Raw genomic sequence first — 126,731 nt, forward strand, 5'->3', positions numbered from 1 at the left:
AATCATTGTACTCAGAAAGCTATTCTTTTATGAATGATTTGAAGCCTTTTATATTTCCTTTTGTGTGCTACAGGAAATAAGAATAAAAAATAGAATTTCACAATTTCCAAATTCTAGCATAGTCATTTAAAAATTATTATCAGAGGGGCGCCTGGGTGGCGCAGTCGGCTAAGCGTCCGACTTCAGCCAGGTCACGATCTCGCGGTCCGCAGGTTCGAGCCCCGCGTCGGGCTCTGGGCTGATGGCTCAGAGCCTGGAGCCTGTTTCCGGTTCTGTGTCTCCCTCTCTCTCTGCCCCTCCCCCGTTCATGCTCTGTCTCTCTCTGTCCCAAAAATAAATAAACGTTAAAAAAAAAAAAATTTTTTTTTAAATAAAAAAATAAAAAAATAAAAATTATTATCAGAGGGGCACCTGAGTGGCTCAGCCAGTTAAGCGTCCAACTCTTGATTTCCATTCAGGTCATGATCTCTCAGTTCATGAGTATCAGCCCCTCGACAGGTTCTGTGCTGACAGTGCACAGCCTGCTTGGGATTCTCTCTCTCTCCCTTTCTCTCTGCCCCTCCTGTGCTGGTGTGCTCTCTCCCTCTCTCTCTCAAAACAAATAAACTTAAAAAATTATTACCAGAGAATATTTATTCTACTGAAAATATTACTAAATACAAATGTTACATATTAAAGTGCTACCCTCATTAAATAGATTAAAACTAACTACTCCTGGGGTGCCTGGCTGACTCAGTCAGAAGAGCACGTGACTTTTGATTTTGGGGTCATGAGTTTGAGCCCCACATTAGGCGTAGAGATTATAAATGAATGAACTTTAAAAAAAAACTTTAAAATTAACTGCTCCTTTCCTATTCTCCCAGTGTAGCTTGTATATATACTGTCTTAGTTTGTTTATAGATTTAAATATTTTATATTTGCTTAAATATATTTATTTATCTTATATTTATACAGTATCTATTTTTATTAGCTAGTGAGCTCCTGAAAGATAAGGCTAGTATTATGTTCACTGTTATTATCTTCTACAGTATGTTACAGAAATGAATATTCAAATGTTTATTATAATGACTGGAAATCACTCAAATCATTTAACTTACTCAATGCCTGTTACGTGCCAGAGAATAAGCACTGAACAATACAAAAATCTCTGCCTTGAGAGCTTTTATTCTGGTAAATAAAATAAATGCATTAAACATAAGGTCTGTCAGCTGGTGATAAAGTGCTATGGAGAAAAATAAAGACAGTATTAGTGCAGGATGATGGCATTTCAATTTATATGTGGAGGTCAGGAAAGGCCTGAAGTTAAAGGAATTTAAGTAAAGAATTTGAGTAAAGACTATAAGATGTGGGCAGACAAGCCTCGTCTATACCTGGGGGCAGAGCACTGCAGAGAGGGAATGGCGAGCACAAGCGCTCTGAGGCTGGCATGTGCCTGGAGTGTACAAAGAAAGGAAGGCGGCCCCTGCAGGGGGACAGAGTGAGCAAGTGGCAGGGTACAAGGAGAAAAGGCCACGGTTAAGGACCTTGATGTTGACTCGGAGTGAGAGGAGAAGAAAGCTTTGAGCAAAAGGGTAACTTTGCTTATATTGAAAGGGTTTAGTCTGGCTTGTGAGTTTATACTCAGCTGCATGGGGGGCAAGAGCACAAACAAGGAAAATGAGGAGTTAAGAGATGAGGGTAAGAATCCACGTAACAGTAACCTGGTTTGGACCGGGACACTAGCAATGGAATCGGTAAGCAGTGGTCAGATTCTGGATATATCGTCAGCAGGATTTATGGGGAGTGAGAGAAAGAGAGGCATCAAGAGTGGACTCCAAGCGGAGGCATGAAGTTAGCATAACTGAGATGGGGAAGACTGAGTGCGTAGGTTTGGAAGGGAAGGCCAGAAGGCTCTGTTGCGGACATACTATTTGAGATGCTTGTTAGCTATGTAAGTGAAAATGAAAACAGGATATTAGATATGAACTCAGACTTCAGGAGAGAGATCCAGGCTGGAGATATAAATGAGGCAATTTTCAACCCAATGGTGGTATTTAAAACATTGAGACTAATCGAGTTCACAGGAGATGAGTGTAGACAGAGCCCTGGGGTGCTCCAAAGTTAAGGTGTCAGGAAGATGAAGCAGTAGCAAAGGCTAGTGCTAGACATTACAGGAAAGAAAATATTTCGGTGAGAAGGGAATGTTAATAACAAATATTGCTAGGAAGTCAAGCAGGAAGACAGATAAGGACTGAGAACTGGCCCTTGGATCTAGCAACATGGAGTTTAACTGGGACTTGACAAGAGTTGCTGGGGAAGTCCTATGGGAATGGGTTCAAGAGGTACTTGGAGAAGAGGAATTAGAGACATTGGTAGGGAGGAAATGAGTAATAGGAAGGTAGCTGAAGGAGGGTGGAAGCAAAAGGGTTAAAAATATCTCCCCCTCCCTCCCCCAAAATGGAGAAGTAGCCTGTTTGAGGGTGATGGACATAATCAAGTACAGGGATATGATGTTTTAAGAGAGGCAAGGGAGAACTGCTGGAGTGACATCCCGGGGTGGGGCATGAGGGGCGGGGCTGCACATGAGGAGAGGTGGGGGGGCTGGCCCTATGTCAGAAAGAGCTGGGCAGTCATTCTGTCCAGGGAAACAGGAGGACCAGGGAGGACAGAATAAGAGGTCACAAATGCTGGTAGAAGAGGAAATGTGGAGAGGAAATTGAATGATCTAGCAGTATAATAGATCAGTTATTTCCATATTCTAATCTTTCCAAGATGTGTATGATCACATACTTTCACAAGATATTATATTAAAAGAAACAATTCATGCCGACATATGGGGTTCTGTGACTAATGCAGTGAGAGCAGTTTTGAAGCCTACTGGAGAAGCTTCCTCTAGGGTCAGGAGCGACCTCTAGTGGTTCATTTAGGTCATTATTTTTTTTTCTTGTTTTCTTGCTCTTGAAAGTACAAAACAGTACTATCAACATTTTATATTATTTTTAAAGAAACAATTATAATTCACAACTTAATTTAGAAAGAGATCAGGCATTTGAGTAAAATAAACACAAACCATCTGTATTCCAAGCTGGAGTTGCTATTAATTATCATTATTTTCTCCTTTAAGTACATCATCCTTTGCCATACTGCCAGTATTTACGTTCATTCTGCTTCTTGAATCAGTGGTTTTATCAAACCTAAAGGAAGGATAACTGGTGGGCCACTGCTGATCCAAGGCTGAAGAGTCCTCTCAGGGCTATGGAGAGTACAAAGTCCCCATATTTTTTATTCTATGTTTCACTTGATTTTTTTGGTTGTCACTGAATTTTCTCTGCCTGGGATGTCCCCTCACCCTGCCTTCATTAATTCAGTTCCTCATGTGAGCCTTTCCTGAACTTCCAGGCTACCGTAGTAAGTTTCCCCTGTTACACAATCTCACAATGGCCTATGCTTCTTTTCCCCCTCATGCCATTTCCCCCAACTGCAATGAAATGGTCAATTTTGTAACAATTGTTTAATGTCTGTTTCTTCTGGTAAATCATGAGCCCTGTAAGGGTTGAGACCGTGTCTGGCTTTTTCACCACTGTCTCCTCAGCACTTAACTCAGTGCCCAGCACATAACGGGTACTCAGTAAATACCTATTGAATGAATAGACAGCATCCTGCAGGAGACTCTTGCCATGTCCCTTTCGGATCCTATTGTAGAGGAGACTGCATTTCAGAAACGGATTTCTATTCTCAAATACAATTTGCAATTGCTTTAGGTGCAGCTGTAACAGGTAAAACAATTTGTTACAAAACAATTCCAGCTACTCTTTCAGTAGCTCAATTTAAATTTCTAGCCTGCAAAGCAACTCTTTACAAAGGCTGAATCCTTAGATGTGACTCAGACCTTATCAGACCTTTTTTTTTTTTTTTTTCCAAAACAGAACTAAGGAAAAGACAATAAGATACCAATAGAGAGGGAAGTATAGTGCAGCCATATCCTTGACCCTAACCCACAGAGCCTCTTATTCTCAGATTTAGAAACATCCTGCCACCAACAGGATTTAACTCAGCAACACTACCACTGAAATGGGCATGGTGATAGTTTACCTGCCTGAGGCCTTTAGGCCATCCCCACCTCAGCTTTAGAATCTTTCTGAGCACTTCTATTTAACACCAGAAACAGATAAGAGGGGAATATTTGGTTGTGAAATACCACACCGCAGCTCCTTGGGACCAAGACATGGGACTTGGAAATGAGTGGGAACAGAGTAAAGTACTCTGGGCAGGAGGTTGTCTGAGTCTATCTGGAAAGTCTGTTAATATAGCACCTCTGCCCTGCTGCGACTCTTGGTATTATAATTTTGATGTAGTCCTTTTGATGTGGGCCCTTAAAGAGATTCTCTTCTCCTCCTTGTCCAAAATAGGATTTTCCTAAAATCACAACTTTTAACATTTTTATGGAGGTGTATATGATGATTAATCCCACTCAGTAAGAATTTTATTCTGAACACCTTCAGATTAAATTATCAGAATTAATAAACATACATATGTATATTTGTGGCAATGTTCTCTCAAACTTGTTCCTTCCTCTAGTGGAGCTCATACGGTTCATGTGGATGGCTCCTTGTCATCTTTTGGGTCTCAGACAGACATCAAAGAGGCTGGGCCTGGCCACTCACTCTAATTAGTCCCCTCCTCCTTTCCTCTCTTTTGTAGACCCTGTTATTTTCTTTCATACCATTTATCACAAGTCTTCATATATTGTGTTCATTCATTAATTCTGTCTATTCCACTAGACTCTAAGGTTCCCAAGGGCAGGAGCCTTGTTTGTTTTGTTCACTTTTGTATTCCTGGGGCCTAGCGCAGTGTTTGACATAGAGTAGGTGCTCCCCAAAAAACTACTGAATATTTCCTTTGTCGTTTGACTTACACTTGTTCCTGCTACTGCACTTTACTTCCTACTACTGCATCGTAACTCCCTGGGGGATAGGAAACAACTACAACGCCCCTTCCCTCCATCATCGCGCCAGTAACGAGAAAGCAATTCCCTTGTTGAGAAGCCGCCGGCTTCTCCCCGGGCGGCTGTCATGCACCCAAAGGTGTCCAGAATTCTGTTAGTGATAGAGTGTCTGAGTCAGGAGAGCTGTCAAATGTTTTTACGGTTACACTCACAGTTCTTGGGCACTCGAAACTACGAACTACTGTCATTACAATTAAGTGGCAATTAGCGCAATATTGAAGTGTGCCTGCGTGCGTGTGTTACTTTGCGTAACGAACCGAGGCGTCCTACACCATCTCTCTGAAATGAAATCCAGATGGATAGACACGTCCTCCCTTCCTTGCGCGCCAAGAAGCTGAGTCTCCTGCAGCAGCAACTCTGCCCAATGGGGGGCGGAAGCATCCCAATAACTCTCTCCTTTAAGATGTGTAGGTGGGTGGAGAGAAATTCGCGTTCAAAGACTTTTTGACTCTATTCGCTCTCCGTAGCGCCTTAGCCCGTTTGAGTTTCAATGCGCGTTGTTGTTTGACGAAGGGAGTACTATACACCGCCCGCTGCTCTCCTGGTCATGGCTTCTCCGAGTTCCTTCACCTACTATTGCCCTCCATCTTCCTCACCTGTGTGGTCAGAGCCGCTGTACAGTCTGAGGCCGGAGCACGCGCGGGAGCGGTTGCAGGACGACTCGGTGGAAACAGTCACGTCCATAGAACAGGTGAGGCGGCCGGGTTGAGCGAGGCGCCCGCGCGGGGGCTTCTGGGAGCGAGAGTCCGGTCCGCAGGGCCGTCGGGGTGCGAAACTCACCGGGGAACTACGACTCCCACAGTGCACCGCGGCGCCTCCCCTCTGGGAAGCTCTGGGCAGTTCTGGGCGCCCAGGCTGCGGCTTGGGAATGGAGCATTTGTGGGGCCGGGTTGGGGAGGGGTCGTTTTCAGGGCTGGGTTTGGAGGAGAGGACAGTACCTGGGTCCTCTCTGCTTAAGAAAGCGGAGAGAATAGTGTTCTGTGCCTTGGAGGACTGAAGCACCCCGGGCGGGTCAGGCAGCTTGTTTCATTCCGCCGGGACATTGGGAGGTTCTCGGATGGATAGTGCACTTTCCTCACCTTGCTCGTAGTTTGGGGACACAGAGGGGAAGAGGAGCGGCCAGACTGCGGTCATGCCATTCCATGATCTGTTTAATTACTGACCCACGGGGCCAGATCCTGTAGGGCCTACCTCGTGGGTGGGCATGTTATTTGAGCACCAGCAAAGTATTGGACACACGATGTTCAACGCTGAAAGTACAAAGAAAACCTTTCCTGACCATGGGCATGGCACAGCCTGGTTGAGGAAAACAGACTATTTGAAAAGCGCTAATTAAAATGAAATTTTAGACGACTTATCCTTCATTCATTGAGGCCTCAAACCTATCACTTTGAAAAGCGCTTGAGGAATGAGTAGTGAACTCTAGTTTTGTTTTCCTTTTCCTTCTGCAATTGGAATTGTTCCCAAGTTCTTGTGGAAATGTTTGCCTGTCCTTAGAAGTGGTTGAGATGGTTCTTTTTAGCACTAACAAATAAGCATCAGGCTGCTTTCCAAATAAGATCTCGTATTAAGATCAGTCTCCAGGCTTAACCTTGGAGGGACCTGCTTTGACTTTCATACCTGAATTTGGAATCCTGTATTTAGGCAAAATTCATAGTGATAGTTATCATATTGTATATTTATGACTATAAATATAATTATAAATTAAAAACAAAAAAAAACAAGGACTTGAATAGACAATTATACACATGGTAGCAGAAAGAATATTGTAACTGGAATTTATGCTACATAGGTTTTAGGATTGAAAGGAAACCCTTACCTTTTGAATCTAGCCCCCCAGCTTAGCCCACCAGTGTGTCTTTCTACAGAAACCTTGTAAAAGATTGCAAAGAAATCTTCCACCAATGAAACCTACAGGATCTTTGCAGTGTTCCTAAGTAACAGACTGTAGAGTTTATTCAGGTCAAGCTTGTTCCTTGGTATGTGATGTAACACTATTAAGTTACTTTTTATGTAGTTAACCGAACTGACTCAGCACTTAAGAATATGGATAGAATACTAGCGGAGAAAAGGGAATCAGAAGTTGGTCTGTTCATTTAGAGACCAGAACAGACTTCCATGTTTAAGGGGCAAATCAAAAACAGGAACATTAACAGGAGTTTCACTGATCTGCTCTCTTTTTCCTGTACTACTTTTTTTTTTCCAGTGAAGTGCCCCTGCTTAGTTCCTGCCAAGAAACACTAGCACTTATATTTTAAATGTCTAGGCATAATAAGTGATGCAAAAATGGATGCAGCAAGGGGTGCCTGGGCGGCTCAGTCGGTTGAGCATCTGACTTCAGCTCAGGTCATGATCTCACAGTTCGTGAGTTTGAGCCCCGCGTCAGGCTCTGTGCTGAGAGCTCAGTGCCTGGAGGCTGTTTCGAGTTCTGTGTCCCTCTCTCTCTTTATGCTCCTCCCCCACTCACGCTCTGTATCTCTCTCTCAAAAATGAATAAACATTAAAAAAAATTTTTTTTAACGTTTTTATTTATTTTTGAGACAGAGAGAGACAGAGCATGAATGGGGGAGGGGCAGAGAGAGAAGGAGACACAGAATCGGAAGCAGGCTCCGGGCTCTGAGCCATCAGCCCAGAGCCCGACGCGGGGCTCGAACTCACAGACCGTGAGATCGTGACCTGAGCCGAAGTCGGATGCTTAACCAACTGAGCCACCCAGGCGCCCCCCAAAAATTTTTTTTTTAAATGGATGAGCAAGATTCTGGGCTGCCAAAGGGTCAGCCAAGGCCTGGGCCGGGTGTGGAAGCTAGGTTTCTGATATGGAACATGGTTATAATATGGTGTCTTTCAAATCTAGGCTCTACTGTGTGTTCGATAATAGAGCATCTTATATGTCTTTTCCTTGTCATTCTTCCAGCTCACATTTTCAAAGTCTGGGATAAACGGTTCCAGAGAGTAGGAAGATGATATAGTATCTCATACTAATGGTTACCTCAGTGCCAGCACTAATAATCAGTAGTATCCATTTACTGGGTCCCAGTTCTGTGCTAAATGCCCACCATATAGATTGTATCATTCAATCCTTTTCCATTTCACAGACAAGAAAACCGAGGCTTAGAGAAGTACTAGTTTGGTAGGTTAATGATGATATATATTCATAAGAAACTTCGTCAGGAGGAGTTGTCTACAGAAGATACTACTGTTATTCTTTCGGTTCTGTCCATTTATTCATAGAGATTTACCAACAGGGTTCAATTTTGTGCCATTGCCAATAGGAACAAATGTTTGTCTCCTGATTCCTATCTGATTATCAGGAGACTTAATTATTTGTTCAACAACACTTTGATTATAGGAATTTAAACCTTTAAACAATAAAGAGCCCTTAGCTATGGATTCTTCTGTACTATTCATTCACATTTTTATTCAACAACTACTTGGGTGCCTTCTATGTGCCACACACTGTTCAAGGCATTGGACATAAGGCAGTGAACAAAAGAGGCCAAGCTGGTGCCTTTATGAAACTTTGTTCTGGGCCAGGGAGGCAGTCAACAAAATGGGGGGAAATCTATCCATCCATCCATCTATCTATCTATCTATCTATCTATCTATGTATCTATCTAATTTACTTAGAAGTGCTGTAGAGAAAAAGAAAGTAGGATAAGAGACATGGAGTATGCCAGGAAAGGGCCGGGTAGGAGCAGAGGAGTTTTATATAAGGAGGTAAGGGAAGGCCTCTGATGATGTGCCTGCCACTTGCACTGAGACCTGAAATAAGTAAGGAAGCAAGCCGTGTGTGTCTGGGGAAAGAGCATTCTGGGCGGAGAAAGCAGTAAGTGTAAAGGACCTGAGGCCTTCTAGTTCCCCGGTGAGTGGAGAGCCACTGTGAGGAGAGAGATTAGTAAACAGGAGAATAGGAGATAAGGTCAGATCTTGTAGGGCCTTACAGACCATTGTAAGTATACTTTCGAATACCCTGATTGTGATGGGAAGCCATTTGGCTGGATGGTTTTCTGTTTACCTCCCCAGATCCACTCTACCCTTTTCCACCCTGTCTACAAATGTGCCCCAAGAGGTCACCTGCATGGACAGGTTCCCTTGCCTTATGTCTTCTGGGTGTATTTGGCTGTGTTTGTATTGATAGGGGATGAGAGGGAGGGAGAATGAGATCAGCACATTTACTCCTTTCCCGCAGGATTGCACGGTCTGCAGGGTGTTTAGAGTGGAGGCACTCACAACTCTTATCAGACACCTTCCATTGGAGCTCCCTGGTGCCCTCTTCACTCCTCTCCACACTTCCATGCCTAGGAGGGGACCGAGTAGCCCTGTGTTGCCTGCCCCAGAGTACTGCACTCTCCTGTGGTTTCCCTTAGGAAAGGAGTATTTGCCCACACCTTTGTAACTAATTCCTTTATAAACTCTCCTCAAATCACCCACTTTGAATGTGCCTTCTATTTTCCTGCCAGGAGTCAGACTGCTCTATGATCTGAGACTTTTGACTCAATCTGACCAGTATTTTAACAGGCCCATGTAGGTCCCTGTTGAGAGGAGATTGTGCGGAGGTGAGGACAGGTGCAGGGAAACCAGGTAGGAGGCTGTTGCAGTGCTCCAGGTGATGGGTGTCAGGGCTGTGGTAGTGGAGGCAGTGAGGAGTGGTCAAGTTCTGGGTATTTTTAAAGATTTCTACTTTGACAAGCTCTTTCACTGATGGGTTGGGTGGATGGAGAACCTTTTGCAACTCTAGAAAGCAGGATGTGGTCATCTTCCTTTTTTTGTGTTATCCGCAATCACCCCATGGCAAATGCTCTGTGACTCAGGCCATAGGTTAATACTGGCACAGTCTCAGAGGTTTGCCAAAAAGAGTTGTTTACAGAAGGCACTACTCCTGTTTTTCTTTTAGTTTGTCCTGAACAGGGACCAAAGCATCCTCCACTTGAAATGGCATGAGGTCATTAGACAACATTCAGTCAAGTAACAATCAACTGTGGAGGGTATCTGGAAGGATCATTGGTCTTAGTTCCTGCTCTCACAATTATTTTCTCTTAGAAAAAAGAACATACCTGAAGCAACCACAGAATAATTTACAAGAGCACATAAGTGCTGAGTTATGCCTGCGTTGCACAAGGGCTTGGGGAGTGGAAGCCAGGGTGTTGTGGGCTAAGGAGGTGGTCAGGACAGTTTCATGGAGAATGTTGGGTTGTACAGGATGGAGTTGGGGGACAGCTATTCCAGTCAGAGGAGCTGTTAGGAGGGAAAACTCCACTTTACTGGGAATGGAGGGAGCAGGTTGGCTGTGGTAGGAAATTAGATCAGCTGGGTGGGTGAGGCCAATGGAATTGGGGGTGGGTGGTGGGGAGGGATGCAGAGATAGGCAGAGGAGTTGGCTTCAAATGTTGAGATCCACTGCAGATCCTGACGGAGGGGACGTCAAGGGTCCAGGAATGAATCCTGGACACCTACTGTTGACTTGTTTCAAGTTATAATCTCTGAACGATTATGAAATGGGGGTGAAACAAGTCACTAAATGTGATCAAACCTATTAGTTTTTTGTGCTTCTGATAGAAGGAACCAGAGCTCTGCTTGGTTATGTGGTTAGTAGGCTAGCTGTGGTGAATCAGTTTTGCTTTATTGAAATTCAGCATGTACCATGTTGCTCAACTATAAGACAATTCCAAATATCAAATTCCTCCATTTTTCCTATTAAAAAGGACAAAAAAAAAAAAAAAAAAAGGTTTGGTCCACTTGAAAACGTGTATTTTTTTTAATGTTAATTTTTTTTGTTTTTTTGAGAGAGAGAGACAGAGTGCAAGTGGGCGGGGTGCGGGATGGCAGAGAAAGAGAGGGGGACACAATCTGAAGCAGGCTCCAGGCTCTGAGCTGTCAGCACAGAACCTGACATGGGTCTTGAACTCATGAACCACAAGATCATGACCTGAGCTGAAGCTGGACACTTAACCGACTGAGCCACCCACGCGCCCTGAAAATACGTGTACTTTTAAGTATGTAGGTGAACATATCGAATGCCTACTTGCAAAATTTACATTTTAAATTTAGATACATGTACCTATTTAGAATCACATACTTTGTAAAATCACAGTAGTTTAGAAATAGTGTTTTTCCTCTTTATTTATAACAAATTTTTCTCCAAAATCTTCACATACGTTTTTGCCCTTAGTATTTTTATCTTGCTGGAGCCACATTTTGGATCAACCGGTGTATTTTTCCAGAGCACATTTTCAGGTTTTTGAGATAAATCCCTTTTGATTATGGGTAAGAATAATTTTATCCCAAGTTACAACTACCCAATTTTGTAACAGTAGAATTCTTTTACAGTGTGTCCCGTAGGTGTATATCTGTGATCACTGCAACTCAGCTACTATTTACTTTTTAAAATGATCTTTAAAAGGGTTTACAGTGGGCGCTTAGTGTGAGTTCGTAGCCTCAGGAATAATTGCTAAATCTGTGCTTAATTTGTCATCTTTCCTTCGTACCATCAGCTTATTTTTTATAAGCAGCCCAAACCAGACCTTGACTGAGGTTGTTTTAGGCTGATACATCAACCCCAACTGGTATTTTGTATTTAAAATAAAGGGATTGGGAGGACTTCCTATAGGAAGAGGTACATTGTAAGGATTGCTTATAAAATGACTTCTTTTTCCTGAGGGTTTTTTTTTTTTTTTTCTGGGAAATCCTGGCCTTATATTTAATCTAATAATTCTTTCACTCACATGCAGCATCAGCATGAGTCTCAGGCAGCAAATCTGCTTTTTGGAAGGGTCCTCCTCTGGGAGAGAGGGAGAGATGTGGAAGAAGGGGCTTGATAGTCCATGATATGAAAGTTAGTGCATCATTAGACCGGCTTTGGATGGAAGGTGTGGAAGAGAAAGTACCAAATGCATTAGTTGGTTTTTACCACTTATCCGTGAATGGAGAGTATTCTGTGCTTCTGACTGGCTTTTTTCTGTCTGGCATTATTTTGGGGCTCCTAACAGTTACCAAGCCAAGTTCTTTAGGACTCAAAACATAAATATCTATTTATGGCTTCTGGGACCATAGCTCTTAGATATGAAATAAGCAGATGCACCAGAAGGTGAGCACTCAATTCTTTAGATTTTAAGGATCCCATTCGTTTGTTTGTTTATTTATTTATTATTTTTCTTTGACTTAAGCTTTTACTTCATGTGCACATAACAGAAAGCAACAGTACTGAGGAAATGGAACTGTGGACACCAGCAGTAACCAGAGAACTAGGGACTGGGGAAAAGGTTGAACCAGCAGACCTCAAAGAATGGGGGCTGTGGGCTGATTCCAAACAAAGGGAGACTTGCAGCTGCCACCGGTAGTTCCCCACATGGAATCTGAAGACGGAACCAAGGGCTGGGGTTTAGAAGTTACTGCAGATTGGCTCATAGCAGGCCCTGTGCATACCGCCGGTAACGTCCAGTCTGGATTAAGCCAGCAGACTCCATTAATGGAGACTGTGGACTGGAGAAAGAAAGGTTTATTTTGGGCAGTCACCCTTTCCATGGCCACGTCCATGGAGAGGGCCCATGTGACAAGTTACCTTATTGGCACTGACCAGAAAATGCTTGACTGGTTAAGATTACGTTTCTAGGGGAGGTTGAAAGTGCAGTTAGGTTAGATGATTAAGCCCCAGGTTGGTGACATGGCCTAGCATAAGTGACTTTATTTGGGCCTGTGGTTTTCTTTTTAACACAGTTGTTGATTTTTAAGATCTATTCCCCTCTTCTTGGACAACTGAGCTACTTCTAGATTTTGGATATTAGCTGCTATCAATGCTACATCCTTGTAGAAGTCTTTTTGTGAGCATATATTTTCATTTCTCTTGAGGAGAGACCTAAAAGTGGAATTGTTGCATCATGCGGTGGGTGTATGCTGAGTTTTATAAGAAACTGCTGGCCTTTTCCAGAGTGGTTGTACATTTTATACCCTCACCCACATTGTATAATAAGAGTGCTGGTTGCTCCACAACTTGCCAACATTTGGTGTTGTTGGTTTTTTCAACTTTAGTGACTCTGCTGGTGGGTGTGGGTGGTGTTGTGTTCTTTTTGTTTGTTTGTTTTTAAAAAATGTTCATTTATTTTGAGAGAGTGCTTGCGCACGTGAGCGGGGAAGGGACAGACAAAGCCAGGGGGGTGGGGGTGGGAGAGAGAGAGAGAGAGAGAGAGAGAGAGAGAGAATCCCAACCAGGCGACAGAGCCTGATGCGGAGCTTGATCTCTCAAACTGTAAGATCATGACCTGAGCCAAAACCAGCTGAGCCATACAGGCATCCCAATAGGTAGTATTATGAGGAGAAAAATTACTTGTGACACTTGTAAAAGGAAGTCTGTATTCAAGACTTTATTACCATGGTGATGTTTGTGGTAGGGGAGAGAGATTGGGCTCAACTCTGAATACAAGGGAAAGTGGGAATTTATAGTCAGGGAGCAAGCTGGAGGGATTGGTGGATGGAAACCTACTAAGAGGACTCAATTCTAGCTAACCCAATTTAACAGGATTCCTCCTCAAGGCAGGCCAGGGTAAGCAGACATCACTGGGGGACAGTGGAGGATGAGGAACCCAGTCAGATACTGAGGATGACCAGATATTAAGGATCGGGGATTCATAAGAGATGAATCACCGGATTCTACTCCTTAAGTCAAGACTACACTCTATGTCTTGGCAATCAAAAAGAATGAAATCTTGCCATTTGCAACTACATGGTTGGAACTGGAGGGTATTATGCTAAGCGAAATTAGTCAGAGAAAGACAAATATCATATGACTTCACTCATATGAGGACTTTAAGAGACAAAACAGATGAACATAACGGAAGGGAAACAAAAATAATATAAAAACAGGGAGGGGGACAAAACAGAAGAGACTCATAAATATGGAGAACAAACTGAGGGTTGCTGGAGCGGTTGTGGGAGGGGGGATGAGCTAAATGGGTAAGGAGCATTAAGGAATCTACTGAAATCATTGCTTTACTATGTACTAACTAATTTGGATGTAAATTATAAAAAATAAATTATTAGATAAAAAAAGACTACACTGTGTGTTAACTTCAGAATTAAAAAAAAAAAAAGGATGGGGGATGCTGGCTAAACCAATTTGTAGGATTCTTGCTAAAATGGGGTGAGGCAAAGATGGCCACAGAAGAACAAAAGTCAAGGCCAGGTTAGGATATGGATGCATTGTATATGTGTCTGCAAATGTATTTATCTTTTCAAAAATCTTTCTTATGCTTAGATAAAGTAGCCATGGTGAAATTTGGGTATTAAGTGTTTTGTTTTGTTTTGATCCTTAATCACGTCATCCAACATTTTATTATAAAAAATATTAAATATACAGAACAGTTGATAGCATCTGTTTACCCTCTACCTAATTTCTGTCATATAGATGATTAAAGGATTTATTTTATTTTATTTTATTTTAAGTTTATTTATTTATTTTTGAGAGAGAGCAAGCAGGGGAGGGGCAGAGAGAGAGAGAGAAAGAGAGAGAGAATCCCAAGCAAGCTCCACGCTGTCAGTGCAGAGCCCAACACAGGGCTGGATCTGAGCCAAAATCAAGAGTCAGACACTCAACCAACTGAGCCACCCAGGCACCCCCCCTCAAGATTCTTTCTATGTCTTTGTGTGTGTGTGCGTGTGTGTGTGTGTATGTGTGTGTGTGATTTGAATTAGTCAAAGTTATTTTTTTTTTCCAGGCTATTTAAAAATTTTGAAGAGCTAATCCCTTAAAACTAAATCTTCTGGTGACTAATCCTGGTGACGTTTCTTGTAACGTTTCATATAGCAATGTTTCTGAAACAGATCAGATGCTTTAGGCCGTCATCCTCCTCCCAAAAGAGTCCTATCACTTTCATTAACATGGTCATGAACTGTGTGCCCTGTGCCCAAGGGAGATGAACCTATGGGCCCTTTGCTATTTATGCAAAAGAAAATTATCTGTTGTTACGTGGCTGTTAATCAGCCTTTGTATTGTCCCATTTGGTAACTGCCTTGCCTTTTGGGGTTCTCATGCTGAAAGGAGAGATTGACTAGAATAGAATAGTCTGTTCCTTTGGGGTGGAAAGGAAGTGTGGAAATCCAAGATAAAGTGAGAGTTCAGGGAAAGTGGGCACGCTTTAGCATCCCTATGCAGTACTGAAGCTGATTTTTTTTTTTAATTCTGATTTGAGAACTATATATTCAGAGTTTTCATGACTGAGGTAACTTTGGTTTTTTTTTTTAATAGTTAATGTCATTTTTCCTGTATTTAAAGTGAGGATTTTGATAAATTTTTTAAAAGGAACTTGGTTATAGATCTTGCCTGTATATATTAAACAGTTGTTAGGACTGCTTCCCTTAATTCTATCCTAAAGGCTAAATTTCTAAATCTCCTAATGTGTTGGAGGTCCCCAAGACTACCCCTAGTTGATTCACTACAGGGATTCAGAGAATTCAGTATATAGGTTGTACTCGTGGTTATGATTTATTACAGCAAAAGCCTACAAAGCGAAATCAGCAAGTGAAAGGCTCACAGGGTGAAGTCTGGAGGAAACCAGACATAAGCTTCCAAGAGTCTTCTGCCAGTGGAGTCACACAGGACGTGCTTCATTTAAATCTCAGGCATCAAATTGTAACAACACATGCGAAGTGCTGTCTACCAGAGAAGCTTGTTAGATACTTGGGGCTCATGGTTTTTAGTGGGGGTTCGTCACATACATACCTTCTGCCCAGCACGTCTCCACATTCCAGACTCCCAGAAAGAAAGTAGCTGTTCAGCATAAACAAGATTGTGTATGCAGTTTCAGGACAGTGAGCCACTCATCAGTTCTGGGAATGGTGGGGAGTGTCTCCAAATTCAGGTTTCCAGACAGCATCCGAGGGTCAACCTTTCAAGCTGGCCTTTCTAAGGATAGCAGCCTCTAGCCTGCTATGGTAATGCCTTTGTATACAAATAGCTTATCTTCTTTCCTTCTGCTACACAAATCAGAGCAAAGAATGCTTACGTCTTCTCAGTAACAAATTTACTCAGATTTTATATAACACTTGGCAGGCTATGTGGGGAGAAGGGAAGGCAAAAAAGGATGTTGCATGTTGTGGAGATTACTTTGATTTTTCTCTACACCAGATGAGTTCTTTATTAAGCAGGCTCCATGCCCAGCATGGAGCTGATGCGGGTCTTGATCCCATAATCGTGATATCATGACCTAAGCCGAAATCAAGAGTCGGATGGATGCACGACCGACTGAGCCACCCAGGCGCCCCCTCAGATGAGTTCTTTTTAATTTCTATATTAATCCATTACTGTTTGTCAAAACATTTGCAGGCTAATTGCTAAGCATTATTTTTAAAGTTGTACTCTAGGGGTGCCTGGGTGGCTCAGTTGGCTAAGTGTCCGACTTCGGCTCAGGTCATGATCTCGCGGTTCGTGGGTTTGAGCCCTGCATTGGGCTCTGTGCTGACAGCTCACAGCCTGGAGCCTGCTTCAGATTCCGTGTCTCCCTCTCTCTCTGCCCTTCCCCTGCTCGTGCTGTCTCTCTCTGTCTCTCAAAAATAAATAAACGTTAAAGTTGTACTCTAGAAACCATACTGTGAGCTCTAGCGACCCTTTTCTAAGATATACCAGTTCCTAAAGACAACACATAGAATGGGAGTAAATTTTTGTAAATCATGTGTTTGATAAGGGATTGTGTTTAGAATATATAAGGAATTATTACAGCTCAGTAATAAAAGGACAACAATAAAAAAAAAAAAAGAATGAAGTATCTGAATAGACATTTCTCTAAAGAAGATATACAAATGGCCAAAAAGCCCATAAAAAGATACTCAACATCATTAGCCATCAGAGAATTGCAGTCAATGAAACATTGCGTCACAGCCACTAGGATGGGTATAATCAAACCCACAGAGAATAACATGTGTTGGTAAGGATGTGAAGAAAGTAGAACACTCATACATTGCCTGTGGAAATGTAAAATGGTATTCCTGCTTTGGAAAACAGTCTAGGGGCACCTTGGTGGCTCAGTCGGTTAAGCATCCAACTCTTGGGCTCAGGTCATGATCTCACAGTTTGGTTCAAGCTCCTCATCGGGCTCTGCGCTGACAAGTAAGGAGCCTGCTTGGGATTCTCTCTCCCTCTCTCTGCCCCTCCCCTCTGGCACTCTCTCTCTCTCTCTCTCTCTCAAAATAAATAAATAAACTTTAAAAAAAACAGACAGCCTAACAGTTCCTCAAAGAGTTAAACCTAGAGTTACCATATGATCCAGTCATTCCGTGCCTTAGGTCTCTACCTGTATCTAAGTAGAAATGAAAACATATGTCCATCCAAAAACCCGTATAAGAATATTCATAGTGACTTTACTTGTAATAGTCCCAAAGTGGGAACACAACTCAAATGCCCATCAACTGATGAATGATAAACTAAATGTGATATATCCATAAAATGGAATTTTACTTGGCAATAAAAAGAAATGAAGTAATGGTCCATGCCACAACATGGATGAAGCTTGGAAACATGCTAAGTGAAAGAAGACAGTCACAAAGGACTGTATATCATGTGATTACATTTATATGAAATATCCAGAATAGACAAATCCATAAAGATAGAAAGTAGATGAGTGGTTGACAGGGGCTAGGGAGGGTGGAGGGTTGGGGGTGACTGTTGATGGGTGCAGCATTTCTTTCTTGGGTAGTGAAAGTGTTCTAGAATTGATTGTGGTGATGGATGCACAACTCTGTGAGTGGACCAAAAGCCATTGAATCATGCACTTTAAGTAGATGAATCGAATGATGTATGAATTATATCTCAATGAAGCCATTAGAAAAATATGCCAGTTCTTGGGTGCTGGGTGGCTTAGTCGGTTAAACATCTGCCTTCGGCTCAGGTCATGATCTCACAGTTTGTGGGTTTGAGCCCCGCGTCAGGCTCTGTGCAGACAGCTCAGAGCCTGGATCCTGCTTCAGATTCTGTGTCTCCCTCTCTCTGCCTCTCCCCCACTCACACTCTGTGTCTTTCTCTCAAAAAAAAAAAAAAAACAAACAAACATTAAAACAAATTTTTTTTCAAAAAGAAAAATATGCCAGTTTTTTTTAAGTTTTTTTTTTTTTTTTTTAGCATTTATTCATTTTTGAAAGGCAGAGAGACAGAGCATGAATGCGGGAGGGGCAGAGAGAGAGAGAGACACAGAATCTGAAGAAGGCTCCAGGCTCTAAGCTGTCAGCACAGAGCCCAACGCGGGACTCGAACTCAGACTGTGAGATCATGACCTGAGCTGAAGTTGGCCACTTAACCAACTGAGCCACCCAGGCGCCCCAAAAATATGCCATTTCTTTTTTTTTTTTTAACGTTTATTTATTTTTGAGACAGAGAGAGACGGATCATGAATGGGGGAGGGTCAGAGAGAGTGGGAGACACAGAAACTGAAACAGGCTCCAGGCTCTGAGCTGTCAGCACAGAGCCCAACACGGGGCTCGAACTCATGGACCACGAGATCATGACCTGAGCTGAAGTCAGACGCTAAACTGACTGAGCCACCCAGGCACCCCAAAAATATGCCATTTCTTAAGAGAAGATAAAGGGAATTGTTATTTGTCCATTTTTATGAACAGCTGACCTATAACACTCAGGTATTGATTAGAATTCATAACTTAGACTTTCAGGCATGAGTTCGTTACTAACTGCTTGGAATATCACTTGTTCATTCTGCAGAAGAGTGATTAGGAAATCCGAAGAGAAATGACACTGTGTTGGGAATATTTTAAGCACTTTCTGCTTTATGTTGGTCAGGTGTCAAAGTTTAGCGATAAACCTCCATTTTCCTCATCTAGTACTTGGCTGCTGTGTTGTACTAGGGGGAGCTGAGGTGGGTCTCTTGGCTGAATGCTTTTCTTCCTAGGGGTCTCAATGTCAGAATGCTAAGGAAGTGATGGGCTCATCCATTTGCCCTGGAATATTACTAAGTCGTGTGGATTTGTACTGGGGTAAAGGAAGTGAGTTTTCCTCCCACTTGGTTTTGTTTCATTCAGAACTCATCAATTCACTTAGCTCTAACAGTATATTGTAGGCAAATTTTATGATCTTACTGACGTATGTTTTTTGTATATTTTTCTGTCCCTTTCAGCTTATAGCTAAGGAAGGTGTAATTAAGAAATGCAGTCTGTGTTCCGTTTAGGCTGGTGCTTTATGTTGGTCCTGTGTGAGTGTCTCGGAAAGGAATAGTGAAGAATTGGGACAACTTCCTTATACCTCCTGAGTCAGATTCTCACAGTGACTTCTGTTTTTTGAAGTATTGTGAACTCTTAGCCAGATTATCCCTCAAACTCATGTTCGGAGGCAAATACGAAAGTATATCCGAAAACCAAGTATAAATAATTTGAGACTGGCTGCCATTTTAGATGATTCACATCAGCGCTCCCCTCCTCATCACAAATAATTCTTGCACACACGTCAAGGGACTAGATGCTCTAACTCGGTGGATGATTCGGAAATAAAGAATACATTTTGAAATTCCCAGAGAGGACATTATTATGTATCTTGAAATCTCAATGAGGACATGCCTCACTACAAAGAACAGGGATGCCAGTGAAGGAGAAACCCTGTATCCTGTTAACCAATCCACTCCTGCATTGCTGGACCCTTTCCTTACAGAAGCTGAACTGTGTGACTGTGTTGTGATAGGTCTTCAGAGGAAACGGGGGATCCGCTTTTTTTTGTGACCTGATTTTCCGAGATCCTTCATGTTATGGGACTGTGGAGTCCTTTCCGTGACTTAGGACCAATGACCAGATGTGCTGTTTCTTTGGTGTTTCAGTGATCGATGATGTTCTTGTAAATCCCTTAGGGAATTTTAATACTGTTCAATCTGTATTTAAACGGTTCGATCTGCCAATAAGGAGTATGATCCTTGGCAGGAATTAATTTTGTATTTGTGAATGGCCAGTTAAGTGAACACCTAGACAACTTCATAGAGCAGGTGAGCGTAAATCTCTCAAGCAAAATGCCTTGTCTGCTCCCTAAGTAACTGATGCCAGTGTGCCAAACTCCAGAACTGCCATTAGTTTGGATATATGGATGGTTTACTTCAGAAGTCGATTGTAATGCCAGCCTGGTACAGAGCATTCTCTGTTTCTTCTGTTCTGAGCCTGTCATCCTGCAGAGTCCCTGTTTCTAGTCTTACAGTATCGTGAAGTACAAAACCACACCAGGCAACTGCAACCAATGGGCATTTGTGGCAACAGGAAGAAAAGGTCGATAGAGGCTCATTGGTATTTGTTTTCTCTCTCTCCCATCTCCTGTGTTCTTATCAGGCAAAAGTAGAAGAGAAGATCCAAGACGTCTTCAGTTCTTACAAGTTCAACCACCTTGTACCAAGGTAAGCATTTAGGAGTTTGAGGGGATCTGGGAGAGCACCCCCTCCTCTGTAAGCCTTTCTTCTTTCCTCCATGAGCCTGTTCAACCTTGGGGATAAGTCTGCCATGAGACGGGTTTCTTGATCTTGTGGCCCCCTGGGTAAGCATGTGACCCCAAGCCCTTCCTCTGTTAGCGGTTTAGAGGAGATGCTCCCCTCGAGCTGAGCCAGCCCGTGTTATGTGGAGGTACCCCTCAGGGCCTAAACTCTGAGCTCTGAAGATGGGGAGAGGAAATTCATGTTTCTGCTGCTCAGTTGTGACCTGCTACTCTGGTGGTTTTCTTTCTCGGATTATACTTTGAAACAGACGTAGAGCCCAAGGGGGCAGCAAAGGATGGATTCTCTCGATGTATGCTGTGATCTGATGGGAGGATGGGCCGAGCTGCGGCTTCTCCCAGCCTGGCCCCTGTTGCTAAGCGTGCAGCTGCTCCCAGGGATTCAGTTTCTGGGGAGAAAATAAACAGCGCCGTTTTGCTTTCCTTGGCACTTAGCAAGTTAAAGTTTTCTAAGCAATTTGATGTCAGAGATTCCAAAAAGGGGATTATAAGCAGAAACTTATTAGTTAAGTTGAAACTTTATTTTCTCTTGTTTCTAGCTTATACCGTATCACACTAGAGCTTCCTGAGCTTCTTTCCTCCCTTTATTAGCATGCCTCTTCCTGTCACGAGTTGTTCCTCTAGAACCGGACTGTATCGCATTTCCAGCCATCAGGATGGATCAGTAGTCTGAAGCTGTGTGTGGCCATCATTTTACCTCAGTGACACAGCATGCTGTCTGGACCACCTCTGGGCCAAGGCGAGCAGGGCTGCTGGCTGATTGGCTGTAGGGAGCGGAGGGCAGGTGCCCCTGCTTAAGCCCCTGCGCCTGGGTGCCTTCACTGACTGAAGCGTGACACATAGTTCTAGCCTGAGTGAACCTTGTGGCTTTTATTCCCCACCATTGTAGTTTGCCACTATTTCCTTGAAAAAGAGATTTTCTTCTGCAAGTTCTGATGAGCCTAGGCAGAAAATCATTGGAAAAGGCAAATTGGAAAAAAGGGAAAGGCAGGTAGGAAGGTTATCTTTGTTTTGCTTCCCTGGGGAAAGAAAGAGGGAAATTACCAACTAATGAAAGGAGCGTTTTCCCGAACTGCTAAACTAAATCTCTGTGTTAACCTAAAGGTCAGGCCTCAATAAATGAATGCCACAGCTGGAGATTAGGAAATGAAGCTCATTTGTTTAGACAGCTCGGGGGCTGAAACTAATATAACATAGTATGTCACCTCTACTTAAATAATAAAATTTTTAAATTTTTTCTTAAATCTTTATTTTTATTTTTGAGAGAGAGAGAGACAGAGTGCAAGCAGGGGAGGGACAGAGAGAGGGAAACAGAATCCGAAGCAGGCTACAGGCCCTGAGCTGTCAGCACGGAGCCTGATACGGGGCTCAAACTCAGGAGCCGTGGCATCCTGACCTGAGCTGACATCAGATGCTTAACCGACTGAGCCACCCAGGTGCTCTCCCCGCCCCCCCCACCCCCACTTTAAAAAAAATTTTTTTAATCCAAAGATTTTTTAAAGTAGGTTTTTATTTTAAAAAAAAATTTTTTTTTTTCAACGTTTATTTATTTTTGGGACAGAGAGAGACAGAGCATGAACGGGGGAGGGGTAGAGAGAGAGGGAGACACAGAATCGGAAACAGGCTCCAGGCTCTGAGCCATCAGCCCAGAGCCCGACGCGGGGCTCGAACTCACGGACCGCGAGATCGTGACCTGGCTGAAGTCGGACACTTAACCGACTGCGCCACCCAGGCGCCCCTAAAGTAGGTTTTTAAAAACATTTATTTTCTTCCAGATTTTTATTTAAATATGGTTTCTATCTTAGAATAATCTCTTAAGATATATTAAATGGAAAAATAAAAATACAGAAAAATATATGAAGTAATCTACCATTTGTGCTAAAGATAAAGCAGAGTATTTTTACAGAAAAGTAAATAAACAGCTGAAGGGGGCAGGTGGGCACCAACTCCGCCCAGTCCAGGGGAGGCTTCCCCAGAGGCGGAGGGACTTGGTGGTGGTGAGGGGCGTGATTGCTTTCGGTGGGTCTTTGTGTTTAGCAGTTGCTTCCCCGGTGATTCACCTGATTGGGCTGAGTCTCTGTCTACTGTCTAAGGCTCTGTGCACACATACACGTCCCCAGGGTCTCCAAAGGGACCTTTGATCATTTGACATCCCTTTCCACCCACCATCGGAATAGAGCCCTGGGACTTTTCTTTTATTCTGAGGGGGAATGGAGGTTACATAGTCTGGAAGGAAGAAGTTGTGTTTTGGAAGTGGTTGTGGAGGACAATAAAAACCATTAAATCCTCTGAATTCAGAGGTCTTAGGTCAGGTGTGGGTGGAAAACAAAAATGTTCCTCTTGGGTTTGGATCCTCTTAGAAAGAGAATATATCAGGGCTCTGGGTTTATTTCAGGAATCTGACATTTCCCATTTTGTCATTGTTGCCTCTAAAAATGAGTGTTTTAAAGGATGCCAGTAAACATTTCATTATGTCACAGCACACTAATTAATGTTAGAGATGTTACATATTTTGCTGAATGGCTGAGTGAATGGTGGATATAAATCAACATATCAATAGAAGGCTAAAGCCAGATATCACATCCTAGAACAAACTTCTAGGATGAAAGAATAAACCTGAAAATTTAGCAAATTTTTAAAATATTCTCACAATTTCAATATTTAACGTTTTAGATGTCAAATGTAAAAAGCGTGACACAATGCAGGAACAAAGCTTCTTTTTTAGCTGAGCTGAATATTCTGTTATTAGCAATAAATCTAAACGGCATGGCTTGTTTGTCTTTGAGGTTATGATACTGATCCGTGTGATAGAATCGCACACACACTCAGGACCACTGACCATGCACAGGTCCAGGGATGCTAGGAATGATGCTGAGGGAGACATTTGCCTATTGAACCTTCCAGTGCCACAGCCAGATATCTACCAGATTTGGCTGAAGTTCAAGGCTGAAGCTGAATGTTGATCCATCCTACAATTATTCCCTATTCTATAAATGATTTCCCTCCTTCTCTAAAACTGTGAAACCTGCATCCTGTCCTGGAGTGAGATGCTTTCAACACTTTTGTTTGCCAGTAGCCTGCTTTCCCGTGAAAGTTAATTTTTCATTCCCCGTGGTTATTCTCACTATTCCACACACTTGTGAATTTACTCTTTTCCACTTACTACATTAGCTTTAGTGAGAAATCTGAGATGCATCAACTAAGCACACACACGCACACACACACACACTCTCTCTCTCACACACACACACACATATTCACATGTAATTTTCCTCTTGGGAAATAGGGTGGTCAAGGCTGACCCAGGTCCTGCCCCTACTGGGCTCTCAGCCTCATGGGGCAGGTAGCCATTAAACAAACAAATGCAAATACAGAATTACCAATGGGATGAGTGTCAAAGAAGGGAACTGGAGGCTCTGAGAGAAGAACAGAGAGGATGTATTTTAGGTTGGGAAGTTAGAGAATGTGTCTGAGTCTATTCCATCTGCTACAACAATTTACCATAGACTGAGTGGTTTAAACAACAAACATTTATTTTTAGGGCTGGGAAGCCCAAGATCAAAGCAGCAGCAGATTTGATGTCTGATGAGGGCCCACTCCCTGGTTATAGATGACCATCTTTTTACTGTGTCCTCACATGGGGAAGGGGTGAGGGAGCTCTCTGGAGCCTCTTTTATAGGGTCACTAATCCCTTCATGAGGCTCCACTCCTATGACCTAATCACCTCCCAGAGATGCCACTTCCTAATACCATCACACTGGGGATTAGGATCTCCACCTGAATTTTGAAGGGTCACGAACATTCAGTCTATAGCAGAAGGCCTCTCAAAGAAAGTGGCTCTCAGGATGAGACCCAGAGGGAGAGTAGGAGTTGGTCAGTTTGGGAGGTGGTTGGAGTGTTCCAGGCAGAGGGAACAGCATTAGCTGGAGTCCTGAGACTGCAAAGAAAAGGGCACAAAGAAGGCAGTGTGACTGGAGCTTGGTGAGGGCATGAGTTGAGGTTGGAGAGAAGTAGGTAGAGGCACATCACGAAGGGTCTTGAAACCCAATGGGATTCAAGCCATAGTAAGAAATTATGTTGTATTTACAATATACAATTACATATATTTCTAAGTTCCTTTTTGGACAGCGGAACTGGACTCCCAATATCTTTAGCATGTTTACTTACTTGATCATTTCTCTTGTGTGTCCCCATCTCCTGTCCCCCTCTGCACAGCCACACAGGTGGCCCTCTCATCCACTTGGATTCCCTGCCCCGCCGCCCCACTCCTGCACAGAGCCTGTGTTGTTCTGCTTCACCTAATTGCACGGGTTTAGGGCTGACTTATTCAGGAAAGAAAGGGAAGGAGCCCTAGCTTTTCGGCTTTAACTCGTTACACAGAAAAGATTTTTGGAAGAGGTGAATTCAGAATAAAGGAATGGCGAGGGTATTAGTTTGTTAGGGCTGCTATAATGAAATGCCGCAGACTGGGTGGCTTAAACAACAGAAATTTATTTTCTCACCGTCTTAGAGGCTGGAGGTCCAAGATCAAGGTGCCAGCAGGGGCGGTTTCTCCTGAGGTCTGTCTCCTTGGCTTGTAGGTGGCCGTCTCCTCATTTCGTCCTCACGTGGCCTTTCCTGTGTATGCTCCTCCCTCGTGTCTCTTCCTCTTCTTATAAGGTCACCAGACCTCATTTAACCTTAAATACTTCTTGTTTTTTTTTTCAAGTTTGTTTATTTATTTTGAGAGAGACAGAGACAGCACAAGTGGGGGAGGGGCAGAGAGAGAGTGGGAGAGAGAGAGAGAGAGAGAGAGAGAGAGGGAGAGAGAATCCCAAGCAGGCTCCACGCTGTCAGTGCAGAGCCTGGTGCGGGGCTTGAACCCACGAAGCAATGAGATCATGACCTGAACTGAAACCAGGAGTCAGATGCTTAACTGACTGAGCCACCCAGGTGCCCCCTTAAATACCTCTTTAAAGACTGTGTCTCCAAATACAATCATACTAGGGGTTAGGGATTCAACATATGAATTTTGGGGGACACAGTTGAGTGCAAAACAGTAAGGCTCTTATACAATTTGTGGCTGGCCAAAAGAAGTTGGATATATGACCCTTTAATTTAAAACAATCATAAGCCTCAGAGAAGTTGAAATTCAGTCAATTAGCATTGTGGCCCTTGAAGTTCTATATAAACCAAGAAACCTTTTTTTTTTTTTTCCTTCAAATGTTTATTTTTGAGAGAGAGAGAGGGCGAGTGAGCGCGCAGGCAGGGGAGGGGCAGAGAGAGAGAGAGAGGGAGAGACGGAATCTGGTGCAGGCTCCAGGCTCTGAGCTGTCAGCACAGAGCCCGATGTGGGGCCTGAACCCACGAACCATGAGATCATGACCTGAGCTGAAGTCGGATGCTTAACTGACTGAGCCACCCAGGCGCCCCAACAAAGAAACCTTTTGCAAGATTTTAGAGTAATCTATACATACCGGCATTAGCATGTATGTGGGTGCATGCCTCTGTGTGTGTATTTATGATTAAGTGGACAAAAATGAAAGAGAATAGTTTCCCTGGTGGAAATGCTTTCCGTATAGAATTCCTCTTTTCCTGCGTGTGGCTGGTCTTCAGATAAAACAAGCCAGAGGAACTTACCAGTTCCCTCCTGGTAGGGCTGCTAGGGCCTGGCTGTGAGTGAGGGTCAGCTAGGAGGGCGCTGTGGGGGAACCTGCCCACAGGGGCCAACCCAGTGCTGCATAAAAGGTGAGTGAGACTCCCTTCAATTAGGTGTTTCTGGGCATGTGAGGTTCCAAGTGTCCAGAGGCAGGATCCTGAAGAGTCAGTCAGACTCAGCAGGGAAGCATTTGCCCTTGAGGCCTTTCGCTTTGTAGTGACTGAAAGGCCCCTTGCTTGTCAAGTGAGGAGTGCTGAGAAGACAAGGAAAAGAGTTTCTTCTCCAGGCTTCCTGTTGCCGTTTTCCCAGGAGGAGGAGGGATTTACTTAGGTGCGCGCTTAGGTGCCTAGTTGGGCTCTCTCAGAATCCTCAGTCCCACCATGAAGGTCAGCTTTGGCCAGCGGGTCTCCTCAGCACGGTGGGTGTGAGCATGAGCGAGAGCTGACCGCTGAGCCAGTCTAGCCGCCCCTCTCCTTGCTGTCTCTGAGTGAACCTGAACTCCCCTGGAGGTTTATCATTCTTTTAAGTTGAAGGGACATATATCCAGGGAGAACAGTCTCATTAGGTCCATCGGAAACTGTCCTTACGGTGCCTTTATTCTTTCTTCTGTTCATTTGACAAACAGATGTTGAGAGCCTGCGCTGTGCTGGGCACAGGTGCTGAAGCCAGGTGTGAGCTCTCCTCGGGTTACACGGATCAGAGTGGGGAGGCCTACTGACCGGGGAATCGCAGTACATGCATCCCTTTCTCACCTGGTCCCTTTCCCCCGCATTGTGCTCAGGATCACAGAACCTTCTTTACAGGAGACCTTTAATGCTCTCTGGCCTCCCATTTCCGAATGAGGTGGCTGGTGATCTCTTCGGCTTTCCCTTCTCCCCTCGCTCTGTGGCTTAGCATCTCAAGGTATTTGGCGTATTCAAGTTCCCGTGACTGTTTCTTCAACAGAAGAGGGCTGACCTGTAGAAAACCCCACTGTGAGTCAGTCCTTTCCGAGTTAGAAATTGGGCGATCTGCCTCCACTTTCTGTATTTGCCCCCACCTGGCTTGGGGTTTCTCAGCCCGCCTTCACGGATGGCCTCGTGGACCCTCGCGGTTCTCCTCGTCTGCACTCCATCCTGCCGCCCCCCCCCCCCCCCCCCAGCCTCTCGGCCTGGGCCAGCATGACTGTGAGCTGGTTCACCAGTTCCCTGGTCTCGTTCCGTTCCTTCTCGTCCCACCCTCCAGGTCCTTCCCATGGCATCCGTCTCCCTGCTTCTGCTGAAGGGTCCCGTTGAGATTTCCAAGGAGCAAAGTGCTGTGACGGCGCCTGCCGTGTGGCTTCACCAGAAGTGGTACCACCCGCTCCAGTGAGGCCTTCACTACCTCCGCGCGCTCCTCTTATCCTCACCTCTTGTACGTTTCCTAACACGTTCCCCCAGTGGCCAAGCCACAACTCTCCCCGGCTCCTGCCCCTGACTCCTGAGAACTCCAGGTTGTCCCGCATGAGTTTCCTCCCCCCTCCCCCACTTCCAAGTCCTGTATTTGTCTACTTTCACACTCTCATTATGTCTGTCTCTGAGAATGGAGCATCCTTCCTTATTGCCAGACTCTCCTAGACTGCGCACCTAAGCAAATCCCTCCTCTTCCTGGGAAAACAGAAACAGGAAGCCTGGGGAAGGAACCCAGAACTCTCCACCCCAACCCTCCTCCCTCTTCATTGGGGGTCTTTGCTGGTGGATTTTCTCTGGGCTCTTGCATCTTCAGCATCTTCGCTCTCAAGCATTTTTTACCTCTTCTGTGGCTGAACCACTTGCCTTCCCCCCAGTGCCCCATCAGGCTGCCACTCTGTTGTCTTTCTCCCCCCCCACCCCCACCCCCACACACACCACAGACACACTTAGATTGTGGGTTTGGTTTCCTGTCACTAGTCTTACCCCACCCCAGCCCATTCAGCCTGCTGCCACTCCTGCCATCTAGAAAATGCAGATCTGACCATGTCTTTCCCATGCCTAAAATACTTCAGCCACTGCCTTAGAACTTTTTTACTTGGGGGGCACCCGGGTGGCTCAGGTCATGATCTCGAGGTTCGTGAGTTTGAGGCCCACGTCGGGTACCATGCTGACAGAAGCCTGCTTGGGCTTCTCTCTCTCTCTACCCCTTCCCCACTTCCACTTTCTCTTTCTCTCTCTCTCAAAATAACTAAACTTTAAAAAAAAAAAGATTTTTTTTTTTTACTTGCCTTTTATTTTTCTGTAACAGCTTTGAGATACAATTCAGATATCGGATATCATATAATTCACCCATTTAAAGTGTACGATTCAGTGGTTTTTAGTCTATTGACAGAGTTGTGCAGCCATCACCACGGCTAATTTAGAACATTTTCATCACCGCGCAGAGAAATTCTGTCCCCCTTAGCTATCCCCCTCCCATCCCTCTGTTCCCAGCCAGCCCCTGGCAACCACTTCAGCTGTGGATTTGCCTCTTCTGGACATTTCGTATAAACAGAATGATACAATATGTGGTCTTTCTGTGACAGCTTCTTTTACTTAGCATGGACTTTTCAAGGGCCATCTGATGCTTGAAGCACAGTGACTCCCATTTGCTCTTCAGTTTAAAGTCAAACTTCCCACGCATTTATAAGTCCTGCGTGGTCTGATGCCTCTGTACCTCTCCCGTCTGATTGCTCATGGCTCACTACCTTGTACCTCTGCTCCTGCTGAACTAACCCTACACAAACGTGCCACATTGTTCCCTTCCTGAAGCGCCTGCTCCATCCCCTTCTTTTTGGCTGGCTAACTCATGTCCTGGGTCTCCTTCGTTTCTTGACGTAGTGCTGTGTCCTTTGGGAAGTTAGTTCTGATCCTCTGTGCCTTCCTGTGTGCTGCCAGAGCCCGTCAGGCTTTCTGTTTGTCGGATGGAGCCCCGGCTGCCAGTGGCTCATCTGTGTCCACCTCTGGACACAGGGCTGTAGCTCTGGGGAGCAGGGTCAGTGTCCACTGATCCGTGCAGGATGCTCGGCCCGCACAGAGTGGGCACTCCCTGAGTCCTGACCCTTGGAGCTCCTTGAAAGAGAAAGTGAGTCTGTCCTTCTCTTCTTCTTTGTGATCTGGAATCCGCTCCTCCTGCTCCCTGAACTCTCCTAAGGTCACCAGCCACTTTATCGTTTGTTCTCTTTTTCCTCAGTCTTGCTGCGTCATCTGCGACTGTTAAATACCTCCATGGAGGTCTCTCCTCCTGTTTCACCTGGGACACAACATTGCCTTTGTCCTCCTCCCACATATGCAGCGTTCTTTAATTCTCTCCTCTGGCTCCTCAGCCTCTGAGCCCTTAAGGATGGGTCCTCCCCCAGTTCAGCATACAGATTTTTCTCTCTGCTTTGTCCTCTACTCCTGCAGCCTCACCTGTCACCTGCATGCAGGTAAATGACTCCTAGTCTGTCTGTGTCACTTGGAGCCTTCTCCTGAGTCTCACATGTGTTTCCAACAGTGCGACTGACGTTCTCACCCACATAGACTTCCTGTGCCATACAGCCCACCTGCCCATGGGTCACCATGGTGTTGAGCCCCGAGTGCTCTAAGGACTTCTACTCTGGTAGATTCCTGGCACCCGCCTTACCCAGTGTTCCCACCTCATCTCTGTCCACGCTTAGTGCTTTCACTCAGTCTACTTTGTTTTTTTTGTTGTTTTTTTTTTTTAATTTTTTTTTTCAACGTTTATTTATTTTTGGGACAGAGAGAGACAGAGCATGAACGGGGGAGGGGCAGAGAGAGAGGGAGACACAGAATCGGAAACAGGCTCCAGGCTCTGAGCCATCAGCCCAGAGCCCGACGCGGGGCTCAAACTCACGGACCGCGAGATCGTGACCTGGCTGAAGTCGGACGCTTAACCGACTGCGCCACCCAGGCACCCCTCAGTCTACTTTGTAAATACATGTTGAACGCCTACTGCTGCCAGATAATTTTTTTAAAAGCTTAGTTTTTTTCATTTTTTTTCTCAGCTCAAAGCCTTCAGGACTTCACCTTATACATGGCTAGAATGAAAAAGACAAGAAATAACAAGCATTGGTGAGGATGTAGTGGGAAAAGAACCCTACTGCACTGTTGGTGGGAATGCAAACTGATGCAGCCACTGTGGAAGACAGTATGGAGGTTGTTCAACATTTAAAATAAGAAATACCATATGATCCAGTAATTCCGCTACTGGGTATTTACCCAAAGAAAGCAAAAAAACTAATTTGAAAAGATATATGCATCCCTGTGCGTATTGCAGCATTATTTATAATAGCCAAGATACGGGGGCACCTGGGTGGCTCAGTTGGTTAAGCGTCCGACTTCGGCTCAGGTCATGATCTCATGGTTCGTGGATTTGAGCCCAATGTCAGGCTCTGTGCTGACAGCTCAGAGTCTGGAGCCTGCTTCAGATTCTGTGTCTCCCTTTCTCTCTGTCCCTCCCCCACTTTTGCGCCCCCCCTCAAATAAATAAACATTAAAAAAAATTTATAATAGCCAAGATATGGAAGCAACCCTGAGTGTCCATCAATAGATGAATAGATAAAGATGTGGTATATATACATAATGGAATATTACTCAGCCATAAAAGAAGAATGGGATCTTGCCATTTGCAACAACATGGATGGACCTAGAAGGTATTATGCTAAGTGAAATAAGTCAGACAGAGATATTGGTGATAGATGGTAGCTTCACTTGTGGTGAGCACAGCATAATGCATAAACTTGTTGAATCATTAGGTAATACACTTGAAACTGATGTTAACATTGTGTGCCAACTATGCTTCAATAAAAAAATAAACACAGTTGAAGTGGAAAAAAAAAAAAAAAGAAGAAGAAGAAAACCTCCATAGTCTACCTTTGCCTACTAAAATTGAGTAGAAATTCCTTAGCTGGCATCCCAGACCCCTATAAAAGGGCTTGCATTGTCTTTTTGGCCATTTGTCCTTTATTCCTAATATTCAGGCCAGATTCCCCCACACCTCTTGCACACTTTATATCTGTGCTCCACCATACAGTGGCCATTTGCCTCCTGCAGCTGTTTAAACTTAAATTAACTAAAATGCAACAAAATTTGAAATTCATCTCCTCAGTCACACTGGCACACTTCATGCGCCCAGTAACCGCTTGTGGCTGGTGGCTGCCTGTTGGACAGCACAGATACCGTTCCCGTCATCGCTGACAAAGTTCTTTTGGACAGCACTCGTCTGAACCTGTTCGTTTCTTTTCCTTCTGGCTACTATCTCCTCACCCTCTCTACCAGTAAACATTTTTTCCCTCTACCGTGGCCACCCGCCTTATACTCCTCTTCTTCCACACGACCTTTCCTGATTGTTCCTTTCTTAATGAGATGCCCCCAGCCCCTGGCTTTAGAGCCTTGGTAGTATTTTATCTGTTTCCTTCATGAAATCTACCCATTTGTTTTTTATATCATAGCCACTTGTGTCTAAATGTCTAAGTCATTTCCAGTACTGAACTGAGAGACTTTCTGAGGTGAAGACTACATTAATGGCTTTACTCTGAGCATGGTACGGTGGGAGTTCAATGAACAATTTTTGTTTTATTTTATTTTATTTTATTTTATTTTATTTTATTTTATTTTATTTTTTTAAGTTTATTTGAGAGGGGCATCTGGATGTCTCGGTTGAGCGTCCAACTTCAGCTCAGGTCATGATCTCGCAGTTCATGAGTTCAAGCCCCGCATCGGGCTCTGTGCTGACAGCTCAGAGCCTGGAGCCTGCTTCAGATTCTGTGTCTCCTTCTCTCTCTGCCTGTCCCCCATTCAGGCTCTGTCTGTCTCTCTCTCAAAAAACAAAACCAAAACAAAAAAAAACTCATTAAAGTTTATTTGAGAGAGAGCGTGCATGTATGTGAATGGGGGAGGAGCAGAGAGTGAGGGAGAGAGAGAGAGAGAGAGAGAGAGAGAGAGAGAGCATCCCAAGTAGACTCCACACTGTCAGTGCAGAGCCCGACTTGGGGTTTGAACCCACGAACCATGAGATCATGACCTGAGCCGAATCAAGAGTCAGAAGCCTAACTGGCTGAGCCACCCGGGTGCCCCAAACAATTTTGGAATGGATCACCTAGAAAACAGAACGGTTCTTTTTTAATTTGTGTTATCAGTAAGCACAGGGGATGTCTTGCCGTTCTGTTCTTTTTTCATTCCTTCTGTAATCACACAGGCCTCTTCTGTGAGACCAAGTGAGAAGTGTGGCCCCCTGCAGCCCCTGTCCTTTGCCCTGCTCATGCAGGTGGCCACAGGAGGCACATTCTACCTTACAGGCCAGTGTTGCTGACGTCAGTGCCAAGGAGAGCGGCTGGCTGCAGAATACGATTATGATCCCCTGGCCAGGGCAGTGGGTCAGCACGCAGGAGGTGGAATTTCAGGGAGGGAATAACAGACGCACAGCTGAGGGGCAGGCAGGGTATGAACGACCCACCTCGAAGTGACCCCAGAAGAAATGACTGAAATGAGAGAGGCTAACCAAGTCAGGAAAGTGGTGAGGCTCAGATTGGAATTGCTTACAGGGTGGGGAGCCACAAGATGTGTGATCACAGTGAAACCCTGCAGGAGCTTTCTGGGCGGTTTGTCATCACCTGGCCTGTGTATTCACTGTGGCTTTTCACTTAGCCCAGAGTCACCTACCATGAAGGAGAGGAACTCACCCAGAACATTTGCCAGCACGTTTTCAGATGTGTTAGGGACATTCAGGTGCTGGCCGCCTCTCTCTAGTTTAGCTACCCTTGGGAGCTGAAGGGGATGCTGGTTACGTACTTGTTGGTGGTAGGGGGGTGGGGGATTGTCCCAAAGCTGGGAGTGTATGTGTGTGCACACATGTTCTGTAGCGGGGTGGAGATTTTCAAGCTCCATGTCTTTCCAGGCTTATTTTGCAGAGGGAGAAGCACTTCCATTACCTGAAAAGAGGCCTTCGACAGCTGACCGACGCCTATGAGGTAAGTATACTGCCCAGGAGCTCCATCAGATGGTCAGCCAGACGGTCCTCCTTTTTTCTGTTGGAATGTAAAACACCCATCGGCCTGGCCTCCTGCAGAGTCACTCTTTGTACCACGTGGCTGTGGCAGGAAGTAGGTTCATGGGGAGTGGGGAGCCTGGGCCACAGGGCTGGGACTCCCACTTCTGAAAGGGCAGAACCAGATCTCTTCCAGTCTTCTCCTTCCCACCCCCCCCCCACCGCCACCCCCAACCCAAGGACAGAGCACCCTAGATGGGGTGGCGCTTTCTTGCACCGTTAGATCACAGTGAGGGGTTCTCATGCTTTCTGCTGGATGCCCCTTGCCAGCTAGCTGAAAGGCAGTTACCTGTCCATTGCTAATCCTTTGCCCTATAAGCCGATCTAATTCCTATGCTGGCCAAAGGATCAGCATATAAATCCCAGCAAGGGCTAACACGGTTTAGCACTATAAAAATGCCCACGCTTAGAGTGCATTTTAAATCCCATTCCTCAGAGCTCTGGGGTTCTACCAAGGGGCCTCAGGGGAGGGCAGTGGTGGTGGAGGAGGTGGGGGGGGGGAGGGTGTTGGGAAGGTGGCAGGCAGAGGACAAATGTCAACAGGAGGGCTCCAGTCTTTCTGCCTTACTTTACACACAGCAGCCTTGCTTTTCATTTGCTTTTTATTTGGGGGTCTACATTTGATTATTTGCAGCAGGGATTGTCCAACTGAAATGCCGGTAGACCCAAGCAGGTAGCATAAATAAGAGAAGTGGGTGGGTGGGAGGGAGACTGAGGCAAACCAAAGGCCCTGTGCTTTTCCTGTGTTGCTGCCAGGTGCTGCTATCCAGGAACGCAGACCCAGGCTTGCCAGATCTTTCTTTCTCTCTCTCTCTCTCTCTCTCTCTCTCTTTCTCCCTCTCTCTCTCTCTCTCTCGCTTTTTTCAAATGAAGCCAGATTTCTGTGTGAATCTCCCAATGCTTAAATGTTGCAACAAATTCTAATTAAAAAAACAACACGCTACAGGGAACAAGCAGAACAGGTCCCCGGGCTAGACCTGGCCTTGGCTCAACATTTTCAATCTTTGCTGTGAGTCCTCTGTAGTTAGGGTGCAGTCAGCCCTGATACAGTTAATACTGTACCAGGGAACAGTTGAACAGAGGGCTGAAAGCTTACCATGCCTTATCTCATTTAATCCTCACAGCTACTAGGTGAGGTAAGTGAGTATTTCTTACAGATAAGGAAACAGGCCTAGGAAGATTAAGTCATTGCTCAAAAGCACATAACTGTAAGCGGAAGAGCTGGGACTGCAACCCAGACAGGCCAGAACCACACCACTTGCTCCCCAGGTGGTGGCCTCACCACACAGCCAGAATGGTCAGCACATTTATGAGGAGGGCAGCTTGGGCCACTGGAAAGAGCACTGGTGTGGGAGTCCCAAAAACCTGACTTCTGTCTCAGCTTTGACATTTGATGTCTTTGTAATCTGGAAAAAGTTCATCTCCCTGGACCTTATTTATATACTTTTAGTCTGGAAAACTGGAATAATAATACTACCTGCCTGCCTAGCCTTGAATGCTCAGTACAGGTTTGTGGGTTGAATCAGGATCCAAAGCTGTTCACATATGACCTTGGGAAGCCTTTCCCAGCCCCCCAGGCAGAATTAGGCTCTTCATGTGCTCCCTCAGGATTGTGCTTCTGCCCATTACAGCATATACTGTTATTCAAGTACATGTATACATGTGATATGTGCCATCTTGTTCCGTAAAGCGATAAGGTAACTTGTGCTTAAATGCATCTGTCCAGAGCCCTCTTCCTCTGCAGATAAACACACACATTCTATATCTGAAGAACCTCAACAGTAGGAACTGAATTTTATTCATTATTTTGCCCGCAGTATCTAATGCAATGCTTGGCCCACACAAGGACATGCTAAATATTTGTTAAATCAATGAGTGAGTTAATCCCAGGAAATCCCTTTCTGAGAGTATATATCGACTTGGGTCTGCACTGAGAAAACAGCATCACTTAACTTCCCAGCATGTGGGCACTCCTCTGCTCAGCCTTCCTTAGGTGCCTATCAGGGAAGGACCCAGTGGGGGCAAGGTAAACTTCTTTGTCCCATTGTCCTTTCTGCACATGTGTTCATTTCAGCTGCTGGCTGGGGCCACAAAGCAAAGTGTCCTTCATTCATTTATTGTTCATAGGGTGCCTTCCTCCCCCTTTCTAAGCTGCTGGGGTGAGACAGATGTTGCCTTGTCAGCAGCATCTCGGAATGATTCTGAACAAGGGGTGTGTTTTCTCCCCTGTGCCTTTCACAGTGTCTGGATGCCAGCCGCCCATGGCTCTGCTACTGGATTCTGCACAGCTTGGAGCTACTAGATGAACCCATCCCCCAGATGGTGGCCACAGAGTGAGTCTGGCTTCAGGGAACCTGGGCTGTTCTCTGAAATTCTGTTTTGAGTTGGGGGGTTCCTTGTGTTTTGTTTCTGTTTTATTGATTTTGAATGAAAAACACATCATGCTACAAAGAAATCCTTGCCCTCCTCTTGACCCCAGTAACTTCCTGAAACTCCTCCACTCTAGAAGCCTATTGTGAGCTCGTGGGTAGAACAAGACTTTGAACTCCCAAGAGAAGGATTCTGGTTTCTTCTGTGGCCTTTTCTTTTGGCTCTTGCTCTGGTCTTGGAGAAAATTCTTCATCATCAATTCTGAGAGACGTGATTTTGCTAGAAAGTACAGTATGCATTTGAATAGCTTCTGTGAGGAAGCATGTGCCAAGCCAATAAGCAAAAATGCCTTTGCCTTTCATAAACACCTCCATAGACATCCCCCTTCACTAGTGCCTGGGGCATAGTGTAGCTCTTGATGTCCTAGATGGGTTACACCCTTGGTGCCCAAATGCCTTGACTCAGAATATTCTCAAACTTCTGATTTATGAGTAGAGATCTAAGCAACTAAGATTCTTCCCAAACTGCTGGTGCAGATGGTGTTCTGGGAATGAGTGTGGCACCTCATCCCTAGAAGCTCATCACAATTTATACTTTAAAGAAGAAACTTTAGGGATACCTGGGGTGGGAAAGGGCAGCCAGGAATGGAATCTAATGCTCCAGGTCTCACTGAGAATAGGCACGTTCCCTTGGAGGCATCTTGAGTTCACCTGCTCCCCTGGTGCTCCTGAAGGAGAGGAGTCTGGGAGGAAAGGCCCGCGAGCCAGGTCCGTTTTTCCACAGCACCAGTGACAGCCGTGCAAGGGTGCGTGCAGGCTAGTCCAGGCCCCCTCCCCCTCTGGTCCCCCTGCCCCTGCCTGGGGTCACACTGTCAGGTCAGAAGAACAGAACCACACATTGTCTCATTCGTTCTGCCTTAACAATAACCTCTCATTCTTGCCTTCCTGGGCAGGGTGTCTTGTGATGACTATGGATAGGGAAGATAATGAAGAATTAGACCATTAACCCCTGTGATATGTACGGAGCTTTCTGAGAGAGAGGAAAAATATGCATTGTCCTCATCATGAGGCTGCTGCAAGCCTGGGTGCTTCTGGCTCTGGAAGTAGAATTGGACACAGTTTCTGCAATAACAGGAATTTAATTGTCAAAATAAAGGCCCATGTGTTTTTGAAATACCAGTTGGGGGTTGTGGATTGTTTAGAAAATTTCTCCCCCACACATACACAATCAGGATGCACACTAGGGGAAATGGGAGAGTCGTACACGAGAGAAGAAAAAAAGCGATGGAAGATTCTGGAAGAGGGAAGTATAGGTGGGCCCCCGAGGAGGACGTAGTTGCTGAAGAGGAAGCACTCAGGTCAAACTGGGGTCAGCATCGATTTTGAGTTTCTTTCTAGGTTGTATACCTAGTGTTCGATAGGTGAGACTTTGCTGAGGAAATAAGTGTCAGAGCAGCTCTCGTGGCAACATCAGGTAGGAAGAGAGGGCCCCCTTGAAAGGGCTTTTCACAGTGAACAACTAGCGACAACCTAAACATCAACAGTAGGGATGTGTTAAAGTGTATATGAAGTTTAAGTAAAATATGGTACAATACATACAGCGAAATACTGTGCAGCCATTTAAAAACTTGACGATGTTGCCCCGCGTCGGGCTCTGGGCTGATGGCTCAGAGCCTGGAGCCTGTTTCCGATTCTGTGTCTCCCTCTCTCTCTGCCCCTCCCCCGTTCATGCTCTGTCTCTCTCTGTCCCAAAAATAAATAAACGTTAAAAAAAAAAAAAAAAATTTAAAAACTTGACGATGTTAATTGTACTTATTATAGTGGTCATTTCACAGTATGTACAAATACTGAATTGCTTTGTTGTACACCTAAACTAACACAATGTTGTTTATCGATTTTACTTTAATAAAAACCAAATGCATATGAAGTATATATTTGTATATAAAAATGCATGTATTTACATAGAAAGATACCCATGAATTAAGTGAAAATAGATAGTTAAAAAGATTCAACTTATGTAGATTAAAAATATAGCTGGTTAGGGGCGCCTGGGTCGCTCAGTCGGTTGAGCATCCAATTGTTGATTTCACCTCAGGTCATGATCTTAGGGTCGTGGGATGGAGCTCTAGTCAGGCTCTGTGCTGAGCGAGGAGCCTGCTTAAGATTCTCTTTCTCTCTCTGTCTCTCTCTCTCTCCCTCTCTTTTCCCTCTCTTCCTCTGTCCCGCTCCCCCATTAATGCACTCTTTTTCTTTAAAAAAAAAAAAATATATATATATATATACATAAATATATAATAATAAAAATATAATATTACATATAATATATAAATATATAAATATATAAATATATATAATATGTAAAATATATAATATATATAATATATATATATAATATATAATATATAACCAGCCATATATGTGTATGCGTATATGTATATATGGCTGGTTATATGCATAGAGAAAACCAGAAAGGTATATACACACTTGGCAACAGTTATTTCTAGATGGTGAAGTTAAAGGTGAATTTTCTTCTGTTTTTTTTCCTAAGCCTATTTCCATGTTCTAAAACTTTATTTATTGTTTTCGTACTTAAAAGAATGTTTTAAAACTAAAAAGCTACTTTGTTCTAATTTCACGAACCAGTTGGTAGTGAATGACTTAAGAATTTCTGCTTTCACAGCTGCCTTAAAATCTTTACGTGTGGTTCTTCTGATTTAACAGACTTTTAAAGAATTACTTAGGCTTTCCAACAACAATGTATTTTGTTTCATGCCTAGCAGACAGTTCAGTCTAGGTCCAGATAATATCTGTTATCAACAGAGCCTAGTAGCTCTGACCTATAAGGAAATGAACTATTTTTAGTAAGATATGAGAAATCTTAATGATTTCTGTAAAAATATTGGGATTTTTAAAAGACTCTCTGATATCAGATGTATTTTGCACAGAGAAAGGAAATGCTTTGAAAATGTGGTCAGCTTTCTGTCCTCTTCTTCTTCATATAACTATTAAGGTACAGAGTTTAGCTCTGGAGTTCTATTATTTTCCTGCCCTTTTCTTTCCCCACTCTGCCACTTAGTGCAGGTGACACGCACATACACACACATTTCTCTCTCCTATTTCGTTCACCTTTGCGCTTCTGTTTAGGGAACAAGATGGCAAGCTGAGTTCCCTCTAGTGGACAAAATCACTTTCTCAGCTACTGTGACTGTTAAGAGAAGCCAGCAAGACCAGGTTTTTACAGCTGGTCTCAGATCTTTCAAAAACAACGTATTCATAGGTAGGAACGTAGCTTGCCTCTCTAAGAGGTTGTATCCACAAATTGATATGCATGTTTACCTGAAATAAATTAATATTTTGGTACCAGACTAAGTACATTCGTTAACGATTTTAACGGAAGGAAGGAAGCGTCCTTTAATGAGAATCCCATGCACTTCGTTATTGAAAAGTACCATAACATAACACACAGAGTAAAGTGAAATCACAGGGAGACCGCTGCATTGTTGAAGTTAGGTTTCTAGCTTCTGTAAGATCTGAAAGTTGTCTTTAACTTCATTGTTTTAAGACTTTTCTGCTTATAAAGTTTTTCCAAATGTTCATTAGTTTAAATTTTCGTGTGTCACTGTTTTGCTATTTCCCCTTCAAAGAGTTATTCGTAGCTGATCCCCTGAATAGCTCTTCAAATATTTTTCCTTTTAATTTTTAAATGTAATTTGTTGCCTTACCTTTCTGTGAAGATACCTTACCTAGTCCTCTGCGTTCTGGGCATTTTTTGGCCAGGTGCTCCTGGTGCCGAGTAGGTAGAGGAGGGCAGGGGTGCTCCCAGATTTCCTCCACAGGACAGTTCCCACAACGAACAACCACAGTCCAAAATATCAGAGTGCCAAGGTGGAGAAACTCTGCTCTACAATAACCAACTTTAGACGTGACCTTACCTCCAGAACGGCAGCTTCCAGAGGATGACTGTGTTTGATGGAGTCAGACAATGTGTCAGACTCCATGGGCGGCTCCCGCCTCCTGGAATCGGTGAGGAGCCTGTCATTTCCACCTGCTCACTGCTGTGCTCTGCTAGGGAAGGAGCTCTTCTCTCCCTCGTACTAAGCTGGAGTTGTTTTATGGTATGAAATTCAAAAGCCTTAGTACTAGAGGAAGCTGGATGTCCATGCATCCATCTTCTATTGGCATCTCCCCGCAAGCTGTCCTGCTCAAGGATGACCTTTCCTTTTCCCAAAGCTGTGATCTATGTAACTTGTTCTTGGCCTTCAGTCTGTCCATGGTAACCTACTGTGGTGCTGAAGGTTTTCTTAAATCTTATCTAAATTCTGCTGCTGCAAACTAGCTTCAGTGTTCGTTTCTCTACCAGAAAGTTTGCGTACCTACCCTTTGTATACCTGAGGTATTTTTTAAACTTAAAAAAATTTTTTTTAGTATTTATTTTTGAAAGAGAGAGTGATACACACAGTGTGAGTGGGGGAGGGGCAGACTCAGAATCCAAAGCGGGCTCCAGGCTCTGAGCTGTCAGCGGAGAGCCCGATGTGGGGCTTGAACCCACAAGACTTGAGATCATGACCTAAGCCGAAGTCAGATGCTCAACCAACTGAGTCACCCAGGCGCTCCTGTATACCTGAGGTATTTTGCTGGGTAGCTTCCTCATGGTGGTGGTTGCCTGTAATATTAAGCCTTTTAATATTTGGCCATTTTTACAGTTATTATTTTTTTAAGTTTATTTATTTATTTTGAGAGAGAGCACATGCAAGCAAGTGGGGGAGGGGCAGAGAGAGGGAGAGAGAGGATGCCAGCAGGCTGAGCGCTGACAGTGCAGAGCCTGATGCAGGCTCGAACTCACGAACCGTGAGATCATGACCTGAGCCAAAATCAAGAGTCGGACGCTTAACCAACTGAACCACCCAGGCACCTGTGTTTTTATAATTCTAACCTGAACCTCCTTTTAGTTGGAAAATGGAGGTTTGAGCCAAATACAGTTGTGACCAGCGCTGCGTTTATGATGCTCTTAAGTGTTGTCGTTTTTGTCCACAACTCATGGGTCCTAATCTCTGGTCCTCTTTCTCCTGTATTCCTAGTCCTTTCCCGTTGTATATTGATATGCTGTACTCCTCCCCACTCCTGCCATCCCTGAGTATGTTATTTATTACTTGTACTTGTTTCATTTGTTGTATTCTTATGTGCTTCTGATTTGTCTTATATTATTCCGGACTTTAATTCTCACCTTGGCGGTGTTTCTCTGCTCCTTTTGTATTATTTTGCTTGTTCTCTGTACACGGTTTTGAGTACTTCATTCAAGTTGGTGACAGCAATGCCCATAATCTTCAGCCATCACCTGAAAGTCCGAGTAACTCCTTAGAAGTAAATCATTGATACTCTTGCTTTGAACTTGATCTTCTTACAGGTTTTACATACTTTTTAATAGTTGAATGATAGAGTGTTGGTGTTCAGGAGAACTTTCCACAACAATGGAAATGTTCTCTATTCTGTGGTAGCCACTAGGGACGTGTAGCTATTGAACAGTTGCAATGTGGCTTGTATGACTGAGAAGCTAAACATTAAATCAATTCTTAAACGTAATTAAATTTAAAATTTAAATAGCCTCACGTGGCTAGTCACTACCTATTGGACAGCACAGATCTTTCACATTGCTACCAAAAATGTGATTCCCCACACCAGTGGCATTGCCATCAACTGGGGCTTGCTGAAAGTACTGACTTTCTAGCCCATCCAGCCCTTCTGAGCCAGAACTGCAGTTCAGCAGGTTCTCAGGTGATTTCCATGCGCACTCAAGTTTGAGAGGCACTGATACTTGGCTGTACATTGGAGTCACATGGGAATTAAAAAACTGTGGCCACTTGGGTCTCACCCTCAGTGATCCTGATTTCATTGGTATTGGGTGTGACCTGGGCATTGGGTTTTAAAAAACATCCCCCAAGTGATTCTGATTGCTCAGCCAAGACTTGTGGTTCTCAAACTTTGTGTGTACACACGTCATCTGGGAATTTGGTGAAAATACAGAGGCCCAGGCTTGTTCCTGCTTCAAGAAGCCTGGGCCTCTCTTTTCTCTATTAGCTCTCCTGTGATTGTGATGCACACATTTTGGGTTTGGAAATCCCTAATATAAAAGATGGTTTCCCGCTTTGCTAAAACAAAATGCCTTGCTGACTTGAAAGAACACAGATCTGCTAGATCTTTTAGTCGTGTGACAAAATACTGCATGCTCTTTACAAAGTCGACTGCTCTTCATGTTTGCACCATGTCTCCTGCTTGTGAATTTTTTTTTTTTTTTTTTTTTTTTTTTTTACTAGTTGGTGAATTTCTGGTCTCTAAGATAAGTTTTTCCTTCCCCTTTTGATAGTAGAAGTCTCATTCACATTTTGGTTTTCAGAGTTGCTGAGAACTCTGCTAATGACGGCTGGCAGCTTCATGGTCAGTTTGCCAGTTCCTTAAGGTGTTAGTTGGAAAGCCTCTGGAGCAGAATGTTCTGTTATATGGAAGTGTCTCAGAGTCCAGGAAAGCCCAGCCCTGCTCCCCAGCATAGCCCCACGGCCAGTCAGATGCCACATATCAGCTGAGGAAGGTTGGCATCGAGGAATGATTTAAAGGTGTCTGGTACATTCAGATCCCAGTTCACCAGACCTTAGGCTACAGGGTCTGGGGTGTTGCATTTGGCAGGATTCTATCTTAGGAACTGGGAAAGAGAATGGGTAACTAGGTGACTCTTATCCTTTTCATTTTTTAAATGTGCTCTTAAGTTTTATATCAACTAAAACCTTTTGTTTTTGTGATACAGAGAACTTTTTGCACGCTAGTGCAGCCAACCTTTGTCAGGACATGAGTTTATTAGCTATTTGTTTCCAGGAAATAGGATATGAATTGATGAAGGTTTGGAAAATATGTTAGGAACAAATTAATTTTCTCCATGAAAATTAATTGCTGTTGCAAATAGGCCACAGAACTGTCTTTCTTCTCTGATGATCAACTTCAGCTTCAGTCCTTGTGTTTCCTGTAGTAAAATTCCAGATGCAGGTACAAGGGAATGAGTATTGTTTTTGAGACCCGGGAAAGCTTCAGGACCCCAGCAGCGAGTCAGCAGCATTTTTTACTGCCGTCGCTGCCAGATAATGGAAGGTCTGAAATCAAGTAATCAGATATGATGTGGAAAAGCAATAGTAAACTTGCGTCCTAGTGGAGATTCGCTAGACTCTGTTTGGCCCCTCTGGCTGCAGTAGATAAGAAAGAATAAGATGAAGGAGTCCAAGAAAAGAAGGCTGCCTGAGCACTAGGGCACAGATTTCCAACGTGTTCTCTTAAATGGAGGTTTGTCCTAACAGGAAGCCAGTGAGCCCAGCTGAGCTGTGGGGAGAGAGCGTGATGACCAGGGCTTTCCTGGGGCACCCCTTCCTGGTGAACTTCAGAGGACCTCGGATAAATAGGGGCTCCCTTGGTTTGACCTAAGGCAAAAATGTAAATTCTGGGCAACCTGATGCCATGCTTGGAGGCAAACCCTCAATAAACAGTTTCCCTCAGTGAGGAAACTGGAGCTTCTGTAGATTAGTGTGAAAAATTCCCCAAAAGCCTACAGGCCAGGATGCATTTTTACGATATGAGTCAGCAGTGCCGCAGTTTGCCACATTTGGCATGAGCGTGACAGAAGCCCACTTCTGTTTCGCTCTCCTAACCGTGGGGGCAGAATCCATGAAAAGCTGGTTTCTTGGTGGTGGTAGAAAGAAAAGCCAGAAGCCCCTGGGGCTTAGGGGCAATGGGAGTGAGAAGACATCTCTTTAAATATTCTGGGTAAGCCTAGGTGGTGTCTCTAGACCAGAATGGTTAGCATAGAGAGAAGTAGTTGGGCACCACCACAGTTTGGGCAAAATTCAAAGCCTGGGGGAGACCCCAAAGGCAAGGAGAAGGGGCTGGTTCCACAGATCTAGGGTGGTAAACTGAGTGAAAAGTATGGGAAGAATTTGGTCAAGAAGTATGAGACTTAATCCCAATCCCATGAAAGTCTGTTTGTTTCTGCTTGACTTACATCCCTTGCTTTATGGTTAGACAGGTGCTTAAACACAAAACTCAGAAAGATGGGCATTCAAAATAGGGCAGAGAGGCCCTTTTCAAAGGTTAATTATATTCAATATGTGTTCAGGAAGTGGGAGGAGAGGTTTTTTTCCCTTTTGAGGGAAGGGGGGACGTTGGAAAAGGCATAGACTCTGGTGGAGTCTGGTGTTTTGAAATGAATGTTCTCTGACTTTATTTTTCCCTTTGGCTGTATACCTAGCGTGTGTCAGTTCCTGGAGCTGTGTCAAAGTCCAGAAGGTGGCTTTGGAGGGGGCCCTGGCCAGTACCCACACCTTGCACCCACGTATGCAGCAGTCAATGCACTATGCATCATTGGCACCGAGGAAGCCTATGACGTCATTAACAGGTACAGCCAAAGCCAGCAGTGCCGGACCCCCAAAGGGTCCCCGCCTGCTGCTGCTGCACTGACCATTGCTGTCTCCTCCCTCTCCCCTATTTGTGTCTCAGAGAGAAGCTTCTTCAGTATTTGTACTCGTTGAAGCAACCTGATGGCTCTTTTCTCATGCACGTTGGAGGTGAGGTGGATGTGAGGTGAGTGGGGTTTTCCTCAGGCCACTGTGTCAGTAGATTCTAGATCTTCTCTGTCATTAGAGATGCCAAACCCAAGGAACAACATGGAAAAGCTGCTGCTTTGTCTCACAAAATGACGTAGAATGGCGTGTCAGTGACACAGCTCATAATCATTGCAAACATGACACAGATGTCCTCAGGTGTCACTGTCACTTGACCTCTTTTATGTAAGTGTCAGAATATAAGCAAGACAGGAACAAAATCAAATGCTTTTATTTTAAAAATCAAAAACATATTTGGTTGGTATAAAATGACATACCATACATAATATATAATAACGGTATAGTGTAATACAATCTTTCACCTCTCTGGGATAGGAAGGAAGAAGGAAGCCCAGTAGGAACTTAGTAAATATTTTCTGAATGAATTTGATGAACTCGGGAGAATGTTTATCACCTGAATGAGAATTGCTTTGGGAGGTGCAAAAATTTTGGGGGGCCAGTAGAGTGCAGCGAAGTAGAGTTTCAGTAACTGATTGGAACCAGTTGGCCCAAAATTATTATTTTACTCTAGAATTGTCCAACATACCCCACAAGAAGCTCACTCATCTGGTGGGAGATTGCTGAAGCATATACGAAATTCACTGAGTCATTTCTCAAAGGCGGTGGATCACTGAGGTTTTATACCAAATCCTTAGAGAAATATGTGTTTTTGAGCTTTCTATAGCAAAGCTATCTTATTGCCTTATTTGTAAATGTGTTTAGCTTCTACACAAGTTGATTAATTTTCTGGGTTAACCATTGGTTCGAAAGTAAAGGGGGAGAAAAAAACATGTAATGTGTCTATTTGAACCTGAAATAAGTTCTTCACTGGAAAAACTGTTTCTTACAACACTTCCAACACCAAACAGGTGCTTTTTCCCTCATGTTAAATAATTCTAACATGAACTAACTAGATTTAACTCAAATTCCACAGGTTAAGGGCTCAGTCCCACAAGATCACCCCCACTTCAAATGCCAGTCACAAGTAGTGTGTCCCCAGGTTACCCACACTTCTGTCTGACTTAGCTGCAAATCAGAGGTTCCCATGACCCCCTCTTCAGGTTCAATAATTTGCTAGGATGGCTCACAGTATGCAAGGAAGCACTTTACTTACTGGTTTATTACAAAGGATATTATAGAGGATACAAACGAACAGCCAGTTGAAGAGGTATATAGGGCAAGGTCGAGAAGGGTCCAAAGCGCAGGAACTTCTGTACCCGTGAGGTTGGGGTATGCCACCCTCCTGGCAGGTACATGGATGCATTCACCAACCTGGAAGCTTCCCCAAATACCTGCATTTACGGTTTTTATGGGAGTTTCATTGTGTAGACATGATTGATGAAATCATTGGCCATTGGTGATTAACTCAATCTGCAGCCCCTCTTGTCAGGGGGGCGATGATGCTGAAAGTTCCAACCCTCTGATGATGTGGTCAGTTACTTTGGCAGGCAGTCCATCCTCCAGGAATCACCTCGTTAGCATAACTCAGGTGTGCTTGACCAGACACAGAGCCCGACGCGGGGCTCGAACTCACGAACCGTGCGGTCATGACCTGAGCCAAAGTCAGATGCTCAGCCAACTGAGCCACCCAGATGCAGTTATTATGAATAACTGAAGACTCTCCTATCACCCCTGTCACTCAGGAAATTCCAAGGGTTTTAGGAGCTTTGTTCCAGGAATCTGGGAGAAAACCAGTATGGTAAAACCTTGGTTTGAGAGCATAATTCATTCCAGAAACATGCTTGTAATCCAAAGCATTTGTATATCAAAGCGAATTTCAAGAACCATTGGCTCAGTTGTGATCCTGTGACGTCTGGCGTCACGTACTACTTGTATTGCAAGACATCCCTCGTTTATCAAGTTAAAATTTATTACACATGTTTGCTCGTCTTGTGGAACACTCGCAGAAGAAGTTGCTCGCAACCCAAGGTTTTATTGTGTATGTTTCTTATTATATCATAATACCCCAGTATCTGTTGTAAAAACAAACTGAAGCGTATTTTTTTAAATGTAAGAGTTTGAGCAAAATCTATTCTAATCAGGCAGCATGTAATCTAGCAGATAGAAATGTACTCTGCGGACCTATACAAAACGAGAGATTTTTATAGGCAGAAAGGAGTGCGAAAAGGAAGTTATACTAGGCAAAAAAAGTGGGCCAGTTATTGCAAGGTTACTTTTCTTTAGGGGACAGCAGGGTTCTGTCAGGCCAGTGACCTAAGTAGTGCTCATCAGCTGATTCCTGATTGGCTGGTTTAAGATTTCATTTCTGGGGAGCTGAAACTGATTAAGATGTGAAGTTCAGCATAAGTGACTCCTGTTGGGACCTGTTGTCTTGTGTTTTTAAACCCTGAAAATGCCAACAAAGCCAATATAACTAATGAGGAAAAACAGTATTCAGTTGACTCTTTTTTAAAAATTTTTTAATGTTTATTTTATTTTTGAGAGAGAGAGAGAGAGAGAGACAGTGTGAGTAGGGAAGGGGCAGAGAGAGAGAGGAGACACAGACTTGGAAGCAGACCCTAGGCTCCCAGCTGTCAGCACAGAGCCTGACACGGGTTTCGAACCCACGAACCGTGAGATCATGACCTGAGCCAAAGTCAGATGCTCAGCCAACTGAGCCACCCAGGCACCCCTTGAATTGACTCTTCTTAAGGAAAAAGCTAAAAGTTGTCTCACCCCCGCAACCAAAAGACACTACATTTTCATTTCTGTTCTACAGATGGTACAACTGAGTGTGCACAGTCTCAAAATTTAGTTTTTTTAAAATTTCTGAAATTATTAGACAAAAGCAAGATTGCTTTGGCATTATATCACATACCTTTTCAGATACAATTATTTTCTAATTTCGTTGTTCTAGCTCCAGTGTTTTCTGTGTTCTTATTTATATCTGCTAGACAAATGCTCGGAAACTTCTCCACTAGAATCGATCTGTGCCACCAAGGAACCCTGTACCTATGCTCTTCCAGTAATATGCTCTGTTCCAGCCATGCTCTCCACTTGCGTAGACTCAGAGATGTGAACGCTTCCGTGCTTTGCTTGGTTTCTAGGACCCCAATTCCCGTCATTTCTTGCTTGTTATTTAATTGTCCTTTGCCTAAAAGTGTCAGCCAGGACTCCAGAGTGCTTGTTGAGTGGGTTTGACTTGGAGAGAAGCAGCAGTGGTGGGCATCTGGAGGCTAGCATGTCTTATCCTGGCTTAGACAGAGGAGTCTCTTGATCTTTCCTGTCTGTCACAGCTCCTAATAGTGTCTGGGATGAGCTTATTCAAGTGTTTATGGCACTGGAGGGCTGCCGATAATCAGATTGCAGTGAACTCCTAGCAAGTACAATTTTTTCCCGGTTCTTAAGAAAGGAGTAATTATTTATTACTGCCCTCCTAATCCAGGTTTTATAACTTGGAGCATTCTTTGAGGATAGTAGGGAGACAGGGACCCAGCATTTGCAGAAGTTGAGGTGACAGGGAGTGTGTTCAAGAGTGTGTTCGAGAAAGCAGTTTAGTGTTGCTGAAGTACAGAGGGCATGGGGGGCAGTACAAGTGAGGCTGGAAGAACAGGCTGGGACCAGACTGAGGGGTCCTGGGATCTCCTTAAGAGCTAGGGAGTTTATTTTAAGAGCAGTGGAAAGCCACGGACTAGGTTTAAGTAGGGAGTGACTTGATCTGGTTTGTATTTTATGACAACTTCTCCAGTTGCAGTGAAGAGATTGTGGTGTTTTAGTAAAAGTCCTCCGGTTTCAGGGCTGGATGGAGAAAGACCAGGCAGGAGATTGACCCAGGTAATGGTGACTTGGATTTGGGGGACAGCAGAGCATATGGAGAGGAGTGGACAAATTTGAGAGATGTGATGAGCAGATGGGTAGAGAGAGGAAGAAACTGCATGAAAAAGGTGTGTTTGTTCCCTCCCCTTTTCAGTGGGGGACTTGTGGCTGCTGGCTTCACATCTCAGTTCTTCCCTTTGTGAGAAGCAAACTACTTTGTTGGCCACCTTCCTATCTCAGAGGTTCCATTAGGGGTCAGGAGCAAATGCTGTGAAACCCCTCTGAGAGGCTGAAACGCTGAAAGAAATTAGCTCAGGCCTCTGAAGTTAGCTTATGGCAGATGAGAACATTTGGCATGAGGGACTCTGGTGTGCTTCTGAGGCCTGCCGGGGTAACTCAGCCTCTGCTGTGCTGTGGCCAGCATGAGCGGGCTGATAAAGATGTTAGTTGCACAATGGTGCTTGCAGCTTCTGCAGAGATTTCTTTTTGGAATACCTCTGTAAGTTCGGCTTAGGAGCGTGTCCATATTGAACAATAACGGACATTAGACCCTTCTCTTTCCTTCCTTTTGTATTCCTTAGGAGCCCTTAGAAAAAGGATCTGTATGCAGAATTAAAACAAACAGTTGTCTTCAGTGTAAAATGGAGCTGAGATGCTGGACATTGGAAAAGGGCATAGAAGGGAAGAAAAGACAGTTTGTAGCTATATTCGATAGTAGAGGGAGAAGCTGAAATAAGATGTGTCCTGGGAAGAATTAGGGCTGGCAGGGCAGAGTGGCAAGAATTATTCCAAATCAAGTAGGATAACATTTAAAAAAAAAAAAAAAAGACATTCTCTTTCTTTTTCTTTTTAATTTTTTAAACATTTATTATTTATTTATTTATTTATTTAAAAAAAAATTTTTTTTTTAACGTTTATTTATTTTTGAGACAGAGAGAGACAGAGCACGAACGGGGGAGGAGCAGAGAGAGAGGGAGACACAGAATGGGAAGCAGGCTCCGGGCTCTGAGCCATCAGCCCAGAACCCGACGTGGGGCTCGAACTCACGGACTGCGAGATCGTGACCTGAGCTGAAGTCGGACGCTTAACCAACTGAGCCACCCAGGCGCCCCCTTTTTTTTTTTTTTAAATTTTTTTTTTTTAACGTTTATTTATTTTTGAGACAGAGAGAGAGACAGAGCATGAACGGGGGAGGAGCAGAGAGAGAGGGAGAACATTTATTTATTATTGAGAGACAGAGAGAGACAGACCGTGAGCAGGGGAGGGGCAGAGAGAGAGAGAGGGAGACACAGAATCTGAAGCAGCTCCAGGCTCTGAGCTGTCAGCACAGAGCCTGATGCGGGGCTCGAACTCATGAACCGTGAGATCATCGCCTGAGCCGAAGTTGGACGCTTAACCGACGGAGCCACCCAGGCGCCCCTCTTTCTTTTTCATTTAAAAATGTGTGTGTGTGTCTGTACTGGTGTCTGTACTGCTTGAAATCAAAGCGCTTCTCTCCCTTTAAAGGCCTAAGGAAAGTATCTGAGTGGACTCATCTGTTTCTGGCCATTAGGGTTTGGTGCCCTGCTTTGGAGTGTCTGTTGCAGAAAAAATATATAGTTAACCTTTAATGTGTCCACGCTATAAACAGAAATCCTGGATCTAAAACATGACAGACATCTCAGTAAATGAGCGTATCAGAAATACTTGAATGACACCGTGGAAGTTTGGGAACCATTGGAGGTCTTTGAAAGAGCTAAATTCACTTTGGCTACTATTTCCTCTGATGTAGATTTGACCATGTGGAGGTCGGGAGACTAGAATGTCATGTTCTTTCACTGAAGCCACGCTGTGAGCAGCCCTATCCAAATAGAATGTCACACCTCTCCGTTGGAGACCCAGGAGGACTGACCGTGTGCCAAGAGTGAGGACAGGAGGTGGTTACAGCTTACCAAGCGGAGGGCAACCCGCCTGAGAAGCTCCGTGAACCTTATTTCATCCCTTTCTTAAAGCCTCACGTTGTCCCCGTGTGTTTCCATCCTAACAGAAGTGCATACTGTGCTGCTTCCGTGGCTTCTCTGACCAACATCATCACCCCAGATCTCTTTGAGGGCACCGCCGAATGGATAGCAAGGTGAGAGATGCTGGGGTCTGTCCTGGCCTCTTAGAAAGCAGGTGGTCAAGATTCTGAAAAAGTAAAGAAAGTGGAAAAAGGAATGGAAGGGAATGTAAAATGACAGGAGATGGACTAGGGTTGTAGGATTGTGCATTTCAAACATACAGTAAAAGTTTCCTTTTTTACGAACTTTCTTCAGTGTTGTGTAATTGTATGGATTGGCAAGGCTCAAAACCTTGGGCGAGCAGTATTTGTGGGCATCTAAGTGGATTTAACCAGTTTGGGGAGGATTTCGGTAATAAGATGCCCTTGCTGATGCCCCAGCAATCCCACTTCTACAGAAACTCACACATATGCATGAAAGACACAAACATATGACGTGGTTGTAATAGCAAAAACCCAGGAACTGGTTAAATGTTCATAAGCACGAGATGGAGAAGTAAAGTGTGGTAGAGTCACATGGCAGTATAAATTGGTTAAAATGAACAAACCAGAGCTACATGCATCAATGTGGATAAATCCCCAAAACAACACTGAGTTAAAATAAAGGATGTTAAAACATGCGGATTAGCACATTTATTTAAAATTTGAAAACATGCACAATAATTCTATATTGTTTATGGAAAGAATCACATGTGGTAATATAAAAACATGCCTGGGAAGAATAAACACCAAATTCAGGATGGCGGTTACTTCTGGAGGGAGAGCAGAGGACATGAAATCAAGAGAAGTTTACACGTCTCCGCAGGAGACTTCAGCTGTATCTGTAATGGTTTATTTCTTTAAAATAAAAGAAAGACTTGAAGCACATATGGCTAAGTTAAAGCTAGGTGTTAGATGCATGGATGTTCTATATATTTGCTAGACTTTCCTAGATGCTTCAAATATTTTATAATTTAAAAGCAAGTAAAGAAAATGTATAGTAGATACCTATGTACTTGATATCCAGGCTGTATTATTTTGTTTTTTACACGTTTATTCTTATCAAAGTAGTACCTATTACTGTGAAAATATAGTTTGCAGGTAAATCAGATGGTAAAATATGATCAGATTTACTGTCTTACATAATTTTTATTTTCCTGGAATTAATCATTACCTCTTTTTTTTAAACGTATAGATCATGGATTTATTCCCAGATTTTCTGCCAGAGCTATAAAGTTACTCTCAATACAAACACTTTCGGTGATGTATCAGTTCTGAGTGTGTGTGTGTGTGTGTGTGTGTGTGTGTGTTCTGAGTTATCCTTCCTGGAGCCCCCTGCTCTCCTGCTTCAGTCTGGACAGATTGCTCTCAGCTTGCTGCACAGCAGGCATCCAGAAGCTTCCTTTCAGCATGAAATTCACTTCACTTCTCTCCTTTGTTGAAGCCCCTGTCCTCTTTTTTCTTGGCTTACTTACTCATTTTAATGAAGCACATACTCTAGTAGATTCCAAAAGAGAGCACTTGGGAGATGAATTTTTAAGATTATGCATTATTTTAAGATTAAGATTATTTATTCTACTCTCACACTTGATTGATAGTTTATTTGGTGAGAGATTTCTAAATTGGAAACTGTATAAATTGACATCCTTCAGAATTTTTTAGTGTTGCTCCATTATCTTCTGGCTTCCAGTGTCATTGTTAAAAAGGCTGATGATACTAATAACCAACATCTGCTGAAGACCTGATATGTAATACTCACTAGTAAGGTAGCTAGAGATTGGTAAGGTAGTTTAGAGATTGAGAGTATAGGCTTTTGAGCTAACCTGCCTGGATTTGTTTCTTTTTTATGCTTTCTGTTTCTCAGTTAAGATTTCCCGTCTTTTTATTCTTTATAAGTATATATATATTTTTCCTACTTCCCTGAGGTAAATATATAGTTATAACATCCGCTTTAAAATTCTTGTGTGGTAATTTCAGCATCTGGGTATCTTGGAGTTGGCATGTCCCATTTCCCTGATCATGCATATGTCAAGTAATTTTAGGGTTGTGTTTTGGACATTATGATGTTACATTATAGAGGCTGGATTCTGTTAGATTGCTCTAAAGAGTGTTGTTTTTGTTTAAGCAGGCAATCAACTTGGTTAGATGCAAACTGTGAATTGTCACACCTGCACTGGGCTGTGGTTCAGCTCTTTGATCAGTTCTTGGGTCAGAAGCTGCCCTCATTTTGCCCAGCACCTGTGTGATTGGGAGTCATGTAGAAACTTCACTGAAGTTTAAACATGGAATTAGTTTTCCTTCTCTGGCTCTTTCTGGTACTCCTCCTTAGTTTCTTTCAGCCTCGTTCTTCTTATCAGAAAAATGGTGGGCTTTCCATTAGTTTCGGCTGCCTTCCACTGACCCCTCTGACCTGCTGCTGCCACCACTGGGGCCCACAGCCATCCTCAGGGCAAACTGGGAAGAAAAAAATAGGGGAGGGGAGGGGGGGGAAGAGACTGCCTGCCTGCTGTTGTCTGCTCCAACTTTTTTTTTTTTTTTTTTAATTTTTTTTTTCAACGTTTTATTTTTATTTTTGGGACAGAGAGAGACAGAGCATGAACGGGGGAGGGGCAGAGAGAGAGGGAGACACAGAATCGGAAACAGGCTCCAGGCTCCGAGCCATCAGCCCAGAGCCCGACGCGGGGCTCAAACTCACGGACCGCGAGATCATGACCTGGCTGAAGTCGGACGCTTAACCGACTGCGCCACCCAGGCGCCCCCTGCTCCAACTTTTAAATCCCCACCAGAATCTGCCTGCCTTTTGTCAGTCTGCTGAGCCCTCAGGAATTGTTTCTGTGTATTGTGTCCAGAGCATGTAGCTGTTATTTCAGGAGGAGAAAACTCTGGGTTTGAATCCCAGTCTCTTGATTTACTAGCTTTGTGCCTTGGACAAATTATTTCACTTCTCCATGTCATGGTTTCCTTAAATGTCAAATGGCGGGATATTGAATTTGATATTAAGCTGAATTACAAGAAATTTAGGTGACCAAAATCTGTTATGGTAACCACTGTGCTTTACTGCCTCCCAGTGCCATTGTGTTCCCAATCCGTTGTATGTTTTGGTTTTGTTTCTCTTTTTCTCTTTCCCACCTTATCCCCCTCCCTAGAAGTTGTTGGAATCTGTATTCTTGAAGTTTGGAAACTTCAGGCTGATGAACCAGGATACGGATTTTTTTTTTCTTCATTTTTTGGGTACTCAGTATGTATCTTCAATCTGGAATTGCAAATACTTTAGTTCCAGAATCTTTATTATACAATATGATTTCTTTGATAATTTCTTTCCCTCTATTTTCAGTGTTTGCTCATTTTATAACCTCCTAGCAGTAGGATTAGTCTTCTATTTTTTCACAATTTTTTGCCTATTTTTTAACCCTTAATCTTTCTTACTGTATTTTCTGGGAGAGTCCCTTACCTTTTATTTTCTAATCCTTCTGTTGAGTTTTTATTTCTGCCATTCTATTTTAAAATTTTCAGAGCTTATTTTATCCTCGCTTATAAAAGGAATACTTCTTTTTTACATACTTTCCTGTTCTTGTTTCAGGCACATTTTATTCTTAAAGTGTTTTTATTTCATATAATATTTTATCTAAAGATACAATTTTAAAAAGTTTCCTTCTGTTCCCTACGTTATTTTTCCAACGTATTTTTGTTCATCTGTTTCGGTCTCTCTCTTCCATATTAGAGACTTTGTTGAAATGTCTCATATTCATATTCGGAAGCCAAGGGCTAAAAAGCTGATGGGCCAGAGTAGGCTAGGTTCAGCCTTTCACCCCATTGGGTCTTTCTCTTGGGCTTATCAGCTTCCCTTGAGAAGGATCTTCCAGATTTCTGGTTGGGGTATGAAGTTGGCAGCCAGCTTTGTAAACTAGTAGGAGGAAAAGGGGTAGGGGGTGTTTGTACTCAGATTATAGATTCTCACTTAATCCCCTGCTCAGTGTGGTGCCTCCTTCCTGCTCTGCTGTGCTGGACATCCTGGAGTTCAGATCCTCTTGATTAAACTCCTGAAACTTCCTGTCCTCTGATGCATACCCAGAGGTCTCATTGATTCCTATATACATTTGCAACCAATTAACTTGTTTCCAACTCATCCCACTTCTTGAGGCATCGTGGTGCCTCTAGTTCCTGGGCCTTGCACTGGAGCATGTCGTCTTGCTTTCTGTTGCCTCCTATCCCCGGGCTGGTTTAGGTTTCTCTAATCTGTTAAGTCCATTAGTTCTTATCTTTCCCCTTTTCTGGCTTTTGAAATTTTGTTATTTCCTGTCTGTATTCATATCTTCTCCTATGCTCTTTACCCTTGTGGATTTATCCCTTTTTAAATTCTTTTCATTTTATTGGGCTTGTGCTCAGTCTGTTAGGGTTAGCTAGAAGACATTCCCAAAGAATTTTACTAAATTTACTAATTTACAATTATTAAAATTGCTCCCACGTATAAAAGGGAGGGAAAGCAGAATGTAAATCGTGTGTGTGTGCGTGTGTGCGTGTGTGTGTGTGTGTGTGTGTGTGTGTGTGGAGAGAGAGAGAGAGAGGAGGAGACAAACTGACAGTGGTCACTGCTGGTGAGAGGGACTAGGAAGCCTGCTTGGGCAGGAGATTTACTTTTCATTATTTACTTGTTAACACTATCTGTTTGTTTTTTTTTGTTCAAAAAAATTTTTTAAAGGTAAGTTCAGAAAAGTTAAGAAAAAGGAAAATGTTAAGAGGTGCCCATCAGACTTTTCAAACTTGACTGTTCCTCTGCTCCACATAGCCAAATGTGTTGGAAGGAAAACTCGCCACTTAGGCAGCAGCAGGGTCACGGGATGGAGGTGCTAAAGAATCTGTACAGGGGGTGGTAGCCAGTTTTTGACTTGGCGCCCTGCTCTGTGATGTCCCTGGGCCTGCGGACTGCTCTGAAAAAGGCCTGTGAGTTCCCAAGATGCAAGGCCTCCAGGGAGAGGTGCCTGAAAGACAGGCGGTATCATTGCTTGTTTTCTCTGCCATCCGGAGGTTCTGCCGGCTCTTGGATCATGTGCCCATCCACCTGTGCACCTATACCGCGGTTGGGATTGTGAGGCAGACACACCTTAGAGTGTGTACATATTCGGAGGTCATCAGAAGTAAAGTCCTACACTGTCATATGAATATATACTAAGAAAAAATGTCTTTATTACACAGAAAAGCATATTTACTAAAGATGAGCAAAAAGAAGAAAATCTAAGCCACTTGTAATCCACCATCAACCACTCTTTTGGTGTATGTCTTTCTAGAATTCCGGGAAAATTATACAGTACCTTAACATTTTGTAACTTTTTTTGATTGGGAACATCTTTAAATATCCTTTGTAGCATTATTTTATTTCATTTTATTTTACTTTAGTGTTTTTTATTTATTTTTGAGACAGAGACAGAGTGCGAGCGTGGGAGGGGCAGAGAGAGAGAGAGAGAGAGAGGGAGACATAGAATCCGAAGCAGGCTCCAGGCTCTGAACTGTCAGCACAGAGCCTGATGCGGGGCTCGAACCCATGAACCATGAGATCATGACCTGAGCCAAAGTAGGACGCTTAACCAACCGAGCCACCCAGGCGCCCCCATAGCATCATTTTAAATGTGTAGTTTTCTATAGTACAGATAGGCCATAATTTATATAACCAGTCCCTTACTGTTGAGTTCCTGAATTGTTTCTAATATTTCACTGTTAATATTATAATCTTATCTTTGAACACATTTTAACTTATTTCCTAGGATGAATTCCTAGAAATGACCCTATATTGCTGGTCGCAAGATGAGGCGTGTTTTTATGACTAGAGAATACACTATTAATATATAGTCTAACCCCCAAAATAATAATTGTTATAATAGTAAATGAGTAATTTGAATATATAGGAGGTTATGATTTAAAAAATAAGTTTACTTCAATAGTAATAAAGTTTTATATGTTTATTATAGCAAGCTTTTGAAAATATGGAAGAATAAAGAGAAAAAATCCCAGCAATAGATCTGCCCTAAATAGCAATTATTTTTCATTTTTATTCTAACCTGTGGTTGTCGTACTGTATGTATGATTTTATTACTTTTTTCCTAAGAGATTTGAGGTACTGTGCATAAGTAGACTGTTTCTCTGAGTCTCCCCCGCCCCCTCGCTTTTTTTTTTTTTGGAGGAAAAGGCATTTCCAAAAGTTAATTAGCTGGCATCTTTCCATTCATAGTTGTGATGGTTCATGTCATTATCTGAACAAACTGATTCTTTGCCAACCTGGGTGGTTCTGCACTTGTGCCCACCCACTCTACCCGGCCACTCATGGGTTGACACCTACCACTCAATCTGCTCTTCTCCATCTCCTCCCAGGTGTCAGAATTGGGAAGGTGGCATTGGTGGGGTTCCAGGGATGGAAGCGCACGGCGGCTACACTTTCTGCGGCCTGGCCGCACTGGTCATCCTCAAAAAGGAACGCTCCTTGAACTTGAAGAGCCTATTGGTAAGTGTCTGTTGACTCCTCTTCTTCTCAGGCCCCAGGCTCCTGGTGATGTGACTGGTCAGACTCACAGTGCTTTGGGGCTGTTTGGCTGTGGGAAGGACCAACAGAGTTCCTGCTCTGAGCCCACGAACTGAATGACCCGTAATGAAGCTTTTCAACGTAATTGCTGGGGCGCTCAGCACTGGTCGGAGACAGTGGGAGGAGTGGGCGTCTGCCTGGGTCTTGGCTCCTTTCTTCCTGCCTTTCCATCTTTCCTGCTCTGAACTTTCTATAGTATATTAGGCCAGCTCCACAGTCTTCCTGAGTCCCTCAAACATCTGCAATGAGGCAGAGTACCTTCCTCCTGCTTCCAAGACTGTAGCTTCAGTCTCTTAAATTTGGAGGTCATCATGTATCTTAGAAGGAATCTGCTAAGAGAAAAAGTCATGAGAAGTGCTCTCAGGCGTTTTGAAGCCAAGCTGTTATTACCGGCTGCAATATGTGAACATTTAGTAACTACATTCAAATGAGCTGGGCAGAGCACAGTGGTTGCATTGAGCAGGTAGCCTTAGGCATTGATGTCTGGACTCTAAGCTCCTGATAGATATCGAGAAGGAAAGCTGACTGCATTCTGATTCACTAGATTATTCTTAAATTATCATCAGAGGCCTAGTGTACAAACATACACGCATGCAGTACCACCGAGACATCTTTTGGGAAGCATTTACTCCCAACCATGACCTCAAAGCAAACCAGCTGCAGTGGACATTCATCTCCTCTCCCCAAGCTCAGATGTCAGCTGCTCATCATAGGAACTGTCACGAGACCCATCATGAGCTTCCAAGAAAGTTTCTGTTAGACTCTGCGGATATACGACCAGTAGTATTTTGTCCTCACCCGCAGGATGCCTCCTATAGCATACTTTCCTTGAAGGTTCATGCTGAAATGGCCAGCTAGACATTTAAGAGTCTGATTACCAATAAGGCATGAAATTGAAAAGCCCCATTTCCTGGGAAGAAATAAGGAATATAACCAGCAGAAGGCTCGGTTACAATGGCAACACTCTAGATTTGAGCCTTGTCTCTCCCACTTCCACGCGACCTTAGGAAATTTGTCCGTTTTAACTTCAATTTCCTTTGTCCTCTGTAAGGTAGAGATAACAGTTCTTTGAAGGTTAAAGGAGGGGTTAGAACTCTGGACTCTGAAGGTTAAAGGAGATAACATATAGTAGGTGCTCAATAAATGCCAGTGTCCTTCTCACCCAAACCACTCCGTCCCCTCCTTTTGCTTTGAGAGAACTAGGACCCATATCTGAAAGATTTTATGAATTCATATGGCCGAAGGAAACAGAGTAAACCCATGGGCTTAGACACTGGAAAAAATTATGTAGTCCAGCCTAAAAACCCTTAGTCTGGGGAAAAAAACAAAAACCAATAACCTTTGGGGGCACCTGGGTGGCTCAGTCGGTTGAGCGTCTGACTTTGGCTCAGGTCATGATCTCACTGCTCATGGATTCGAGCCCCGCATCAGGCTCTGTGTGCTGACAGCTCAGAGCCTGGAGCCTGCTTTGGATTCTGTGTCTTCGTCTGACTCTCCCCTACTTGTGTGCTGTGTCTCTCTCTCTCTCTCAAAAATAAATAAATAAATAAATAAATAAATAAATAAATAAATAAATAAATAAATTTTTAAAAATATTAAAAAAGAACACCTTAGTCTGTGGTGTAAGTGAAAATGAAGAATGGACTCCCCGCTGTAGTACCTGTTTTCTCTTTTCTTGAGTGATGCTTCCCCGCTTTCATTAAATGGCATCATCCCTAAAGCACTGGCTCATTTAAGACTCACTGGTGATTTATTAGTGCCTACACCTGCAGTGTAGTTTTTTTTTTTATGTCTTTCTTCTAAGAATTTGGGATTTGACTCTTATGGGTGAGTATGGCCTTGAACAGGGATATAATCTAAACTCCACACTTGGTAACTTAAAGACATCCCCTCCCCCTTCCAAAAAGGGTCCTCGGTAGCTCCTTTCAGGAACTCAGTCAAGTAAGAACCTAGGGGTGGGGGGAGGGGGAGACATCCTACTCTGCACCTTTCCGTTGTGAAAGCCCGTGGCTGGTGTCTGGAACTGCCTGGGAGGGAAATGGAGATGTCATTATCTGCTCAGCCAGTCGGTTCTGCTCGTTTCTGGAGGACGAAACCCCTGGCTATCTTGATCTTGGTAGCAGAGTGTGTTTCGAAAACTTGGAGATAAGCAGGGATGGGCAGCAGCATCATGTGTGACCGCTGAGTGACATCAAGAACCATCTTACAAGTTCAGAGTAAAAGATTGTCTTCTGTTAGCCAACCAGGTTTCCCTGGAGACGCAGAGAGGCTAGAGCTGACAGAGCCGTCCTTGGCAGTTGGGATAGTGGCTTCTGCTTCTGGTCCTGCAAGTAACTTGCTAAGAAACCTTGGATGAATTTCTTCCGGTGCCAAGTCAAAGTCAGGAACAGTTTGAGATCATCCACTGAGACACAGCACACAATTCCATTTATCTGCTTTTAATAAACTTCCCTGAGAAGGGAAAGTGGTTAGAAATGAGCCACTTGCCTTCAATTTCCTCGTTAAGCCTTGTTTATTGAGAGACATTTGCAGGTCTCCTTATAGGCCAACTTGATGTCTTTATTCTGTCAGCATCAGAACCCATTTGAAACCCGGGAAAAGGTGGCTAGTTGTCCATTGGGCACGAAGCAGAGATCAGTACTGGCCGCCCTGCCAAGAGTCCAGCTTAGATGGTCCAGTCCGCATCCGCGGCAGTGAGGGGAAGGAAGGAACAGCCCCAGGACTAGAATTCCAGTGCCAAGAAGCCCAGAGATGGGAACTTGGCCTACACCCGCCTTTCCCTTCTCTGTCTCATTCTCAGCAATGGGTGACAAGCCGGCAGATGCGGTTCGAAGGTGGATTTCAGGGCCGCTGCAACAAGCTGGTGGACGGCTGCTACTCCTTCTGGCAGGCGGGGCTGCTGCCCCTGCTGCACCGCGCACTGCATGCTCAAGGTGAGCCCGGGGAGCTGCTGGCAGGGGCTGGGTGACTTCCCCTGGCTGCTAACCCAAGTCAGGAAGCCAGAGTGTTTGTCTGTCTGTCCTGGATTTTGAGTTCCCTGTGTGAACCGCCCCCCCCCCCCCCCCCCCCCCGCCATGTCTCCTGCACGCACATGCAGACTAGGCTTTAATTCCAGTGGTTTAGTTGAGTCACAGTTGCTGCTTCAAACTGTCTGTGGCTAGGAGGAGGTAGGTGTGTGTCCGGGCCCCAGGGTGACTGCCACCTCAGCCGGGTGTGAAGCCACAGTTTCCAATGCAGCGTCCCGTATCGGTCATATCGGAACTGAAAACCCACACTGTGTGCGTCGCAGTCACAACAGTGACTGAGAAGGCGATGGCACAAAGGGGCAGAGAAGCAGAACCCCAGGAGAAAAGATCCACCAGGTCTGACTGGCTTTGTAGTTGCTGCTGTCAGCACTGTTGTATTTTAAATTCATTGAAGAATCCTAAATGCAAGTCTGTTCCACCCATACCACTGGAGTGAAGAGACCTGAGTCCGTTTCTCTGGAGTCACAGATCGGAAGGCAAAACCAAAGCAGTTAGACAGCAAGCTCAACTTCGGGAGCCTTCCTTTATTTGATCATTTGAAATCTCCGGTCGCCCGCTGACTCCTGAACCATCTTTCTTATTTATTTTATGTGAGAGCAGCGTGTCTCTGAGGAAACTGGTGGGGGGAGGGGAAGTCATGGCTGTCCCGCTGGGCGCTGATGTGTTCTTGGAGTGAGACCCCTTGGCCCAGAGGGAAGGTTTTCTTTGGACTTAATAATTGGGTAATTAATTGCTCAAATGTGGAAGATGAGATTCTTTCCTATTGTCTGGCCCCCTGACCCATGCTTTTCTTCCTTCTTTGGCTGTTCTTTCTGAGCGCCTTTCTTTAGTCTCTTCGTTTCATCTGAGCTGTGGCCACTTTGGATGCTGAATTGAAGTAAACGCAGTCTCGGCCCTGTCTTCCCATTCTTTCTTTCTTTTTTTAATTTATTTTTATTTTTTTAATCTTTATTTTTGGGAGAAAGAGAGAGACATTGCAATCTTTATTTCTGAGAGAGAGAGACAGTGTGAGCAGGGGAGGAACAGAGAGAGAGGGAGACATAGAACCCAAAGCAGGCTCCAGGCTCTGAGCTGTCAGCACAGAGCCCAATGCAGGGCTCGAACTCATGAGCTGTGAGATCATGACCCAAGCTAAAGCCAGACACTTAATGGAATGAGCCACCCAGGTGCCCCCCATTCTTTCTTTCTTTTTTTTTTTTAATGTTTATTTTATTTTTGAGAGAGCCTGAGTGGGAGAGGGGCAGAGAGAGAGGGAGACAGAGGATACGAAGCAGGCTCTGCACTAATAGCAGAGAGCCCGATGAGGGCTCGAACCCATGAACCGTGAGATCATGTCCTGAGCCTGAGCCAAAGTCGGATCCTTAACCAACTGAGCCACCCAGGTGCCCCCTTGGCTTCCCATTCTGCCGGTCTCAGTCTGTCCTGAGATTCCTTGCCTTGGGCCCCTGGGCTTAGGGTCTCAGGACGTTAGGATAGATCACCCCCCTGACTCTGGAGCCTGCACGGTCTCTGGCTTGACCACTATGATTGGGAGGTCAAGAATTCCCTGAAACTTCAGTGTTTTCAAAGCAAAAATAACTTAGGGTTTTAGTGATTTCTTTATTTGAAACTAGTGAGGTCAAGCCCTTGGTAAAATGGTCAGCCTTTCACAAACCTGTCCCTGGCAGGGATGAGATGCCAGGAAAATCCAGGAGAGCTGTGAGAAGAGTGCTCCCTGCCAGCATCTTCAGAGGGGCCCCAATTGACATTCTGTTTATTGTAGCACAGGTCCTGGAGGAAATGACATTCAGAGCTTTGCCTGTGGAAAGCACTGCCTGTGAATCGTGGACCTTGCAGCTTTTGTCAGGGCCCAGGAGAAGGCCTGTGTTGGGCTTGAAGCTCACCCACTTCTCAGCAGCAGTGGGAAGGGAAGGGCAGTGTCTTGAGTGGTGGGCAGAATACTGATGTTGGGAGTCGCAAGGAGACGATGCGTGCGAAGATTTTCGTAATACACTGTGATCAAAGGTTTCAAAGCAGTCTGTATATAATTCCATTTTCAGCGAAGAGTTGACTCCAAAAAATTACGAGAAGGCACCTGGACTGTGAAGCAACACGCAATATTTGTTTTCTTTCTTTTTTTATGTGTATTTTCTGATTTTCTACAATTAATTTGCATAAAGAAAAAGAAAAAGGAAATTCTTTTATGAAAGAAGAGAAATTCTATAAACAAAACAAGTAGCAAGGTAGGACAAATTATTTGTGACAAATGACAAAGGGCTAAATTTCTTTAAGTTGAGAGGCTCCTAAATCACTAAGAAACAGATGAACAGCCCCACTGAAAACCAGGCAGAGGATCTGAACAGGCAGATTCCGGACGGGCAGGAAAGAGCTACTACTTGTGTTACCCCCTCTACGACCACCGCTCCTCCCGGCCGCTGAGGCTTGCCAAGCGCTCAGCCTCAGCCAGGGACTGAACGGAGTCCTCCACAGGTGTTTTCTCATGTGATCCTCTGAGCAGTGCTGTGATTGGTGCTGTTGTTATCCCCATCTTACAGATGAGGAAACAAAGACCAGCAAGGGTGAGCAACTTGCCTTATAATGCCCGATCGCCACCTACACCTCCGTCAGAGCCTTGCTTCTAACCAGCACAGTTGGCATGCATGAAACGAAAAGATGGCAGTGAAAGAAATGTGAATAGAATCAGTGGGACACTGGTCGTTTTTACTGTCACGTTGGCAGAGAGGAGAAAACGCGGTACCCGATGTTGGGGAGAGTGTGGAGAAACAGGCAGTGTGGGTGTAAATAGCTGTATCAGTGTTTTTGGAGGGTAGTTTGGAGATTTGTCCAAATTACTTAAACCCAGCAAGTACACTTTCGGGAATTTACCTGCAGAGACATTAGCAAAGGATGTGTGTTGAAGTGGAGTTTTAATGGCAAACAACCAAATGCTCGTTAAAAGTTTAATAGTTGAATAAATTATGATTTCCCCATCCCGTGGTTAGATGCAATGAGCTAATATTGGAAAACTCTCCAGGACACAAGATAAAGTGTAAAGGGCCAGGCCTAGAGTGGTCTCTGTGCACACGGACCGACCTCTCCACAGCTTTTCCGGGAAGCGAGCAAAACCCCTTTAGCAATGGGCACTTTTGGGAGGAGGGTGGGAGATGAAGGGAGGGAGACATACGTGTTGAATTGTTTTTCCTTCTGTACTACACTCTGCCTTTTTTGTTGCTGTTGTTAACCACGTGCATTACTGCTTTTATCTTAGTAAATGACCAAATAGATTTTGTAAAGGCGATGATCACGTTGCTAGCTAAAGAGATAACAAAGGACCGACACACGACCTCCCTGAGCAAGTGGCCGTTAGTGGTTCCATGCGGGTGGCTGCCTTATGTGTATAGAAGACAGCAGTTGAGTAGAAGAATGAATTATTTTTTTTTAATTTTTTTTTAATGTTTATTTATTTTTGAGACAGAGACAGAGCATGAATGGGGGAGGGTCAGAGAGAGAAGGAGACACAGAATCCGAAGCAGGCTCCAGGCTCTGAGCTGTCAACACAGAGCCCGACGCGGGGCTCGAACTCACGGACAGCGAGATCATGACCTGAGCTGAAGTTGGACGCTCAACCGACTGAGCCACCCAGGCGCCCCGAAGAACACATTACTAAGATCTTAAAAATACTCAATGCTGACTAAATTAGTGAGTTATTTGGTTTCTGTGGAGCAGTAAGAAAGCAGCAGGCCCGTGAGTTTGGGTTTAGATTGATGGTTCCTCGTTGCTTGTGTGTTCCTTGGGACATACTCCAGGCCTGGATTTGTCCACCTGTGAAATTGAGCTGCATGTGGCTGAACCTGTCAGTTACTGTTTGGGAAAACTTTTGATTTCTTAGATAAAAGGAATCTTTGAAAAGCAAAATGACATAATAATGGGGATTTGTAATTGAAGGGAGAGGTACAAAGGACTAAAAGGCCGATTGTGGTGCACAAGCAGCACCCGTCATCACGCCTGCCTTCGTCTCTGGTTGTGTGAGCTGCTGTGCAGATTCAGGACCCCTGGAAGCTCCTGGTGGAGTTTGTGGACTCGGAGCTTGTAGATTTCCATAAGGTAGCAGGCAGCCGACCCACTCTGTAATCTGTCTGATAATAAACATAGCATTTTCTTCTCAGATTCTGCTTTTAGTGACAGGTTGGCACTTACCTTATAATAATAGTCTTTTATTTCCTACAGGATATAGAATAAAAGGATATTTTGTACAGATGTTTAATGCAGTGATCCTAAAGTTTAGTAAATTTGCTTTTTAAAGAAAAAGTAACAGCTTTCTTGAGATAGAATTCACATACCATACAATTCACTCACTTAAAATATACAACTCAGTGGTGTTTAGTGTAATCAGAGTTGTGCAGCCATGACCATAATCAATTGTAGAATTTTCATCATTACCCCCCTCAAATCCCAGTAGCTATTAAATTTGCTTCTTTAAAGAAGAAATTACAAAGGAAAAATCAACAGTATGATAACAGCATAGAAAAATGTATGCCTATAGTGTTAAATGGAGAATGCAAAATATAAAATTATAATAACTGTATAGAAAAATGCACAGAAACAGACTGGAAGAAGGAAAAATTAGCTTTTAATTGCTATTTACAGATTACTTGCTATCTTCGTAGTAGCCCGAGTATCCAAGTATAAAATTGACCAAGGACTTAATGCATGTGTATATTTAAAAAAAAAAAAAAATTCCCACGTAAATGCTTCTGGAAGCATCCATCTGTTGGCAGTCTCTGTCATCTGCATTTGATAACTATGCGGCCCATGGAATTCTCCGACCATACTGATTCAGCTTCAGAATGAAGAAGGCCAGTTGCTTGTTCATACATGAGCATTATTACCAGAACTGCCAGTTTCTGCTCCTGCTGCCATATTTTTTTTAAGTTTATTTACTTATTTTGAGACAAAGCACAAGCAGGGGAGGGGTAGAAAGGGAGAGGGAGAGAATCCCAAGCAGGCTCCCTGCTGTTAGTGTAGAGCCCGACTCAGGGCTTGAACTCACAAGCTGTGAGATCATGATCTGAGCTGAAATCTAGAGTCAGACACTTAACTGATCCACTCAGGTGCCCTACCCTATTACATGATGCAGAAATCCTGGCGGTTACTAGTAATCCTTCTTAGGAACAGTTTTTGAGGCCAAGAGAGGAGTTGGAGGATGCCCTTTGGAGATACATTAAGTTGAGGTTTAGAAAAGTAGAAGGAACAGACATCACCCCTGTTGAGAGTTCTCTTAGCCAGTTAGAGTCAGGGATGTGCTAGAGGAAATGTCTTAAGAGGCCCAGAGGAGGGAGTTGTTGACTGAGTCAGGAGCAGTGAGAGGGTGGATCTGGAAGGCAGAGATAGCCAGCTGGCCCACGCCTGTCGGTGATGTGGTTTAGGACAGGCATTCACGGTAAGGGCGTATACCCCAAGGTATCGTTCTGCACTGCTGCTCTTTGACTCAAGTCAAAGGTCGGGAGAAAGGACATATCATGGGACGTGGGCGAAGATATCAAGTGTCCCAAGAATGTAATTTTGAAAATTAGTCCAGGAATAATAGAGGGAAACCTTAACTGTCCCCAGTGGGTAATAAAATACAAAGACGTCATTCATACCGTGCTGGATGCCCACCGGGCGTTGGCCTGCCCTGACGCTATGCCTTTCTGCAGGCGACCCTGCCCTCAGCATGAGCCACTGGATGTTTCATCAGCAGGCCCTGCAGGAGTACATTCTTATGTGCTGCCAGTGCCCTGCCGGGGGGCTTCTGGATAAGCCTGGCAAGTGAGTGCCTTCTCTTGGGAGAGGGAGGGGCAGGGAGGGGAGAGATGGTGTGCCACTCAAGCCTCCCCAGAACCAGAGGGTGACAGCTGCTGACCTTTAAAAGCCGGGGGGCAGGGGGGAGGGGGCTCCCTTTCCATCCAGCTGCTTGGTGCTAGTGTGTTGTGGGAAGAAGCCTCCCAGTGGGAGCACCCCTTCCAGTGCCATCCTGGCACCCCCCAGTGCCCATCTTTTCCCCCAGCTTCCATGCAGCCCCCTCTCTGGGTAGGTACGTAGATTGCCAGGTTGGTGGCTTTTCTTGCCTTTTTTTTTTTTTTTTTTTTTTAAACGAAACTGATTTAAATAGAACAGGATATAGGACTTTAAAACCCTTGAGTGTCATAAACAGAAATTATAATCACAACTATTGCAGCATAGATTAAATACCTTGAGGCGCCACAGTAAAAAGAAAAGGGAAATCAGATAAGTCCTGTTCCCTTTGCTACTGGGCCAGCACACACCCTGTGACTGTCAGCATCCAGGGGAAGGCCCAGCTGAAGGCTGGTCCCAAGCAGTTTGTCAGGGAGAATTTGGCTCACTTCTAGGCATTTTGGTAGGATTTTTTTTTTTTTTTTTTTTTTTTGAGAAATACATTAATTTAGCACCAGCACTACCCTGGAGAGTCCTTTCTGGAAGACAGCTGGAGGAGACCCTGGGGGGACCGACTACAAGTCTACAAGACTACAAGGGTGCAGGGCTGAAGAGTGGGGCTCTGAGAAATGCCACGGCTTGACCTGGGCCTGGGATGTGGGGGTGTGCTCCAGGCCTGAGTCTCCTGTTGGAGGCTGTGCCTGGGGGGATTTGTGGGAGTGGAGGAGTCCCTGCTCAGAGCCACCTTGTCTTTGTAGGTCTCGGGACTTCTACCACACCTGCTACTGCCTGAGCGGCCTGTCCATAGCCCAGCACTTCGGCAGTGGAGCCATGTTGCACGATGTGGTCCTGGGTGTGCCCGAAAATGCTCTGGTAAGGCCGGGTGGGGGGCTTGATGGCGCTTCTCCACAGGGTCCCCAGGATGGGGGCATACCAAGAGAGGGGAGCAGCCATGCGTGTCCTGCACAACTATCCCTGTGCCTCCTGTGGGCAGGCCTGTGAGCACGCAGCCCCCACCCTCCCTCCATTGGCAGCCGCCCCGGAGGGAGCCTGGGACCCAGGAGGGAACTATCTTAAGGCAAACTCAGGGTTCCAGGTGGGGGCATCCAGTCTGAGACAGAGGTTCTGTGCCTTTATCCCTGCCTCAGACCCAGACCTCTATTCATAGTTCCATTGAGGAAATGTACTAAGAGGCAGTAGGTTTCTGGAATCTGCAGCCACACAGTCCTCGCTGCATGGCTGGCTGTCTTCTGGAGCCTACAGTGACGTGCCGTCTCTCCAGAGAAGATTCCCAGACCACCTCTGTGAAGGAGGCCTCCCTACAGTGCTCCACCACCGCGCCTTGTTTGTGCCCCTCGTGGCACTCAGTTGCAGTTTGTAGCGTGTGTTTAACTTGGTTTTGTCTGCTGCCTCCCAGAGCTGTCAGCCCCTTGCGGGCAGGATGTTCAGCCCCACATCCAGCCCTAGACCAGCCTGGCCGCGGGAAACACCCCTGAGCCTAGACGTGAGCCTGTGACATGAATCCAACTAAGACCGTCCACGGCCATCAAATCACGGGGCCCGTGCAGGCTGTCACAGAATAGTTCCAACAGAAGGAACACAGATGGCCAGTATGGATAAAAAGATGCTCAGCCTCACTGATAACCAGACAAAATCGGAGTTGCAACCACTCAGCTTTTTCAAGTCTTAACATTTTTCCATATTTGCCTCCCATGCAACCCTTTTCCATTTGTCAGTCTCCTTCCATCCCCAGCATCACCTTGTCCTAAGTTTGACATTTGGCATGCCTGCAGATAAGTTTTTGTGCTATCACTACATATGTATGTATCCATAAACAATATAGACAGCGAATGTTTTCATGCCTTTTAGGACAGTAGCTATTGGATCACTTATTGTGCATTGCTGTTCTTGCTGACCGTTACACTTTTGAGGTTTACCCGCATTCACGTATGTGGCTCTACTTGAACATTTTAACAACTATATGGTATTCCCTTGTATAAATGTACCCCAACTGATTTTTCTTCTCCTGTTGGCAACATTGAGATGGTTTCGGTTTGTGCTATTGCAAACGGAGTCACAGTGCACATTCTTGTGTTAGTTTCTCTAGGAGAGACTTGCTGGGTTGAAGAGCACACACACCTTCATCTTCATAGACAACACCCCCCCCACACACACCACTGCCCATGTGGCTTGTGTCGTTTTACACTCACACAGTATTCAGATGAGTTGCTCTGTGGTCCAACTTTTCCTCTCTGCCATTTGATAGATGGGAAATGGTATCTCAGTTTTATTTTTACATTTTCCTCATTCGTAGTAAGGTTGAGCATCTTCTCAAATGTTCGTTGACCATTTGTGTTATGTCTTCTGTGAATTGCCTGCCAGCTGCTTGCTTGCTTGCTGATTTGTAATTTTAATTGTTTGCCCTTTTCTTACACATTTGTTTTTTTTTGTTTGTTTTTGTTTTTGTTTTTTTTTTCAACGTTTATTTATTTTTGGGACAGAGAGAGACAGAGCATGAACGGGGGAGGGGCAGAGAGAGAGGGAGACACAGAATCGGAAACAGGCTCCAGGCTCTGAGCCATCAGCCCAGAGCCTGACGCGGGGCTCGAACTCACGGACTGCGAGATCGTGACCTGGCTGAAGTCGGACGCTTAACCGACTGTGCCACCCAGGCGCCCCATTTTCTTACACATTTGAAGGCGTTCTCTGTGTGTTCTCAATACTAATCCTGTGTCAGTGACGTGTGTAGTAAATCTCTTCCAGTTCGTGACTTGTCTTTTCACTTTTAGTGGGGTTTTTGGTTGTTGAATAGAAGATTTTTAATTTTATAGTGAACAGTTTTACTGCCTTTTTGGTTTTTGAGGGTAGAGGGGTACTTAAGAAATCTTTCCCGGGGGTGCCTGGATGGCTCAGTTGGTTAAGCGTCTTCAGCTCAGGTTATGACCTCATAGTTCATGGGTTTGAGCCCCGCATTGGGCTCTGTGCTGACAGCTCAGAGCCTGGAGCCTGCTTTGGATTCTGTGTTTTCCTCTCTCTCTGCCCCTGCCCCATTCATGCTCTGTCTCTCTGTCTCTCAAAAAGGAATAAACATTAAAAAAAATTTTTTTAAAGAAGTCTTTCCCAGGGCACCTGGGTTGCTCAGTCGATTAAGCATCCAACTTCAGGTCATGATCTCATGGTTTGTGAGTTCAAGCCCTGTGTCGGGCTCTGTGCTGACAGCTCAGAGCCTGGAGCCTGCTTCCGATTCTGTCTCCCTCTCTCTCTGCCCCTCCCCCGCTCATGCTCTGTCCTCTAAAAAATAAAACATTAGAAAAAAAAATCTTTCCCTACACTGAGGTCATACGTATATTTTCTTCCAAACCATTTAAAGTTTTGCTCTTCCCATCTGGATTTTTAGTTCTCTTGGAATTGATTTTTGTCTGTGGTGAGGGTTGGATATAATTTTATATTTTTTCCATGTAGATGACCAATTGACCAATACCACTTACGGAAGTTTACAACTTTCCTACTGATGTGTGTCACATGTCTGTCACGTACTCTAGTTTCTGTATATGAGGTGACTCTGTTCTGTTCCTCTGGTCTGTTTGCCTGTCTGTACTCTCTTTTTTTTTTTTTTTTTTTTTTTTTGACCTGTCTGTACTCTCTTAAGCAAATTGTAAATGCAGGTAGGAAGGTCCCATCCCCTTGTTCTTTATCTTCAAAATTGCCTTGCTGTTCTTTCTTTTTGCTTTTTCCTATGAATTTTAGGATCAGCTTATCGAGTTCCACAAAAAAAAAAACCAAACTATTGGAATTTTTATGGGAATCGCATTAGATTTAAGATTAATGGGAGAGAACAGATTTCATTTCAATATTAAGGCTTTCCATTTGTGAACACGATTTTTCAGATTATTTTTCATGTCCTTCAGTGGTCTTACATCATTTTCTCCATAAAAGACTAACACATCTTTTGTTAGACTTATGTCTAGGAAATTTATACTTTTTGTGTCTATTGTGACTGGAATATTTTTTTATATTTGTGACTGGTTGTTACTAATGTACAGAAATGATATTTATATTTTAATTGTATGCAACCACCTTGCTGAACTTAATAGTTGTAATAGTTTGTAGAATCTCTTGGATTTTTTTATTTAGCATGTGATGTTATTTTCAAATAAGGACAGTTTTGCCTTTTTCTTTCTGATTCTTAAGAATTTTGTTTCTTTTTCTGCCTTGGGATGTTGGCTAAGACCCCCATAGAATGTTGACTGGAGGTGGTCATAGCGGGGGCACGCCTGTCTTGCTTCTGGGTATAATGGGAAGGTGTCTATAATTTCAGCATTACGTAGGATCCTTACTGCAGGGTTCTGATAAATACCTCCTATCAAGTTAAGGATGTTACTTAACCCTCTCTCCCTGGTTTGCCAGGTTGTTTCTTGTTTGTTTGTTCCAATCATAATCTAATATTAAATTTTACTGAGGGCTTTTTCTACATCTGGTTTTTCTCCTTGACTGTGCTATATTTTGTTAATAAGTGTTCTGATGTTAACATTACATTCCTAGGATCAGCCCTTCTTATGGTCAGAGGACAGCGTGATTGTGTGTGTTTAATGCATTGCTGGATTCAGTTTGCTAGTATTTTTTTTTAAGTTTATTTATTTGGGGGGGGGGGGCCAGAGAGAAAGGGAGAGAGAGGATCCCAAACAGGCTCTGCACTGCTAGCACAGAGCCCGATGTAGGGCTCGAACTCACAAATTGTGAGATCGTGACCTGAGCCAAAACCATGAGTTGCACATGCAACCGAGACCCCCAGGTGACCCAGTTTGCTAGCGTTTTTGACTAGTATTTTATTTTTTTAATTTGAGAGACAGTGCAAGTGGGGGAGGGACAGAGAGCGAGGGAGGGAGAATCCCAAGCAGGCTCTGCGCCACCAACACAGAGCCCAACACGAGGCTCAAACCCATGAAACCACGAGATCATGACCTGAGCTGAAACCAAGAGTCAGATGCTTAACTGACTGACTAGTATTTTACTAGTATTTTTACCTGAGCCACCCAGGTGTCCCTGACTAGTATTTTTATTTAGGATTTTTTTTTTGCATGGTATTCATAAGAAAAGCTGATCTGAATTTTTGTTTTATCGTATTGCTCTTTCCAGTTTATATTTCAGGATAATATCACAGCCTCATAAAATTAGATGGGTACTTCTTCTCCACCCCCACCCCTGCCTTTTGTTTAGACTTTGAAAAAGTTTATACAAGTTAGAGATTATGTTTCTTGTAGGTTTGGTAGCACTTGCTTGAGAAACCATCCAGGCCTGCCTGATATTTTGGGGGAGGAATGGTGGAGCAGAATAAGCAACTGTTATTACTGATTTAATTTATTCATACAAGTTGGGGTGGCTCAGTTGGTTAAGTGTCTGACTCGATTTTGCCCCAGGTCGTAATCTCATGGTTCTGTGAGTTTGAGCCCTGCATTGGACTCTGTGCTGATAGCACAGAGCCTATTTGGGATTCTTTCTCTCTCCCTCTCTCTCTGCTCCTCCCCCCACCAAACTAAATAAATTAAAACTTTTTAAAAAATGTATTCATACAAATTTTAAAGAATTTCTTTTGAAAATTCATATTGTTCTATAGAATTATTCAGTTTATCTGTACTTTTATAGGTTTTGGCATAGAGTTGCTCATAGTATTCTCTCTCTTTTTTTTTTTAACGTTTATTCGGTTTTGAGAGACACAGAGAGAACGAGTGAATGAGGGAAGGGCAGAGAGAGGGAGAGGGAGACACAGTATCTGAAGCCTGATCCAGGCTCTGAGCTGTCAGCACAGAGCCCGACGCGGGGCTCGAGCTCATGAACCATGAGATCACGACCTGAGCCGAAGTCGGACGCTTCACCAACTGAGCCACCCAGGCGCCCCCATAGTATTTTAAAAGTAGTTTTAAAACCTCTCCTGCATTTCTGTCCCCTCCTTCATTCTCCCAGAGTGGATGAGTCCTGAATATTGGCCTCCAGTTGTGCCCTGTCTCAGACCTAAAGTTTCTTTTGGATTTCTATGATGTAGTAGACTACTATAAAAGAGTTTAAATATGGCCTGATGCTTTTACTGCATCATAGCGTTGTGGTCCTTTTCCTTGATTACAAATGTAAATAAATACATGTATGTTTTAATAATTAGAATATATACAAAAGTATAAGAAAATATCACGGGACCGATTTTGGCGTATGTCCAATTTCTGCCTATAAATCACATCTACACACACATTTTCAAAAAGTAAGTTTGGGATAACATTGTATATACTGTTTTCCTCACATGATACGTTATAGCATTTGCCCTTACCATTAAATATTTGAAAGCATGTTTTTAAACGGCTGTGTAATATTCCTTTGTATCCCATGTAGCATTAAATGCTTTTACTAATACCTTGTTGTTGAACATCAGGGCCTGGGGTGATAAACCTCCCTGTGTATCTCTGATGATTCCTTCTTCTGATAAATTCTTACAAGTCCATGTAAAGGTTTCAAGTCTGTGCACGGTCGCAAGGACCACTGGGGTGATTGATCGGCATCTGTTCTCTTTGCAGCAGCCCACTCACCCTGTGTACAATATTGGACCAGATAAGGTGATCCAGGCCACCATGCACTTCCTGCAGAAGCCAGTCCCAGGCTTTGAGGAACATGACGACGAGGCACCAGCAGAGACTGCCACCGACTAGAAGACCCAGGGCCCCTGGCTGTATGTTCACCCACCTCCCCGGTCAGACCCAGGTTTATACATTTCGATACATACTGCATTCTGTGCTGCAGAAGCCTTGGCCACTAGGGAGCTGTGGTCCTTTGTCCTTTTCTTGTCAAACAAAACAAAACTGATGGCCCTGGGTTTGGAGAAAATAGTGGCCTGGTTTTTAAAAAATTCTTTCCACTTCCGTCAAACCAAAAATCTGTCAGCCCGTGCAGCATCTAAACCCGGCTCTGGCCTGGCCAGGATTGTTGGGGAAAGGTGCATGCTGGGCAGGACCAGTCCCTCGCCACCAGCTCTCCGGCCCGGACAGTCGTACTGAAATGAACAGTGTCTATGAGTCACTGCTGCGATTCCCCCCTGCACGCCACCATTAGGTCACCAGGAAGGTGCCCTCCCCTGAGTGGAAATAAGTCTATTCCGTGCCGAGGGGGAAGGGGGGCTTTGGTCCCATCACAGTGAATTCTCTAGAAAAAAATCATGGTGGGACTTCACTAGGAGATGCCCTACCTCTCACCTTCCACCTCAGTCATTTGCAAGGGAAAGGAGCTGGGGGTGGGGGAGAAAGATCTCCTTGAGTTGTGAGTCCCATCCCCTCCGCACTGGAGAACTGAGCCACACTTCTCCCCAGGGCGGGACTCGCTTCAGCCACAGGGGTGGTGACTTAGACCCAGGAAACCAATTATGAGTGGAAAATGAACCTCTAGTTCACTTCTGTGTCCGAGGAAGCAGCCCCAGTGCCCGCCCCCCATCATGTATGTAAAATACCCTTCTCGTGTCCTCAAGGCCGCACCCGCAGCCTGTGGCCATTGTGCGTGTTTCCATCTTTCTTCCATCAGACTCCCAGCCCATCACCCTCAGAGACGGTGTTGTCTTCTCTCATCTGGAGTATTAACACTACTAAGTCTTTCACCTTAATTTGACTCAGGATTTATTCACATCCTGCCCACTCTAGTCTCACAGAGATAAAATCAAGTGCTAGATAGGCTGGCTGCTCAGCCGGCTGTGGCAGGGCTGAGTGCCGCCCGGCGTGCTCAGCCTGGCAGGGCCTCTGCTGCTCACGGGGAACCCTTTCTCAGTCAGCGGGGCGTTGAGTTGGGCCATCTGTCCGCTGCTACAGTCACGGCACACTCCGTGCGGCTGACCTGGCCTTCATGTACGCAGCCCCGGACTGCGAGCAGACAGGAGCCTGGAGGTGCGGCACGAGGCTCTTCTCAAAACTCTGGCCGTCTGCTGCCTCTCATTCCCTATTGCTTTGGCGGATTGGGCTATGTATTACCTCCTTGAAATAATAAAAGAATAACATTTTCTCTGATGTCTCTCATTTGTGACTGGTCCTAAGAACATTCCCTCAGAGTGTCCACTGTTGGGAGTTACTGAAGATTGCTCGCGGATTGCCGGTCTCCCGTGTGTGTGACATTTCAGACCTTGCAGGGATCTGACTTGGGTTCCACCCTCAGACAGCTGCTCCCTGGATGCCACCGTGGGCCCAACAAGCAGTGGGAGAAGCTCTGTCTCCCAAGCTCCCCAAACCAGTTCTGTTTACTTTTGTCCCAGACCTCTGTACGCCTCGTCTCATGGTGTCTGTGTGTCTGTCTGATTCTGAGCAGAGACTGTGCTCCTGAGTCCGAAGGCAAGAATTCAGCAACAGGTGGAGGTGGCTGTCCTGACCAGAGGCGGGGGGACTGTCACAGAACGGGCCAGAATCCTGTGGTCACCTGGCTTTCCTTCTCATCTGGTGAGAGACTCTCTCTCAAGGGAGGCCAACAAGGCAGATACTCTGTGTCCTGACCCTCCATGGACGAGAAGAGGGTATCCTCATCTTGGAATATAATTCCTACCCCCGTGCTCTTTTTGCCCAGATAACAAAACAGTTTGGGCCACAAAGCAGCACATTGAAATGCATCTTTCCCATGACTGTAACAAAAGGCCAAACCCTCTAACACCAGCAGCCTCAAGGTATTAGGGGATTAATTGTAGTAATTGATGTGGTTAGAGACAGAAGGGATTGCTTCGGCATGAGTTGGCTTTATACCAAGGGGAGAGGGTTTGAGCTGGCCCCAGGATTAGGTGAAGTTTGCCTAGGTAGAGAGAGGGTCGTTTACTGGTATTTAAAAAATTTTTATTTGAGAGAGAGAGAGGACACTATTGGGGGTGCAGAGAGAGAGGGAGAGAGAGACCCAAGCAGGCTCTGTGTGGCAGCACAGAGCACGACATGGGGTTCATTTCATGAACCGTGAGATCAGGACCTGAGCCAACATCAAGAGTCGGATGCCAAACTGACTGAGCCACCCAGGCGCCCTGGCATTCTTGTCTCAGGGGGTTTACACTGGCATAACCATGAGACTCCCTTTCTGCTCCCAGTTGGGTCTGGAGGATTTCTTGACTTTTACAGCATTCAAAGTGGGTGCTGGAGATAAATTCTCAGATAAACAGATTTATCATGTGTATCCTTAAGTAGAAGGCACTTACGTAGCATTCAAGATGGGTTACCCCAAATATCTCCCTCACCAATAAAGAAATACAGAACTACCACAGATGTCCAGATGGACCCCAACTGCCCCCTTGGGCCCATTTCAGACCCACGTTGAGTCCTATGTAAGTTGGGAGGCCTGCTAGATCCTCGTGTGAGCAAAAGGGGAGCCTCCTGGATAAGCAGACGCCCCTGAGATAACAATACCAGTCAATGATATTCCTAAAGTGCCTTCTCTTCACGGCATCATTTCTGAGTTAGAAGCCATCAATCAGATTCTGGCCACTGTGTTGGGGGCAATGCTGTACTCTACTTGATGAAGCCACTTCTCATGAAGACCGCCCACAAAAGCATATGCCATAGTACTAAATAACAGCTCCACGATGGCCTTCCGTTGAGGACTAGCCTTAGATCTTGGTATGTTGCTTCCTGGTGACTTAGCAGAGAGATGGAGGTTAGAGACTCCTGGCAAGGTGGTTGCTTATGTGACCTTGGCGATTGCATCAATGTTAACCATCTATTGTACTTGTGTCAGGAGCTTGATAGAATTAAGAGTGGAGCTCTGAGTGCTCCATATTGTTGGCAGCAGTGGAATCCATTGGCTTCAGATGGTAGATGTACAGATAACAATGCTGACATTCCATTATAAAACTGAAGAACTGGTCTCATCTTCCAACCAGGTTTTCATTCATCCAACCTCCTTATGAAAGTAGGTCACTGGGCTTCCTGCAGGAATTCGCCAGTAGCTTCAGCATCCCAACTCTGAGAGAAGGGTAATGGTCTGGGGTGGGGAAAGAAATGTTCTTTATGTCTGCAGACTTCCGAGGCACTCTTTGGCCAGGACTACTGTGTACGATGTCTGTCATTCACTGTCTGAGATAAATCCAGTTCAATGAAAGTTTGCTTTCTTAATGCTAATAATCAGGCCTGAGGTTAATGATACAGATAGAAGTCTATGATGGAGGGCTACTCAATGTTGCTTCCATTTGGGAGCCCAGGAGTAACTTGGGGGTGGGGGGAATATTTGCTAATGTTTTATTAGTCTACCATCTACACCAGGGGGCAGCAAATTTTCTCTGTAAATAGTAAGTATTTTAAGCTTTGCAAACAACCACTCAACTTTGATCGGCCATGGTAGGACAAAACAGCCATCGACAAAGTGCGGTCGTGTTCCAGTAAAACTTTATGAAAACAGGTGGTGGGCTAGATTTGGCCCATGGGCTGTAGTGTACCTACCTGTGATCTAGACCAAATCCCATCCATATTCATTCAGCATTCTTCCACATCTTTCATGGCTGAGATGTAATGTAATACTATGTCCATGTACTGCTAGTCTCAAAAGGCAAATGTGCTTGGTAGAATTTGTACCAAATATTCCAGCCACCCACGTATGCTGCTCGGGCATTCACTGCCACGAAACAGGAAGAACTGAATGATTTAAGACATTGTTACAACTTGCTTAAAACAAAGAGGAAATGCGTTGACTCTTAAACTGAGATGTCCAGGAATTAGCTTGGCTGTATGGCTTTAGCAGCTTCCTCGGTCTTTCTGTATCGGCTCCAACCTCAGGCTCTCTCCATGTGACTGTAAAATGGCAGCAGCAACAGCTGCAGACCGTACATCCCCCTGAGGGTGAAGTTCAGCAGACACGAGCAGCTGGCACTGTCCCAGTCTTCCTTCCCAGCAAGTGTCACTGCGTCTCACTGCCTTTGATCAAGCCACGTGCTTTTCTGAGAAGCAATCCTGTGGCCAGATTGAAGTGCACTGAATGACCTAAGTCTTGATCACATGCTTCTTGCATGAGTGGGAAATGGGGCTCCCTCAGAAGCACACAGTCTAAGAATGGGGAAGGAACGAAGCCCCGAGTCCAAATTAGGGTTGTAGTCAAAGTGGGGAAATGGATGCTAGAGAGACCAACCACCACCGCTGTCTACAACAGTGGATTATTACTGGGATAGAAACCTGTGGTGGACACGGTTGGCATCCATTCCTCCCCTCCCCAACTGTGGCAGCCAATAGGCTCGTGTGAATTTGATCCCCTTCCGACCTCCAGGACCAGGCCCTGATTGGCCTAAGGCAATCATTTTAATCCATCCCTCTTTGGCAAGAACAGAAGCCTACACCAATCAAATGGCTTGCCCTGGCCTCATTGATTGATGCAGAATAGAGCATGTGGCCTACAAAAACCGGAGAGAAGCCCAGGACATTTGATGGTAGAGGAAAAGCACCTCTCTCCTGTTAGGGATGGTAGAATGTGTGGCCTGGGACTCCTACAACCATTTTCCTACCTACAAGGAAGCCAGTCTCAGAAGCCAGTACACACAGACTGCCTGACTCACTAAGAAGCATGGCCAGAACCCTGATCACCCCTCTCCTGCGGTTTGTCTTGCTTCTGGGTTTTTCAGTTATGCGAACCAACCTGAGGTGGATTTACTCTGACTCGCAACCAAAAGCATCCTAACACATACAAAACTCTATCCGTGAAAGTTCTTACCTGCTGCCTGAAGGGCACGGATCACCCTTGCCACATCCACCCAAAGACTAACCCCTAAGAGAGTTCCTCCTGGTCTACTGCCTCTCCTCATTTGATCCTTGACTCAACCTCATGAGGTGGGTGAGGCAGCCGTAGTATCTGCGTTTTACAACTGTCGAAACAGGTCAGAGAGCTTAAGTGAATCACCCAAGGTTTCTGGCGATCAAGGAGTGGAGTCTGAACCTGAACCCAGACCTGCTGCCCAGGAGCTTCCATCCCCCCAGGTGTCTAAAGGCAGGTGGAGTGCGTGGTCTCGGGGATGGAGGCAGTACCGAAACGTGTGTGGGTTACCTCCGGGGCTGGATGACAGAGATCCCGAAGGCCGGCCCCCATCTTTTACCAGGACGAGCATGCTGACAGCAAGTGGCCGGGGCAGGCTGGCCTCGCTCTTTGGTCTTCGTCTCCTGCTCTGCCAAGTCTTCAGCATAGAGCGACGATCCCCACACCAAATGGGTGCCACCCCAGTGCAGAGCGAGGCTATGGTGAGTCAGTCTTTCTGGTAGCTCTGAAGACAGCCCGCCCCCTGCAGCCTGGCCCGGCCTGCCTAACCGGTTCCTGGACTGGACATCCTCTTTCACTTCCCGGCAACTCCGCTTTTCACCAGCTGGTGCAGGAGGTTCAGAGAACGAGGCCAGGTGGCCGATGCTCCCCTCCCACTGCTTGCGTACGTCCAAGAACAGCCAGGCAGGCGGGGACACAGTGCTCATCGCTCGCCCGGCTTAATGGAAAACTTTCCCTGCCCTCTGCCCCTCCTGCATAAACACCGCTCCTGCAAAATAATCATAACGATGCATTTAAAAAAGACGACCTTTTTATTTTAGGATAGTTTTAGATGGACAGAAAAATCGCAAGGATAGTAGATCCCTATGTCCCTTAAGGCAGCTTCCCCCACTGTTGCCATCTTACGTGAATATGGAACATTCGTCGAAACTAATGAACCAATGTTGATACGTTACCATTAACTAAAGTCCATAGTTTATTTGAATAACTTAGTTTTTACCTAAATGTCCCTTTTCTGTCCCCAGATCCCATCCAGGACACCTCATTACATTCAGTCAACTCTCCTTAGGCTGCTCTTGGCTGTGACAGTTTCTCAGGCTTTCCTTGTTGTGGGTGGCCTTGACAGTTTGAGGAATACTGGTCAGGTATTTTGTAGATGGCCTCTCACTTGGAAATTGCATGAAAACATTCTCATGTCGGAGTAGGGCTGTGCGTTTTGGGGGCAAGGCCACAGAGGCCAGGTGCCCTCCCATCACATCCTATCAAGGGTGCGTGTGGTCCACATGGCTTGTCCCGGGGGCTTTGAACGTTAGAGACCTGGCTGAAAGCATGTGTCGGGCTATCGCACTGCAAGATTCCTCTTTCTTCCCCTTTCCAGACCTTTAGAAGGAAGTGCCCTTTAGAAGGAAGTCCACGTGCACAGTACACATTTAAGGAGCGGAGAGCTATGCCCCACATCCTTGAAGGTAGGGTATCTACGTAAGTTATTTGGAATTCTGTGGGAGGTTTGTCTTTTCTCCATTTATTTATTTTTCTACTCATTTGTTTATATTGGTATGGACTTGTGAATACTTACTTAATGCTTTGGGTTATGTTCCATACGATGTTGTTTATTTTATTGCTCAAATTATTCCAGCTTTGGCCATTAACTCTTTCAGTTGGTACCTGTGTCCCTTTGACATCTCCACACTTCCTTACTTATAGCGTCATCATCATCATATCCTCATTCTGTCATCCCTTTTCTTTCAAGAAGTATGGGCCTGTTGATAATCGTTGACACTGGATAACGGGTGCATTGGGGTTCAGTATACTATGCTCTTCAATCTTTGGTCACATTACATTCTGTCCAGAATAAAAAGTACTGCACGCTGGTGATCTTGGATGTGAGACTTCGTGCCATCTGCTGTACCTGTGTATGGCTTGAGCTGATAGGACAAAGGTGGTGATAGAAGCCTAGGACTTCAGCTCCCGAGTCAGAGCAGGCTAGATGTCATAGTCTTCTCAAGGGGAGGGCCAGGGGGGACCCTGGGACTGTAGGGGGCTCTGCCCCCGAGGCGTGCGGGCTAAGTGCCTGGCAGGAAGGTGGGGAGGGTCCTGCAAGTGGCACCCCCAGAGGGGGATGACAATGGTATGATGGAATGGGTACCCAGGAGAGCTATGCTGTGCTCCCGGGAAGGCTGACGCTTTGCTGGCTCATCCACTCAAGTCCTCCCCTCCCTCTTGGGAGCAGTGGTGGCCATGGTCTGGATGCCAAGCTAGCCAATGAATGTGGTGGAATGTGAAGGGTGATCCTGTCCCCGCAGAGTGGAGGCTCTGGCCCACCTTCCCTTCACCCAAAGCCTCTGCTGGGCTTTTGTGGGGAGGGAGGAAGGGGAGCACACCAGAGCTTGGGAAGCGATGGCCTGGCCCTGTTCCTTGTCCCGCCACATGCCAACTTTCTCATCGAGGGCCCAGCTTCAGAACTCCTTCGGTATCCATGTGCTTGAGTCTGGTTTCTACCTCCTCTGAGCTTTCTGCAGGTAGGGCCCAGGCTTCATTAGCTGCCTGAGTCCCCCCAGTGCCTGGCACAGTGCTGGGCTGAGGATATGGGCTGCTCAAACTTACCTGTGGGTTGAACTCAGGTAGAGGCAACCCCAGAAGTGACCGAAAAGTGTGCAGAAATGAACGTACACTGGGAGGCTGGAGTCCCTTGGCATGCACTCATTTGTGTATTTGTAGTGTACCCAGTGACAGACCAGGCACTGTGATAGGGGTGCAGCGGCGAGCATTAAGACCAGTCCCTGGCCTCATGGGAGCCCCCAGTTGGAAATGCCTGCCTAAGTGTTCACGGCCCCGGACTCATTTCCTGCAGGGAAACCTAGTCAAGCTGTTTGAACCAGAGTTCCTCTAGCTGAAGTCTCCCGCTGGCTTTGTGATAGGTATTTGCTGTGGACGTGACATTCCTTCTTTCAGCTGGCTGGCCTTGCCGTGGCCTTTGGCCTAAAGCCATCGGCCACTGTCCTTTAGCCCCAGATCTGCCCCTGCCACCTCCGAGCTGTTGATGGCACCGGGAGATAAGAAACAATGAAGCTCTCAAGCATGTGCGTGGGAGCCACATTGCCAGCTGGACTCCTCCGGCTGGTGAGGAGTGAGGGCGTGGGCGGCAGCTCTGCACGACCACTTGGTTATTTCTTGAACCAGACTTTGCACGGCTCATTGGGCCCTTGCAGGAGCCAGCTTATGGAGTGTGTACCTTTCTCTACTGGCCTGCTTTGGTAGCCGTCAGCTTTCTGGTTTTCTTGGTGGGAGGCTCAAACTCTTAACCATGTTTGGCACTGGGGTGGAAGGTTCTGGCACAGATTTCTCAACATTGGATCCTTGATTCTTCCCCCCTCCCCCGCCCACGGCCTTTAATTTACTGGGAAAAATTAATAGACACTGTGCTGGACAATTTTGCCCAGAGAAGGCTCTATAGGTATGAAAGGACCCCACTTCTGCCATGGACATCAGAGGAAAACAATCCTAAATGGGGCCTGGCAGTCAGAACAGGTCTGCTGGTGCAGCTGGCATCCAGCACAAGGCACAGGAGGGAGCCTGCCCAGCTGGTTGTGAACTGTCCAGGGCCACCTGTTCAGCTCTTTTCTAGACACGCCCATCCTGCTGGGTGTGTGTGTGTATGCACAAGGTATACACATGTCAGCCAGCATGAGCTGGAGCCCGTGGGCCTTGGGGTCTAGTTGTCAGACCACGTGGAGCCAACAGGCTAGGCTGTGTCCGCCTCACCCCTCCAGGCAGCTCTGCTCATGGTGCCCCGGGAGGGAAGGCTGAAAAACAAGGGCTCAACCACTATCGTAACCAGGCCCTGGCAGGAAACATCCAGCAGTCACAAGATGGGCTTTTGCAGTATCTCTGGGCGTGGCATGGTGTGGGCCAGCAGGCACTGCAGAAATCCAAATTAAAACCAGAATGGAGAACGGGGAGAAGTAACCGGTATGGTAATGGTAATTGGTTCTGATCCAGCCAGCAAGGATATATTTCATTTCCCAAGTCCAGATTTTTTCCACAGGGAATAGATCTGTGGTGTTGCTAGAGTTCCATCAGAAGTCGCCCCTTGGTATTCAACATGTATTTACTTCCTTTGAGGAATTTAAATTCCTTAAATTTAAGTAAGTAAATTTAAATTTACTTTCCTTTAAGGATTTTAATGCGCTGAAAGATAGAATTTATTCACTCTGTATTTCAACAAAACGCAAACAGAAATGGTTGCACGGCCCAGGACCTATGATGGCAGCCAGACCTAAGTACGAGTACTCACCAAGCGCCAGGCACAGTTCAAGGACTTTCACACTTAGGCCTTTACGCCTCACAATGGCACTTTGTGCCACTGCTGTCTTCATGTTGTGCCTCAGGAAACCAGGGCAGTGTCACCCAGAGCCAATCCAGATGGGCAAGTTCAGAACCTGTGGCCTAACCTAGCCAGTCAGGCGCTAGCCCTGAAGCTCCTCGGGCTTCCCGCCCCACCCTGACCCTGATGAAGCAGTGACGACACTTAGCAGCTGGTGATGGTTTGCTGGGAGAGCCTCCAAAACTCAAGTGGGGGCCTGCCTGATGCCGTCACTCCGGTCCTGGGTACGGTTAAGCCTGCTTATCCAAACTTGTCCAGGAATAGGGTATTTGGCCAATTTGACTTCTACCTCAGGAATTAACTAGAAAATATTTTTGTTGTTGTTGTCTGTCCCCTTCCCAAGGGCAGCCCAGCGCTGTACGAATTAGTCCGTGCCTTAGTAAAACCCCAAACGCTGAAGGACGTCTGTCTTTGCCTGTTCGTGATCCACGCTTCAGGACCCTTCAGAAGGGGCCCAGTTCTCACCATGGGTTTTCGGTATGGCCGACGTAGAGGTTGGCAAACTCCCGCTCCCTACCCAGGTTTCCTCCTCAGGCTAGAGAAACTGTTTTGAACAAAGAAAGGCTCTAGTTTCGTGTTCCCGGAGGCTGTCCAGAACGGAGCCTGGCAAACAGTCCTGAGACACTGCCTTGCTCTGGCTGGCCTGTAGACCTGCCCGGCAACCAGAGAGGCGGCCGCCAGCGTGTGGCATAAAAACGGGTGTGGCCCCGTGCCATCACCTTTGCTCGGGGCTTCAAAGTGGGTGGCTAGACAGCCCTCAGCCGGCCCTCAAGAGTGTAGAGCCCCAGTGGGACAAGGGCAACATCATCAAGGCAGTCCTGTCAGGTGGATGGCTCCCCAAACCCCTCTTCCTTCCCCCCACTTTTTCCCAAGTGCAGTCTTAAAAAGAGCCTGGCCTCACACCCACTTGGCTAATTCAGCTCAGCTGTGCCTCTTTCCTCAACAGCTTCTTTTCGTTCTCTGAGTTATTTTGCTTTTGGGAGTCAAACCTTGTAAGGACAGGGCACATCTGGGGGGGGGGGGACACCAAGATACCCACCCTCGCGTACTCCAGGGGAGGCTGACCGCAGGAGATAATGACCACCAGCACCTGAGTGCTCCTGTGGACCCGAGGTCAAGCACATCAGAAGCATTCTTTCATTTAACCCTCACGGCCACCTTGTGAGGGTAGCACTATTATTCTCCTCACTTCATGGATGAGGACACTGAGGCTGGGAGAAGGGACTCCCCGGAGACTACCAGCGACGGACAGAGCCAGGATTTTGAACTCAGGCAGTCTGCCTTCAGAACCCAAGCATAAAGTACTCTCTTATTAGAAACAGAATTCTGCTTTTTTCAGCCAGGGTCAGAGCTCCACTCCGATCATCTACTTAGTCTCGTTCTTCAAACCTCTCCCAGCTAAGATGATAACTCTGCGAGCTGAGGTAATTCTTTGCTAAACTCACAACTACTCTACATATGGGATTAGCATACCAAGAACTTTGAGGGAGCGCCTCGGTGGCTCAGTTGGTTGAGCGTCCGACTTTGGCTCAGGTCACGATCTCACGGTTTGTGAGTTTGAGCCCCACATCGGGTTCTCTGCTGTCAGCACAGAGCCCACTTCAGATCCTCTGTCCCTCTCTCTGTCTACCCCTCTCGTGTTCTCTCTCTCTCTCTCTCTCTCTCAAACATAAATGAAAACATTAAAAAAAAAAAAGAATTTTAAAAACTGGGCCATTTTAAAAAAAACCCTTGCACTCAGGGCAATCGTAAAGGTAGGAAAATATCAAGCTTACCATTGCAAACGAACAAGGGGTGGCTTTCAACAGGACCCTCGGTGAAGCCACCTGCTGCAGTGACCAGGCAGGTCACCAGGTTCTCTGGCTTTGTGTGGGCCTGCCAGAGCACCATGACTCGCTGTGAAAGCAACCCGTGGTCAAACTTCGGTGTCCTGGGGGGGGTGGGGTACATACATTGGCTTCCTAGACAGACCAGAAGAAACTTGGCTGGGACTTTGGTTCATCCCCTGTAGCGAGCAGCTTGGGTCTCTTACCTTGCTTTCCTTTCCAGGCAGCTGCTCCCAGCGGCACCGGCTTTCCTCCACCACTTGCCAGTCTGCTCGGCATGTCAGTCAGTTGGATCAAATTTTCCCCGGAACCAGCTATCCGTCGTGGCCCTTTTCTTCCAACTGGTTTACTGAAATTTTGAGAAGCCTAAAACTCAACTTCTTTGAAAGCCAGGCTCTCAGGGACATCACCTATCGTCGTGCTGGCTCGACTGGTCTTTGTCCTGTTCCCCACCTCCTAGGAGCCCAGCTGCACATTCCCTCCATGTCGGGACCACGTTTTCCTTCACCTGCAGCTTGCTTCTAAGGCCCACCCTGACCAAGCTAGCTGTGTCTGAGATTTATAATTAAGGCGGGACATATAAAGAGATATGGTAAAGGGCAATAAAAAAGAGGAAGGCATCCTAACTTAGAAGGCTTACTACCCCCTTCGACCTTATCACTAGACTTCGTTCCCATTTTCTTATTCTTGTCTCTTTCCTATCTTAGAAAGGGGTGCCTTTAATAAATGGGATGTTGTTCTCCCAGTGTCCTTGGTTTCCTAATTGCAATCATGGTTTTGGGGGCTTGGTTTGGTCATGTTCCAAACTGCCTGTTGTAGAAACACAGCCTACGTGTCAACTCCCATTAACTAAAAAGAGATACTCTGAGTTTGACATCTGGTTGACAGAAGCCCCAGCATTACCATTCTAAAGACAGGGACAAATCGAAGAACTGATTTAACTTCACTCTCTCCCTTGGTCTAGGAATAGCAGTATTTCTTGTCAGCCAGACAGGAAAACCAAAGCTGAGCTGTGTTCTGGCCATAAACTCTCCTCCTTTCGAGGTCAAACGAGTTGAGGCCAGTGTTGGTCCCTAGGCCGAGTAGAGCTAACTCGGTGCTGTTGAAGCCTCCTTTACCACTAGTGCTTGGCAGCTCTGCTGCCTCCTCTTACTGTGGTGGAACTCTCTAGAAACTCAAAGGACCTGGAGAACACCAGTCACTTCTGAACTGGGCATTCATTACCAGGAGAAACCCAAACACACAGCTCTGGGCTACCAATTCCCCAAGGGCCATTTATTTAGCAGGAGCTGTATCTAGAAATGTTGCCCTGGTTAACCCCATCCCTGTTGGAACTAAAAAAGCTTCTATCCAATGAGCAAAGTCACCACCACTGGTTTACCCACTCCCTGGCCGGCCCAGCGGAGCTGAGCCCTGAGAACAAAAAGGGGGGTGCTCTGGCTTAGAAGAGCTCCTCATTCTGCAAGCCCACGTAAGTGACCTCTGCTTCTCTCTCAGGTTTCCCCCCATGGCCTCCGGAGGGCTCTTTCCTTAACCGTCTTGGCCTCTACAAGGGCAAGAAGACACCACCACCAAGAAGGATAAAATAAGTTTTTATTTATAGTCTTATAGTAAAGGGGAAAGCCTTAACTTGCAAGACAATTCTTGGGCAGTATGTACAACATACTTTTTATTTCCATGGAATGGAATCAAACACGGACTGAGACTACAGAGTACACACTAGAAATCAGCAAATGCCAGGAACGGAGTAGGAAAAAGACAAAGAAATGAGGCCTAAACACACAAAACCCTTCACTGGGATCTGCTGACCGCAGCCAGGACCAGGGCTGGATCACACAATGGGAACGGGTTCCAGGACAGTTGGAACAGGAATGGGGTCAGGGTGGGGAAGGGTCCGCACTGGGGTGCGGGTTTAGTACCAGGTAAATTGCTCTTGGTATTTACATACAAAATCAGTTGGCTCTATTTCTTAGAAATACACACGGAAAGAAAGGAAGATTTGATCATTACTTTATGAATCTGTCGCTTTGCAATACCGACGTCATCAGAAATAGGGACAATTCACTCAGATTCAAATTTCAGTAGCAGGAAATAAATATCAAAACATCATCACTGGCCCTCAATACAAAACCTCTACCCGACCCGATCCTCCCTCCTTGTCCCACCCCCTACCACCCCCTGGCGGCTACCACTTCACTGCTGCCCGCTGTCCCCCACACATACCACACGAGTGTCACGCAGCCCTCCCTAAGGTTGGCTGGGAGAAGCAGGAGTGAAACAGGCCAAAGACTCTGTGCTGCAAATCTGTCCCCACTTGTATTTATACCACAAACTTCTTCAAGGATCTGGCCTTTCAATAGGAGCGATAAATAGCTTTTTAGAAAAAAACAAAAACAAAAACTTAAAAAGAAGGGGGATTAATTCTGATTACTCCAAACTGGTCATCTTCTTAAAGTAGAGCAGTCCACAGATTCACAAAGTCTATCAAACGGAGGTGAGGATGGCCTGGGAGGAAAGGTCTGGGAGGGGCAGGAGTCCTCCGGGCATGTGCCCGGCGGGGCTGGAGGAGCTGGTGGGTGGTCAGGACACCATGTGCTCAGAGGTCCGGCCGGCCGTCTGTCCTCCACAGAAAAAGCTGCCAAGTTGGGGTATTTTGGTTTAAAAATTCCTGGTGGGGACAGGGAATCCCTGAAGGGAAACATTAAAAAAAAGCTTGTGGAAATGGGGAAGGAGAACGAGAGCTGTTGTCCAAGAGCTTCTACGTAAAAATAAAATTAAAAAAAAAAAAAAAAAAAAAAAGAGAAAAGAGGAAAACAAGAGTCTCTTAAATGGTTCTGAGGGTTCTAAGGATGAACTGAAAGGAGGATGGGACGATGGAGGAGACAGACAGTTTGTATTGCTGGCCTGCCCCGCGGAGCTTAGCTGGCCTCCATCCGGAGCTTCTTCCTGCTTTGGGGCTCTTCGGGCTCCGACTCCGAGCTGGAGTCTGAGCCTCCATCGAAGGCAGAGATGGTGCTGCCCTTGGCGTTGGTGTAGAGGCTGTTGTCTGAGGAGGGGTAGTTGGTCTGCAGTTGGGCACTCGACCTCGCCTTCTCCAGTGCACGGACTGAAAGGCAACCAAGCGAGCGGGTTACAGCCTTCTGGAGACTAGGGAAGCAACCGAGTCTCAGCTCAGGGTCCAGCCTGTTCTTCCGAAGGGCTTGCTGGCCCCCGAGGCTCAGGGTGGCTCAGAAGTAACTCCCTTCTGGTGCCTGTTCCACCCACACCTTCATTTCCTTCCTCCTTTCCCAGCCAGACCTGGGGGCCCAGTGGACATGGCCAGCCACTCTGCAATGCCTCCCAACCCTAAAGAGAAGGCTTGTGATGTCACCGTCCTGCCACGGAAGTCGACTGTAGAGACAGGAGCATAAGCTCCCTGTGGGACCCAGCAGCACAATGACAGAGAAGATGGCCTGGCGATGCCAGGCTCCACAAGGGTGTGAAGGCCACACAACAGCAGGGAAGGATGACATAAGATGTCGGCCAAAGAAAAGTTCTGGCTTAGCTCTCTCGTACAAGATCCACTTGGAAAGACAAGCTGGACACTTGGAAGCAAGTCGCCAATGCACACAGCATACCTGGGCCTCTCGACACACAGCCCCTCCATGCAGGCTGCGTGGCCCAGTAACCAACCCGATACTGCCTCCCACTGCCCATCCCTCGGGGTTCAGCTCATCTTGAGCCTGGAAGGTCAACCCACTCATTTTATCTTATTTTATTTTATTTTATTTGAGGTGTTCTAACCCAGGTGGTTACTTGCATTTCCTTTTACTTGCATCTTCCATGAGGGAGGAAGAGAAGTGAATTCCCCAGGAACAAAGAACTTGATCAGCTCTCGCTTTCCCCTGTGGTTGTAGGAAAAGGTGGGTGTGAGCATTGGAGAACAGCATGGGCCTGGCCCATAGGCTGCCCTGATTGGACTACCATTGACAACGGGGAGGGCTCACTGTCCCTGAAAACCTGGAGTTTCTGGTACTTACAAAGCACACTCCAATCCAAGGACCTCAAAGCTCTTTTGAGACACCTGATGCCAGGTGTGACCCCTACCGCAGGCAGAGCACCTGAGCCCCAGGAAGGGGAGAGATCAGGTCAGAAAAAAAGTCTCCAAATGTCCAACCCCTAGACTCCACTGTTCCCTCACTGGCGGCTCAGGTCCTTCCTCAGGATGGTTCTAACACTCAACTATTCAGGCCCAAGAAGCAGGGCTGCCGCTGCTTATGAGCACGCGCTCCGTGACTGGTTCTGACTCTGCAGGCCCAGGTGCGAAGCCCTGACCTGGCCGGAGCACAGCAGGGCCGGCTGCCCCACCGGCTCACGTGCTCACCTTGCTGCTCCAGGAGAGCATTCTGCCGCTTGAGGTCATCGATATCTTGCTGGTGTGTGTGGTTTTTCCTTCGCATATACTGGATATACTCTGTGGCTTTGTCTAGGATTTGGGCCCGGGATGCCTGTTGCAATATGAAAAAAAGCAAAGGGGACAAAATAAAGACCTAGTCCAAGCGGTGAGGAAACTATGCCTTTCTGCAACAGCAGCACGGGGGAATGGAAGCAGGAGGGTGAGGTGGGACAAGGCTGAGGAAACACAGGAATCGCTGCTAAGAGCCTTCTTTGTGCCAGTCAAGGCGTCGAGTGCTTTATGCAGCAGCACTCTCTGAGAGGCGGCTCCACCAGGGACCCGAGGCTCAGAGAAGTTTACTTGGTTAGCCAAAGTCAACAGCTAGATAGTGGCAGAGCCTGGATTCAAACTCGGATCCATCTGACTCCTGAATTTGTACTCCCCCCATCCCCTTTGGTTCTTTAGATTGCTTTCAACTTTCGGCCTGGCCATGTCTGAAAACATTAAACTACTACTTAGCCAAGAGCTTAGGCTACTCACTCTCTGCTAGGGTGTGACTACGGGCAGCTGGTCCAGTGAGACAAGAGCAAGATCTCGGTGGGAGCCAGCTCGGAGTTGGAGGAGGCTCAAAATTTTTCCCCAAGGTCCCTAGATTTCAGACAAACCCTGACTGTGTTACCTATTTCCAACTGAGCTGTGCTGCTGTGTCACCATTTCAGCCTTCCTGGCTAAAGAGGCTTTTGTGAAAGCTGTCAGAGCTTGATGTCAACACAGGAAGGGCATGAGATTGGGACATTTCAGGAAGCAACCACACCTTTACCACAGCCGTGGGCAGCCTAGGCACTGCCCTGTTAGAGGAACAAGTTGATAAGCCATTAAAATGGATGTCAGGTTACTCTGCCCCTGAAGGCCAAACATGCCTGGAAGATTCCCTCCAGGTTGCAAGCATGGCCAGAGTTACTCACGGCCAAGCAACCAACTAGCCAAACAGGTAGAATGGTACAAAGCCAAGAGGACTGATGCCCAAGGCAGGGCAGTCTAGAAGTTGAGTGTGGCATTCAGGCCACCGTGTCTTCTGAGGAGTAGCAAAATTTCTTACTCGGGGTAGGGCAGTACTCGACAATTCTGTGTTACAATCCTGGCGGGTCCTTGACAACCAGAACACAACAGGGGGGAAAAGGCAGAGAAAACATCCACACTCAGGATAGCAAAACTAAATCCACTTGTATTAAATCCTGACAATCTCAATTTATATACTTCGGGCTGGGCTGGGCATCAGAGAAGTTTGCAAGGCCTGGATTTATTCACCAGTCCTCACAAGTACTAGAATTTCCAGGCTTTCCTCTTATAGCATGCTTAAGGCAATTTCCTCAAAAGGAAATTGTTCATATTCAACCATTTTTATCTGGTGCAAATTATATGCAAGGAACTGAGCAGACACTGTGGGGAAACAAAATGTATTAGTCATGACTTCTTTAGCCCAGAAGCTTACTTACTATCTAGCTGAGGAGCTAGAGATAAATATATCTATACACAGACAAACCACAGGGCAGCACCAACAACTGTAACTTGAGTAGCACAGATTAGAAAGGCCATGGGAAAGATGGCTTCTGGCTGGGGTGATTACCTACTGTGTGCCAGGCATGGGCCTCGGCCTGTGTGTGTGCGCAGGCACACACGTGCACGCTCCCATCTGAAACAGTGAAGCCTGGTCTAACCCAGGGTGACATCTGTGGGAACGGGTCACTCTGGGCAGGGAGAATAGCACAGCATAGGCATGAGAGTGGAGACTGAGCCAGGTGTGCTTCTTGAATAGGGCACCTTCTGTAGGAAGAATGAGAGTACCGTGCCACCGGGGCTTGCAACTCTGGCTGCAAGGCTACTTCAGTTGCTGTTCCCCATTTCTGCTGAAGGGGACTTATCAGGTCTAATTATTAGGGGATAAAATGAAAAAAAAAAGGGGGGGGGCACATAATTAGAAAGGAGTAATGAAAATACTCTGCTTCTCTAGATACTACAGAAGGAATTTTTTTTAATGTTTATTTTTGAGAGAGAGAGACAGAGTGCAAGTGGGAGAGGGGCAGAGAGAGGCAGACACAAAGCAGGCTCCAGGCTCCGAGCTGTCAGCACAGAGCCCGACATGGGGCTCGAACTCACGAGCTGCGAGATCATGACCTGAGCTGAAGTCAGACACTTAACCGACTAAAGCCACCCAGGTGCCCCTAGAGATGGAATTTAGAAGTAGCACTGTAGGAAAGGTGGCAGAGTGGCAAGGAAGAGTTTAGGCATCCAGGAGACAGTTGCATTCTGAGCTCTGTCATTAATGCGCTCTGTGACTGCAGATATAATCTTTCTCTCTGTGGCTTTTTTTTTTTAAAGCTTATTTATTTGAGAGAGAGAGAGAGAGCGTGAGCAGGGGAGGGGCAGAGAGACGGGGAGAGAATCTAAGCAAGCTCCATGCTGTCAGTGCAGTACCCGATGCGGGGCTCAATCCCAGGAACTGTGACATCATGACCTGAACTGAAAGCAAGAGTCGGATGCTGAACCAACTGAACCACCCAGGCGCCCCTCTCTGTGGCTGTTTCTTATCTGACTCTCAGACCCCAATCAGCCTTCCAAATTCTATGCACCCCATCAGGATCCAGTTGCTGTGCATATTCACATCCCAGTCTCTCTTTAAGTCTGCCTATTTTTTCCACTAACAGTTCCCAGAAAGCAACACTAGCCCTTATTTAACTACTCATCTGCAGCTGGGACGAGGGGAAAGAAGCAAGACTGAAAATGTTTGGTGAGGACTCTTAATGAAATACCATATACTACCATATGCTACCAATAATGAGTAGCAGCCTGTGTGCGACCAGTTTCTTCTTCACATATTTACACATGAAACCATGAAGTGAAAGTGAGCAGTAAGCAGAGCACAACAAACCAAAAAGGGAAAAAGATCCTGTGAGTGGTGCAAGTTTCCATTCCAGGGCAGTTTTCGCATGAAGATAAAATTCACAGATGCTCAGAACACAGAGGTCCCCAAAGAAGGTGGGATTGGTATACACCCGGCTCAAGGCCTCCAGAGGGCTAAGCACAGCCCTTCCATTATCCCCTGAAGGCAGAAGCGTCCCAGGCCACCTCTTAGCCAAGTCCAAAAGAATGGTTCAATTAATTTATTAATTGTGCCCTTCCCAGAGTACTCACCAAGTAAAATCCAACGAGAGAAAACTTAAAGCACAGAATACAGAATTCCCCCACATTTACATGCATATCTAGTCCGGGGGGGGGGGGTGGTTGGTGCTGGAGGGACTGCAAAAGGTTGAGATGAGAAAATGCTAGACATCTAAAATCCCCTCTTCCTGACTTTCCAAACCATATGATCACATGCCTGGCCACAAGATTAAGGTGTGGGCAGGCCCTTCGCGCCTTTAGGAGTTTCTACTATGTGAACAATAAAAAGAAACAGACAAGAACCTTGGGCTTTATGGTAGGACTGTGTGCGGCCCCAGGCTTTAGAGCATGGACTATGGAATGGCCCAGGGCTTTCGGTTTCTGTTTTTTGAAATGCAGGGTTAGCTAAGTCAGCAATCTGTGAGTGAGTGACTGAGCAGACAGAACTTGGTAAGTCATTGTGTCCACAGATGGACTGTTGCCTTTGGATACCTGTTAGGAACTGGGATAATTTTCTCCCTGCTAGGTTTTACAGTTAGGAGGCACAAATTCTGATTCCGCCTTTCTGAGCAGAAACCGATCTCTTTAATGGTCTGGACACAGCCCTGAGACAGCACACACTGTGGCTGGGGGGACCAAAGAGGTACTGGGCCTCTTATGTGACCGTGCGAGTCAACGTAAAGTGGCTCCTCGGGTTCCTCCTTCACCTGTGGGAGCCATGCAAAAATTCACTGGACAGCCCTGCCAGGTCCTGTTCCAAAGCCCCAGCTGCATTACAGCAGTACAAATGATGACGATGATAAGAATGGCAGCAGCTAACACTTACTGAGCACTTATTTAATGCCAGGTATCTTCATACAACCTTCTGATGTATTACGTCCCCTATTTTATAAATGAGGAAACAGAGGCACAGCGCTCTAACTTGCCTAGTAGCAGGTAGTAGAGTCAGGATTTGAACCAAGGCCTCCAGGACACCTCTATTTTGGGAGCACAGAGGAAACTGTGGAACTAATAAAAAAAGATGGACAGAAATGCACTGACAGCACGGTCTGAGAGAAGAGTCTGAGCAGGAGGGAAAGGACTACGAAAGAGTCATGTGACTTGTCTACACTGATGTCAATAAAGACCCAGGGAGGATGGTTTCCTTGGAGGAGTCAGAGTTTAGGTAAATCACCCCCGCACAGTTAATGAGTGCAGGGATAGAGCTGAAGCTGAAGACTAGTTTTTTAAAATTAGGTTGACAAAGTAAGAAATAAAAAAAAAGTAGCTTGTAATAACAGCAGCATTGAAGGAAGATTGTTTTTCTTTTTCTTTTAAAGACAAGTAAAAACCAAACAGGCTTCTAGCAGAGAAGAGACAAATAGAAAAGGCCTAAGGATGCAAGATAGCTTGCATCTATCTAGGACTGAACCTGACCCCGGAGGAGGGGAAACACCAGCCTCAACAGTGCGGTTAGCCTCGTTACCTAACAAGGATAAAACCAATATGGACAAAGAAGACCCACTGTGGTGTGGCCAAGGGGCCCAGCAGGTTCCTGCCCCTTTTCCAGCTTGTGCCACAGCAATAAGGAGACAGAAGAAAGGGTCAACTCAGCCTCGAGAGGCACCCACTTGACTAGAACTCCATTTGGGAACACAATGCACCCACCTCATGTGTTGCAAGAAGTGACTACATTATTTCACAAAAGGATCAAACCCAAGAGTTTCATTCTAATGAGAACCTTCTTAAGGCCCCAAATGTTTCTTGAAGTAGTTAACACTGACATTAGGATAAAATCCAAGGTTACTAAATCAAAACTTTTTACATAAGGCACAGTTCCACATGTTTCTGGAGATGTAAAGCTTATTACAGTAATCTGGATTTGTGTAAAAAGCCACGTTATTTTAGAAAGCAGGCGGAGAGAGGTAAGGAAGAGAAGAGTAGTGCTAGAATGTTCACATTAGGAACACCATTGCTATTCCCTGGGGTTCTAACCCTGACTCGAGAAGTAATCACCTTAGTCGTATTCATCACTTTTCCTCCTCCCTCCTCATTGTCAAAATCAGATGTTACCACTGCCTTGTTCCCTCAAGAACCAAAATGCCACATCCTGGGGAATGGAAAAAGAACTACTGCCTGACTCACTATCTGACATTTGTTTTGCACTACATATTTTAGGAAACATAAAACCTTTATTCTCTGACACCTTGCACAACCTTTTACACATATTAAGGTAAAGAGAAAGCTAGGGCAAAGCCTATATACATTTCCATTTGAATAGTCATCTTCTGAAAATAAAAATTAAAGAATCTGCACAATAAATCTGGGCCTGCATTAAAGTGGTTCATTCCAAAATGGAACCCCCATCAATGCCAACAAGGGAGGCTGTGGGATCAGAGCCACCCTCAAAGCTTCCTGCTACCAAGCCCTCCCCAGCCTAGACTATTTTGTGGCTTACTATGGGAAGGCATCATACCCTTTACGGGGCTTAGTTAAAGCCAGGAGTCAGACATTTGTTTAAGAGTCAACACAAATCATGTTTCAAACATGTTGTGCCCTTGGTAGTTTGAGATGAGGGTGTGACACTTATTCATCAAGGTTTCACCATGAAGGACAGGAGCACACATTCCCCAAAGAGGAAATACAACTAGTAAATAAACATGTGGAAAAGGATTTAATCTTCCAGGTAATAAACAAAATACAAAATTAATTACTAACTCTGCCTACTAAATTAATTCCCCCTCTTCAAAAAAATTCCAGTGATGGTAATACTGGTACTTTCAAAACACTGTCAAAAGACTAGTCTTTTTGTTTTTGTTTTTGTGTTTTTTTAAATAAGGTGTCTATTTATTCTTAATGTTTATTTATTTTTGAGAGAGGCACAGAGTGTGAGTGGGGGAAGAGCAGAGAGAGAGAGGGAGACACAGAATCTGAAACAGGCTCCAGGCTCCGAGCTGTCAGCACAGAGCCCCACGCGGGGCTTGAACTCACGAACCGTGAGATCATGACCTGAGCCGAAGTCGGACACTTACCGACTGAGCCACCCAGGCGCCCCTAAAAGACTAGTCTTTTGAATTTGCTTTAAAGAATAAGAAAGGAAAGAATGAAGACATGAAAACAATCCTCTCTAGAGGAATTCTGGCAACAAATGGCAAAACCCAGATGTTCTTACTCCTAGACCTAGCAATCCAACTTCTTGGAATCGACTCTATGGAAACAGTCACCTGCAACAAAATGGTCATCACTACATTATTTATAAAATCAAAAAATGAAAAGCAACCTAAATGGCCAACAGAAACATGCCTAATGACTAAACATATGAATACATCATCAGCTGGGCAAAAGGCATGGTACGTGACAACAGCAAGCTGTAACATTTCTCCCATGTAAGGCGTGCAGAGGAAGAAACCAGAAGGGAATACACAGATTGGTAATACCATCATCTCCTTGCTTCTTAGATGCCATCAATTATTCCATGGATTTCATAATAGCAGCTTGTTGGGGGAGAACTAAAAAAGGCAAGTTTCTTTTGACGTTCACTTTAAGATGGCACCCAATGTCAGTCATATTAAAGTGGGGTGTCCAGTGGGGAGACAGGTCTTTAAACTGCATGGTCGTCCAAATAGCTAATAAGCACTTGAAATGTGACTAGACTAAATTAAGCTGTGCTGTAAGCATAAAATATACTGGATTTTGTTGAAGTCATATTTATTTTTGCATACTAGGTTAAATACAATATATTATTAGAATTAACTTCATCTGTTATTTTACTTTTTTACTGTGTCAACTAGAAAATTTAATTGTAGGGGTGCCTGGATAGCTTAGTCAATTAAGCGTCTGACTTCAGCTCAGGTCATGATGTCACGGTTCGTGAGTTTGAGCCCCACATCAGGCTCTCGCTGAGGGTGCAGAGCCTGCTTCAGATCCTCTGTTCCCCTCGCTCTCTGCCCCTCCCTGTTCACTCTCTCAAAAAATAAACAAACATTAAAAAAAATTTTTTTTAATTGTATCTGTGGCTCACATTAAACATCTGTTGGGCAACACTTGTCTTCAAATCTTAGAACAAAAGAAAGCTCTAGGTTGGAGGAAGGGGAGGTTTTCTTCTTCCCATTTTTCCTAAACTTTTGTAATTTTGCTGCAAGGAAAGAAATGCTGAAGGGAAGCCCCGGAAACCAACTGGGTATCCTTCAAATCTCGAGATGGAAAAGCATTAGGTTCGGTTTCCTGGCTCTCTAGTCCTCTCCATAGGAGTGAACCTTCCCCTGCTCTGCACTGCAGAGACTTCCAGAAGAGTGGACAAGGCTTCTGCCCTCGAGAAGCACACCCTTTAGCTAGCTGATAAGATGGTCACAGAGAAAAGGGAGACACAGGCAAGGCCCCATGAAGCCCATGACCACTGGGGCTGATGGGGGAGCAATACTGTGGGGTTCTCTGGGTGGTGAACTGCTTGATATGAGCCGTGAAGGCAGGCAGGCAGACAGGCCCAGGCAAAGAGAACATGGAGGCACTCCAGCAGCCAAGAGTGCACAGGCTGGGGGGCCCTTGTGAGTGGGTCTCTTCACTGTGAAACCCTGATGTCATCCAGGCAGTAAGGCTGGAGTTGGGCCTTGAGAGAAGGAAGGAACTCCAACAGAGGACATTTCTGGGGGAGAAGAGGAGGGTGTACACTGCTCCACAGTCAGGGAAGGGGGAGAAAAAGCAGGAGGGCAAGGTGGGCACCTTCTTTAGAGAACATAAAATACCAATCCTTACCTTGAGGGGCACTGAAAAGCCCTGGAAAGGTTTTCAGTAGCACAGAAACAGTTTACAAGGAATTCAATAAATCAGTACACTTACATTTGCCGAACCCAGGGATTAATGGAGACTCGGGCAACCACGGACAATAAATTTAAGATAGAAAATTAAATTTTTGAAAAACCTAGTTGTGAAGCAAATTACTGCACAGGTTGGAGTCTGGTCAGGTAATAATGAGTAAGGTGGTGAAAAGGGCAGGGATGTGGCTTACTTTCATCTACAACATAATCCCTTCAACAGCCCCATATGATGTAGAAACAGTGTTGCCAAATGAACTGCACGCTTTAAGAGGCGCCCACCAGAATGAGCCTCTCCCAGTATAACAAGACGCCCACCAGAATGAGCCTCTCCCAGTATAACGTGGCTGGAGTGGATGGACAGGGGGCCTCTTTCCTTTAGTTAACAAATACTCTGCACAGTTCCTGTGCCAGGAACTGAGGGAAGCAATACGACCAGAAGCTGTTTTCCCTGCCTTCGTGGTACTTCTTATGGTGTAGTGTGGAGGACGGGCAGACATTCACCGGGTAACTACACAAACAATTAGAACTGGGATAAGTGCCCTGGTCACAGTGCTGAGTGACTTTAACAGGACACTGACCTTCAGCTATAAGAACTGTCAGGTTCCCTGTCACAAGTGAGTTATTTGACAGACGCCTTAACATGTTAAGGAAGCGGGCTTTCATGGAAATGAAACAGACTAGCTCAGTATTTTAACCTCTCCTTCAATGCTCAGCACGTTACCTTATTATTGCTAGGTATTACATATAATCCTCTCTCCCAACAAGGGAGCAAGACCTTCAAGAGAAGACACTATTATACCTTTTAAACCTTTACAGCACTCACATAGGTCTTGGGTCTTAACTAAACAGGTGAGCACAACCATGTTGGCTGATGTTCTTTCGTTCAAGGACTGAGCAAGCCCACGGTTTCCTCTGGCACTCTCACTCCACAGCTACGTACTGGGAATTACCACGTGCCAGAGTCTATGGCAGGAGCTGACTGGGGCGGTGCCCTCATGTTCTCATCCAAAAGGAAAGAATTCTGAACTTAATGCTCACTAAAAGAAACCCCAATTTTATTTTCATCTTAGGTTATGTTCTCTCTTTTTAACACAGCTCTATCCAGAAAGGAGAAATCCATAGCACAACTGCCTGAAACCAATCAACATTAAGATAAACACATTTAGGAAGAGACTTAAAAGATGAGAAATTTCTATAAACCACCATACAGCTACAAATGGCAATGTTGCAATAGAACCTTTTATCACTAAAGTCAACCATGCTAAGGAGACAGTGTGATTGGATGCTGGGGCTAACTTATGGGGTGGAGGGAAGAATTATATCCCCATGTGAAGGCAAACTAATGGGCTGGCCACCAGGTCTTGAATCCACGTCAACAGGATGAGTTCAGTGCCAGCAAGCCATCGGGTAACCCTCCCTAGCACCCAACCTACTGCCCTTAAAACAAAGAATAATTCTGTTCCAGAAAAGTAATGTCTTCCCAGAGAACAGTCGTTACTCCCTTACTCTGGTTGACTGGCTGATGGTTCTAATTCCATCTCATCTTTCCCTGTGGGATGTCCAGTGGAAGAACTACATGGGAAACAAGAAACTTACACAACAGAGTTCAAGAGTCTACTTGCTAACGCTGCGACCTATGGCAAAACCCAAATGGACCACCAACTACAATGGTCTATTTCTCAGAGAAGCTATGTGGACTCAGAAAAACGTACAGAGTTAAATGATCCTCAACTGTCTGCACTTCAGTGGCACCTACATATACCACCCCAGAGGAGAGTATTCTAGCAATAGCCCCTGAATGACATACTGCCAAGAATACCGGCTCTACCTTGAGGGAGCTCCCAACGTAAAGACAAGATATGGTAGAAAGACTGACCTTGGCAATCGGCAATCCCGAGTTCTAGTCCCTGTTCAGCTACAGACAGGGACCATGATCTCAAGTTGCTTCCTCATCTCTGACACAGTAATGATGGCAGGAACAGCAGTAATAGCAAACGTCCAATTCTATTAGCATAATACCTCAGAGAACTGTTGTGCTTACTTTTACATTGCATCACAGATGTTGATCACTGATTTTTTTTTTTTTTTTTTACTTACACAGAAGGTGATCATTTTTTATAATGTTTATGATAACAGTATAAATAAAGGAAGCCGAGGATAGAGTTTGGGTCTCACATTTAAAGCTATTTTTTTTAATACAAGTATCCCCCATTCTTGGTTAGGATCCAATTCACTCAGTACTGGTTTTGCATTAAAAATCAAAAGGCTTAGGGGGCGCCTGGGTGGCGCAGTCGGTTAAGTGTCCGACTTCAGCCAGGTCACAATCTCGCGGTCCGTGAGTTCGAGCCCCGCGTCGGGCTCTGGGCTGATGGCTCGGAGCCTGGGGCCTGTTTCCGATTCTGTGTCTCCCTCTCTCTCTCTGCCCCTCCCCCGTTCATGCTCTGTCTCTCTCTGTCCCAAAAATAAATAAACGTTGAAAAAAAAAAAAAAAATCAAAAGGCTTAGGACACGTGACAGATAATTCAAATATTAAGTGAGAAGTCACATGGAAGTTAAAAATGCTCAAATCAAAGGAGCCTGGAGGCTTTCCTGCAAGAATCCACTTGAAGCTCACCCAAACTCACGATTATTTACACAATGTCACAACCTTAATTACTGCAATCCAAATCAAGAATTAGCCAATTTCCTTTAGGTTCAAATACCGTATTTTTAAAAAATTACAACATTTAATGAGCACAGGGAAGACTGAGAGACAAAGCACTCTTCCTGCTAGACTCCCTACAGCATCTATGAAACAATGCTGGCAGATAAGGAAAACAATGTAGACGGTGGAATTCAGATGCGAAGGGGCTCAGGGTTACTTTACTCATGCTCCGTGTGAAATATCTGGATTAGAACACAGAACAGGACTCTGAAATTAAAAAGGCACCTGGTAAATTCCCACACTAGGGCTTTATTGATGGGCTCCACATAACCTGGCCCCTTGACTGCTCTTCTCCCCTATTCCTGCTACTTCTCTGACCTCATTTCCTGTCACCATCCCTGCAGTTCCAGCCTGGCCACTCTGGCCTCGGCTCTGGACAGGCCCGGCAGTGCTCCCAGGTTCCTGCCTTGTGGCTACTACACTTGCCTTCCCTTGGCCTGGACTGCTCATCACCAGATAGGTACATGGTTCTTTCTTTCACACTTCCTTCAAACCTTTGTTCAAATGTTGCCCTGCCAGTGAGTTTTGTCTGGCTTATTGAAAACTGCAAACCTTCCTTCCCTGTTTAATTTTCTCCACAGCACTTAACTGAGAGGCTATATATATTTTACGTTATTAGCTCATTTTCTATCTTTTCCTCACCAGAATAAGCGCTTCTGCTTGTGTGTTTTGTTCATGGCTGTCTCCCTAGCATCTAGAACAGTTCCTGCCATGTAGAAAAACCTCAAATAAGCATTCGATGAACAGACTGAGTGAATAAATGAACTGGCCACAATGAAGGACTATTCAGTTTAAGAGGCTACCAAATTCAAATCATCAACTTCATTGAAGAAAGGAGACAAGAGGATTTAGGATACTGTGATTTTAAGGACTTAAGGAAGATTATTATGGTAATGTAAAATAGGCTGGATAAGGAAAATGGTACAGCTGAGCTCCTATGACCAGCCTCTCCCGAAGTGTCCTCAAACTTAAGAATGTCTAAGAATCAGTAGTAAATCTGACATGAGTGATCCAAAGGCCACTTCTTGGGAAACATTGCCTTGGTGCCACTCCTGGTTAGATGTGAGACCTAAGAGAAGGGAGCTCATTCCATTTAATTCACCAAAGTCATTTTAATCGATACCATGGCATATGAGTAAGCACTGACTGTCAACAGCTCAAACAAACACAAGAGATAATCCTTTGCATGTGTGTACTTTGACGAAAAGAATGAGTCTGTCTCCCCATCATAAAGATTTCCTGTGCTGCTTAGATGGTGTTGTGTCTAGGAATGCTGTTATCCTAGGTAAGCACCTTAGTTCAAGGACACTTAAAGCAAGTCCACGTTAAGTAGGCCTAACCCATGACAAATTCTGGTTTTGCAATACTAGGTATTCACTGGCCTGTTTTGTTTTTTCATAAAGGTCAGACTTACTCCATGCTTCAGCCACATACAAGGCCACACCTCAGATAAGGTATAAAGCACATGATTTACCAGAGTGACAGTATAAACAAAGTGAAACTATAATGGTTCCAAATTTGGCTCTGGATAACCAAACTCAGGACCCCCACCCACAGAACTGAATCAGGAGAGCTACGGAAAGTATACCTGAGAGCAATGATTTTTCTTGAAACAGCTGTTTTTTTAAACACTCTATCACTAAACAGAAATACACAGGTCCTCTTTCCAGTCTGCCATTTCTACCACTGAACTGCTGCAGAGAGCAGCTGGCTACGTTCTGTGTTCAGGATATAACTAACTGTGCAAACAGATGTTTTTTCCAAATTCCAAGAAGTGACCCCAACCCATACGCTTTTTACTCAAAGCTTCCAACTTTGTTTTTCAAATGTAGAAACAGCTGGTGCCTACCTCTCCAGGGAAAACATTAGTTTCTGGAAGGCCATCAGTGGGGCGGAGGGAAGCAGGAGAAGATCAGTTACTATTTTCCCTCCATTTCGTATGAACATGTCTCTTTCCTTAAGTCTTTTGTCCCATGGCTTAACATGCTCTTTATACGCCTTGAAATAACAGCTGTTGGAACTGGGAGATCACTAGTGTCCAGGTTGGTTCACATACATTCCTGAGAGGTCTCATTTAAAAGAAGTACTAACTTCGAACTATACAAAAGAAATTCTCGGGGCGCCTGGGTGGCGCAGTCGGTTAAGTGTCCGACTTCAGCCAGGTCACGATCTCGCGGTCCGGGAGTTCGAGCCCTGCGTCAGGCTCTGGGCTGATGGCTCAGAGCCTGGAGCCTGTTTCCGATTCTGTGTCTCCCTCTCTCTCTGCCCCTCCCCCATTCATGCTCTGTCTCTCTCTGTCCCAAAAATAAATAAACGTTTAAAAAAAAAAAAAAAAAAAAAAAAAAAAAGAAATTCTCGTGGAGGTCTAGGGAATCACTAACCTCAGAAATCCTTAGTGTTATCCCAAACTTCTATGGGCTGCTCCCTATACTATAGTTATAATAAATTCTTGAAGGAGTAATTTTTTTTTTTTTTTTACAAGTAATACTGATTTTAAAAGAGAACTCCTACTAATGTCTTACAAGCAGCTCCATTTTATCTGTCGTTATTTGCTAAGGACAGAGTAGGTGTGTAATGATACCCAAAAAATCAAAAAGTAAGGAAACCATGTAATTTCCTTCCAGATAGGTGAGTGGCCTGGTAAGCCCCACAGCAAGTTCCAAGTTAGTTGTGGCCATCAGTTTCTCCATAAACTCACCTTCTCTCCTTGGAGTGATGGGACCGAGTCCCGCAAACTGTGAAAGCTGTCTTTGATGTGGTCCCTACGTTTTCGTTCCAGTGCGTTATGATGAGCCCGTTTGTCAGCCTAGAAGAATGGGAAAAAGAGCACATTAGCAATGTTGTTCCTTTTGCTTGGTACAGGTGGGTGGGGAATAGCCTGGAAGTATATGCTGTCAGCGCTGTCCCTGGCGATTGGGCTGGGAAGGATTTGTCGAGGTGGGCAGTTAGGAGTCTCCAGAATTAGGATCTGCTAAAGGGGGAGAAAGGGGTGAGCAAGGCTTGCGACAGGAACATCCAAAGTAGCTCGATGCATCCAGCTCATGCATAAGTAAAATAAAAGTTATTCATGGGGACAAAGTGCAACTCTCCTGCAACATCAGTCTTCCCCCACAACTTACTTATGTGACAGAACAGCCGCCAGTCCATGGTTAGGAAGTGACCAGGGAAAAGCTCCAGAGGGGCCCCTTCATAAAATGTGATCACCCCCACTGTAAGAGATTCCTCATGGTGGGTGCCCAGGAAAGGAGTAAAGTCACTGGTACAGTGCTTTTCATGTGAAACCCATCACCATGAGTCTGCTCTGGGCTCCAGCTTGCTAAAAGGGACTAGTTTAAGACCTGCTCACCAAATCATACAATAGAAACTAAAACCTCTAGAAAAGCCAGATGCGTGAATTGAGATTATGACAGAGATGATAAAGACACCAAGTACATTCTGAGTTCCTGTTTTTTAAAGTGGATCCACGGTGCCATCCTGCCAAGGGCTTCCCCTCACACAGGCTATGCCAGAAAGTTTGCTCTTAGATAGCAAATCATCTGACACTCACAGGCTCTGAATAAATTTCCTCAGGCACCTGTGGCAGGTCAAGCTTATTTGGCAGTATCTAAATACCCACAGACTGGACCGAAGTCTTTATCCTGTCCTGCTTAGAATCACAAAGAACTATCAGCTGGAGAGCGACAAAGACTGGTGACAAATCACAAGCGGCAAAATACACGGGCTTCAGGCAAAAGAGAGTGCTGGAGAGCACTGCAAGAGAGCTTCAGCAGGTCCCTAATAAAAGAGCATTTCCTCCAAATGGAACACAGACACTTAACTTAGTCTAAAGCAAGAACCTTGATCACTTCCACACTTTGGGAATTATGGAGAATAATATACTCTGAGAATTTACCCTGAATACACAAGGTTGCGCTGAGCTACTCAAAGAGCAAGTCTGTATATGGAAATTTCGGGTAGCTTTAACCTACCCAGACAGAGCACCGGGCACTTTAGATATGAAGCAACAAGAGTAAATAACTTGGCTTAGACAAGAATGCCTCAAATTAATCCTTGTACTAGACAAGATGCACAGGCAAAAATCTATAAAGACAAGTCATGGGAATGAAAGGACTTAGAATTCTACTGTATAAGCCTAAGTCTGAGTCATTACAGAGGAAGAGGAGGCTGGGAGGAGCTGTGGTAACCAAAGTCCCCTCCTGGTGTCTCAAGCACAACACCTCGCCTCTAGCTCTGCTGAATCGGACACCTGGTTCCCATCATGGCCATGGTTGTTTCTACATGGCATGGCAACTCATCTTCAGGGCAGATGCCTGGGCACTTCTAACACCCTCCTAACCTTGTTAAAGTCTGAATTCGTGGTAAAGTGAGTGCTTGCTGAACTCCAATGACGTATGAAATCTAGGGGGACACTGAGGGAATGATCAAGCTTGGACGCCAGATAACTTAAGGCTAGAGGTAGGTGTGCTGCACCACACAGCATTAGAACAAGAATGCCGATGCCTTCTAACAGCAGTATGAAATAACTTGGAAGTATTGAACATATTTAAATACCCAGTCCTTTCCTAACTTACTGTCCCCTCTAGTCACCTACACAGGTAAGGTGGGCTGGGTTCTAACCTTGACTCTACCTAAAGCACTGAGAAGGTGGAAATGACATCTGCCTCTCCAGCATTTGTTACCTACTCCCTAAGATGGTTTATTTACATGCAAATTAATTGCACAGCTTTGGTCTCCAGCAGCAGCCCAAGATACTCCTGTCTACTAAATCACCCTGATTCCTGGCCCTCCTCCCGGCTTAAGAGCTGTGCACAGAAGCAGTGACAGCAGAGTTACCCACAATTCCTCTCGTTGATACAAATAAAATCCTAATTGTCTGTTTTCTTTCTGGGAGAGTCCTGCATATCTCAAAAGGTTAGAATCAAGTTGAACTTGGTTTCACTCAGGCCTGCACTAGACAGGTGGAGCCAGGTATAATCTAACACCAAAATCATCCCCACAATGCACTACCCCTTCCCATTCACTGAGCCTTGAAAGGACTCAAATGGACAAGTCTTTTGGTTAGAGGATTGTTAAGTGAACTTGGCTGTGGACCATCAGCAGAAATCTTGGCTTCTTATCTGGGGAGCCAGCCAAGTTTGAGAAGTTGGCTCAACAAGGAAAGGCAGCAGTCCACTGCCTGGTAGAAAGCCTAGGCTGGGGACTGTTGTTCTCGAAGTAGTGGATGGAATTTCTGTGGTGGTTCCAGGCCCAATTTAACTAGCAGAAGGGTAGAATCTTAGACCAATCCCTGTTGCCATGTCCATCCCAAGCAGCTACTCTTAACCAGAGTCAATTTCAAAGCTCTCAGAGACAATGGCAATGATGTATTGTCTCCTCCCTAGGCCTCATCTGAAAGAGCAAATTAAAAATATGCAGAACTAACATGCCCAACTCCAGGCAACTCTAGACTAAATGATACCTCTAGTGGCTTGAAAGACCATATGAAAAACCTTTACACAATGCTGAGAATTCTGTTCAGGAAACATTTCCAAACCACAGAGATCCATCCAGCCCGATAATAATGTTCCCCTGCCCCCCCGCCCCAAATCATCCAAATGGAGGGCCAGTTGCCAGGCTTATCACTGCTTTGTTAACAGTCTTCACTTGCTGGAAACCTTTTTCGAAAGAGCCAAGATTTCAGAGTTGAGAATGAAAAACAGGGTAAAGACTTCCAGTGTAAAGCATCTGAGATCCTCCCACAAACTCAAAACTAGTTTAAAACAAGGGGGTGGGAGTGGGGTGCGGGAAGGGCCAAACAACTGTGTGTCTTAAATAAAGCTCAACTCAAGAAATCAGCCAGCTTTCTGTTGCCCATACTGAGATGTCTGAGAATGAAGATGAATGGGACCAAACAAATTCTAGAAGACAGCAGAGGTTTTCCTGGGCTACACAGCTGGCCTACAAATGCCTTCCTCCTTACATCCTATAGGAGCAGTGGCTGGATGCTGCCACTCTTCAACTACACTCAATTTGCAGTTTCTGCCAAAAAACCTTTCCTTCAGGGCATCCCAGGCTAACAGAAATCCTAAAGGGTTGTGCGATACTGAAGAGTGGCCCACAGATGCTCAACAGGAACTCTAGCACCAAATCGCTTCCAGCTTTGACATCTCTGCCAAGGTTTTTATCCAGCCTCTCAGTTTTATTTCCACCAAACTTTCCATACTGGCAGCCAGAGTAAAAATCTTCACCTACAATTTGTCCACCTCTGACACTAACAAGCACGTGTATCTTAAGTGTTATTATATGTTGAAAGCAAACATTATTTTGCTAGCCAAGAAGTTGCTAAACTGGCAGGAGGTCATTCAAGCTAAGGAGGTGTGTTCAAAATCGAGGGAAATCTCTTTAAATTATTTCCTTCCAACTTACTGCACAGAGAATGTATCTTCCTTCAAGGCCTTACATCAGTTAGCAGCCTCATTTCCTACAAGTTCTAGGTAGGCAAACAGCAGGGGGAAATAAATGCTCCATTATTCAAGGACGCACAAGGTTTTCGAGAACGATGCCATTTCCAGGCTATCTGACATCTAACCCCACCTATAAGGAGAATCTTCTTAACTCCAATACAAAGAATGCTCAGCATATACTGAAAGTTGCTCACTAAACACGTACTGCCCTTAAGAAATTCAAAGATTGCATTTTAGAGGAGAGATAATGTTGCTTATTGTTAATAAGCTACTCTTATTAAACACAACCATGGAAAATACACAGGTTCAAAATTCTCATCAGAAAAGATCTATTTATTACTTCTGATGGGAAGCAAATAGGAGAAATAAAACTGAATTTCTAAGCAACTTAACTCCTTTTAATCAACATGAAAACAGCAACATGAAATAATGGGCAGCTGTGACGAGAAACCACTAAGGTCCTTAATAGGAAGATATAAATTTCAAGTTCCCAACACCTCTCCTGCTAGAAGCCAAATGCCTACTATACATTTCTAAAATCAACTAAATACATGTGTTTTTGAGGTTTTTTGTTTTTTGTTTTGTTTTGTTTTGTTTGGCATCATTTGGTGCCTAAAAGAACTTGGGAATGCTATTATCCAAATATGCTATCAAACTACAGCCATTTGAGAAATTAAAAATGCCTTGGTCATGAAATTTTAATCGAAAACCAAGTTAGATTCCACGATCAACAATTTCGCCATTACGGGCATTTTGAAAAAGGACTTTAAAACATAAGAACACCCTTTAGTCTAACAAACAGGCGTATTTAAGAAGCAAGCCTGGCATTTCTGTACCACTGTCAACACTCTGAAGCACACACAAATTACATGCAGCGTGCAGCACTTCTACGCAACTAATTCCAGGTAAAACAGACAGTGGCTTCCAAGTAAATTCCAATCTCAAAGACGACCAAGCTCATTCCCTTCTAAATAGACTGTAATTCCCAACAAAGCACAGAGCACTACGAAGTTAGAAATATTTAATAGGAGGAAGACCCACACGTGAAACTGCACAGATCTGTTTTTATACCCCTTAACAGATATACTGTAACTCTAACACATCCAGCTGATATGGATAATAAGCCTTGAGTTTCCTAACACACCAACCCTACATTTCTCGTCTACTTTCACTTTTTTCCAAAAGTAACTTCCCAAACAGAAATAAAACAAAAGGATTTACTTCGTATGAAACATACCCGTCCCAGAAAAGTTTCTCTAAAATGCAGATTTTTCCCTCCAAAAAAGAGTAAGATAATACCAGTGGGACTGTGAGATGCATAAAATTTAGTAATAAAAATATTATTTCCTTTACAAAGCTTACTGGTCACTGGAGAAGCTGTTTTCCGTTTGCACTGAGGCAACAGAAAAAAAAATTCACCAAATCAGTTTCACTTTCTGTTAGAGTTAACCTCACTTCCTAACTATTCTTGCAGAGAATCTTAAATTTCTCACACAGTAAGGCTGTATCTACTGTAGTGACCTCATAAAAGACAAATGAGGGTCTCTTTTTACATTAGGACCCACAGAACCTTCCAAATAACTTGTTAGAAGTTCTTCTGTAGTCCTGAATATTTGGTTGTTCACAGTCCACAACCTTTTCTGAATACAAAGCTTATGAATAGTTCCCTCCAAATTAAAAAAAAAATGTATTATCTATACTAAACGGCAGGAAATAAAGTGATGTATTCACAGAGAAAAGAACCCCGAAATCCTTTTTACCCTATTTGTTCAAGATAATTGTTTGATATGCCATAAAAATTTATCTGTTGCTTCTTCTTTCCATGCTCTTATGATTATTTTGTGCCAGATAATGTTTAAAAGTCTCGGCAAATAGGCATGCCTGGATGGCTTAGTTGGTTAAGTGTCCGACTTTGGCTCAGGTCATAATATCACGGTTTGTGAGTTCGAGCCCCACATCGGGCTCAGTTCTGACAGTGTGGAGCCTGGAGCCTGCTTCACATTCTTTTCTCCCTCTGTCTCTGACCCTCCCCCATCCGCGCGCACGCGCGCTCTCTCTCTCTCTCTCAAAAATAAACATGAAAAAAAATTAAACAAAAAAGTTTCAGCAAATAGATGTGTCAAATTAAAAACAGAATCAAATCCACTCCCACTGCCCACCTCCCAAAATCAAAGAGAAAGATCTTAGGCACCTTAACACCAAACTAAAAATATCTAAGAAAAACAATGACATTAGCATTCTAGGAGAGTGGAAACATTTTAATAATTTAATAAAGCAATTTACATCAATACCCATGTGGATGGATATTTTGAAAAGCAGAAAGCTTTCAAGAACTGTAAGCCAAACTGTCACAAAGAAAACTCTCTCACTGGAAAGCCAATGTAATTCTAATTCAAATAATGATTCTGCAAAGGAGGCCTAACCAATCCCTAACCTCCAACCGTGATCAAGCCCTGGAATACATTTTATAACTGGAAACTTGGCGGGGGGGGCGGGGGGGGGGAATGTTTTAAAAAGACTGGGTTCTAAACACGAAACTCAACATTCACACCATTAAGGGTAACAGTAACTAAGAAAAAGGAACTGAATTTCCAAATACATGTGTAAAGGTAAGTATCTGACAATACTTCAAGGAAAAATAGAGCAAAATCTTTTTTGTGACTATTACCCAGGGATAATTTTTTAAATCTTATGGAACAACTTCATACTCCAGATTTTATGGAAATATTAGCTCTCAATAAACATTTTTCTTAATGCCTATCTGCTTGGAGACCCTGCAGAAACTTTGCCTGCTCTACTGAACAGTAGGTACAAGGCAGTGGACATGCTTTTATCCTGTGATAACAGAAGCATCAAAGTGGCATCCTGCAAATTCTAACAAGTCCCCAAACATCATGTCAACAATCAGAAAAGTAAAAAAATCTGGATTTCTAATCTTCCTTCAAAACAGGAAGATCTGGCAACAGTGAGCCCTCACTCCCACATAACAACAACCCACTGGAGTTTAATGGCTGTCTTTTCAGTAAAGACATGTGCTGTCCAGAGCCCTAGTCCTCACCTCTGCTCTCTACTTTATTCCTGATGATCTTACTGCCTGGGCCCCCCAGAGGCATCTGAATTTTTGACCCCCCATTCTATAAACTCTGTACCGTTCCCATTTGTCAAATGTTAAGACACTCTGATGTACTTCTCTCCCTCTGACTCTGATTTATTTTGTGTCTATTCTTTTTTTCCTTTCTCTAATCTCTTCATGGAACACCCACCGCACTGTCCCAGACTGGAAAGGCATGAGATTAGTGTCTATCTAAATCCACAGAACATCTACTGAGAACATTAATATCAAAACCCTGAGAAATTACTGATAACACTGTATGATCTCAACCGCCACCTTTTAGCAAATCTGTCTCTGCAATGCCACGCTTTCCTCAACAATTTTTCTATTTTCTTTATACCTCTCCTTCAACGCAAATAGACCACAATAAGCTGTTTGTGACACTTTCCTACTCAACCTTTGGCTCCTCTACATTTCTAATTTCTGCATTAGAAAAATACCAGGTTGTGCTAGACTCTATAGGCCTATAGAAATCACATGACTTTTGGTTAAAGATGATTTTTCGCATGTGGCTTCAGCCTCACACAACTACGCATGTATTGTTTAGAACCTACTTGTTCCAAAGTAAATCTGACAACTTTGACCCAAAATAATACAATTTACTTCAGAATGACACATTTCTCATTTTACACTTACAAAGTGACAGCCAGATCACCCACGTGAAAACTACTGAACGATTCATTTCTTTGCAAACAGCTCCTTTCACTCACCTACAGTCCACTGAAACTTATCACCTGAGAGTCTAGAATGATGAGATTTGCAAACCCGACCCCCCCACCTAGAACCCCAGAACAAGGCCCCGCCTCACCTTAGCGGTTAACAGGAGAGTTTACTACAATATTAAAAATAATAGAACAATCTCTTTTTCTCTCTGACCCCAAAAAGGACTAGAACTGAACGGAAATGAAAATGAAATGGAGAGTAGGAGACGTACCGCAGATTGAAACCTCGGTTGCTCTTCCTGGAATAAGAGAGAAAAAAAATAGAAAATATAGAAGTTATTTTTACACTTCACATTCAATAATAAGAAAGAAAATGCCGGCGGCGGAGGAAGCGGCGGGTGGGGAGTCGGCCCGACCCCCCTCCCTCCCTCCCCACCCCACGCCGACATCACCCCAGCGGGATCCGGTAGCGGGGCAGGGGGGTCCCGAGCGCCGCCCCTCCTTCCAGGATCCGACATCGGCCGGAGGGGATTTAGAGCACTGTCTCTTCCCCCTCGCACCCAGCTCGGGGTATCTGGGCACTCCCAACCCCTGTCCGCTCTCCCTCACCCCCCAGGATCCGCGGGTCACGGGAAGAGGGTGATCGCGGACCCAGGGGGCAGGTCCTGAGCGTCGTCCCCTTACCCGGGATCCGGACAATGGGATCCCAGGCGCACCCCGTCCCAGTCCCCCGGATCCTGAGCGGGATAGGGTGGGAGCGGGAGGCCGCAGCACCCTCCTCCACGGGGGGAGGTGGGGGTCCCAAAGGCCGCGTGTCTCCTCCCCACCTCCAGTCCCAGAAGGCCGCTCCGGCTAGGAGCCCGGAGGGGAGCGAGCCGGGAGCGCGACAGAGGCGGTCCCAGTCAAGGGCGGGGGGAGGGGGGGTGGGGGGGGAGGGGAAGAGGAGGAGGCTGCCCGACCCCCTGCCGCCGTCGCCCCGCGGAGAGCCCCGGCCGCTGTCCCCGCCTGACAACCCGTACGGGAAGGAAGAAGCCCCAGGACTCACGTCGCTCTCCACCTCGATGTCATCGTTATCGCTCATTTCCTACGGCCCAGGGAGCGGCCACTGCAGCGGCGGCGGGGAAAGGGGAGGGGTGCAGGGGAGGGGGAAGTCACCGACAACAACAAGCCGAGTCCCCCCACACACACACTCACTCACTCACTCACTCGCTCTCTCACTCACACTCACACACACACGCACACACACACACACAACACGGGCGAGAACCACCTCCTCACTGCAGCACCGGATCAACGGCGGCACGCACGCCCGGTCGGCCCCCTGCCACGTGACCGGGCCCGTCACGCTGGGGCCGCCGAGACTTGTAGTTGTCGTCCCTTTGACTGACGGCCCAGCTGGAGCCAGTAAAACTACAAATCCCATAAGGAACTGCATATAGTCGTCGCCAGCCCAACCTGTTGACGGAGCCCAGGGCGCCTGCGTGTCCTGTGGAGGGGGCGGAGAGAGAAGCGGCGCGATGCCTGCTGGGAGTCGTAGTCCTCAGACCGCGAGTTGTCAGGAGGTTTTCTTCCCAAGGCAGCAGAGGAGGCTGCCGGGAAGATAGGACACGTGGAGGGAGTTGGGGCTCCAGGAGCCGGGCATGGTCTGAGCGCTGGGCGCCGGGCCCAGGGGGCAGGGTGGAGGCTCTGGGGGCGTAGCCGGCTGCCTAAATAACGATGCCTCTCCTCGTGCGACTAGTTTTACTTTGTCTTTTTGGTGCCTGAGTTGCTCTGCATTGCGCCCTGGGGCGTAACCCACTAGGGCCGGGGTTGGGCGGGGGAGGGGAGGGGGTGCAGATCTTGCTGCGGCAGACTAGGGGGCGCGGCTCCGAATGCCCGTGCGTACCTTTGGGATCTGGCTGTGGGGATGTGTCAATGGCAGGTGTTAAGTGGTGTTACAGGACAGGCAGGATAACCGGCCTTGCTGACGGACCGCTCCCAGCCTTGAGAATCTTGTATTCATTCACGCGGGGGTAACCATGCCTGCTACTCATCGTGAGGCTCCTGCATTCATTGACCCCCGACCTTCATCAACCGTTTACTTGGAAGTAAAACCCCTTCTGAGTTTGTTGTCGCCCACGTAGATTAGGGAGTGCCCAGTTCAGAGTGCCATATTTGAGAATTGCAAAAAGTATCAAAACGGGAAACCGCACTCTATCCAGTTAAATTCATATTGAACACCTACGATGTGCCAACACGGGGATGTCATAGTGTATGAAACTGGACGGGTCCCTGACTTCATGCAGCTCACGTCTGTAGAAACAAAAACAATACTGCGGCGCCATCATTTAAAGAGTGTACAGCAAGTCCTACAGGAAGGAAAAACAAGACACTTTTCAATCCTGAGGTAAAGTAACTGAACTACTCTTGTACATCCGGTGTCCAAAATGAAGGACATTTCAAGCTTTTCCCTTAAGTTACTGATTCCCTAATGAAAACCATTTTATCACTAACCTTTGAATCCAGAAATTTGGAGATATGTGACATATCTCCCCATGTGAGCATATCATCAGTGCTTAAAAGACAGATGTCAACATGGTAATCTTCCCTTTACATTTTCCTTTAAATATCTGTTGTATTTTTTTACTTAGTGATTCAGTCCTAATGAAGTCTGCATATCCTTGCAATTAAACTCATCTTTTCTAAATATTTTGGTCTCCTAGTCTTCCTTTCACATCTAGTGGGGGAATACAGACCAAAGCAGATCTTTGTAAGAGCTGAGGGGCTGTAAGGGAGACAGGGAAGGTAGTTCTGGGTGAGTTAATTAGCTGGATATTAGAAACAAGGGCTAACTCATATTAGAAACTAGAACAAACAATTATTTGGTGCCAGTTATGTGCAAAGCATTATAGGACAGCACTGGCTACAAGTTAAAGTCACTCTGGGGCTATTAAAAATTCTGATGCTCAGGCTGTACCCCAAACCAATTAAGTCAGAACCTCTGGGGGCAAGAAGCGGGCAACGGTATTTTTTAAAAGCTCTCCAGGTGATTCCAATGTGCAGCCAAAGCCACATTACCTTGGCACTTACTAGAAATACACCCCAGACCCACTGAATCAGATCTGCAATATGACAATAGTCCCAGGTGATTCATCTGCACAGCAGAGTCTGAGAAGCTCTGATGAGGGACGAGGGGTCAGCCAGTGGGGAGGGCAGACTACCTCCATTTTCTCCTGAGCTCTTCCGCAGTGTGGCTTCCACTCCATCACTTGGCTAAGATCACTCTTATCAGGCCACCAGCTACCCCGTATTGCTAAATCCACCACTCCTCTTTCTCAAAGGCCAAGAACTACCCCCCTCCTCAAACCTCCTTATCTGCCTCCTCTGACTCCTCCCACTCTGTTGGTTGAGTTTCAGCGGCTCTACAGTGGCTCTGGTGGCTCTCCCTCTTCCCCTCCTACCCTCTGCCTCATGGGATCCTCCGCCTCCTGCGGCTTTCACGGTCATCTCTCTGATGGTGACCCCAAGACTGAGTCTCTTCAACTTTAGATTGTTATTTTCAATTTGTTTCTGGACACATCTACTTGGATTATTCCACAGGCAGCTCAGAACTTGAGGCTTATGGATGAGTGAGAAAAAGTAGGTTTGATACAGCATTTGGAGTATGACTCACTCAAAATTGAACCTATCTGTAGGAGTATATATCTGTAGAGAAATGTGTAGAAGGATAGCCAGCAAACATTTAATAGCATTTGTTTCCGGGAGGTGGGATTTCCGATGATTTTTCTCTTCTTTTTAAGTGAGCGGCATCATTCTCATTCAAACGGTAGGGCTATTAAAAGACAACCACTATCTCGGAAGGTCTGTTATCTTTCCTAAACAGCAAACTTCTCAAGCCAATATCCTTAGGAAGACTGTCCCATCCTTTTCCCGAGTCACTTATGCTTGCTTTCTCCTTATTTAGGGGAAAGGGTATAACCTTGAGGGGCTCAGCAGGAACCAGCTGGCACACTCAAATTAGGATGTTCAAGGAGGTTTTAATAACAAGGTTGTTTACAAATATGTGGGCAGGGTGTAAAGAAACCACAAGGAATTGCATGGAACCCCTGGGGTGCCTACCCCAGACCTGTAGGGGAGAGAGCATGAGTGGTTATCAGAGCTGGGATGGGGGCTGTATGAAGAGGGCCCTCTGAAAGGAGTTCAGACCCGGGGCCCAGGACAACTGGATCTGGAAGGTCAAGACAAAGGTTCTAACACTGCAAAGGACACTTGATTCCTCTTCTTACAATTTCAGAGAGGCCTGGAATCTCCAGTCCTTTTCCTGCCTATTCCCCACTCCACAGCCCAGATGGATCTATCAGAAATGAAGTATCTTTACTCTTTCTATGAAACCTTTCTATCCCTCTCCATGACCTCAGGATAATCTTAGACTCCATAGTTTAGCACCTGAGTCCCTTTGTGATCTGGCTCCTTTGCCAGCCTCATCTTTTAGCTCCTGTTCTCTCACCCTCTACAAATCCAGCCATGCAGAATGTCTTGCCTGTTCCCCCAAGGGCCATGTTTTTTTCTGCATCCAGGGATTTCCACATACTGCCCCTTCTGCCCTGAGGGTTGCCTCCCCTAAACTACTACCACTCACCCTCCTTTTCTTCTCATCCTTTGGGGCTTAGCCAACACCTCCTTTAGGAAGTCTTCCTGGATTCTGAAAAGCTGGATTTAGGAGACTGGGCTGAACCAGGCAGCCAGTTTCTCCTCTCAATCTGCAAGCCCATGAGTCATTCCTCCTCCCAGGGGGAATAAAAGAGGGAGTAGAAAGGCCAGAGTATTCCTCCCATACATTTCTTCCCTGTAGACTAGACTATTCAGTTCCTTGAACTTTCAGCCTCCAGAACGGGGAACAATAAACGTCTGTTGTTATAAACCATCTAGTCTGTGGTATTTTGTTATAGCAGCACGAATGGACTAAGACAATCCCCTATCTGTTTTGATTTGGTGTTTGTTGACTTATTTATGGACTCTCACTCCACTAGACCATAAACTTTACGAGGTCAGGGACCATGCCCATTTTGTTCCTACGCATATCCACAGCACCCAGCACCGTAGCTGGTGAGTGGTGGGGGGGCGGGGGGTACAACAAATAGTGTGGGAACTGAAGCTTGTAATAATTTATTTCAACCCCATCATACTTTATAGACTACATGGATAAATGTTAATGCACTCTTGGAAGTGTCTGAGAAAAAAAATCACGAAGATTGTACTATCTGTATTACCAGCCTTGGGGGCTGCGTAGAGCTTCCCTACCTGACCTAAACATCCCTGGGTTGATGGACAACGAAGAGACTGTTTGGGTCTCCACTCCACACAGTGTGCTTGGGGCAGGGCGGTCCCTGCTAATAATGCCTGGCTCTGAATTCTTCTCAGAATGCGTTCAACAATTCAGAGGACTTAGGGGTCAAGATGGAGAGGAGGAGATTATGTCGAGGGCCAGTCTGTGTTTAGCCTATACTTTACTTGTAGTCCTTGAACTAATTTGATTCCTTTGTCAAGAAACCAGAGGCATTGGTTCATAGCTTTTAAAAGAAAGAGCCAGCAGGGGTGTTTTGTTCCTTCGCGCCAGGGTTAGCCTCCTCGTTGACATCGGAAGCTCTTTCGTTGATTGGAATTCGTTTCGTTGATCATTTTGGCTGCTATTAGCGATATACAGGACTTCACCATTTTCGTTATTTCACAATTTTCATATATCACGATTTCAGGGTTTATATCCTCTAGGAGAAATTTTAATATAATGAAACAATTTTACATATATTATTTGTTCCATCATGTAATGAAAGCCCAAGTTACAAAGAGCAAACAAACAAAAATCACAGGTTTTTAATGGAGAGGTTTGAGGTTGAATGGGACAATAACCTATTTTAAATAATTTAATCAGTCTACATTGTGACACGCTCCACAAGGCAAAAGTGTATTCCAAGAGGTAGTTTGGAAGTCAGTGTTTCAGTGTGACAGATTCTGCAGCTTTGATCCTGCTGCTCGCTTGCCGCTTACCGTAGCAAGAGTATTTGCCTATAAGCCCCGGGTTCCTTTAACTTCAGGGGAACGTGCATGCCCCAGGGCCTGTGGGTCCTCCAAAGGGTGTCCTGGGTCTCTTCCCCGTGACAAAATTAGAGACCTTGGAAGAAATACGTTTTTCTGAAGCTTTGTGGAATTCAGATACCCACTGCCAAACTTTTAATTAACAAATCCATTGATTAATTGTTGGCGTTATTTAAGTGGATGGCTTAAAACATTAGACATTCATGGGAAAGGGAGGATGAGAGAGAGACATACAGGGGCTACAGCACGGAGGCGTCTGATGGAGTCAGAATGGAAGCAGTTCCAAGGAAGGAGCCCTGGGGTCCTGGTTCCACTTCCTTACATAAGCCTCACCTTCCTGCAGCAAAAATGAGAGAACTTGGCCCAGGTGATGAGGATGTGGGAATAAAATGAGAATATGTGTGCACCAATATTTTCTTTTTTTTTTTTTTAGTTTATTTATTTTTGAGAGAGAGAAAGTGCGTGCACGAGCAGGGGAGAGGCAGAGAGAGGAGAGAGAGAATGCCAAGTTCTGTCAGTACAGAGTCTGACAAGGGGCTCGATCTTGCGAACTGTGAGATCATGACCTGAGCCGGAACCAAGGGTCGGACACTTAGCCGACTGAGCCACCCAGGTGCACCTGATTTTCTTTTAATTGAGGTATAATTTACATAAAGTATAATTTGCCCTTTTTAGCATATATTTCTGTCAGTTTTGACAATGGGTATAGTCATGCAACCTAGCACCACAATCAATATATAGAATAATTCCATCACCCCCTAAAATTCTCCTGTGCCCCTTCCTGGTCAACCCCTTAGACCTTGAAAACCACCACTGACCTGTTTTCTGTATCTATATTTTTGCCTGTTCTAGAATGTCACAGAAATCACATCATACATTATGTAGCCTGTCGGCTCTAGCTTCTTTCGCTTTGCATTTGGGACTCATTCATGCATAGGTCACTGGCCCATATTTTTGACTGCTAGGTAGTATTTCACTGAGAGAGGCACTAGTTTGTTTATCCTTTTACCAACTGAAGGACATTTGGGTTGTTTCCAGTTTAGAACAGTTTTGATTATGAATAGAGCTGCCATAAGCATCTGCAAACAAGTTTTTGTGCAAACATCAGTTTTCGTTTCTCGTGGATGTATACCTACAAGTGGGATCACTGAGTCTCATGGTATGTGTATGTTTAACTGTATCAAAAACTGCCAAACCGTGTTCCAAAGCGGCTGTACGATTTTGCTTCCCCACCAGCAATGGATGAGTGTATGACAACATTTTGAAGAATAAAAATGTCTATGTATCACTTATAAAAGCGGGTGGAAAGCAATTTCCCCAGGATTGAGAAGGGCAACTGAGAGACAGCTCTGAATTGTTTGCCAAACTAGCCCACAGAACCCACAGAAATCAGCTGAGAAGGTTTACTGAGTCTTTGGAGCAAATGCTACAAAGAATATTGTTTATTTAGGAACATAGTTAACGCTAGCAGACATTTATCGAGCCCTTACCATGCCCGGGGACTTGGGTTTCGTGCTCTACGGGAATCTTCACAACGATCCTATTTATTATTCCACCTTACAGGTCAGGACACGAGGCCCAGAAAGGGTAAGCAACATGCCAAACAAAAGCAACCCAGCTTATAAGAGAACTAACAGGGAATAAAATCCAGGTGTATTGGATTCCAGACACTGTACCCTAAAAACTGCTCCCTTATGCTGGCCTTTTAGCTCCTTATAATTGCTAGTTATTAGCGTTCATCAGAGTCTCCCTTCTGCTTCTCCTTGCACACAAAAACCGGGCCCAGGAACATTGGGCAGAACTTAAGTTTTGTGCCTGGCAACTCTAGACCTTTCTGTTGCTGTTCTTTCCATCCAAACCCACAGGGCTTCCCTACCAGGCTCAGTCCTCTGCTCTCAGCCTTCCCAGCTTCCTCCGAATCATGCTATAAGTCACACGTCATTTCTTTGGAGAATATTCTGGGAAGAAAGCCTCTTGCCGTTGAATGCAGCAAAGTCCAATGGAATGACCTTTCCCTTCCAGTTTGAGAAGGTCAGGCTAAGAGTCTTCTGCCAAGAGCTGGAGCTGGTTCTCCTTCTCCAGCTCTTGCTTCTTTAAAAGTAAATTAAATTAGTTTAGTTAAAACTTTTTTTTGATGTTTATTTATTTTGAGAGAGACAGAGAGAGAGAGAGAGGGCCAAGCACGCGTGTGAGTGGGGGAGGGGCAGAGAGAGTGGGGAGACAGAGACAGAGCATGAGCAGGGGAGGAGCAGAGAGAGAGAGAGAGAGAGAGACACAGAATCCGAAACAGGCTCCAGGCTCCGAGCCGTCAGCACAGAGCCCGATGCTGGGCTCGAACTCACAAACTGTGAGATCGTGACCTGAGCTGAAGTCTGACACTCAACCGACTGAGCCACCCAAGCTCCTGCTTTGATGTGGGTCCATTCCTGCCACCACACAGAAGCACAAGGAGGCAGAGTTTTAGGGGGGCAACCTTGCATTGTTGGTTGCCTCAGAGTGTCTTGGAATCCTAAGGGCCATTTAGCTGTGATTTAGAGCTGGCAGGGACCCTGTAACTCACACATTCTAACCCCTCAGACCCACAGCATCAATTCACTGTGGAACTGTGACTCTATCAGTTACTGGCTGTGTGACCTTGGGCAAGGTGACTAACCTCTCTGTGCCTAAGTTTCTCCATCCATAAAATAGGGAAGTGATACACACAGGGTGTTTTAAGGACTGAATGAACAACAATTAGACCACAGTGCAGGCAAATCGTAAGTGCTTAATAAATGATAGCTTAATATTGATACAACACAGACACTGTAAGGGATACTTCTAATGCCAATGTTTTCTCAGAGCAGGGCTAGAGTTAGGCTGTGTGGTGCCTCAAATGAGATGCTTATCTGGGACACAGGAGAAATTTGAGGCTATGAATGGATTGGCAAATTAGTTAGCTTTGTGATCTTGAGCAGTCCCTGAACTTCTCCCTCACTTATCTTCAGTGATTACCTCTGACAACTGCTCCTTATGGCTGCCACTCAGATCTCCTAAAGTAAAAAAATAAAAAGAAACTGACCAGTCCTTTCCTTCAGATGATCACATCCTCCTTTATTCTACTCAGGATAGTTTTAGAAGAAAGGATCCTTGCAACTAGAAAAACTTTCTGTGTGTACTCAGAAAGAAAGATGAAGTTCTTACTATGTAATAGAGATCGTAATAGCCACAGCACTGAGCATTTCCGCTGAGTTGGGTGCAGTGCTAAGCCCTGCCCAGTGAACATGACAGAAGCTGGAGTTGAGCAAGGTCAAGTAACTTGCCCAATGTCATTTAGCTGGTAGGTGGCAGAACCAGGGTCTGAAACCAAGTCTCTCTGATGCCGAAATGTGTGCTCTTCACCGCAGCACTGCTGCCTTGATTAGGAACATAACAGAGAGCTTTAGAATGGAAAGGAACCTTGGAAATGACCTAGTCATAGCACCCCAAACCATTCCTTTTAATCAACAATAGCATAGCTGCCGTTATCTCTATTAAGTTACTCCCTGCTGGCTCCAGTTCGTAGAATAGCGAGTTGGAGAAGCGCAGCTTGCGAAGGCTTGCGAATTCCTTGTGTGGCTTGAGACCCCTTCTGTGGTCAGTGTAGTTTGAAGTTGTCATGCACTTGACAGAGGTAGCCATCCAAGGGGTTTCAGGGTATTGAAAGGCAGCAGTTGGAGATGCTGGTTCCCTGAAGCTGCGAAGGAGATCTTGAGGTATCTAGAGCACTCAGACGCTCTTTCCAGGGGTGAGTAGGGAAAATGCTGCTGGAGCTGTCATATAACTTTCCAGAATCCAACCATTTCTTCCAAACGTCAGCGCTGAACTCCGTGCTTCTGGCACTCTGCTCCGGGCTTGGTAGGGATGGCAGTGACTGGCACAACCTGTTGCTGGCTGAAAACAACACAGTCACCCCACGCTCTTCCTTCCCGTCACTGCCGGGGCCTGTGTGACCTTGAACAAGTCTCTCGAGGATCAATTGAATAGTTCAGGCTGCAAGCATACGGATTAAAATAAATAGATAAATAGAAATGATAATGTGTGAACAATTGTTCTGTATTTATAGAAAGGTATACCTCTAGGCCACACTTGCCCCACCTCTGTAGCATGATTACAGGCCAAATGTTGTGGCAATTCAAGGAGAATGAGAGGAAATTTGCTTTGAAATAGGAGGAGAAACTGACCTGGCTGGTTTGGTAACTGGTCCAAAGAACACAGTGTCCTCTGGAGGCTGACAGCTGCTGGAGTAAGTCTGTTCCTCTTGACGGTCAGACCGACCCTCTCTGGCCAGTTGACTCATGGCAAGCGGAGAAGGTCAACGACATTTCTGGAAAGCCCACTCTATCCTTCACAGCCAGATGTGCTGAGGTGGGAGACGATAGAGATTTTTATGTATTGATGAATAACGGGAAGACGTCCACAGTGAAAAGTGATTCCAATGAGGCAGGTTACAAAACAATACATGACGTAGCATCACATGTAGATTCTTTTTACAAAGGAAAGAGCATGGGTAAATTATCAGAAAGAATGTATACAAATGGGATTGAAGAAGGCAGAGTGGGGATTTTCATTATTTTACTGAGTATACTTCGATATTATTTGAATTTTTCCTAAAGAGAATGCATTGCTTTTCTCCCCCCAATTTTCTTTGGTATTTTCTTTAAAGTCAGTTTTACTCACTACTAAGTATTTGTCCAAAGGATACAAAAATGCTGATTCAAAGGGACACATGCAGGCCAATGTTTATAGCAGAGCTATCAACAATAGCCAAATTATGGAAAGAGCCCAAATGTCCATCAACTGATGAATGGATAAAGAAGATGTGGCGTATATATAGACAATGGAATATTACTCGGCAATCAAAAAGAATGACATCTTGCCATTTGCAACAACATGGAAGGAAGTAGAGGGTACTATGCTAAGCGAAATTAGTCAGAGAAAGACAAATATCGTATGATTTCACTCATATGTGGAATTTAAGAAACAAAACAGGTGAACATAAGGGGAAAGAAAGGAAAAATGAGATAAAAAGTGAGAAAGAGACAAATTATAAGAGATTCTTAAATAAAGAGAACAAACTGAGGGTTGTTGGAGGGGTGTTAGGTGGGGGGTTGGGCTAAATGGGTGATGGGCATTAAGGAGGCTACTTGTTGGGGTGAGCACTGAGTGTTCTATGTAAGTGATGAATCACTAAATTCTACTGAAATCATTATCACACTGTATGTTAACTAACTTGGATTAAAAAAAGAAAGAATTATAAAGAAAATAAAATCATCTTTACTGAAGTCAAATTTATATATAATTACCAAGTAATTATACATATATATGTAAAAACACTCTTTTCAAACTGTGTGGTCACATGAGTTTTGGCACATCTATACAGTCATGTAACCGCCATCCCAATCAAGATATGGAACATTTCCATCACCCTTGAAAGTTCTCTTCTGCCTCCTTGCAGTCAATCTCCTGCCCTTACTCCCTGCCCCGAGTGACCATCGATCTTATTTTTTAAAAATGGCAATAAATGGGATCATACAGTATGCAGGTAGCTTGTTATGCCTGGCTTCTTTCAGTAGCTTAATGATTTGAGATTTGGCCATGTAGTTAGTTCTTTTTCATACTGATTAGTATTCCATTGTATGATAGTTTGTCCATTCACCAATGTGGCTTGTTTTCTGCTTTTGCGAATTACAAATAAAGGTGCTGCAAACATTTTTGTACAAGTCATTGTGTAGATACAAGTTTTCTCTTGGGTCAATACCTAAGAGTGAGATTGTTGGGTCATATATTAAATGTATGATTAATTTTATAAGAAAGTGGCAAACTATTTTTCAGAGTCACTGTACCATTTTGCATTCCCACAGTGCCCCACATCTTCATCAGCTTTATTTATTACCAGTTGTTTGGATGAGTCATTCTAGTAGGTATGTAGTGTTATCTCATTATGGTTTTAATTTGCATCTTTCTAATGACTAATAGTATCGAACACCTTTCATGTGCTTATTTGCCATGTGTATATTATTTTCAGTGAAGTGCTTCAAATCTTTCATTTATTAAAAAACTGAGTTATCTTCCTAATATGGAACCGTAAGAGTTCTTAATATATTCTGGATATAAGTTTTTTTTTTAAGTTTATTTATTTTGAGAGAGAGAGAGAGAGAGAAGCGGCGGGAGGGGGGGTGCAGATGCAGGGCTCGAACCGTGAGATCATGAACCATGAGATCATGAACTGAGCTGAAACCAAGGGTCAGAGGCTTAACCATCTGAGCCACCCAGGCGCCTCTGGATGGTTCTTTATTAGAAATGTGTTTTTGCAAATATTTTCTCCCAGTCTGTACTTGTTTTTCCATTTTTCTGAATGTTGTCTTTTGAACAGCAAAGGTTTTTCATTTGGTGAAGTGTAATTTATTCTTTTTTTTTTTTTTTTTTTTTTTTTTGTATGTAGTTTGCCCTTTTTGTGTCCTATTTAAGAATTATTTGCCTAAGGGTGCCTGGGTGGCTCAGTCAGTTAGGTCTTGACTCTGGCTCAGGTCACCATCTCACAGTCTGTGTGTTCAAATCCCATGTTGGGCTCTGTACTGATCCCTCAGAGGCTGGAGCCTACTTCGGAGTCTGTGTCTCCCTCTCTCTCTGCCCCTCCCCACTTGTACTCTGTCTCTCTCTCTCTCTCTCAAAATAAATAAAACATTAAAAAATTAAAAAAAAATTATTTGCCTAACCCAATATGACAGATTTTTTTTCTGTATTTTCTCTTAGAACTTTATAGTTTTAGCTCTTACATTTAGGTCTATGATTCATTTTGTGTTCACTTTTAACAGCTTTTTAAACAGATATAATTCACATACCACACATTTAATCCATTCAAAGTGTACAATTCAATGTTTGTATATTTAGAGTTGCAGTCATCAGTATAATCTGATTTTAAACATTTTTTATCAAAACAAAAAGAAATGTCATTACCCATTAGTAGTGTGACTTCATATTTCTCCTCCCACACTCTTAGGTCTAGACTTTCTATCTCTATAGATTTACCTACTGAGTTAGTTTTTATGTATGGTAAAGGTAAGGGTCAAAGTTCATTTTTTGTACATGCCTGTCCAATTGTTATAGCTTTGTCATTTGCTGAAGACTATCTTTTCTCTAGTGAACTACTCTGTCATCCTTGTCCATAATCAATTGACCAATATGTGTGAGTCATGTTGAACTCTCTATTCTGTTTCATTGATCTATGTGTCTGTCCATATGCCAAAACCACACTGTCTTGATTAATATAGTCTCATAAGAGATTTAAAATGCAATAATGTGAGTCCTCCAATTTTGTTCTTTTTCAAAATAGTTTTGACTACATTCTTTGCATTTCCATATAAATCTTAGGATCAGCTTGTCAATTTCTTTAAAAAAATAAGCAAGGCGGGGATTTTGATTGGGGTTTCTTTGAATTTTTAGGCTAATTTAGGGAGAATTGACATTTTAACAATATTGAGTCTTTTGATTCATGAACATAGTATATCTCTCTCTCTTTTTTTTTTTTAGGTCTTCTTTAATTTTTCTCAGCAATATTTTACAGTTTTCAGCAATAGGTATTACATTTTTTCTTAGACTTATTCCAAGAATTTCATGGTTTTCCGATGCTATTGTAAATGTTATTTTTTTAATTTTAATTTCTGATTGTTTACTGTTAGTATCTTGAAATACGCTTTTTGTATATTGACCTTGTATTCTGACTTTACTAAACTCACTTATTTTATTCATTGTTTTATAGATTCTTTGGGATTTTCTACATGGATGATAATATTCTTGTTTTTTTCTAAAGTATATGTCTTTTATTTCTTTATTTTGCCAATTGTACTATTAAAGAGCACTGATTCAGTGAGAACAGACATTTTGCTGAGTTCCTAATTTTAAAGGAAAAGTATTTTTTTTTACCATTAAGTTTGATGTCCTCTATCAGCTTGAGAAAGTCATCTTCTATTCCTACTTACCCGAGTATTTTTATTATGAAAAGGTTCTGGATTTTGGCAAATGCTTTTTTTTTTTTTTTTTTTTTTTTTTTTGGTGTGTGTGTGAGAAGTTTATTTTTGAGAGAGAGAGAGAGAGAGAACACGCGTGCATGCATGCATGCACATAAGTGGAGGAGGGGCAGAGAGGGAGAGGGAGACAGAATCCAAAGCAGGCTCCAGGCTCTGAGCTGTCACAGCAGAGCTTGATGTGGGGCTTGAACCCACAAACTGTGAGATCATGACCTGATCCAAAGTCGGATGCCTAACCGACTGAGCCACCCTGGCGCCCCTTGGCAAATGCTTTTTTAAAAAATCTATTGAGATAACCCTATGTTTTTTCCTTTTTTAGTTTACTGATATGGTGACTTTACACTATTGATTTCTTTGAATGTTGAACCAACTTTGCATTCCAGGGATCGATTCTGCTTGGATAAATATATATGTTTTTTCCCTGGATTTGATTTGCCAAAATTTTATTAAGAATTGTCATGTTTAGACCTCCCACGATCATGTCTGGAGAGTGGTTGGTATTCTGCCAGCTTTGGAGATGAGAGGGAAAACAAGCTTGGCAGAGGTACCCATTCCATTCCCAGCTTGCTCGGTAGCTGGTGTTTGGAAGACTCTCTGCAACAATGTTCAAGCCCTGAGCAGGAAAGCCTCCTTCCAGGACTCTTTGACACCATCTCTGCCTCGTTCTTGAAGGCATCATGGCTGCCTTCAGACCTCTGGTGAAGCCCAAGATTCTTAAAAATAAGACCAAGAAATTCATCTGGCACCAGACTGATAGGTCAAAATCAAGCGCAACCAGCGGAAACCCAGAGGCATTGACAATAGAGTGTGCAGAAGATTCAAGGGCCAGATCTTGATGCCCAACGTTGGTTACAGAAGCAACATGAAAACAAAGCACATGCTGCCCAGTGGTTTCTGGAAGTTTCTAGTCCATAACCTCAAGGAGCTTGAGGTGCCACTGACGTGCAACAAATCTTACTGTGCAGATTGCTCACAATGTCTCCTCCAAGAACCATGAAGCCATGGTGGAAAGAGCAGCCCCGTTGGCCATCGGTCCCATTGCCAGGCTGTGCAGCAAAGTAAGTGATCAGACAGCTTATGTGCATGTCGTATTTGTGGTAATAAAACCATAAGCCTACAAAAAAAAAAAAAAAAGAATTGTCATGGTTAGATTCATAAGCATATTATCTCAGAGTTTTTGGTAATATCTTTTTCTGGTTTTTATATCAGGATAATCAAGGGAGACGTGTTCTGCCTCTTTTGTTTCCTGAGAGGGTTTGTGTAAAATTGGTACTATTTCTTTGTTATTTTCTTCCTCATTTTTTTAGTTTGAATACTTCTACATTATTTGAATCTTGCCTAAAGAGAATGCAATAGTTAAAACTTTTTTTTTCTATTTTGAGATAATTTTATACTTACATAAAAATTGCAAAAAAACAGTATGGAGAGTTCCCCATTTATCTTTCACCCAGATTTTCCTAATGTTAACATTGTATATGATCATCAAAACCAGGAAAATAACATTGATATATTACTGTTAATTAATTTATATATCTTATTCAAATTTTACCACTTTCCCAATAATGGCCCTATTCTTGTCTAAGATTCTACAGTCCATTTAGTTGCCATGGACCTTTTTCCCCTCTCTCCTTTCAGTACTTTTGAATAATTTAGTATAAAGCCATTAGCTTGTGCCAAACAAAGTATTCATCAGTGGGGAGTGGGAGTTTCAGAGACCTGTCATAGACATAGGAGCCCAAATGTGGTGAGGCACATCAATGGATTGGAGTGGTGAGGGCCCAACAGGATTGTTAGGGACTTAGTTGACAGAGGAGGGCCCTCTATGCAAGGGGAATGGGTAAGGGTGGGCCCAGAGTGGGTGAGATGATGAGGGCATCTGTACAGGGCTATGATGGTAACAACAGAAGATTGGTTACACATGGGGCTTGATAAAATAAATAAACATACTGAGAATAATGAAAGATAGGTGTTTCTCTATCAGAAAAGGCAATTATGATATGGAGAGGAAGGTAACTAGAATGAATGAATCTTGTGGTATTGGAATAGAATTGAAGGTAACTGTGTAGACTTACGGTTTTCACATGTACCAATAGACACAGAAATATAGATCTCCCGAGCTTCTAGCCTCAGAGCACCTCTGGGAGGAGTAACACCCCAATAGCAATAAGCATACCTACTACCCAGATCTTGACTTCTAAATAACATTCTTCACCAAAGGAAACCTAGGCTCTTTAGAGAAGTGACTGATTTAAGGGCTAGGGCAGGGAAAGTATAAGATGAGTCTGGAATATGTTTTTGCATCAGAAATTAAGGAGTTCTAGAAGAATAATGGAGATATGTCAAAAGAACATAGAAGCCAGTGTGATGGGGCTCCCACCTGCCAAATCTGAAATAATTTGAGCATCAAGATAAATAATAATAATTGCAGATCATAATCCATTTAATAAAATGGAAATCAGTGAGTCTATGCTGAAATAAGTCAATGAATAATAAAGAGGGAGAGGGAAAAGCTCTCCTTTATCATGGAATGCCAACTAATGAATGTAAAATAATGATAGAATTAGAAAATCACTTTGGCAACCAAAATAATAAAAATAATCCAGTCAAGAACCCTCATGAAATGCATGGTGGGTGAAAGTTGAGTGAGGAATGATTTATATCACTTCAAAGTACCTCCCAACAAATACTTGATGATTAAGAAGGAAAAAGAGGGTAAATTTACGATGGAGAAGTCTGGCACAGAGCACCTAATCAAGTGATCAAGATTAACGTCACAAGTAATGGGACGAATGGGCTTTAAGCACTTGTGATAGAATGTAATCAAGAGCACAGAGCATCTCTTTTATGATATCCCTGGCAAAAATGCATAATCTGAATCTAATCTTGAGGACACATCAGGCACACCCAAAATAAGTAACTTTCCAGGAAACAGCTAGCCTATAATCTTCAAAAGTTTTGAGTCTGTGAAAGACCAGGAACGACTGGAGAACAATTTCAGATTGAAGCAAGTTGGAGACACACAGTAACTAAATGCTATGCACGATCCTGGCTTGAGTCCCTTTGCTATAAATGATGATATTGGGACAATTAGTGAAGCTTGAATGGAGCACGAGAATTAGGTAACAGTAATGTATTGATGTTGGTTTGTGATTTTAATGGTTATAATATTGTAAAGAGAAGATAGTCTGGAAAAAGAAGCAATTTGTCTACTCAAGACCTGCTACTTCTCTGGTATTCCATATCTTAATTGGCATTATTGCCATCTATCTATCTACCCAGAAACTTAAGCTTAAAACAAGGGAGTCATCCTTCACAGCTTTCTAACCTAAAAGTCCATTTGGAGTAATCTAAGTATCTATTAATAGATCAATAATATTATGAAACATCTGTGCCTTGGAATATTATATGGTTATTCTGAAGATTGAGGTAGGTCTGTGTAGCAACATAAAAATAAAAGAAGAAAGTCGTAAAATAGAATATGAAGCAAGACTCCTTTTCTGTCAACTTTTGTACATGCAAAGACCAAGAGAATGTATTCTTTTTTTTTAAATTTTTTTTAATGTTTATTTATTCTTGAGAGAGAGAGAGAGACAGAGACAGAGCCTGAGTGGGAGAGAGGCAGAGCAAGAGAGAGACACAGAATCCAAAGCAGGCTCCAGGCTCAGAGCTGTCAGCACAGTACCCGACGTGGGGCCCGAAATCATGAACTGTGAGATCATGACCTGAGCTGAAGTCAGATGCTTAACTGACTGAGCCACCCAGGTGCCCCCAAGGGAATGTATTCTGAAATGTTAAAGATTAGTATCTCTTTGAGTTGGAATTATGAATTTTCTTCTTTTCTGTTCTGTTTGGGTTTTTCTTAGAGTGACACATTTTTTTAATAGAGAAAGAGAGAGGGAGGTGCACATGCACCAACGGGAGAGGGACAGAGAGAGAGAGGGAGAGAGAGAATCTAAAGCAGGCTCCACACTCAGTACAAAACCTGAGATCATGACCTGAGCTGAAATCAAGAGTTCAACATTTAACCATCTGAGCCACTTAACCATCTGAGCCACTTAGG

General features: G+C 44.7%; 2 protein-coding genes, 1 long non-coding RNA gene and 1 other non-coding gene across 8 annotated transcripts; 3 read left to right on the forward strand and 1 right to left on the reverse strand.

The window, feature by feature from the left end:
* Nucleotides 1-5,392: 5,392 nt before the first annotated feature.
* FNTB (farnesyltransferase, CAAX box, beta) lies at nucleotides 5,393-73,400 on the forward strand. The gene is made up of 12 exons (XM_045451249.1): nucleotides 5,393-5,675; nucleotides 20,279-20,343; nucleotides 32,941-33,013; nucleotides 35,332-35,423; nucleotides 43,741-43,887; nucleotides 43,989-44,072; nucleotides 49,875-49,961; nucleotides 56,229-56,358; nucleotides 59,237-59,369; nucleotides 65,138-65,249; nucleotides 66,134-66,248; nucleotides 71,936-73,400. Exons 1-12 carry the CDS (start codon nucleotides 5,532-5,534, stop codon nucleotides 72,065-72,067), a joined length of 1,314 nt encoding a protein of 437 aa, XP_045307205.1. The 5' UTR covers nucleotides 5,393-5,531; the 3' UTR covers nucleotides 72,068-73,400.
* Nucleotides 73,401-80,812: 7,412 nt separating this feature from the next.
* On the forward strand, nucleotides 80,813-84,053 carry LOC123583995. Of its 2 annotated transcripts, none has more exons than XR_006705095.1 (4): nucleotides 80,813-81,704; nucleotides 81,829-81,974; nucleotides 82,535-82,904; nucleotides 83,530-84,053. It is a non-coding gene; the product is annotated as an uncharacterized LOC123583995 (long non-coding RNA). The 2 variants fall into 2 exon arrangements; XR_006705096.1 differs by having other exon boundaries at nucleotides 81,829-81,957.
* An 829-nt stretch (nucleotides 84,054-84,882) lies between these two features.
* MAX (MYC associated factor X) lies at nucleotides 84,883-109,889 on the reverse strand. 4 transcript variants are annotated; one of them, XR_006705093.1, is made up of 6 exons: nucleotides 109,600-109,877; nucleotides 108,827-108,853; nucleotides 101,036-101,143; nucleotides 87,670-87,793; nucleotides 87,106-87,190; nucleotides 86,353-86,412 (listed from the first exon to the last, which is right to left on the reverse strand). XR_006705093.1 is itself a non-coding variant. In XM_045451258.1 (5 exons), the coding sequence occupies exons 1-5, from the start codon at nucleotides 109,633-109,635 to the stop codon at nucleotides 86,225-86,227; spliced, it is 483 nt and encodes a 160-aa protein (XP_045307214.1). In that variant the 5' UTR covers nucleotides 109,636-109,889; the 3' UTR covers nucleotides 84,883-86,224. The 4 variants fall into 4 exon arrangements, 2 of the variants coding, with proteins under 2 accessions (XP_045307214.1, XP_045307215.1); XR_006705094.1 differs by having other exon boundaries at nucleotides 87,090-87,190; XM_045451258.1 differs by lacking the exon at nucleotides 87,106-87,190 and having other exon boundaries at nucleotides 84,883-86,412; nucleotides 109,600-109,889.
* A 13,247-nt stretch (nucleotides 109,890-123,136) lies between these two features.
* On the forward strand, nucleotides 123,137-123,276 carry LOC123584706. Its single transcript, XR_006705651.1, has one exon. It is a non-coding gene; the product is annotated as a small nucleolar RNA SNORA7 (small nucleolar RNA).
* The last annotated feature ends 3,455 nt before the right edge of the window (nucleotides 123,277-126,731 follow it).

This window comes from Leopardus geoffroyi, chromosome B3 (genome assembly GCF_018350155.1).
Source record: "Leopardus geoffroyi isolate Oge1 chromosome B3, O.geoffroyi_Oge1_pat1.0, whole genome shotgun sequence".
In the NCBI taxonomy this organism is placed as follows: Eukaryota; Metazoa; Chordata; class Mammalia; order Carnivora; family Felidae; genus Leopardus; species Leopardus geoffroyi.

Excerpts from the sequence above, each read along its gene's own strand:
- FNTB (XM_045451249.1), top strand. The coding sequence starts at position 5,532 with ATGGCTTCTCCGAGTTCCTTCACCTACTATTGCCCTCCATCTTCCTCA. Across the intron at positions 35,424-43,740 it reads CCCCAGATGGTGGCCACAGA|CGTGTGTCAGTTCCTGGAGC; the intron begins GTGAGTCTGGCT and ends CTGTATACCTAG. Across the intron at positions 43,888-43,988 it reads GCCTATGACGTCATTAACAG|AGAGAAGCTTCTTCAGTATT; the intron begins GTACAGCCAAAG and ends TTTGTGTCTCAG.
- MAX (XM_045451258.1), bottom strand. The coding sequence starts at position 109,635 with ATGAGCGATAACGATGACATCGAGGTGGAGAGCGAC. Across the intron at positions 108,854-109,599 it reads ACATCGAGGTGGAGAGCGAC|GAAGAGCAACCGAGGTTTCA; the intron begins GTGAGTCCTGGG and ends CTCTTATTCCAG. Across the intron at positions 87,794-101,035 it reads CATCACTCCAAGGAGAGAAG|GCATCCCGGGCCCAAATCCT; the intron begins GTGAGTTTATGG and ends ATATTGCAACAG.